The 142,832-nt window shown below is 50.3% G+C and overlaps 2 protein-coding genes across 5 annotated transcripts in view; both read right to left on the reverse strand.

Moving 5' to 3' along the window:
• GNL2 (G protein nucleolar 2) overlaps positions 1-14,755 on the reverse strand; it is an 18,992-nt gene extending 4,237 nt beyond the window's left edge. Inside the window, exons 1-13 of the mRNA XM_044998154.1 lie at positions 14,547-14,755; positions 13,796-13,880; positions 12,711-12,805; positions 10,910-11,049; positions 8,822-9,006; positions 8,052-8,118; positions 5,861-6,019; positions 5,253-5,366; positions 3,244-3,372; positions 2,762-2,866; positions 2,030-2,188; positions 1,736-1,843; positions 1-237 (exon numbers count right to left, since the gene is read on the reverse strand). The exon at positions 1-237 is cut by the window's left edge and continues 200 nt beyond it. Coding sequence (XP_044854089.1) covers positions 1-237; positions 1,736-1,843; positions 2,030-2,188; positions 2,762-2,866; positions 3,244-3,372; positions 5,253-5,366; positions 5,861-6,019; positions 8,052-8,118; positions 8,822-9,006; positions 10,910-11,049; positions 12,711-12,805; positions 13,796-13,880; positions 14,547-14,610 — 1,647 coding nt within the window. The 5' untranslated portion in view covers positions 14,611-14,755. The remainder of the gene's footprint in view (positions 238-1,735; positions 1,844-2,029; positions 2,189-2,761; positions 2,867-3,243; positions 3,373-5,252; positions 5,367-5,860; positions 6,020-8,051; positions 8,119-8,821; positions 9,007-10,909; positions 11,050-12,710; positions 12,806-13,795; positions 13,881-14,546) is intronic.
• An 11,738-nt stretch (positions 14,756-26,493) lies between these two features.
• On the reverse strand, positions 26,494-87,941 carry RSPO1 (R-spondin 1). Of its 4 annotated transcripts, none has more exons than XM_044998051.1 (8): positions 87,858-87,941; positions 67,962-68,009; positions 67,249-67,483; positions 47,072-47,464; positions 35,510-35,701; positions 33,559-33,708; positions 31,463-31,651; positions 26,497-27,997 (listed from the first exon to the last, which is right to left on the reverse strand). In XM_044998051.1, the coding sequence occupies exons 4-8, from the start codon at positions 47,163-47,165 to the stop codon at positions 27,840-27,842; spliced, it is 783 nt and encodes a 260-aa protein (XP_044853986.1). In that variant the 5' UTR covers positions 47,166-47,464; positions 67,249-67,483; positions 67,962-68,009; positions 87,858-87,941; the 3' UTR covers positions 26,497-27,839. The 4 variants fall into 4 exon arrangements, with proteins under 4 accessions (XP_044853989.1, XP_044853986.1, XP_044853988.1 ...); XM_044998053.1 differs by lacking the exon at positions 87,858-87,941 and adding an exon at positions 68,931-68,948; XM_044998052.1 differs by lacking the exon at positions 87,858-87,941 and adding an exon at positions 68,414-68,451.
• Positions 87,942-142,832: the final 54,891 nt, after the last annotated feature.

Here is a 142,832-nt window from a genome sequence, read left to right on the forward strand (position 1 = left end):
GTCCATCTTGTCAATATCTGACATATCTACAGGAACCAGGTCTTCTTCCAAGAAATGAGTTGCCACATTAATCTTCCCAAAGTTCTGCCGGACGTGAGACATGAGCTGCTTCATTTCTGCGTTTGCTTTGTTCTCCCCTTCCTCTACCAACTCCGTGTTCGAAGCTACAGCCTCTGAGCTCTGCTCATCACTGTCAGCTTGGCTTGGCATTGCAGCTACTTCTAAAGAAGATGAGGGCTATAAACAAGAGAAGGAAAGGTGAGACTTGCACCCCAGGCATTTCACCTACAGGCAAGATCTTAAACAGCCATTACCCCATTACATTCAAGGCACTTTGACCACCAACGATCTGTACCAAATCAGCCGTGTGACCTTTGTACAGCCATAGTCTCAGGTATGGTAGGAATAAATTGTGATGGTAAATTGCCTCAGAAACAATTAATATCTTCAAATAATTTGCCTTCAGTTACTGCATCCTACAGAATGGATCCTCTATCCCTTATGTATCACAGCAATTCACATTCACTTACATTTCTCAAAAAATAATTCCAGAAACTCCATCAAGGGTCACAGAGCTATCAACTGGGACTGGCCATAATGCAATCCCTTAAAAAACAATTAGTGGTAAAAATATCCAGAGTTGCTACTGAGTGGCAAAAGCTGGAAACAATCCAAGAGTCACTGCAATTCAGGAACTACCGAATAAGTAATTCATGTGCTACACGTCAGAGAAGAGCTTCAAAGCACCATTTGAAACAAAGTGAACTTTCAAAGTTAAGTGGGTTTCCCAGGAAACCTCTAAGGGGAGGCGTATGCACACGTAACCCCTTTGGTTAGGCAAGAAATCAGCCATTTGGAGCTTTGCCCCCAAAAGGAGCCCATTGTCTGTGAATTACTTATTCACAGCTCTAAGTCTTAAACTGTATAGAGGTGTGTCTCACAAACCCATGGGGATGCTTGTTCTAAGCTAACACCTGTTACAAACGTGTGACCCCAGAAAACCCCGTGTGGGCTTTGAAAGACCCATCACCTGCCTTGCTGGAGTTGGCGTGATCTCTGGTAAGCGTAGTAGCATGCATGTAGGTTCTTTTATCGTTTTTTGTGTGTTTTCTCTGTAGTTTGTGTTTTCTCTTTTATCTTAAGAACAAATGTGCTTGCTTAGAAAGAGTGGTGTGGTAACTTAACTGTGGGCAATTATGCTGTTTATAGCCTCTGAGGAGAAAAGCAGAGCAGGCCTGCTTAGGCGTGGGGAATTGACTGTGTAGGTAGGGAACGGTACAGCCTGGAAATACCCTGGTCAGAAGGGAGAGATGCAGGTCTCCAGCTAAGAGAGGTGATGGCCAGGGCCTAAGGGTGGATGCTCTTGGTGGACCGAAGAGAGGGGCCACTATCCTGAATGGTTACACTTACTGCAAAACAAACTCTAATCCTATGCACAACTTTCCAATCATCTCTTTGAAAAAGAGAACTTATTTGCCACCCAAATTTAACACCAGTTAATACTGTGAAAGTTGCTGAAATGTCTGCACGTTAACCAATACAAACAAGCTTAAACAACCAGTCAGGACATTGCTACATTCCTGCTGTGTGTTCTCTCTGTTTAATGAATTCAAATGAGCATTACCTGAAACAGAGGGAAAGCTATCCTCAGCTATGCTAGTGAAGCTGCTAAGAAATGGTGTGCAGAAGGGAAATAGGTTACCATGTCTGCAGGAATGGAAGTAAATGTTCTCACCTGAGGGCCTGGCTCTGCATTCGGTGGTTTAACGAAGAATGGTATACGGCCCCTCTGCCAGTCGTTGAGGACCATTTTGCTCACAGTCTGCATGTCAGGTTCTCCACCCTGGAATAGACAGTAATGATCTGTGTCTGAACTCACAAGGGCAAATGTACTCCTGTCACCTCACCTCAAAGGAGCTTGGAGAGTTGAATTCCCCATGTATAATGTGGGACTTTACTCTAACACTCCCCACTCACCCAAGGTTACACAGAGCTGTGAAAATGCAGACAGTGTTTTAATCTGGCTCACCTTCAACAGTTTTCCAGTCCGGAAGGCTAGCTTCTCAAGGAAATCCTCTGCATTTTTCCAGGTATCAATTTTGTACGTCTTGCTGATGTACTCTGGCTTCGCTCTTTCGAGCACTGCACTGATATGGTCCTCAGGGCTCTTTATTTTTTCAACTTGAACCTAAAAACAAGGGGAAAACAGAGCGCCCAGCCCCTGTGAGCATCACTCTGGGTCAGACAAAAGTCAAAGGCTCAGATGCTCTGGGCAAGCACAGCTGCAAACTGATTTCAGCCTCAACAATTCCTCTCTAACGTCCTCCTTCCAACCACAACGGAAACTCTTCTAGCTTGATTTTAAAGGGAAAGGCAGCACTTTGTTATGCTCTAATACTGCAGAAATTCTACAGAGTCCCAAGCAATGCAGAGAGTCTAATGAAGGGTCAAACATCACCCTCCTCACCCGCCCCAAGACACCCTGGTTCACTTTAAATGTGTAAAACTTCCCTTTACTCTGTACGTTAACTAAGAGATCATATGTGTGCACACTGCTTCGGCTCCTGGAACTCTACGCCATCCTACGGTCGGACCAAACAGCATGATTACTGCCCTCAGCCTCATCCCCATTCTGAAGTTTGTCATACGTACAGATCACAAGTTGTCCCTGGGGTGAGGAAGTCAGTATTAGAATCTCTTCAAACCAACTGCATCAACAGTAGAAAAACGGGCCTTTCCAGCATTCTCCGCAGATACTCACCACTCCCTTCAGCACAATGTCAGTTTCTGTATCCTCCGATGGATAAACTACACCTGGGCAGTCAATGAGGAAGATCCGCCGCATCAAGGTGATGTACTGCCAGACCTGCAAGAGACCAACAGTCCTCCTGCTTTACCCTTCTTTACAAGCAGCCTTGGATTCTGCATTTTAAAGGTATGAAGCTACCCTTAAAACGGGCACTGCAAGTTATGAACCTGAGGGACTGAGAGACCCAGAGCTAAGGACAGTGACCAGCCACTGTCCAGCCCCAGGAAGCTGAGCACTATGTGGGATTCAGAGGCTAGATCCCATCACAAGACTGGTGTCCATCCAGACAGCAGGACTGGACCAGGTGGTGACACTATGTCTATGTATTTTTGCATAAATTCAAGTCCATGGTTTGCCCCAGGGATTACGTTTATATTCTGTATCTAGGAACTCTTACCTGTCCAAAGGCCAAGGTTCTTTCATGGCCTACCTACCTTTGTTTCACCGGCAATGGGAGCCACGTTGCAGACCTTCTTGGATCGTAACGTATTAATCACTGAGCTCTTGCCAACGTTTGGATAGCCAATGAAGCCCACGCTGATCTGTTTCTTGTCTGTGTGCAACTGTTAAGAAATTACACACGTTTATGAATGCCTTGTAGAGAAGGGCACAGTTGCTATTAAAATTCCAAAATGTGAATTCTCAGCAATTCCTCTCCTCTTAGAGAAATGGAGTGCAAATACAGTCCCAACGCAAACCTGATCACAAGGAACAGGGTCTCCCTAATACAGGGATCTCAAACTCAAATCACCACAAGGGCCACATGAGGACTAGTACATTGGCCCAAGGGCTGCATCACTGACACCCTTTCATACAACGATACAGAAGTATAGTCAAAAATGAAAAAAAGGAAGAGTAATACAGTATGCTATTAAAAGTCAACGTATTACTTTTTTAAAACTGTAATGCGAAAAGTCAGTGCTAATTTTGACATTTCATTTTTGGCCACTTAGCTGGCAGCGTTTTGCATCAACCAGAGCATTGATATTAGGTTTGATATCCTGAGACCAAACCAATCTCAGTATTGCTTGCAAATTGTACCACATTCCATACAGAGAACGACACTAAGAGAATGTTACGACTGCACAGTTAAGCACACGTGTCAAAATCAGGGTTGCACACACAACTTTTTCTCTGCCCCTTTGAGACTATATGTTATCACGTAATCTTTTAATTACAGGGTCACATACTGTTTCTCATATAATATATACTCTTTCTACACCCTTAAATTGTATAGCACCTTACAGGGATTTTTCTACTGACTTTTATTGCTTTGTCACAGTAGCCCAATATACGCTTACTAGCAAAGGACTTGCCACTTAGCCACTCAAGTTTATGGTAAGCATGAGTGAGGGTGGGCAAGTGTGTGTTGTGATGGGAAGCTGTGTTGATTTGTGCCTGCAAAGCCCCCATTCCACCCCTTCCATGAGGCTCCGCCCCTGCCCTGCCTCATCTCACCCCTTCCCTTCCCCCATTCCAACTCCTTCCCCACAGTCCCCGCCCCAACTCCTTAACCAAATCCCTGCCCTGGCCCCGCCTCTTCCCCGCTGCCTCCTCTGAGCGCGCCACGTCCCCACTCCCCCCCCCGGAAAGTCCTAAGCACTGCCAAAGAGCTGTCTGGTGGCGGGACGTGCTGGGAGGTAGGTGGAGGAGCGGGCACGCGGCGTGCTCGGGGGCGGTGTGGGGTGAGGGGAGCTTGGCGGGCCGCAGGAAATAACTCCGTGGGCCACATCGCGTGTTTGAGACCCCTGGTCTAATAAGCGAAATTTATCACAGCTAACAGGCCTTCAAAGAGCTGATTTCAAGAGCTGAAGGAAATATTCCATAACCCTTGTTTGAAGAGCCAGAAATGAGTCACTTGTGTTTTCAGCTGCTATGAAATTACTCATCGATGTCTTAAGTTAAAAAGCACTTGGGTTGAGAAACATAAATATAAATCGGAATCTGTCGACAAGATAAAGACACAGATGTGGGACTTGAGAGGAAATCAGTCCTCTACAAAGGAAACTATTCTGTTGACTTGTCTCTCTCAAGAAGATGAATACTTCAAAGAGGCATCATCTTCATGGGACAGTACCAGTTTGCAGGGCATAAATGAGCCGCACAAGTACATTCTTCCCCTCTACATGCTCACGTGTTCCTAAGTCGTGTTAATGGGAGTTTCCTGGGTGCCTAGAGACAACACCCCCCGGCCAGTATGTATCTGGGTCAGACAATGCTGGTCAGACTGGGTTTTGAGCCTGCCTGGGTTGTGTTGCACATTTCTCAATAACTCGCAACAAACAGGGAACATGTTCCAATCACTCCCCAAAGAAGGGCTCTTCGCAGGTGGAGTCAGCCACTGATACGCACAGCCCAGTGTCTAGGCTGCTGCAGAAAGACATTTTCCACCTTGAAGCCCAGCAACTAAGAAAAACAAACAAACTAAAAACCTGTTATGTACCTTTCCGAACTGCCGTAACAGCTGTATGAAGGCTCCTTTGCCAAAGGGATTTGTGAGACTGGCGTGGAAAGCAAGTGTCGGATAATCCTGGGAGAGGACTGCAACCCAGCGTTTCTAGAGAGAAAGCACACTGCTGAGCGAGGAGGCTCATGCTACGGATCCAGAAAAACAAGTGCAGCGACTCAGCCTGATCACAGGACTGGGTTTCAAACAACTATCTATCTAAGGAAACTGAAAATTCAAAGATCTTTGAATTGTTTCTCAAACCCTACAATACTCCAAAAACGTTTCATTGCTAGCTAAACCCAATTAGCTGAACAATATAAAACAGGCTAGCTCTTAAGAGGACTAGCACTTAGCATACTCGCGAGAAAAAAAACTGAACTGTTACAACCAGCCAGAGGAAGTAGAGAGTTTGTGGCTGGTGACTGTTGATCAGCTAAGCAAAACTTGGGTGCATTTGCAGTGTAACTGCTACTCTGATGGCAGGAAATCCTAGAGGAGCTCCCACTTACCAGTTACATTGTACCCTGTAGCATGAGGACTGATACTAGCACCAGAGCATAGGCTACAAAAACCCAAGGCACTGCAGGAAGGACAGTACTTACGGTGGCCCAAGTAGGGACAAGGTCACATTTGTTCAGGACGAAAATGAGATGTTTCCACGGTTTCTCCTTTTTGAGGTAAGATTCGACATGTGGTGAACGAGTCCCGACGGGATCTCTAGCATCAAGAACTTGCACAATAACATCAGACGAATCAATCACCTGAAAAATCCATGGAGAGAGAGGAGTTTGGACCTTCAGGCTGAAAGCTAATGCAGCACTTTTAAGGGCAAATGGGCAAGCTAAAAACACTTCTATTTTCCCCCGCTCCATGTGCAACTCGCACTGTCCCTTCGGTTAGTCAAACAGACTAACATCCAAGGTGTTTACTTTTCCCACTGAGGCCGTGGCAGACAGTGAAGTTACTCGTGTATATAGACTGTCACTGGCTTCCTGTGTGCAAGGATGATGCTGTGACAGTTTGGGTGCAAACACTCCAGGGAAAGGCTCTAATTAATCACCTTAATAGACAGAATTAAAATGACTCTGCATAAACCAGTAAAGAGTCACTTTGATTTTGTAAAACTCTACACCTAAATGTGGAGCCTAGGCCACCTGATCATGTTCCTTTACTGGCACTGTTTCCAGCGATCAATCAAGTTGAAGAGCAACCGTTTCATAGCAAAAACAATGAGGAGTCCTTATGGCACCTTAGAGACTAACAAATTTATTTGGGCATAAGCTTTTATGGGCTAGAACCCACTTCATCAGATGCATGAAGCAAAAAATACAGGATCAGGTATAAATATATGAAAGGATGGGGGTTGCTTTACCAAGTGTGAGGTCAGTCTAACGAGATACATCAATTAACAGCAAGATACCAAGGGAGGAAAAATAACTTTTGAAGTGGTAAGAGAGTGGCCCATTACAGACAGTTGACAAAACGGTGTGAGTAACTGTAGGGAGGCACTAGTAAAACCTTGAATGGAGTACACACACACTTCCAGCAGGCAAATTCCAAAATCACAACCACCATTTTATAGGTGATCATGATGCAAACAATGTTTCTTGAATCAGTATTAACATGCAAGAAACAAGGGGGAAATGTGCAGTCAGGTCAGCTAACCACCTGCAACAGGGAGCAGTCATTATATGGCTTGATTCAGGGCCAAGTGAATTTGTTTCATATCTATTTCTTGCATTTTTGGCACCCATTTAATTGAAATCTGTTCAGGTTGCCTTATCGTTCTCAGCACTTTTACAAGGTCTCTAAGTGGAGAGGTGGCTGTACAGGTTATAAGCTGCATTCAGAAACTCGGAGCAAGAAGCAGACGAGCAACGTCTTAGTCACGTTAGTCTAGCAGTAACTAAGAGGATGCACATCTGGTCCTGTTACCGCTCTAACCGTGGCTCATTCCCATTCCTCTAGCAGTCGATGCAACTCAGAGGGAGCTGAAGGTCAGAGCCTTCCAGAAGAAACCCTGCCAAAATACCGGAATCTGATGTTTTAGCCTAAACAACCTTGACATCACTATAGATAAACCATTCAGATGAAGACCCAGGGAAGGTTTGTGCCTTACCCCTGACAGTCACCCACTAGGTTGTATGCTTATGAGATCTCCATCCCCTTAAGGTAGGGGTTTAAGGTCAGTCTGAGTGAAGACTGTGGGAATCTCTATCCTTTTACACCTTTCTTCTCCCATGTTCTAGTTGCTGTTGCATGGTGGTACCAGACCTCGTGGTTAAGAAAGGTCAAGTTTCAAATTAGACTCTTTAACAGGCTGACGAGAGAGCAGGCAGGCAAGCAACATACCTGCCACCCTTCCTTATAAGGGAAACCATCACTTATTTTATGGTTGCAGTGAGCTTTAACCATGGGAATGCTGGGGGATGTGGATCAACGTTCATGTCACGCTCCCCATCAGTGTCCGGGCTGGGGAAGTTAATGATCCAACCTGCGGACCAAGTTTGGTGATAAATTCTAGTCACGTGCCACCTGAGGCATGTTGTATATGCGCTAAGAAGAAGGAGGGAATGCCACTACGCCCAAACTTGGTTTTTACAGTCCAGCTCCATCAACAAAGGGTCTTCACAGAGCCATCCCAATCACTGTTCTATGGAGTTACTAGTTTGTGCAGGCTTGTGCGCTGTTGCATTTGGCTGAGTGATCACCAATTTAAAATCACCTCCCATAAGCAAGTTGTGGGAATTCAAATGTATGAATCTGTCTCAACCTCTGCATGATTACACTTACTTTGTAAAGCTCGCCCCAGATTCTTTTGGACTGTCCCTTCTTGTAGATCTCCTCTCGTGCTTCATCCCTAAGAAGTGGATTATCAAACACATGTCAGCACCTAAAAGACCTGGAAGATGCATTCTCTGACACCATCTGCACACACAGGAGATGAGGCCAAAGTGACAAATACTTGGGTTTTACACAGTCCTGATCAGCCTAGGAATATGCAGAAGGAATACCAATAAAGCAGTTCCAAACAGATATACCTTTTCATGTGCCTGTATTTGTGCACCTACTGGGCTCCTGTTACTCTCAAGACACTCTTGGTAGATATTCAGAGATGTCATGCATCATGAATTACACTTGAAGATAAATTAAATTAATGGAGATATCCTCTCTCTTAGAACTGGAAGGGACCTTGAAAAGTCATTGAGTCCAGCCCCCTGCCTTCACTAGCAGGACCAAGTACTGATTTTTGCCCCAGATCCTTAAGTGGCCCCCTCAAGGATTGAACTCACACCCCTGGGTTTAGCAGGCCAATGCTCAAACCACTGAGCTATCCCTCCCTCATGCATATGGAAGCAGCCACTAGGTTAACTATGCAGGCACACAGACGGCAAGAGAAAAAATCCAAGTTAAATAGTCTAGCTCCCCTCAGCTTCTTATTTTCTCTAAGCCCCCTTACAATACGAGTAGCACAGTGGACATTTTCAAGGGTGAAACTAAAACATGCGTTGCTCTTAGGGAGTTTAAACACTGACCGTAACTAACTCCGCCCAGCTTTTTACCTCACTCCAGTATCTTCCATCACCAGGTCTCGGTCCTTGCCCTGGTCATAGGTCCCTGCGGAGGCCTCAGCGTTCTCCAGAAGAGACTGCACATCACTCGCAGAAAGATTTGGTCTTTTCCTTTGCGATTTGGGGCCAAAGGTCGTTTCAAAAGTTTCTGTGTCAAGAATGTGGACTTTGGAATTCTGAGGGGAGATAGGTTGGTAAAAAGTAATAAAAACATACTTTAACTTTGCCATGGCTCAAAACATACAACATACAAAGGCTGAGTTCAGGTCCAAAGAACTGTCACAAGAAGTGCTGTATGCACTATCTGGATGTCTTAAGTTTTTAACTCCCTTTGAGAAATACAAGAATAGTTGTTTAATAAAAAGGAAAGCAAACAAATTATGTTACACTTGCCAAAGAACTGTGTTTCATTTCTTTTATTATAAACTCAGTCAAATATAATTGAGACTACAATGATGAAAAATAAACTGTTATCTTTGATCGGTCCTTTGTTTTTCTAACAAGTGCACAAATCTCGCCAAATTCACAGATTTTGTCAAGAATAATCATGCTCAAATTCATAGTTTTTATTTTAGACCAGCTACAAATGCCAACATTTTCTTGGAAATGAATCTACTTCATGGATAAAAAGAATCACTTATTTTTTAATGTGCATTTTAGTTTCAGATATCATTTCACTTAATTTAGGTAAAAATTTTATTAGATGCACATGGAAAGTCTTCATATGAAAACATCTAGCAAGACTCCAAAATAATAGCTTAGATATGATAAGAGAAACTTGACCCTAACTAAAACTTGATGTGCCTGAAAGAAGGTTATATGCACAGGAATTTTTGACTCAGGATAAAAACACTAATTTGAGTTAGGATCTATCATGCAACAGGAGGCAAGCAGTGTGAGACCAGCATCCTCGAGAACTCATTGTCAGGCTGTCACTTGTGCCATCACAAGCACTGGAACCAGAGACTGCATGGGAACAAACTGCCACAGCCATCCTACCCTGGCACTTTAACACAAACTGCTTTAAGGCAAATTTCCTGCCAAAAGAGATTAAGTCCCAATGGATAATACAGACCACCTTATTGGTTACACACAGCTAATACACTTGCTTTATGTCATTCATATTAATTGTATACATCTTCCCAATCCCTGGGAAATATTCCAGTGCAGTAACCCACTCAAAGTACTGCTAGCTCCAGTCTGAGTTCACAGTACATCAACTACGAACCACAGAGGATATTCAAGGGCAAACAAGCAGCCTGATGAAAACCCAGAGTCAGGCCTTCTCACTCAGAACACTGAACCATACGCTCACCAGTCACCAGACCAAGAAGTCCAACGTTACAACCACCTTTGCCTGCTCATAAGCAGGATTCCAGAGCTACATTTAAACACGATCATTTTAGGGGTACTGAAAAACAATACAGGGTACTGATTTACTCTCTATAGCTGATTGAACATGAGGCAATAACTATGCCTTAATTTCTATTTTGTACTAAGAGGAAAGTTCTTTGAACTCGTTTGATTTGTGTGTCTGGTTAAAAGTCTTCTACTAATAGGAATGTTGCTAGTAACTACTCTGCAAGGCGTGGGAAATGTGTCCTACCAAATATCAGGCTAGTTCACTGTTTCGTGAATAGTAGAAATGTCACAGCACAGACAGCTCTGACAAACAGAAAGGAATAAGATTTCGGAGCCACAATGCACAGGTGGGAGTGCCCACTCAGGATGCGTTACTTACAGGTCCATGGCAAGTTTAACAATTAACTCTGTACAACCTCAATAAAATCCAAGCCTTTAGAGACCAAGATCAATTAAGACACAGATTATCCTAAAGTAGGTGGCTAAGGACTTGTTCCCATCCAAAGACCCTATTTACAGGTGAAGAACAAAGGAGTGCCAGAGAAGAGACCGTGACATCGAATGAGGGAACTGAGTCTGCCCCTAGAGGACACCCTACAGCTCTTCACCAAACTGAACAGATACAACACGACCTCCAGAAAATAAACCTAGGATAGTTCTGGGCAGGAGCCTTAGTTCCTAACGGGCCTTTCGCGTGAGGAAATGAGCGATACTCACATGAGGTCTAATTCGATCATGGAGAAGGGACATCGGCAGCTTGCTTTGCTTCATGACCACTTTGTACGGATCCTTCATAACAGTCTCCATTTCCTCTTGGAATTTCTGCAGAGACGACTGCTTGATCACACGGGTATTTCCTGGTATAGAAAAATAAACATTGCACCTTCACACATCCCCACACTGGGCATAGGGCACACACAACCAAGTGATGCACTAGAGCTCTGTCTGGAGCTGAAAATACCAGGGAGAAAAACAGATGTTTCACTGGATAGAGGCACAGTCAAATTTAACCCTTGACTTGCTCACTCCATTCTTTCCTTCCCACCACCTAGAGAGACCTTTAAAAAAAGCATCTCCTAGCAACAACACACCCAGTTGTTTATTGGGCAAATGCAAATGAATGGTACAAAGAGACAGATTATCATTCATATGCCTACAGCATACATCTTCCTCTGCAGCATCTGGTGCTGGCCACTATTGGAGACAGGACACTTGGCTAAATGGACCTCAAGTCTGATCCAGTCTAGCAGTTCCTACAACCCTTACAATCCTGCCCTGGTCACAAGCCCGCCATTACAGATTGGTTTCAACCATTGATTTAGAGCTGTTGAAGCTCTCCTGCTTAAAAGGGTGCTGCTGTGCAGTTGTGTTTCTGTACTAGTATTAGGGAGGCTCTAAATTAATGTGCAGAGAAGAGAAAAAGGGGCAAATTTTGCATCATGCCAATTGTAACAGTGTCTATTTGGGCAATCTTCTTAAACAATAAGACTCAACTGAAAACTCCCTGCTTCAGGGGACCTCCCTGATCAGAGTCTAAAATGTAAAGGAGATGGTATTCATGAGTTTCAAATATATTTTTATATTCTATATTCCAATTAAGTGTGTGTGTCCTTCAGCAATATATGGAGCCAGGACCACACAAGGATTCCCAGGGCTCTAAAGGCATCATTCGCATTATGTTGCCTCAGGACAGCAGGGAATCCCAATAGGCAGATGGAATGCTGCACTCTTACAGTGTATGCACAGTGGCCACACACACAAGAGGAGAGAACCTATGGGAAAATGGGACATCAGAACAAATCCAGTGCCACTGAGGTTGCTCTTGGCATGACAGTTTAGTGCAAGGACCAAGGCACAGATTTAGAAAGGAATTTAGGTACCTTTGAAATCCCACCAGGCAGCTATCTGCATCTTCAGGCACCTAAATACCTTTAAAAATCCTGCCCTAAGTATATAAATACTTACTATTGGCTTTTACTGTAGCTTTTCCATAAATATACATTAGAAGTCATAAAACATTAAAGGGACCAAAACCAAGATAGTGGCATGACGTGAACTTTCCTGCATCCCATTTCATCAGTATAGACAACTCAGGTTCTTAACCTTGGCAGGCAAATGCGGCAATGGACATCAGTCAAGGCTTTCCCTATGAGAAGCGAGAGCCTCTGTTCTTTCAGCAGTAAGGAATGTGCTTCCCTGATCAATGGGAAAAGCTAGTTTCTCTTTACACCATAACAGTGGCCAAGACGTGGAAAAGCAATCAGTGATGTTGGAGTCCCAATTTTATACACCTTCAAGGGGCCAGGTTTTCAGAAAAAGCTGGGAACCCACCCTCTGAAAACTAGGCAACTTTAAGGCATCTCAAGTTGCCGCCCCCCCCATCAATAATCACATTAGAAACGTTTGGCCAGTGGATCTTGTTTCCAGGGAACAGGGACATACTATGCACATCATCCCCTTAGAACATCTGAATGACCGTTATTTTAACCTCACTGAGTCACGAGGTAGAAACACTCACCAAACCATTTAATATTTGGTTCCACTCTTGCCACTGTGCCTGGTGCCACTGTGGACTGGTACTGCAGAGGCCTAATCACTTTACCACGATTGTTTCTAAGAGAGAAAAATGAGAGCTTGTGTAAGTACATGAGCAGCAGACACACACAGCAAGGGCCACAGTTCACTCTTTCCAAGACACTACAAAAACCATGTGGCTTGTCTGAATGAAAGGTCCTAAGCAAACAATCACTGTATACACAAGGGCACTTTTACCAGCAACAGTACTGTTTGGAAGGGCAGGATAACTTGTATAGCTGAGACAACAGGAGGATTTAGATCAACCAGCCTATCCTCGCCCACACTGGAATTTGGCCAAGATGCCAGGGTTATTCTTGCAAACATACCACAGGGCCCTGTGAGACCAGGATCTCAGTCTGCCATCCGAGTACTGACCAGGCCTAAACCGACTCAGTTTACTGAAGAAGGGATATGACCTCAGGCTTTAGGCAGTCAGTTTTACTGCACAAGGCATATTTGGATGGAGCCGTTACGTTTGGCAGTATGTGCCAGTGCCAATGGAACGAGCGCACACAGACATTTGCTCCTTCAGTGAACCTTTCCTCCCACTATCACTATAGGTGAACAACTGGAAACAATAACTGCTCATTGGCTCATAATCAGATTAGGAGACATCTGGGTCACCGAGGTTGGGGACAAGAATAGGAATCATCAATGATTCTTGCTTGGCATGGCAAGCTATACAAGTGCTGCCAACCCCCATAACACTGAGCGTAGGTTGGTGGTTTGGGAACCACCTAAAAGACCTGGAGGAGACTTATACCTGCTCCACTGGTGCAGGAGAGCGGTGGCCCTTCACGGCCCAGGTCTGCACCCAAAGGTTGACCCAAGGCTGCCACTGGGGAAGCTTTTATTCTGGACCCAAGAGCATGCGCAGAATGGGGCTGCTGGGATTCCCACTGCCCTGGGTGACCCACAGCTACAAGCCAGGGGAGGTGCTCAGCTGGCCACCAGGAGCCAAGAGGCAGCCCACTGTGGAGGGGCCACTCCAGCCCGTGCCCAGGCCTCGACAGCTGCCAGCCTCACCTGCGCTCCTTCTGCCGGTACATGTTCAGCCGCCGGATGGTCGCCCGGTCCCGCACATTGTGCCCCCCGGCGCCCAGCACCCGATCTAGGGAAACAAGGCAGAGTTATGAGGGAGGGGAGAAAATGGGGGGGGAGGGTTGAGGCACAGCGAGTGGGTGAAGGGAGAGAAGGTTGTCACGGGGGGGGTAGGGAAGGTGGGAGGGATGGTGGCGGCGCAGCATGGGGGGGCAGAGGGTCGGGGCCCAGGGGAGAGGGTCGCAGGGGGGTGATGCGCCCCAGGAGGCAGAGTCGGGGCCCCGGGGGGTTCACAGAGGGGTGCAGACCGGGAAGGTGGCAGGGGGGTCGTGGCGCAGCCCGGAGGGTTCGCAAGGGGGTGCACACCGGGAAGGTGGGAGCGGAGGGTCCCGGCGCGGCCCGGGGGGTAGAGGGTCGGGGTTGCGGGGGGTGCAGATGGGGAAAGTGGTGGGGGGGGTCGCGGCGCGGGGGGCCGAGGCCCGGGGGGTTACAGGGGGGTGCAGACGGGGAAGGTGGCGGGGAAGGGGCGCGGCGCACCACGGGGTGGGCGGAGGGTCGCGGCCCGGGGGGGTGCAGACGGGGAAGGTGGGGGGGGCGCGGCGCAGCACGGGGGTGGGCGCAGGGATCACACGGGGGGTGCAGACGGGGAAGGCAGGGGGGGCGCGGCCCGGGGGGGGGTTACAGGGGGGTGCAGACGGGGAAGGTGGGGGGGGGGGCGCGGCGCGGGGGTCGGTACCGGGGTTGGTGCTGGCGCGGGACGGGTTGATGCTGCTCCGGCCCTTGAAGCGGGGCTTCACCATCGTGAGGCCGGGGCTCTGCGGGTCGCGGCCCGAGGAGGAGACGGCGGGGGCAGCGCGGGATCTCGGGTCTCTCGCGGGCGGCCCCACGCGCTGTGCCAAACCCGGAAGCAGCTACAAGAGCATTTCCGGCGGCGACCGTGACGTATTTCCGCCGTGACGGTTACCTTGGCAACCCCGCCCGCCCGCCCCCGAACCCTGCGGCGTCCGTAGCTGGGCCCCGGGTTGGATCTGACATCGTGACATCACCAGGGCCATGGTGACACGGGGTCATGACATCACCACCTGCCCCGCTCACACTAGCCATGACATCACCAGGGCCATGGTGACACGGGGTCATGACATCACCACCTGCCCCGCTCACACTAGCCATGACATCACCAGGGCCATGGTGGCACGGGGTCGTGACATCACCATAGGCCAGAGTCACACTGGGCCATGACATCATGACCGTCCCGGGGCAGGTCTACACGGCGGCCCTGCGTGCCCGTGTGCGGCTTTGCTGAAGACGCTCTAGGACGGGAGCGCAGTGGCTAGCGCTGGCGACACGGCGGGTTACGGTCGGTGTAACTACGTCACGTAGGGGTGTGGACTTTTCACACCCCTGCGCGACAGAGTTATACCAAAGGAAGCATGTAGTGTAGACCTGGCCCCAGTCTCTTCTCAGATGGAAGCTGTTCTGTGCGCTCATTTGTATTGCCCTTCCCTGTACCCTTTCCCAGCCTAATAAAGCTTTTGTGAGATGGGGCAGGCAGAACTGCACACGGTTTCCACGGTGTGGACGTACAATGGATTTATATAGTAGCATTGCGGTATCTTCTGTTTTATTACCTATCCCTTTCCTAATAGTTCCAGACATTCTCTTAGCTTTTTTGACTGTAACTGCACACTGAGCGGATCTTTTCAGTGAATTATCCACGATGACTCCAAGATCTCCTTCTTGAGCGCTAACAGCTAATTTATATCCTCATAATTTTGTTGGGATTACGTTTTCCAATGTGCATTACTTTGCATTTATCAACATTGAATTTCATCTGCCATTTTCTTGTCCGGTAACTCAGTCAGACTCTTAAAATCCACAGCAGGCTTCTGTCCAGCCTAAATATGGCTTTGCTCTCAACATCTCTAAGTGCCTTTTACTCTGTTGTTTAGCCATGGTGGCATTGTATGGTCCTCTCACTGGTTTTTGTATTAGTTGTACTCTCCTCTCAATATCTACCTATCATCTCTTGTCTTATTCTTGGATTGTAAGGTCCTTGGGGCAGGAGCCCTGAGTTGACTTTGTTCTGTGTTTGTACAGGGCCTGGCACAGCGGATCCTGCTCCATGACTGGGCTCCTAGGTGCTAAAGTAATAATAATAATGAAATCATAATAAAATAATAATTAATTTATAATAACATTGAATTGCAAAAAGACAGAGAAGTTAAAAGAGTGTCCAGTGCTGGAGATTGGTAAAGACCAATCAAAAAAACAATTGCAAAAATCCATGGATGAGTTCATCCCTTCTTTGAACAGAGGCTAATTTCATTATGAGTGGAGCTGACATGAAATCCAGCCAAATCTTTTCATTTTTTCAAACGATATGGTGTATTGTTTCTCTTTCCTTTCAAACTCTCCTGAGCTTGCTGGGTTTATCACCTTCAGTTCCAAACAACTGAGCCATTTACTCTTGCTTATTCCAAAGTAGATGTCTACCAGAGCCATTAATCTTCTGATTATACTACATGGAATCAGACAGCCAATCAGATTACTAGATGGCTGATCCTTATTTACTGATCTCAAAACAAATCTTGCAGTCAGCATTTTCCTCCATATATTTTTATGAATAACCTGCTTTCTAAACAGACAAAGCAAAGGAACAAAACAATCCTCCAAGCCACTTGAAACACAGCATTTCCTGTACTGTAAAATGAGCACCGGCTCCTAATTTGTTACCCTGATTTTGCGCTTTCTTCCTTGGAGTAGCCATGTGATGTTCCGTATGTGAAATCACTTCAAAGGGAGATGGAGTCACTATATGATGGAATTTATTTGTGAAAATACTTGACTACACAAGATTTCTGTTGCAGAAAAGGATTGCTCCATTTTGGGACCATTACCATTCAACAGGGCCCTGGCCCCTATTCCACACTCAGTCCTTGCTTAGGCAAAAATGCCCATTGAAGGTTATGGAAATGGTGCTTGAGTAGTGACTTCAGGATAGGACTGTACACTGGTTTATAGTTCTCTGTGCAAAAGGAAAGGAAAGCCCATGAATCTACTCCCCCATAGGGTTGACAACTTTCTAATCACACAAACCCAAACACCCTTGCCCCCCATTTCCCACCCCTTCCCTGAGGCCACACCCCTGTCCTGACCCTTCTCCGAGACCCCACCCTGCTCACTCCATCCCCCCTCCCTCTGTCATTCGGTCTCCCCCACTTCACTCACTTTCACCAGGCTGGGGCAGGGGGTTGGGGTGTGGGAGGGGGTGTGGGCTCTGAGCTGGGGCGTGGGACCGAGGGGTTCAGAGTATTGGAGCGGGCTCTGGGATGGGACAGGTGGTTGGGGTGCAGGAGGGCGTGTGGGCTCTGGGAGGGGGTTTGGGTGCAGGAGGGGGCTCAGGGCGGGGTGCGGGAGAGGGTGAGAGGCGTTTACCTCGTGCGGCTCCCAGAAAGGACCAGCATGTCTGGCTCCCAGGCTCAGGGGCAGTCAGGCAGCTCTGCGTCTGCCCCTGCCTACAAGCACCGCCCCTGCAGCTCCCATTAGGTCCCAGCCAACTGGAGCTGTGGAGCTGGCGCTCAGGTCAGGAGCAGTACACAGAGATCCCCTGGCTGCCACTGTGCCTAGCCAAAATTGTCGGTTGCTTCTGGGAGCCGCGCAGAGTCAGAGCAGGTAGGGAGCCTGCCTTAGCCCCACTGCACCTTTGACCGGACTTTTAGCCACCTATTAAAATCTCCCAGATTGATTTCAGTAACCACCAGGAGATTGATGCCGATTCTGGTAGACTCCTGGCCAATCCGGGACATTTGGCAACCATATCCCTCACAGAAAGCCATTCAGGGAGTGACCTCCCCACAGCAGGGCTGGAGGCAATACTTTACCTACTGGATAGGCTAAGCAGGGCAGTCCTTCCCTGGCCTAAAAAGAGGGTGCCACGGTCATTCAAGAGGAATGGAGAGCTGTATTTGCAAGGACACTGGCAATGGAATTTAGTCTCAGAGTGAAATCTATCACATCCTGAAATGTCTCCACGCAGACTGTATGCTGGTTTATTATGGTAGCATTGGGCATAGAGGCACCAGTTTGTTGTTGTAGGGATGCCCATGGATGCACTGGGTTGGTATTGTAGGGTTGGTCATGGTGGCCCCACCTCATTATAGCAGTAATGCTCATGGGTTCACTGGCTTGTTCGTGTGGGGTTGTTGGCAATGATTTTTAGAAACAGAATTGATAAGGTTGAAGCATGTTTTAAGCAGTCATGTTAAGAATTGCATGGACATTGCAAACAAATGCAAGAAAACAAGTTGGGGTGAATTGTGTATCTAACATCCCTGTATATGTATATAGTCATGTCACTGCCAGATTTGAATAGACATTGGACAAGATCCTCACCTACTGCCTCAGAGAAACTACCCTTTCCAGGATCCAGCCCTAGCTGAGGGTCTGGCTCCTCATTTCCAAATACTTCTCGTTAGCACTGGAGTGGGAAATGTACTTTATTGGTTTTAGAATTTCTGCTAAGGCACTCTAAAAATGAGGCTGTTTGGTTTTTTTATGACTTGCAGCATTTTGCTTTTTGATCCTGTATAGTCCCTGTGGTCTGAGGTACTTTTAATTTTTGAAGTGCTCAGAAGTGATTTGTAAGATGATGTTAATAGCCTCTAATTTTCAGTCTGTTTTGGATAAGCCTAGAATTTCTGGTTTTCTCTTAGCGGAATTATCTGTGCCTTAAGCATTTACAAAACACACACTGATGTGGGAATTAAAAAAATTAATTCCAAATTGTGGATAATTGTTTAAGCTATCAGACTTAAGGCTTATGCAGAAGAGTCTTCCCAGGACTGGTGTGTTTTCTATTAGAGTTGATATCAATCTGTCAAATGATCCTTTTGATTTTCAAACTCTTAGACTAAATAGTTGAGTAATACTTGCCTTCCTTTCCCCCCCTCTTTCCCTCCCTTTTCCTTAGGAAAACACTCTTTTTATTGTTAACTAAAAATCTTGGAACTGCTTCCAGAAAATTAATGTTTCTTTCTTTGAAAGAGTAGAAAAAGTGAGTTTCATAAATGTAGCGTATGTGATGGAGAACTCCTGTTATAAATGCCTGCTGGATCCTGAGGGCATCTGGATTGGTTTGTTGGGGGAATTTCTGCCCTTCAAAGGAGTTGGCACACAGGCCACAAGGCTGATCTCCCCAGGCTTGAGAATGGGAAGTCCTGTCATTCAAATCCAGATGTACTGAGTGGGCTGCACACATTTATTCTTCCATTAAGCAGAAATACAGGGAGTTTATTGACATTAATGTGCGTTCCTTCTTTCGTCTTCAAAGTGCGACATCTTTAAACACCTTTAGACATTTTTAAATCACCAGGTCCAGATAACTTGCATCCAAGAATTTTAAAAATCTGGCTGAGGAGCACACTGGACCATTAACATTGATTTTTGATAAATCTTGGAGCATTGGGGAGGTTCCAGAAGATTGGAAGAAAGCTAATGTTGTGCCACTTTTTAAAAAGGGTAAACGGGAGACCTAGTTAATTATAGACCTCTCCCGGGCAACATAATGGAGCAGTTGATATGGGACTTGATTAATAAAGAATTAAAAGAGTTAATGTCATTAATGCAAATCAGCATGGGTTTTGGAAAATAGATCCTGTCAAGTCAATGTAATTTTTTTATGAGATTACACATTTGGTTGATAAAGGCAAAATTACTGATTTCATAAATGTAGACTTCTGTAAGGTGTTTGACTTGGTACGGCACAACATTTTGATTAAAAAATTAGAACGATGTAAAATTAACATGCACACATTAAATGGATTCTAAACTGGCTAACTGATAGGTCTCAAAGTAACTATAAATGGAGAATTGTCATCAAGCTGGTCTATTTCCAGTGGGGTCCTCCGCAGGGATCGGTGTTGACCCTACACTATTTAATATTTTTATCAATGATCTGGAAGAAATAATAAAATAATCACTAATAAAATTTGCAGATGACACAGAAATTAGGGGAGAGGTAAATAATGAAGAGGACAGGTCACTGATTCAGAGTGATCTGGACTGCTTGGTAAGCTGGGTGCAAGTGAACAGTATGCATTTTAATACAGCTAAATATAAATGCATACATTTAGGAACAAGAATATCAGTGTGATCGGGCACCTGCCCCACACTGGGCTCTAAGAGATTAATAGAACCCTAGGTAGGCTGCGTAGGAGGCAATCAGAGAAGGGCTGAAGGGAGGAGCCAATCAGGGTCAAGCATTCCCATATGAAAAGGGAGCTGCAGAGCAGAGGAGGAGAGTTCTCTGCTGGGAGTCCAGGGAGGAAGATCTGTGTCTCTGGAAAGCTGAGAGAATTGCCAGCACCCTGGATGGAGCGGTGCTGTTAGCAGGGACCGGGGGAGGGAGAGATAGCTCCTGGATGCCTGCTGGGGTTTGCAGGCTGAGGCCCTGAGGCAAGGGCAAAGAGGATTCTGGGGCCACGAGGAAGTGGCCAGACAATTTTCTGTAGTAGCCACTAAGGGAAGTGGCTGAACAGTGGACTGCTGGTCCCCTGGAAGGGGGGGAGCACAGTGGGTGGCACGACCGGAGATTAATGGTGACCAGATACTCAACACAATTAATATTAACAACATGGAGGAAGGAATGCAAGCCAAAATAGGGAAGGAACATGTTAAAGAATATTTAGATAAGTTGGATTCAAGTTGGCAGGGCCTGATGAAATTCATCCTAAGGTAGATAAGGAAGTAGCTGAAGCAATTTTGGAACCATTAGCAATTATCTTTGAGAACTCGTGGAGGACAGGCGAGATTTCAGAGGACTGGAGAAAGGCCTTGTTTTTAAAAAGGGGAACAAAGAGACCTGGGGAGTTATAAACCAATTAGCCTAACTTCGGTTCCTGGAAAGATACTGGAACAAATTATTAAACCATCAGTTTGTAAGCACCTAACGGACAACAGAACTGTAGGGAAGAGCCAGCATAGATATGTCAAGAACAAATCATGCCAAACCAACCTATTTTCCTTCTTTACTGGACTAATGGATGGAGAGAAGAAATAGACATGTAATTGTCCAACTGGAGTTGTCATTCTTTCTGGCAAGCATCGTCTGCAATAGATCACCTCCATCTTTCTTCAAGTTTTCAATGATCAAGGAGCAAATAAAGGAGAAAGTCTCTTTCTGGAACTCGACTCTATTCAGAGCACTTTTTCAGAGTGGTGTGGAGCTACTGTATTTGTTGTTAGTTTAATGCTGCTACGATAAAGGCAACACCAGCCCGGAGATTCAATTCACTGCACTGGTCCCCACAGAATACCAGGGCAGATTTACGTTTCAGTATTAGTCTTCAAGGTCCTCCAAGGCGGCACAAGAATTCTCAGATACTTCACCACAACCTCTCCTGATGACACTGTCCCACTGATGAAGTTGTCATCCTCTAGGGAGAAGCTCGTGGAGGGAGACAGGGAGACAGGGCTTTCTTGGCACATGGCCCAGGTTGGGTGATTCCTTAACAGACCCCAGATCTCACTGCCTTTGATTTATCTTCCCACAGCTGCAACTCAAATCAACAAAGAAAAGAGAGCAGGAGGAAGAGGAGAGGAAAAAAGGAGGTGACGGTAAGAAAACAGGGAGAATGAAGGGAATGAGCAGTGATTGACTTTAATGAAACCTGTGGGTGCTCAGTACCCTGCAGGATTGAGTCCTCTGAGAGCAGGGTGCTTGTCAGACTCAACCTCGCAGTTCTCTTATATTTATAGAGCCTGATTGACCACGGCGTCATTCCCTTGAAGGCCACGGAGTTATGGCAGCGCTGTGAATCAGGCCAATGATCTCTATCATATGTATAAAGTATTTATTAGGAATCTGGACTATAAAGCATTTACACATACTTTATTTTCAGAGAGAATATTTAAGACAGGAAGATTTTGTGATCTGAATTTATTAGGCATAAAATGTGATTTATTCTCCAGAAAGCTGTGCATATCACGTGCTGCATTTTATCTTCTAGCAGTCTATGTCCGGTGATTTTGCATACAATTTGTCCATGTGCAAGATGGATGACACACAAGAATCTAGCCAAGCTGCATTGCACTGGTTGTAAATAATACTATATAATCTACCTACAACCCCCAGACTAGTATTTGTTTTCAGCAGGGCTCTGCTGCTCTTCAGACATCAGTGGGGTGCTGGCAGGCTGTTCTGCCTGAACTGTAGTGTGGTATTCAGTATATTATCCTGTATATAAATACCATCAGAATGATTTATTTGGGATGACTGGTTGTATAAAGTTGGGATCTCTGTCATTTAAATGGAGATTTAAAAAAAAATAGTGTTCAGCTTTACCTTCCCTTTCTGTGAGGTCCATTGATTTAATAAAATCTGTCAATATCAGCCAAATCTCCTCTCAGCTCTCCTTCAACAATAGAACCCAAATAATAGCATCAAAGAGCACCTAGGCCACCATCTGAATATCCTTCCTTTCATCAAAGCCAGGACTTCTTCAGAGTGAAAAATCATTTGAATGTAAACACGAACTAAAACATGTATACATTCCCTCCATTTCCATGGGAGTAGAAGGTTAGTAAATTATTATTTGAGAATTCTGTGTGTGCACATTTTAAACCTAACTATGGCAGGTGAAAATCTGGATTTATATTAAACATGGAGGGTGAAAGCATAATACTTACAATCAGTCTGTGTTTGGTGAGATGGGTTTTTCTCGGCGCCGAAATCTCAGCAAATGAGCTAGAAATTAAACAATTTCAAAACTGAGGGTTGTAGAGTGGTGATATTTTGTTCCTTCTCCATTGCTCTAGTTCCATCAGAACTGGGGGAAATGATCCAAATGCTAAGCAAACTATCTGGAAGCTATGCATGCAGATTTTGAAAAGAAATCTGCCATTGACGTGACGTGGGTAAAAGTGTTTTTGTCTCACTAATTTAAATAAAGACATCTCTGTCCAAAGGAGCTTTCAGCAATGTCCATGAATCAATCTGTCTATCTGTCTATCTATGTGAATAACACAGAACACTCCTCCAATTCCATAAAAGATTGGGTGGAGGTGTGGGACATGAATTCATGCAGCTTCAGAATCCAGAGGTAATAGGGTTGTCTTACAGGTAGCCATACAGATACCTGAAGCATTAATCTGCCTGGAATTGTGGAGAATAAACTGCTTCATAAGAGATGTTTTGTCCTTTCTGTAAATATTTTTGAACCACTTGTTTGAGACACACCCTGATTTTTGTGAACGATAAGAAGCATGTTTTATGGGGATGCCATGTGGAGAACACCACAGCAGATTTTGTATTGTAAACAGGGGCGGCTCTACCTTTTTGGCCGCCCCAAGCAGTCATGCGCGGGAGGCGCCCCGGAGCCGCGGGAGCAGCGGACCTCCCGCGGGCATGACTGCGGAGGGTCCGGTGGTCGCGCGGCTCGGCTGGACCTCCCGCAGCTGCGGACGGTTCGCAGGTCCGGCGGCTCCGCTTGAGCTGCCGCAGGCATGCCTGCGGGAGGTCCAGCCGAGCCGCGGGACGAGCGCCCCTTCCGCAGTCATGCCTGCGGCAGGTCCGGTCGTCCCAGGGCTCCGGTGGACCTCCCGCAGGCATGACTGCGGCAGGTCCGCCGGCCCAGCCTGCCGCCCCCCCGGGAAAGGGCCTCCCCACGCGCGTGCTTGCCGCGCTGGGGTCTGGAGCCGGCCCTGATTGTAAAGGGAAAGAAAGCACATAGGTGGTGGAACTAGGGGTGCAGGGAGGCTGCCACACCCCCTGACTTGAAGTGGTTTCCAGCATATACAGGGTTTACAGTTTGGTTCAATGGCTCTCAGCACTCCCACTATACAAATGGTTCCAGCACCACTGAGAGAGCATTAACATGCAATTGAACTGAGATGAATGAAGCCCTCCTAAAAAATTCCCAGATTGGGACCAGTCGCACCCCTAAGCATTCCCCAGGTGTTTGAGCCCAGGCGCCTCTTCTTGGAAACGTGTTGGCTAAAGGCAAAATACTTTTAAATCCCCAAACACAAACCAGCTCTCTGGGGGTGTCAATGAACATGCAAAACACCGGGGAGGGGGGAAATCATGAACATTTTCAAAAAATTTCGGAAAAAAAATGTCCGGTCAAAGTTTTCTAAAAGAATGGATTTAAAAGAAAATCACATTTTTTTACTGAAAAATTTCAAAACTAAATGTTTTTGTTTTGTGTTTTTCCATTTTGCTGCTGAAACAGGGAGAGGGAAAAAAACTAAAAAAAAAAGCCCCCAAATGTCACAAAATGAAATTCTTTTGTAAAATTTTCAGTTTTAAAAAAAGCCATTGAAGAATTTCGACTAGCTCTAAGAGGATCCAAACCAAACCTCAGGTGGTGACGCTGCCTAGACACACCTGGCACTAATGGGTGACCCCTCCCTGCACTAGCTATGGAGCAGAAGGATCCGAGTGACATTTGTGTAGAAAGTTTTGAGGGTCAGACACCTCTATTGAATGTATTGCTTTGACAGGAAAAGCAGCCATTTCCAAAACAACCCGGCAGAGAGGACTGGAAACCTTTGCCAACAGCCCTCGCTAATGCCCGAGGCCCCACTGCAAGTTAACAAATTTGGAGTGAAAATCTTCCCTGGCACAGGGTTCACACAAGGGCTATGCACACTTAAGCTGTCAAAATAGGGCTGAGGTAGAACTGAAGTGTTGCCTAGGCTTTGTACGCCTCCTCTGAAATAACAAGTAACTGACAAACAAACATGACAACAACAGCAAATCAAAGACGCCGCAGCACCACATGTGCCTGGTTGATTTATCTTGATGTGCAGTTTAGTTTTTAAATATGGAGGCTAATATTGGATATTCTGTACTGTAGGGAATCCTGAGTGGTAGCAGCCAGGAATATAATTATCATGAATCGTTAATGCCCTCTCTCTCTGCTCTTCACTCTTTGCTGAGGAGTGGATTGGGGCCCTGGGGATGGTGGTGGAAATAAGCAAAGTGAGACTCCCGAAAGGGTTACTGGATATTGCTGATGAGCAGCTGGAGGGAAAAAGGTCCATGTTAGGTACAAAGCCACAATACAAACAGGCTACTTATCTCACAGCTTGCTGACAACAGAAAATAAAGCGAGATCCAGTCTTTCAACTGGGGAGGTCTCTTCCAGGATTCATCTAAACATGATCTATAAACAGTTGAAAAGGCGAGTTTTGAGACCCTCTCGCGCTCTCTGCCTGGTATGCTGCTCATTTATCATTGTGCTGAACTGGAATCCCCTCGAAAAGATACAACGGCTGCTTGTTTACTTAAATACAAAGTGGATGATGCAGAAGAGTTTTCCCAGGACTGGTGTGTTTTCTAAGTGGATGATGGGCCCAAAGGGCTTGCTGTCAGCACGGCAGGCACAGAGAGCTTGGGGCAGTTCTGGCACTGGGACCACTATGCGGCTCCCACATCCTGAACCCTGCCAAACCTGCACTAGAGCAGGGGGGCCAAAGAGAGAATTCCAGGAGCTTTTCCTTGAATTGCAACTGCATGGACCTGTGTTTCCGAAATATAACGCACACTCTTCCCAGCTAGCCGGCAGGGCGGGCCTGAGGAGATGCAGCCAGTCACGTCAGGTGGCCACGTGTGACCTCAGAAGGCGTCAGCACATTACGTGTGGGGGGCAGCTCTCCCCCAGTGCATGTACCCTGAGCAGCACTGGTTGCTTCGCACTCTGCCACAGCCAGGAAGCAGAGCAGGCACAACAGGGGGGTAATAATAACGGCAATAACCAAAGCCCTGCTGAGTGCTAGGGATCTGTGGGGTGGCAGGTCAGCTCATCTGATCCCCCCGGGGGGCAGGACAGCTTGCCGCTGACACCCCGGGGAGGGTGGGCACTTTGCCCAGGGTACTGCCCTGTGGGGCAGGGCAGCTCGCCTGGCCCATCCCTCAGGAGCAGTGATTTGGGCTGGATTTTAAAGGGATGAAGAAGGGTCTGCAAATACCTGCACCAAGGGACGCACACTTTGAAGGATAAGACCTGTGGGGCAGGTAGAATTCATTTCTTACCGGTATGCTGCACCAGCTAAGGGGGGGCATGTGACCTCCCCACGTGACTCCTCACATGACCACCCCCCTGTCCCGGCCTGGAGCCCGGCGCTCTCCCCTTCCCCTCCCCATGCTTCATCCCACGTTACCTGAGGGGCGCTGGGTCCTCCTCCCGCTGCGCCGGAGCCTTCTGAACCGCAGGGCTCTCCGGAGCCGCAGGGCTGAAAGGAGCAGAACGTGAGGCGGCCCCACAGCGGCAGCTCCTCCGACGTGGCTGTACCACCCCCAGCCCTGTCCTCCGGCGGGGCTGCCTACAGACCCCAGCCAGGAGACGCTAGACCAGGGGCAGGCAACCCATGGCACGGGTGCTGAAGGCGGCACGCAAGCTGATGTTCAGTGGCACTCACACTGCCCAGGTCCTGGCCACCAGTCCCAGGGGCTCTGCATTTTAATTTAATTTTAAATGAAGCTTCTTAAACATTTTTAAAACCTTATTTTCTTTACATACAACAATAGTTCAGTTATGTATTATAGACTTATAGAAAGAGACCTTCTCAAAACGTTAAAATGTATGACTGGCACGCGGAACCTTCAATCAGAGTGAATAAATGAAGACTCGGCCCAGCACTTCTGAAAGGCTGCCGACCCCTGCGCTAGACGCAGCTGCATGGAAGCGCTGGGGGCGCACTGGAGGAGCTGCCAGTGTGGGGCCGCCGTTCTGCTCCTCCTGTGTCTTTCCAGTACGACGGACCGGCTATAAATAGCTTACTGGTACGGTGTGCCGGACCGGACCTCCCTGCTTGCACCACTGGATAAGACTGAGTACAGTGCTTTGGGTAAAATCCACCCTGCACAAAGTGCGTGCTGCTTCAGCCTCTTGGAAGCCCTGTGGCCCATAGGCCTTGTGTTGCACAGTGGTGAACTTCACACGGGGGATTAAATCTTTGCTAAGAAGTGGGGAGACCTAGAGAGTGCTGGTGCTAATTCTAAGCCAGTCCAACTGGCGACATGCAGATGAATGGTTTTCTAATGGATGTAAAGGTTCTGTGCCCTTTTCTCCCTGCAGAGACTGAAGTGAACTTTCTCCATTAGGTTTGGGAGGAGTCTGAACAAAGGGACCAGCACCTTCCTCAGTTCAGCACAGAATCCTTTCAGCTGCGACTGTTGTCAGAATCGCAGTGTCAAACAACCGGTGGTTTGCTGTAACCTCTAATTTTCTCAACTTGCTGCATGATGGGAAATTCTCGACAGGGCTTACTGAACACAGACAGGGATTGTGAAAGTGAATGACGACTGATTTGTGGCTAGAATGCAGCTGGCAACATTTTCTGAGATTTTCTTAAAGGTCTTATGAGTTTTCCTTCTGCAAGAGAGGCCCTGCCCCACGGGCCACCAGCCTCCGCGGGGGCTGAGCCATGAACCACACACTCGGAAATTTGGTTGTCATTTTGTTGGATTTTTTTTTTAATTTGAAATAAATTTTTGAAGCCATTTCAGGGCAGACATCTCTGACCTCTTCTCACAAAGGTTTAACATATATTCTCTTACAGCTTAAAACACAAAATAAAGGAAGGGGGAATAGAAACAGGCCACTGCCTTTGCGCGATTCCAGATCCTTTGATTTGGAATAGTAGCAAATCAGTTCTAGTCTCTGGCTGAAGCTGCGTTATGCTGGGGTTTACATGGCTGACTTCTATTTGAGACATTTACTCAGGAATATCTGCATCACTGCCCTCCTGTCTGGTTCCCACTTTCTCCCCAGCTTCCCATTGTAAAGTCCTTGGCATTTAAGCTTCATCTCCTATATTTTCTTACTCCTCTTCTTTGAAGTTTGCACTTTGCAGTCTATGTTGCATATGTGTGTGGTCTCTGTCAGTCTGTACGTGTGTGTAGTTTCTGTGTCTGTCCATCTATCTTTCTGATTGTGTATGTTGTGTAGCAGTGCTCCGGTTCAATAAAGCTTTCATATACATAGCAGCAATGAACTCTTGCCATTGTGTGACTGTAAAGGGGCAGCTATTGAGCAGGGCTAACAGGAGTCATGGGGACCACAGTCCCTCTCTGCTGGCCTTTCCTTTTCTTGGTGCCAGATTTGGCATCTTTGGTGTCTTTCTGGTTTCTGTTTCCATTCGTGTTATCTCGCTTTTCTTGCTCTTCCTTTCTCTTCCTTTTTCCTGAAACCAAGCAAAGGAGCAAAAATGAGACTATTGAATGGAATTCTGGCTGATCACAGAGCTGAGCACTGCCGCTGCCTCGTGACCCGCGGGCACGCTGGCCCCAATGGCTAGTGAGCGCTGCCGCTGCCTCGTGACCCGCGGGCACGCTGGCCCCAATGGCTAGTGAGCGCTGCCGCTGCCTCGTGACCCGCGGGCACGCTGGCCCCAATGGCTAGTGAGCGCTGCCGCTGCCTCGTGACCCGCGGGCACGCTGGCCCCAATGGCTAGTGAGCGCTGCCGCTGCCTCGTGACCCGCGGGCACGCTGGCCCCAATGGCTAGTGAGCGCTGCCGCTGCCTCGTGACCCGCGGGCACGCTGGCCCCAATGGCTAGTGAGCGCTGCCGCTGCCTCGTGACCCGCGGGCACGCTGGCCCCAATGGCTAGTGAGCGCTGCCGCTGCCTCGTGACCCGCGGGCACGCTGGCCCCAATGGCTAGTGAGCGCTGCCGCTGCCTCGTGACCCGCGGGCACGCTGGCCCCAATGGCTAGTGAGCGCTGCCGCTGCCCTGTGACCCGCGGGCACGCTGGCCCCAATGGCTAGTGAGCGCTGCCGCTGCCTCGTGACCCGCGGGCACGCTGGCCCCAATGGCTAGTGAGCGCTGCCGCTGCCTCGTGACCCGCGGGCACGCTGGCCCCAATGGCTAGTGAGTGCTGCCGCTGCCCTGTGACCCGCGGGCACGCTGGCCCCAATGGCTAGTGAGCGCTGCCGCTGCCCTGTGACCCGCGGGCACGCTGGCCCCAATGGCTAGTGAGCGCTGCCGCTGCCTCGTGACCCGCGGGCACGCTGGCCCCAATGGCTAGTGAGCGCTGCCGCTGCCTCGTGACCCGCGGGCACGCTGGCCCCAATGGCTAGTGAGTGCTGCCGCTGCCTCATGACCCGCGGGCACGCTGGCCCCAATGGCTAGTGAGCGCTGCCGCTACCCTGTGACCCGCGGGCACGCTGGCCCCAATGGCTAGTGAGCGCTGCCGCTGCCTCGTGACCCGCGGGCACGCTGGCCCCAATGGCTAGTGAGCGCTGCCGCTGCCTCGTGACCCGCGGGCACGCTGGCCCCAATGGCTAGTGAGCGCTGCCGCTGCCTCGTGACCCGCGGGCACGCTGGCCCCAATGGCTAGTGAGTGCTGCCGCTGCCCTGTGACCCGCGGGCACGCTGGCCCCAATGGCTAGTGAGCGCTGCCGCTGCCCTGTGACCCGCGGGCACGCTGGCCCCAATGGCTAGTGAGCGCTGCCGCTGCCTCGTGACCCGCGGGCACGCTGGCCCCAATGGCTAGTGAGCGCTGCCGCTGCCTCGTGACCCGCGGGCACGCTGGCCCCAATGGCTAGTGAGCGCTGCCGCTGCCTCGTGACCCGCGGGCACGCTGGCCCCAATGGCTAGTGAGCGCTGCCGCTACCCTGTGACCCGCGGGCACGCTGGCCCCAATGGCTAGTGAGCGCTGCCGCTGCCTCGTGACCCGCGGGCACGCTGGCCCCAATGGCTAGTGAGCTCTGCCGCTGCCTCGTGACCCGCGGGCACGCTGGCCCCAATGGCTAGTGAGCGCTGCCGCTGCCTCGTGACCCGTGGGGCACGCTGGCCCCAATGGCTAGTGAGCGCTGCCGCTGCCTCGTGACCCGCGGGCACGCTGGCCCCAATGGCTAGTGAGCGCTGCCGCTGCCTCGTGACCCGCGGGCACGCTGGCCCCAATGGCTAGTGAGCGCTGCCGCTGCCTCGTGACCCGCGGGCACGCTGGCCCCAATGGCTAGTGTGCGCTGCCGCTGCCTCGTGACCCGCGGGCACGCTGGCCCCAATGGCTAGTGAGCGCTGTCGCTGCCTCGTGACCCGCGGGCACGCTGGCCCCAATGGCTAGTGAGCGCTGCCGCTGCCTCGTGACCCGCGGGCACGCTGGCCCCAATGGCTAGTGAGCGCTGCCGCTGCCTCGTGACCCGCGGGCACGCTGCAGGCCTGTGTTTCTCCTGCTCTCTGAGGAGTTAGGGTGGTTGAAGTGCACTTCCATGAACTCGGTATTATTTGTGTTCACAGAAGGGGTGAGATGACTGAAATTTGAATTTGGTTTTGTCATTTTCCATCCCTGGCAGGGCATTCAGAGCCGGCATTTCCTGATGTTACAGGCCAGACTCAGCATGATTGGAAAATTCACTTTGTGCATTTGAGAGCCACTAAACTCAACGCCTGCCTTTTCCCCTCTGCTCCTTCTTGTCTTCTGCCTGCACGGTTAGGCACTATCTAGAACTGGGCTCCCCAAAGCAGCCAGCACAAGCGCAGTCCTAATGCAATCAGGAGGGGAATGAACAAGCCGCCAGCCTCCAGGAGTTCACAAGTTCAGTGACTGTGAACAGTATTTTTCATTGATGGGAAGGAAATAGCCTCATGTTCAGAGAAAAGGAATCCACTGGGAACAGCAAAGAAAACACAGCATTCTGCAAGAGGACTAGAGAGGAAGAATACCCCAACCATCGCACTGTACGTTGGCTACGAGCTCCAGCCCTTTGCGTGTTCTCTAGCTCCAGAGAAGAAGCTAATGGAATAAGAATGCCAACATACAGCAGACATGGCAAGCTGTGTCCAGGGATGACTTTGTAAGCTGGATCCTATTAAAAACTAATTGCTCAGTGGCTCATTCTGTTTTTGCAGCCAGGTGTTCTTTCTAGTTGTTGTGTTGCACACCGGCCCCAAAAGGCTTTTGACAGGGCTGCGTTCCTATGAAAGGCAAATTGGACACATGCTGTAAAGAGCAAGGCAAGACACTCAGTGCCTCATGACACTGCATGAAATGCAGCACAGCTGCTCACATCTGTCGGTTTGGGCTGAAGCAAGGAGGGTCAGGCAGCACAGACGTGTCTGTCCTGTGCAGGTGCAGCACAAAGCAGGGCCTATATGGAGGCTGGAAGGCCCAGCAGGTCTCAACTCCGGACCTACAGAGCTGCCAGGCAGTGGGGCATCTCCAGGCTGCCACCCAGTCTGCGCTCCACTGCCCATGACCCGCTGAGGACACAGAGCCGGGGAAGTCCCTCCTCAAGGAGTCTGACATGGGGCAGCCTGACGCTTCCTGATTGGCTCCCCGCCCTATACAAACCCAAGGAGCAGTCCAGGAAGTCCAGACAGCAGCATGGATCTCAGGTAGCTGCCAGCACAATTCCTGCCCCTGGCTCCTGAGTGCCTGGCCTTGCCCTCAGCTCGATTTGGATTTTGCCTTCGGACTCAGAGTCTGAAACCGGATTCTGACCCTTGGTATCAACCCCAGCCTGGAACCTGACTACGAACTCTCCTGCTACTCCCAGCCCCAGGTTTTCCCTTGCTCTGAGCCTGGGTCTCGACTGCCCTTGTCAGGGCCTTGTTTGTTACGTCCTGCAGTGAAACTAAAGGTTGATGCCAAGCGAACAGAGCGTGTCCCCAAAGGGCGAGGGCGCAATGGCCTGGCATCAGCTCACCTTCAGGGCACTGGTTCTTCTGCACGGTGCATCTCCGGAGCTCTGTGGTGGCAGGACACACGGACACATCTCCAGAGGGAGCCTGCAGCACCTTCCGCGATCGCTCTTCGTTGCCTTTCTTGAAGCCACACAGCTTCCTCTTCTTGGCACACGGGCCCCAGGGGCCCCACTCGCTCAGTTCACATTGGGCTGCCAGACAGCAAGAGAGTCAGGAGGAAACTACTTTCCCCAGTGCCCCCGACACGTCCCGGGAGTCCTTCCCCTCCCTCGTGCCGCCCAGCATCCCAGACAGATGTCTGTCTCCCCCAGAGCTGCCTCCGGCGAGGCGCAATCCTCCCCCACAGCCCAGCCCAGCCAGAGCTCTAGGGTGGAGCCTCCGGCATTATTCAGACACTTGAACAATGTGGAAAAAGTCTTTTGGGAAGGGAATTTTCCGGGCCTGTTGCGAGACGCTTGGGGTCCAAACACCAGTTCCGGGCTGCACCACAACGGGTTGTGGCAATCGAGGGCAGGGACCGTGTAACAAGTCAGTGCCTGAGGAGAAGGCTCTGCCTGCACCTGGCCCCAGCCAGACGGCTCAGGGCATCACGCCCTCGGGGACAGCTCCCCCAGGCCAGTTCTCTGCTCCCAGCCCAGCAGGGGAATGGACCCTCGCAGCGCATCACATCGGCCTCTCCTCGAACAAGTCACCACCGTCCCCTCCTGCTTTTATACTCGCTCGTCTCCTAGACTCATGTGGCCTTTCCCTTTTGGCAACCCCAGACGCGGGTCACTACGGACCTCGCCCACATGAAGCTGGGTGCCGACAACGGCCGCACCTGCACTTTTGGATGTTTGCTTAACCCAAATAGCCCCATGGCTCTGGCCTGCATTGTGCCGCACCCCGCACACCTCCCGAACGTCCCTCATTTTGAGGGACCTACCCTGCTTGGCCCCCAAGGTCCCTGCACTGCACACAAGCAAGGTGCTCCCTCATTTTCACTGTGGAAAATTATTTACTTTACAAACAAAGGCTGGCGAGACTGAGGAGCCATTTGCACGAAGGGAAGGGAGCCTGCCGCGGTTTAAGTTTCCTGCACGGATAATTTTTGTGTGTGCTCATTTGGGGTCTTTGTCAGCCACTGCACCCCACATCTGGGCCTTTAGCAGGTCAGAGGTGTGCTCTCCCTGCCCCTTCCTGAGGCTGTTATATCCTTGAGTCCATCATTTAGGTCGTGAGTCTCAGCAGCAGGTGTTTTTGGAGAAGCAACAAACAAACAATGAAGCGGGACAGTGTGCTGTAGGATCTCCGAAGGTTTGCACTCCTCCAGAGGGTTGAGTATCTGGCTGTACTTTCACTCATTAGAATGCTGCTGCAGCTAGCCCTGTCCCCTGCAGGGTTTATTGACATCTTCCAAACCACAACTATGCTTTAAAGCAACCGACACAGAAAACCAATCACGCATTTTGCAACTAAATATTAAATTGCCAAGGGCAGGGAGCTTCCTGCAGAGTTAAGCCCCTGACTGTTTGTTGTTGTTGTTGTTTTTTTTGCAGATGCAAATATGCAACTACTGAAGAACAAGTGAAGAGGCAGATTCCTGTTTGTCTGGCTTTGCACAGCACAGCAGGGATGCGGGCAGGGGGGTTCAGGTGCAGGTCTTACAGGGAAAATCTGTCTCCAGGCAGGAAAGGTCACATGTACACTCTGTGTTTCCTGGGACTGGAGGAAAGACTATAGCGCCCCCAGATTTACTGGGATGTTCTCATAGGAAAGAGAAAAGCTTTTCAGCAATGTCAGCTGGAATTTCTTGGCTCTTGCCGAACCCTTCAGGTACCTCCAGGTCATCCAGAATGCACCTGCTGAACTGCTAATTGCGACATTCACATACAGGCAGAGTATATACTTGCTGGGCTGCCCACTCTGGCACCCTAGCATGTCACTGCTGCTACTGGGACGTCACTGAAATACAGCAGGTGTGATGGAGGAGCAGCAGCGAAAGCAGGCAAGTATTAATACGCTGTTGCATACAGACAGGAAGCACAAGCTGAGCCTGCAGAATGCTGCAAGACCCGGCAGACAAATCAATCGCTATAACAGCTTTAATGCCACTTACCAGGACTGCTGCACTCCATAGTGCCATTGGCAGCAGAGTAGCCTTCTGGGCAGGTGGAATAACATCTCCCTTTGTGCAAGTACAAACCTTCCTTACATTTTGTGCAAAAGTTTCGGCTGAAACAGGCCTCACAGTTCTCAATTTTGCATTCTGGGGAGGAAAAAGGAAAAAAACAGCCACATAGTTTGAATTCTACCCCCAGGGCCAAAATCAGCAGATCCATGGATATGATTGAAAAGCAACTCCCAGCAGGCTTCTGTGGCCTTTACGTACAGAAAGTGTGTATTGCAGTCAAGTTACATTTCAAGGCGGAGACTGGGCACCCTCTGCTGGAGAGGGAAAAGGAAGAGTGGAGCTATGCAAAGGGGAGGTCTAGATACCCCACTAGAAAGCCCTCCTGGCCCCATGGAATCTGCAGACAGCCAGCGTATGTCTCTGAGCATTCTGCCAGGCCTGGTTGTGCTACCAAGAAGGAAACTGGTTTCCTTCTGCCATTGCCCATTCTTGCAAGATAGAGCCGCTCTGCTGAAGTTATCACATAATCAGGTTGGGCTCATGTTCAGTTTTACAATCAGCCAAAATGGAAGAACACATGGAGCTGAGTCCAGTTTCGGTGACTCCTTACGCAGCTGCAGCGTGGGCTACACAAGCAGGCTGCAGTGCCAGGTTCTATAAAGCTGCTAATGAAATGACGCCAGGATTGTTCGTAGGTCCAACTCACTCACTGGTGTTTCTGTTGGCCCAGCCCCTTGCAGTGGAAGACAGACAGACCCAGGCCAAAGACCCAATTTATTACAGATGGGCAGACGAAGGAAGAGGTGGCATCTGTGGCACTGGTTCCCCAGCTACCACACAAGATCCTGGAAGTAAGAGCATGCCCACCTCAAGACCCAAATCCAGGCGGGTACCCACGCCTGCAGCTATACCTGGGTTACCTTGCGAGGACCGCGAGGACACCAGTATGTTAGCATCACTTTGACCCGGTGGATAAGCCAGACCGTTCACAAAACAAAACAAGAAGTGTCTAATTCTTTGTTTGACAGTTCACCTCCGGCCCCAGCCTGCCCCATGCCCATCTTATAAAGACCCATGATAGCAACCTGACCCTGGCTGATGGGCCCGTGAGGGCATTTTGTCTGTCACTGGCTGAGGCTCTCAGTGGTTTAAGTGCATTTTGTTCCCAACATGCGTTGGGCCAGACACTCAGTTGGTGTAACTGGGTGTAGCTCTGTTGACTTGAGCAGAGTTGCACCAATTTACACTCTCTTGCAGTAGCTCCAAGCCACATTTCTGCACTTCCCACCTAATTTGTACAATTTCCTGTTCCTAACAAGAATGACGGCAGTCAGCTCCTAGCCTAGGTCCCTGGGGACCCTGGCCAAAGACAAAGAAGCCAAAATGCAAGTCAAAAGCTGAGAGGAGGGGCTGATGTCCAAGCTAACAGATGCCAGACAGGCTTTTCAGGCCATCGTTACATCAGTGTCCACTGATTTAATCTCTCTCTGTAGGACAGTCTGTGTGTGATCTTTCCAACCTTAGGTAAACTCACTTCACTACTTCCACTGACCCTGGCTTGGCAGGAGCCATTAGGTGGCACTGGGAAAGCTTATGGCGCATGCTGCTGCTTCTTAATCTGTTTCAAATAAACCACTACGGGTTTGTGGGTGGAAACGCAGCCACCTCTGCAGGGGAGAGAATTACATTCCCGTCTCAGGTGCAAAACAGGATAAAACTCTCTTCTGCTCTCATGCCTTACTCAGGGCTGCAAGCAGCAAGTCACAAAGGGATCCCTTTCTGTGGGTATTCTCTGGGCAAGTCACTTTCCCTCTCTGTGCCTTAGTTCCCCCATCCATATAATGGGGATATTACACCTATCCACCTCCTGGGGGCAGGCAAGGGTTAACTCACTGCAAGCCTTGGATGAGAGGACCTCCCAGGCCCTGGCACTTACTGATGCACTTGTTCATGTCTGGATTGCGAACGCCAAAGTACCCCAGCGGACAGGATGGCAGGCAGATCCCGATCTGTCGGATGTCATTTCTCTCCAGCAGTATGAAGAGTTTGGGGGAACATTTCAGGCACCCGTTGAACTCAGAGCACAGGTCACAACCTTTCGCACAGCCGTGACTCACCTCGGTACTGACTGAAAAGGCAAGAGAGATACCCGCAGATTAACACACACATCACAGAGCAGCAAGATTGTCCAGGGGAACTGGTTGCAACAACAGCAGCTTGTTACATGGCCCACTCTCGTGCTGGCTGCGATCTGCTATTCAGGTTTATAAAACATCTTCACGGGGTTTGTGGAATCAGCCCTTGTGGTCAAGTGTCTGCAAGAACCAATCCACCCCCGCCCCCAATCTGGGCCCTTTGTCAGCCTCAGCAAAGAGTCCCTGGGCTGAATCGGCGAGAAGACGGAGCCCTCCTCCAGGTCAGCACTCCTCTCTCCGGTAGGCAAGGGGCAGCACATGTGGGATTCCTGCAGGGTGGGTCTGGCACAGGCTTCGATAATGAAATGAGAAGCATTTCGGAATTCTTTGCAAGAAAAGTTATCAGGCTTCAAAATGGACGAAATGGCTCAGGTCTGAGCTAAGCTGGTCGCTCAAACCCTAACCTCCCAGCCCCAATTTCTGGGCCCCCCTTTGTCTCTGTCTCCTATTTCCCCCTCACTTCAACCTTTTCTTTGCAGTTCGGCAGGCCAGGTGTGGCTCCAGATTGAGCATTTCAGACAGAAGTGCTCCAGCTTTAGATCTGCCCAGTCTGTGTGGTGAAGCACATGGCAGAGTGACTAGGTGTGACATCGCACTATGGATGAAGCCTTGGCCGCCCCAACATGTGGACAATAGGGGAAACGTAGCAGAATTATGATTAAATGATGGGAGAGGAGGATGTTCCAGTGGGTGTCAGCAGGCACAAATCTGCCCAACACAGGAGTTATCAGAAAGGAGAGATTATAGGAAAACCTTACACTGTTGGTGTTACTGAGCTAACCCAATCTGTCTTCTGTTTGGTGAAACCCGCCTTGTATCAGCCTGTCAAACCACAACCTTTCAACACCCCAAGCCAATCTTCACCAGAGCTGCACCTCCCTGGCCAAATGCAACCTCATACCAGTTAACCTGCAAAGTACAAGCCCATCATTAATTTGGTCAGGATTCAGGGCTAAACTTCCAGTGGATAATAGAGGATGGGACACTCTGGGCGGCAAGAGAAGCTCCCTGAGATGAGGGAATCAGGCAGAGTCCTATTGTCCCATCTATCCTGATGTTCCTTCTAAGCAGATGTTACTGTTGCTAAGTCAGGGATGGGGTGAAGAGGATGGAGTGTGAACACTGACACATGCCCAGAGGTATACTGCTTTAGGTACATGCCTCTGGAGAGCCCAGATTCAAATCCCAGCAGGAGATAAACTGGGTTCACTTTGCTGCAACGTTCATGTGTCAGTAGGACAAAACTACGGGCTAATTTGGCCATTTCTACTGACGAGGAGAACCAGGACTCGGCATAGCAGGAGCTGCTGTAGGTCGGGCTGCTGGTGCATGAGCAGAGCTGGGGCGGAGGGGTGCAGAACACGGGTTTGAAAGCAGAGCATGCTGCAGCTCAGGGTGGAGGTACATCAGCAGAGCCGGACAGGGGACACTTGGATAGGCTCTCCTCCCTGTTGTAGCTTCTCATTTGAAATTCGCCCCAAAGACTCCCATTTTAACTGGGACTGACACTGCCTGAGTTTTGCGCTGGAACGTTCTCAGAGTCACAAGACACCTTTCCTGCCAGAAACGTGGCACAGCTCAAGCTGGCTCCAGAAGAACATTTGAAATCTACAATTCCAAAAGCCCTTGTGAAGAGAGCTGAGTGTTTCTTGCCAGCAAGCAGCCCTGTGTCTTTGGGCCTAATAACTCACGCATCATCCCATGGGAGATGGCACTAATGTTCCTGCAGCTTTGAGATGGTTTATTGCTGTGGTGAAATGCTCCCTAGCCCTGGCTCTTAGGTAAGAACGGACCCTTTGATGGCCAATCAGCAGCATCATAGAAAAAAATCCCTCTCTCAGGAGACCTGCCATTAATATTTGATGCAATGAGTGAGCTCATGGCCCAGCTTAAATGCTGCCCAGAGAAAATGAGTCAAACCCAGATAAATAATTGATTGCTCCTGTGGCCATTACAAGCACTGTTGTGCTTTGTGGCCAAGGCACATCTGTTCCTCAGGCCCCTTCCAAGCCTGGCCCGCATCTTCCTCAATGGGACACAAGCATCTGTCCACACAGCAACATTTAGCAAAGTCCTTGAGCTAATGCTGCCCAGCATTCTCAGGATCCCCGCTGCCCTGGTCAGCATTGGCATTCGTATGTGCTACTGCGAGAAAAACATATTTGGCCTTGAGAAGGCAACGTTTGCAAAACTCCTCTGTGTCCAACTTGCAGCACAAGGGAAAGAGACCTCAAGGATTCCCCGTTCTTGCCCATTATTCCTCTCCCATCCTTCCAACCCAGGAGGCTGCATGCACAGCTCACACCAGAGCCTATCCCATGATGCTCCAGAACAGGCACCCAGACACCACGTTACTGAGTGCTCGATAAATACCCGGATTAGATATTCAGAGAGACGGGCTCTCTCCTTCCCTGCCCCTTTCCCCCAGGCTGAGCAGGCTAGAAGAGATGACCAAGAAGCAAGTGATTTGAACTTGAAGCCCGGCATTGCACAGCCACTATTCTCAGCCTCATTTCAGAAGCAACTGCAGCAATATCTGGGACCAGTGCGATTGCTTAATACCCAGAAGAGATGGTATCTCGCACGCTGTCTTGGACCATACTGATGCATAGCTGGATGGAATCACGCGCCCAAATCTACTTGGGTGGGGAGGGAGCAGGGCTGTCGCACACCTGGTCTGGTTGGTTTGGTTGCTCTGAACATGGAGATAAATATCATGAAAACAACAACAGCAATTTGGCCCAGCGTCCAAAACCTGTAATAAACCCTGAATAAAAAACCCCCCTGGCTCCCTCACCAAAGCGCTTCCACCAGTGACTCCATCTCCCGCTCAGAAATAACACATGGGCTGGCTTTGGCTACCACTCCTAGAGCAGGCACAGGGGAATGCATCTCTACAGATCCCTGGATCCTGAAGTGATCTGGGAGTATGTGCCTGCAGCGGGCTGAAGTGGGGAGGGTCACATGCCTGGCTCAGCTTACTGCCTGGCTCCTGGAGCAACTCACTCAGCCCAGAATCACATGCCCGCATCTGCCGGCAGCCATATACTTTACAGGGAGGTAACCTGGTCAGTCAAGGACCATCCTCCCTGGTCAGCAGGGTCCTGCCCCAGATAAGCTGGGCTCACATGTCTGTGGATTCCAAAAGGGGAAACCCTGGTGTGTCCAGAAAAAGGGAAATCATCCAAATACCTCTCCACTCTGCTTGGAGCTGGTTCAGGTCCCAAACCTCCTATATATGTCAGTTACATCAGGCGACAGGGAGATTTTACTGCCTCCCAAACTGAGACCAGTTCTGAGGCCCTAACCTCAGGCCAAGGAAAATGTCCACTTTCATGTTTGAGCATCTTCTGCTTCTAATTATCATACAAAACTCTGCTTTGTTTTGAAACTAACAACATTTTTTGCAGGCTAGAATGCAGGTTATTTTTATTAGTTAATTATGTAAGCATTGTCTGTGTTTATAGAACGTCTACATCTTTTTGTATTTTAAATACTGCATTTATTATACCTCAAAAGCAAGCACTGGAACGACAGAATCTTTAAATTCCAGGCTAGTAACTGAGCGGCAAGGACTTGGATTCACAAAGGAAAAGAAAAACCTCGCTCTTGCTTCCAGAGCAATTTGCAAACCCCGTAAATCGCTTCAGTAACTTTTCAGAACCACACAACTGCTGATGGCATTTTTCCTGTCTGGGCTACGGAGGCTGTTCTAAGCACAGAAAACGAAACAGAAATCAGAGCAGATTCCTGATTCAACAGAACAAATTCTAATGACTGGTCAGGACTGAATTCTTGCTAACTCCCCTCACCGTTTTAGGGACAAGTTCCCCCTTGGATTGGTGCGGGGGCTCCCACTGAGCTGTATGAGAGGGGGAGCACATGGAGGCAGGACCTGGCCCCTACCTGCAGAGAGGGATGCAGCTGATTTCATTCTGTCATTGTGCCTGCTCTGGCAGGACAGGGACTTTGCTCTGTTTTGTGAAACTCTTTCCCTGTGGTTTGAGCAGCCCCGCTGACCTGTACGGGGTGGCTGTGCTGATGGATAGGGGCTCCCTTTAAGCAAGGTGACACCTCCCCTTTTGTTTCCCTGCCTCTCAGCAGAGCAGTGGAGCTGCATTGCCCACTTGGGCAGAAAACCACCTTCATTTTGACCCTTTTAGCAACGAGCCCACCCTCTGCCTTGATGTTCTGATCCTGCTCCGGAGTGCGGCCAGAGAGCCTGCAGCCCTCGCCTCGGGCACATACGAGCTCCTCTCCCCCCAGTCCCCGCACGCAGTGCTCATTTCTCAGCCCACTTGGAAGTAGCTGGATGCCGAGGTTTTTTACGGCTCCTTCTCCCCAAGTCTTGTTTGCTCAGAGCCATGCTCACTATCAGTACGTGTCGCCAAGTCGCCTCAGGCCCAGAACAGTGAATCACCCACTAGTTTCAAACTGAACACAGCGACTGCTCAGTGACCACCGAGCAGAGACACCCAGCTCCACAGTCCACTCCCTGAGTGGAAATCGTAGAATGGTTTATATTAACCAGCCCTACGCCACGCAGACAGATGGCCTGGGGCATCTCATCCCAGGGGGCGTTCCACGGGGCTCTGCTGGATAATGGAGCTGTTTGAATCGGGGCTTGGGGAATGTTGTGCTAGAATTCGACATCTCTTCTATATCCACACAGGCAGCACCTCTGCCAGCCCACCTGCCCACTTCCCCTGGGCCTCAGACCTCACCACCAGGGACCACCTCTGGGCCAAGAGGGGGATCCCATTTCTTTGTCCATTATTGCTACTTATTATTATAGCACCTAGAAACCTGAGCCGAGGTCGGGGCCCCGCTGTGCTAGGCCACTGCTCCCAGATGGTCAGAGGCTGCCCTGAGACTAGACAGGCAAAGAGACGGGGGCTGCAGAAGAGGCACAGAGCGGTAGCGACTTGCCCAGTTCCCTAGCAGCTCCATTTAACCCTCGGTCTCTGCGCTGAGCCTGGCCACGTGCCTTGTCAGGATGGTATGTGCCTGCGAGGAAGAGGACTGAGCTCAGCTCATTGCAGGGGTCACCAAAGGCTGGTTAGATGGTGGCGGCTGCTGACCGAGGCCTGGACTGGAATGGGTGACCTTGGGGCGGAAGGTCACGCCCCCATCCCCGGAGTTACTTTCCCCGACTCTCCCATCTGAGCCACAAGTTTTGCAGCGTCCCACCCAGGTTTCAAACACAGAATTTTACTGTGAAAATGGAATGACATCAGGGTGGAAACAGTCTCATCCCAGGCACCAGCATGGCTTCTGCACAAGGGGTTGTGCATCCTGCACTACTGAATAACCAACCACTACCAGTTAAAGCCATTGGATCACCTTACCAGCAGCCATGCACCAGGAAAAAATCGATTTCCCATCTCTAGAGTTTACCGTCACCCCGACAAGGCTTTGGTGTAGTGTCCAACTCAGCATGGGTTCAAGAGGGGGGTGGTTTGTGCCTGTGATTTCCCTTAACTCTTTTGGTCACTGGGTTTCAGTACCGTGCCTATTACATGCAATACATCCAAGGTCTCTGTAACCAGGTATCAGGCTGTAGGAGCCTGTATGTAACCAGGTATCATTCTTGCCTTACGGAACTGTTTCTTAAAGACACAGGTAAGCTTCTGGAGGGAGGAGGTGGATGAATCGGGATGGCACATCCCCTCTGTCTGTGCTGGGTTAGGAACGGAATGGGGGCACACCACTGAGAGCAAAATCTCTCATTTGCTGCTTGTCCTTCGTGGCTACGGAGCGGTGCTGCTGCTGCACCAGGTTCCTCAGGAGGAGCTCCCAAGGAGGCAGGAGCGTGTGACAAGACCAAGGAAGCAGGTGGAATCCCTGGGTGCGGGCGCTGGAGGCTCAGTCTCTAGGACAGAACCCAGAAGGCTGAATAGCAGCACCCATTCTCTGGCTGCATCGCCGTCTGCGCTGCCCAACTGGGGGTGCTTCAGGAAGCTCAACCTGTATGTTTCCCCAGCTGATCCGCCTGGCTTAGCAGCTGAAAAGGGGAGCTAATTCCCAGCTCGGCTGGCAGCATGGCGACCCTGCCGAGCCCTTCCTGAGAGATTACAGCTTGCATGCAGCCAGATCTCACTCATGCAAGAGAGGCACTGACACACTGAGCTCCAGGGGCAGTGCCCTGGGCCGGCTCTGCTCCCACGGGACACTGAGTCCCAGGCTTTCCTGCCCCTTCCCTTCTCGGAGGGGGCAATGCTACTTCTGTCAGAACATGGTTCGGACAGACACATCCCTTGCGGAGAGTTTATGAAAGGGGATGCTCTATATTCTAGTAAAGAGGAGAAGATAGAAGTTGATAAAGTACAGGCAGGAACTGAAGAGAACAGCCAAAGACACAGAGTCCTGTTCAGTCACATCACATGAAGGCAGACAACTAAATATTGACACGCTTTATAAGTGCTTGGATACAAACGCAAGAAGTCTAAATACTAAGATGGGTGAATTTGAGTGTCTGATATTGAATGAGGATATTGATATAACAGGCATCACAGAAACTCAGTGGAGCGATGCTAATCAATGGGACACGGTAATACCCGAGTACAAAAGACACAGGAATGACAGAGTAGGTCGTGCTGGAGGGGGACTGGCATTATATGTGCAGGAAAGCATAGAGTCAAGTATAGTAAAAAAAAATGAATCAAACTGTACCATAGAATCTTTATGGATAGTAATTCCAAGCTTGAATAATAAGAGTCTAGCAACAGAAATGTACTATTGACCACCTGACCAGGATGGTGACGGTGATTGTGAAATACTCAGGGAGATTAGAGAGGCTACAAAACCCATTAATAATGGGGGATTTCAACTATCCCCATATCGCCTGGATACATGTCACCTCAGGACGGCACACAGAGATAAAATTTCTGGACTCCTTTAATGTCTGCTTCTTGGAACAGCTAGTCCTGGAACCCACAAAAGTAGAGGCAATTCTTGATTTAGTCCTAAGTAGTACACAGGATCTGGTCCAAGAGGTGAAAATAGCCGAACCGCTCAGTAACAGTGACCATAATTTACTTAAATTTAACACCCTTGTGGGGGGAAATAACTCAAAACCTACCACGTAGAATTTAACTTCAAAAAGGGGAACTAGACAAAAATGAGGAGGCTAATTAAACGGAAATTGAAAGGAACAATCACAAGAGTAAAATGCCTGCAAGCTGCATGGAAATTATTAAAAAACACCATCATAAACTCTACATATACCCCCAAATAATTAAAATAAAACAGTCAGAGGGCCTCAAAATGCCCCCATGGCTAAATAACAGAGTGAGGGCACGTCTACACCGGCAAAGTTACAGCGTGGGCAGTTACAGTGCTGCTCAGATAGCGCCAAAGGAAAACCCCTGTTGTGTGTTCACACTGACAGCTGCCTGCGCAATAGCATGTTCACACTTGTGGCACTATTCGGAGTGGTGCACTCTGGCCAGCTATCCCACAGAGCACCTCTTTCTCTTTTGCCACTAAGACTTGTGGGAAGGTGGAAGGGGTCGCGGGGCATCCTGGGTCCTGTCCCAATGCCCCGTGATGCATTGCTTCGCATCCCAGCAATCCCTGTGCTTCTGTCCGCATTTGGTGCCATCTTTCAACGGTTTGTGTACTGCGCGCCCTGCCCTGCCTCTTTCTGGCTGCAGGAATGGATCCCGAGCTGTTGACAAGAATGCTGTTCGCACTGACCAACATGTCATGAGAGGCAGTGGAGTTATTCCTTAAACTACAAAGGCAAGAGGAGTGTGACATTGATCTCTTCACATGTAGTAGCTATGACACAAGAATGCTTGTGGCATTCACGGAGGTGCTAACCACAGTGGAACGCCGCTTTTGGGCTCGGGAAACAAGCACTGAGTGGAGGGATCACAGCGTGATGCACGTCTGGGATCACGAGCAATGGCTGCAGAACTTTCGCATGAGGAAAGCCACATTCATGGGACTATGTGATGAACTCGCACCAGCCCTACAGCACAAGGACACGAGACTGAGAGCTGCCCTGCCATTGGTGATTGCACTGTGGAAGCTGGCTACTCCAGACTGCTACTGATCGGTCGCTAACCAGGTCGGAGTGGGAAAGTCGATTGTTGGACTCGTGTTGATTGAAGTGTGCAGGGCCATTAATCGCATCCTGCTCAGAAAGACCGTGACTCTGGGCAACGTGCGTGAGATTGCGGATGGCTTTGCACAAATGGGCTTCCCTAACTGTGGAGGGGCGACAGATGGGACGCACATTCCAATTCTGGCACCAGACCACCTAGCCACTGAGTACATTAATTGCAAGGGGTATTTCTCAATGGTTCTCCAGGCACTTGTGGATCACCGCGAGTGTTTCACAGACATTAACGCAGGCTGGTCCAGAAAGGTGCATGACGCATGCATCTTTTGGAACACTGGCCTGTTCAAGAAGCTGCAAGCAGGGACTTTCTTCCCTGATCAGAAGATTGGGTAGGGGAAGTCAAAATGCCTATTGTGATCCTGGGAGACCCCACCTACCCCTTAATGCCGTGGCTCATGAAGCCATACACGGGGCAACTTGACAGCAGCAAGGAGCGGTTGAACAGCAGGCTGAGCAAGTGCAGAATGACTGTGGAGTGTGCATTTGGCCATTTAAAAGCCTGCTGGTGATGCATGTATGGGAAGCTGGACATGGCCAATGACAATATTCCTATGCTTATAGCCACATGCTGTGCGCTCCATAATATTTGTGAAGGGAAGGGTGAAAGCTTCACTCAGGGCTGGACTGCAGAGGCTCAGCACCTGGAGGCTGAGTTTGAACAGCTGGAGACCAGGGTTATTAAAGGGGCACAGCATGGGGCCATAAGGATCAGGGATGCTTTGAGGCAGCAATTTGAAGCTGAAAGCCACTAGTATTTGTTGCTATGCTCGGGATTGCAGTGCTTGTAATGCTAGGAGGTGATTGGTGCACATGATGCAAGAAGAGGCCTTAACATAATTGTATGTTGCTTTGCAGGGCTCTTTTTGCTTTCACTTAATAGAATGAAGATTGCTTTCAACCCTACACAATTATTTTATTGAAAGACAACAACTGGAGGAGAGAGTCAAATGAAAAAATTAATCAGCAGGGAGAGGGATGGGGGAATGGAAGGTCTCAAGAGGAGGAGGGGTCCCGGGACGGCTACAGATTTGTGTATGTCCAGGGATCATACCCAACCTTCTTCTTTGGAGTACAATGCAGCGGGTGCTGTACTTCAGCAGGGCCAAACTGCAGAGGGATGGGTGTTGAGTGCAGTGGGTACTGGGAGTCCACACTGCTGGACTGTGAGGGAGGAGTTGGAATGCTGCAGGTAGAGAGTGGAGCCAGGAGGTTGATAAGAGTGTGTTGGCGGCGGGGGCGCCTGGGAAAGAGTTTTGCAACAGTGGCTGCAGGGGAGGGCAGGCACGGAGCTGCTCGGTTTGAAGAGCTAGTATCTCCTGGAGTGTGTCCACTTGTCGCTCCATAACTGTTAAGAGCTGCTCCGTGGCTTCTTTCTGGTGTGCCGCATTCTCCTTTCGTTCCCTCTTCTCGCTGTCCCACCACTCCTTCAATTCCCGTTTCTCGGCAGTGGACTGCATCATAACCTCACGCAGAAAGTTCTCCTTAGTTCTTCTTGGACCCCTTCTAATTCTTCACAACCGTTCCGCTGCCGATAAGGGAGGCTGGCCTCCCAAGGGCATCTCTGTGAAGTTTAAATGCAACGTTTTACAGAAGCAGGATTGTTTGCAACACAGACAACAGTGATTCAGTGCTTTAAAACACAGCCAGTACTCACACACCTGTCACTGACTGGCTGACCCCAGGCAAGCACACATGAGCCCCAAGACCCCCAAAATGGTGAGTAGCTGCAGGGGCAGGGGAAATCACTGTTCCCCGACCCTGCTGTACACTGGGTACGTGGCTCTTGGGCGCTTGGGGAGAGCCGCACTGTAGGGGGGTGATAATCATTCCTGTCCCCACACTTTCCACAGGAGGGATCATTATGGAAGATATCTCGCTGCTGAGGGTGAGCAGGGAATCAAGGGAACCAACCATGCAGCTTCCACCCTGGCCCCTATGCGGCATGCCTGTGTGCAGCAATGGTGTCCCGTCGTCCCCCCCCACCCCGCCCCCGCGATGGCACAATGGCAGCTCTGCCAAGGAACCTGCGGGAGCAGATTGCCCAGTATCTCCACGAGAGTTTCCTGGAGATCTCTGAGGGAGATTCACGTGAAGTGAGGGAGTCAACCAACAGCCTGTTCCGCCGCCCAAACTAGGCAGGAGGTGAGAGACCAGCCTGCTTTCTGCAACCCTCCTGCCCCCAACAACTCGCTTCAGCAATTCCCAAAATCAGATCCACTTACCATGGGCCTCCTCTCCTGTTTGCCTCCTCTCGGCTCAGTCCGCTCTCGACTGGCGACAAAGTATCCACAGGGGACTTCTCAGTAGAGGTTGGGTCACCACTGAGTATTGCGTCCAGCTCATTGTAGAACCGGCAGCTCGGTCACTAGCTCAGAGTCTATGTGCTTTGTTAAAGAGGGGCAGGGGCTTGGCCCATTCATAATTCCTGGTGGAGCTGAGGATGGAGCGGAAACTCCCTTTTTCAGTTTCCTGGGTGCACTCGCCAGCCCTCAGCGCAGTGATTTTTCCTGATTCACCTGCAGCCCCTGTTGCTATTCTACTCCATGCACCTGCCTCTGTTCTCTTCCACACACTCTGTAGCCACCACCGGCTCTCACTGGCCTGGAAGCTGCAGGTTTCTTAATGGAAATCTGGAACAGGGCTGCAGGTTGTTACAAACCCAGAGCCCAGTAGGTCTCCCTTGAGCTACGAGCTGGGGGCCAGCTTTGGGGGAACATAAGATCACCATGTTCCCGCAGAGTCAGAGGAACCGGTTCCTGCTCGGAGCTCAGTAAGGGATGGGGGAACTGGCAGTCCAGCCCGTAGAAAAAGCTGGGTGCAGAGGAAGCAAACTTGGAAATGTTCCCTATCTGACAGCAAGAGAAAGGGACGTATCTTTCCAGCCAGGCTCCTTGTGGGATTTGTTAGGCACTGACCTGGAAAGACACAAACAGCCCCAGCCCCTGCCCTGAGGAGCTTACACAGTCAGGGACTGAGCAACATGTCAAACCGTTACCTTCTGCTTTGGGCGTGGTAACAATCCCACACTACCACCCCCTTCTGCACTGCTTACCCTGAGCCAGCTGCTCCTCCCCTGCCCTTTGGGTGCCTGCGAACACCAGGGGCATGTCACGCACAGACACTGACATTCTGCATCGCGAGGGGGAGTCAGAGAAGAAAAGCATTTCATACATACTTCGTCTTTGCCTCTTGCCCTTCACCACCTTGCTGCTGCCTGTCAGATCCATCAAGCTTAGAAAAACCACCACCAGAAACAGTCCAAGCTGCATAGTAACTTCCCAGTGCCTAGACTGCAGGGTGATCGAGAGTCCGTTCCACAGGGTGGTGTCTGGGTTTGCTCCTGCTAATGTGTCTTGGGCTGGATCAGAAGTGAAAGTCTGTACACGATGCCTGGTACCGGACCATATCCGCACACCATAATATCAGCCACAGAAAACTTAGGTAGTAGGTAACATGAGTCTACCTTCAACCCCATAAGGAGCACAGGAGCGTGGATCTAGTCCCATCTGGGGGCTCCCACGCCGTGAGCGTTAGCGGCTTGTAGCTTCCAAACGCACACCCACACAAACTGGAAGGGAAAAGGAACAGATTAACCTTATGGAATAATAAATGTTCTTTTACGTCTTGTGCATAAACTGCTCAGCGGGACGCTGCAAGAATTAATATACAAGTGCAGGATGAAATAGCAGGCTGGGAGGAATAACAATATCACAGAGCCCTGGAAGGGCAGAAAGTGTGGGGGTGGAAGGGGCAGGCAGCAGATCTGCAGGGAGGAGACTGACAGGTAAAATTATTTCACAGACATATCTGGAAGTTCCTGTTTGCTTAAAAACTAATAGCAACCTATTTCCTTTGAGAAAGTTAACATGACTGAGTGTAGTTTTTACATTGACTAAGGGATGGCCTATTTCGAGCTAGAATGTGCTTAAAGTGCTGCCAATCCCGATCACTGCTCATCTGCCAGTGACCAGCTTGTAGGTGAGGCTCTTGTAGGCTGCCAGCTTCAGAGATGTCTCCAGTCAAGTGGGCCTCACTGAATGTCTAGTGACTTAATGTGGCCAAGTAGCTATTGATGTGATTGTAGCTACTGAGATTTCGTGCTGTGCGTAGGGACAGTGCTGCTCATCCTTCTTCACACAGACTAGGTATGATTGTCCCAGGTCAGAACCACAAGCCAAAATTTCCTGCACAACAAAATTTAAAAAACCCTGGAAATAGCAACATGACTCTTCTGGCATGTGTCAGTCAGCTTTGCCCAGGACAGGCACAGGTCCCACGTTTTCCCAGCCTTAAAACATTGTCATTACCTGGAAAGTGTCCTAGATCATCCATTTTTTATAAATCGGAAATAATTGATAAATTCACCAAACCATGCTCAGGAGCTGTCATTTTAGGGCTGTCTCTTGCCTTCGCTCTGCTGCTACTGCAGATCCAGCCAGCAGAGGAAGCCCAAGTTAATTAACAAAGACTATTCTCACAGCTGTGCTGACATCACTGCAGTGAACAGTGATGTACCAGTCGGGAAGCAATGGTGGCATGTGCGGGTGGACAAATCAGGGCAAGAGCAACTCCGACAAAAAGCAAATTGTTCTGTGCCATTGTTCTAGGGGGGTAAAGAGAAATGAGAGAAAATGTCTGTGTGTAGGGTGACCAGCTGTCCCGATTTTATAGGGACAGTCTCAATTTTTGGGTCTTTTTCTTATATAGGTTCCTATTACCCCCACCCCCCTGTCCCGATTTTTCACATTTGCTGTCTAGTCACCCTAGCTGTGTGTGTGACAATGTCTCTAGAGGAGAAAAGGGTGCCAGCAATGTCTGTAATAGGGGATTGGAAGTCAGGGCCCCTGGCAGGGGCGGCTCTAGCCATTTCGCCGCCCCAAGCACGGCGGCATGCCGCGGGGGGTGCTCTGCCTGCGGATGCTCCACTGAAGCCGCGGGAGCAGCGGACCCTCCACAGGCACGCCTGCGGGAGGTCCACCGGAGCCGCCTGCCGCCCTCCCGGCGACTGGCAGAGCGCCCCCTGCAGCATGCCGCCCCAAGCACGCGCTTGGCGTGCTGGGGCCTGGAGCTGCCCCTGGCCCCTGGGTTCTCATCTGCCTCCACCACTCATTTGCTGTGTAACCTCTGAACAAGTCTCTTACTTCTTTGTGCCCCATTTCTTCTATCTGTAAAATGGACTTAATATATTACTACTTGTATTACAGTGATGCTCAACCAAGTACAGGCCCCCCTTGAGCTACTGCTGCACACACACATTGTAAGTGACAGCCCCTACCCCAAAGACCTTACAACCTAAATAGACAGGCAGAATTATTATCCCTGTTTTGCAGCTGGGCAATTGAGGCGTGGAGTGATTAAGTGACTTGCCCAAGGTCACACAGGGGTCTGTGACAATGACGCCTGATGTCCTTGGTCCTGGACCAGTGCCTTAACCACAAGACACTTTTCCACTCCAGTAATACTGACGTGCCCTAGAGCAGATTAATTCATTCATATTTGTAACACTCCCAGGAACATGGGAATTGCCAGACTGGCTCAGACTCAGGGTCCATCTAGGCCTGTGTCCTGCCTCTGACAGGGGCCAACACCAGCTGCTTCAGAGGAAGGGGTCAGAAACCCTGCAGTAGCAGGTGTGGGATAATTTGCCCTCATGAAGGTCCCTAACTCCTAATAGTTAGGGATTGGTTTAAGCCCTGAAGCCTGGAGTTTTATCTTCCTTCCAATACTCTTCTTTCAGCATTAACCATAATGACTCTGGCCAGGGAAGATAATGGAGCAGGTAATTAAGGGAATAATCTGCAAACACTTGGAAGGTGGTAAGGTGATAGGGAATAGCCAGCATGGATTTGTAAAGAACAAATCATGTCAAACCAACCTGAGAGCTTTCTTTGATAGGATAATGAGTCTTGTGGATAAGGGAGAAGCGGTGGATGTGGTATACCTAGACTTTAGTAAGGCATTTGATACGATCTCGCATGATATTCTTATCGATAAACTAGGCAAATACAACTTAGATGGGGCTACTATAAGGTGGGTGCATAACTGGCTGGATAACCGTACTCAGAGAGTCGTTATTAATGGTTCCCAATCCTGCTGGAAAGGTAGAACAAGTGGGGTTCTGCAGGGGTCTGGTTTGGGACCGGCTCTGTTCAATATCTCATCAACGACTTAGATATTGGCATAGAAAGACGCTTATTAAGTTTGCAGTTGATACCAAACTGGGGGGATTGCAACTGCTTTGGAGGACAGGGTGATAGTTCAAAATGATCTGGACAAATTGGAGGAATGGTCTGAGGTAAACAGGATGAAGTTTAATAAAGGCAAATGCAAAGTGCTCCACTTAGGAAGGAACAATCAGCTTCACACATACAGAATGGGAAGAGACTGTCTAGGAAGGAGTACGGCAGAAAGGGATCTAGGGGTTATAGTGGACCACAAGCTAAATATGAGTCAACAGTGTGATGCTGTTGCAAAAAAAGCAAACGTGATTCTGGGATGCATTAACAGGTGTGTTGTGAGCAAGACACGAGAAGTCATTCTTCCTCTCTACTCTGCGCTGGTTAGGCCTCAACTGGAGTATTGTGTCCAGTTCTGGGCACCGCATTTCAAGAAAGATGTGGAGAAATTGGAGAGGGTCCAGAGAAGAGCAACAAGAATGATTAAAGGTCTAGAGAACATGACCTATGAAGGAGGCTGAAAGAATTGGGTTTGTTTATTTGGAAAAGAGAAGACTGAGAGGGGACACGATAGCAGTTTTCAGGTATGTAAAAGGGTGTCATAAGGAGGTGGGAGAAAACTTGTTCATCTTAGCATCTAAGGATAGAACAAGCAGCAATGGGCTTAAACTGCAGCAAGGGAGGTTTAGGTTGGACATTAGGAAAAAGTTCCTACCTGTCAGGGTGGTTAAGCACTGGAATAAATGGCCTAGGGAGGTTGTGGAATCTCCATCTCTGGAGATATTTAAGAGCAGGTTAGAGAAATGTCTAGCCAGGATGGTCTAGACAGTATTTGGTCCTGCCATGAGGGCAGGGGTCTGGACTCGATGACTTCTCGAGGTCCCTTCCAGCCCTACAATCTATGAATCTATTCCTGCCCTCCACATAAATGCCTAATTGCGCATTGAATCTTGTTAGGTTTCTAGTCTCAGTGGCATCCTGTGGCAGCAAATTCCATGGTCTAACTGAAGATCTGGATGACCCATGAACAAAAGATGTTGAAAAAAAGCAACATGTTTTCATGATAAAAGCAGTTTCCTGCCAGCTCTAGCACGGACACTTCCCAGACTGAGCAATGACGGATAAAAGAGGGAAGCTTCAGGATATGAGGTGTGATCAACAGCTACAGAGTTTGCAAACAAACCTAGCAACCGTACAGAATTGGCAGTGTTGGCCTGGACTCCAGAATATGCACACTGCCCAGACAGTGCAGCCAAGGGAACAATGTGCTGCTTCGCTTTGGAAATGATCGAGGAGGTGATTTTTCTGTGTATTGTGTGTCTGGGAGGAAGTGAGACATCCCAGCTAAATAGAAAGCTCTGACACAGCTCTTCTGGGTGCAGCTGGCAATGCAAAACCCCACCAACTGCTGCCATTGTGTGGGAATAAAGGAGACAACATTCACGCTGTGAGGTCAAATGAAATGGAAAATGATTTTAATCCCTTTAAAATAACTCTGCATTGCCGATGCTCCCAGGGCCAGTCTAGATGGGTCTGGAACTCAGTGGGGGATGCAGTAAGACCCCCACATAGCTGGAAATGGGCTTGTGCTGATTCTAAACCGCTAGGAGCTTGGCACGGAGAGAGTCCCCATCCCCCATTGTACCAGGCTCTCTCACACACTGAGGGGAACGGGGCTTTCGGCAGAGTTTGTACACTAGGAGCCCAGGTGCTTGGCTGGCATAAATTGGTGCAGCTCCACTGGCTTCAATGGAGCCATGGCCATTTGCACCAGCTGAGGATCTGGCCATCGGCCTCCCAAATGAGTCTGCAAACAGTTCAAGCCAAGTGCCATGCTGCTAATCTCAGCTATGCAGCAATCTGCCAGTGCCTCCTACAGTTCAGTGTGGCAGCCTCTCCCTCCCTCAGCGGGTCAGCAGCCAACGAGCTGTTTACAGCGCTCAGACTTTGGCTTCAGACCAGCACTTGCAAACGCAGCCCCGAATCCCACTAGCAGGCAGGTACCAACCAGCGACAGCCGGCCAGGGGAAGAGGGCTGGACAGATCTTGCAAACCTGTGCAGGCATTACCGACAGGAGGGGGTCTCACCCCAGGGACTTCTCCTGGGAACCTGTCCTGGCTTGGAGACACACTGGCTGACTAAGAGGATTCTGATGGTCATTCCTGTCACTGCCCCCCCCCCCCCCCCCGGCCCATCACCACAGTAGCCAAGAGCTTAGAGAAACTGTATCACCACTGCACTCCTCTGGGCATTAAACCCACTACTTTGAAGTATCACTTCTTGTGCAATCCCACTCCCGTTACCCCAGGCTGGCTTTAGCGTGCAGAGAAACCCCAGCCCTGCTAGTTCATCTAGGCCAGCCCAGTGCATTTCCTAGTCTTCTGTCCCAGCTAGTGTCCAATGTCCCAGCCCACGATCTTGAGAGCTGAGCCAAAGCCCAGTGCAGTCGGTGGAAGTGCCTCAGGGCCTTCGAGAACAGTTCTGGGCCTGCTGAAGTCCTTTCCCCGCCTCTCACTCCCTGTGGCTTAGCCTGCCTCCAGCTGGAAGGAATGGATCCACTCTTGTGCAGCAGCTGAGCGTGAGAATGTGCCTCAGGGCCAGTGCTGGGGAATATTCAACTCCACTGCTGACCACAGGCCCCATGGCCAAGAGGAATTCTGGGCTAGCTGCTCCGGGCACTCAGCGTGAGAGGAAGGAAAGAGGTCTCTGGCGATGCCCAGGATGGGGGAGATCCCCCTTGGCAGAGGTTAGTGCAGGGCCACCACTGAACAGGCTAGAGGAAATCTGCACAGAGGAGCTGAGTTCGGGAAAGTGTGCCCCTCCCCTGCTCTGATAGTGTAACAAAGCTGAGCACTGGTTGGCAGCAGGATTTGAACCCAGCACCAAACTACATGCCTCTACCACTTGAGCTGAAGGCGTAAGTCCTGTTAGCTGGTGGCAGTAATAGACCATCATCCTCTAATGGACCAGCCGCTGGAGGGGACATGACCCCTATCTTGCCCATGTGTTGCGACAGCACATCCCCGATTGAGGTGTTTGTGCTAAAATGGAAAGCTAAGGGCTGCTTTGCTTGCAGAACAGTGCTGAGGCCTGAGAACTATTTCTCACACGCCGGGCAAAGGGTTATTGCCATCCTCCTATCCCCGCGACTTTGAGCTTCCCCACGGCCCTGCTCTGGCCCCCCGAAAGCTGCCCTGGCAGGAGCATAGCACTTCCCATGTGCTTGTCGTTAGATCCTGCAGCAGCATCCGGGGGGGTGGGGGGGGGTGGCTTCAAATAAATAGTCAGTCGGGTAAACACCAACTTGTGCTGTGCTTTGAAGGCTGTTTGCTGCAGGCTGCTTTATAAACATTGTCAAGTGCTTCAGTGAGGCCGAGGAGTGTTTCCCATCGTGGGGAAGTGTGCAGGGGAGGCCTGACCCTTGGGCAGCGCTGGCCCGGACTGACACGCACATGAAGCGAGGGCGTGCACGGTCACGTGGCGCAGCATGGACATCCAGCTCTGGGGGGTGAGCAGCAGCCAGGCGCTCCCAGCACCTGCCGCCAGGCGCTTCCCATGCCCAGAGCTTTGGACTGGTCCGAGTGCTCTCACTTTACTCCATGGGGCCCAGGCAAGGTTCCCAGAGCTCATCGGAGAGGCAGAGTTTGCCCTGGATTTGGGCCCACCTAGTGCCCCAGCTCCCTGGGCTCTGCTCTCGCCAGAGGGAGTCACTGAGGCGCCATAGGAGGGAGGCAGAGCTAGCAAAGGCAGCAAAAAGCATTCTCCTCTAACCAAGTGTCTGGGGCTCCAGGACAGGATCCGTCTGCCACAGGCGGCTCCTGGGGAGCCTCCACCCGCGACACAGTGAGGCCAGGAGCATGGCTACAGGGAGGTGGGGGGACGTAGTCTTCTCTGGACGCACACGGCAGGGTTTGCACTGGAGCAACAGGCAGCCAGGCTCTCATTACAGACTAGACAACACTGACTTGTGAATAGGGCACAATATTGCCTGACGGTTACAACCATCCCGTGTTTGTGACTAAAGCTAGATGGCATTCAGTGCAGGGAGCATTTCTGGTCCAATTCCTCGACATCTGCACTAGCTTCCAGCTGCAATTCTGTGCGTTACCTTTGATCTAGAAAGCCTTGTGTGGCTTGGGACCTGAATGTGAAGCCCACCAGTCTCCCCACATGCACCCTGCTGCTGCGGAGTTCACGGTAACATCTGCAGGCCAGAGACAGGGAATTCGCAGAGAGGGGAGAGGGCTGGACTGTGGGATGCATTTCCCTTGCTGCTCCAACAGACTCTGAGATTCAGGAGAAAGCTGAAATGTAGTTTCCAAAACTCACTCTCAGACTAGAGCAGGGTGGAGGATTTGCAAAAAACAATGAATCTGGCATGTCCTGCCTTCTTCTCCCCCTGCAGATGGGGTCCGATTCTCCCAAAGGAAATCCTGGTGCAAAATCAGTCGCCGAACAATTTCTGCAGACCATTCTCGGCCCACAAGCCATTCATTGCAGTGGTTAATTTGTGCCAGGTCAGAGCGCGGCACCTTTGGGCCTGGCAGTTCACAGCCCCGGCGCCTCTGGGCCTGGCAGTTCACAGCCCCGGCGCCTCTGGGCCTGGCAGTTCACAGCCCCGGCGCCTCTGGGCCTGGCAGTTCACAGCCCCGGCGCCTCTGGGCCTGGCAGCAGGGGTGGCTCCAGACCCCAGCACGCCAAGCGCGTGCTTGGGGTGGCAAGCCGCGGGGGACGCTCTGCTGGTCGCTGGGAGGGCGGCAGGCGGCTCCGGTGGACCTCCCGCAGGCGTGCCTGCGGAGGGTCCGCTGGTCCCGTGGCTTCGGTGGGGCATCCGCAGGCGTGCCTGCGGGAGGTCTGCTGGTCCTGTGGCTTCGGTGGGGCATCCGGAGGCGGGCCTGCGGGAGGTCCACCGGAGCCGCGGGAACAGCGGACCCTCCGCAGGCATGTCTGCAGGAGGTCCACCGGAGCCGCGGGACCGGCGACCGGCAGAGCGCCCCACGAAATGCCACCCCTGCCTGGCAGTTCAGAGCCCCGGCGCCTCTGGGCCTCGCAGTTCAGAGCCCCGGCGCTCTGGACTTGCCATGTCAGTTATGACAATAATAAAATTGCTTGAGCCCTGGCATCTCTTTCATTACAAATAAAACACTGTTCATTGCATGGGTTCAGTATTTGAAATTCCAGCACCATTCCTTTTGATTGGACACACTGGTCACATGGTAGCTTTCCCTTTGCTGATTATAGCAGGTTTCTGGTTCAAATAGTCATGATTATGAATTCAAAATTGGCTTCTGAGAACCGTCTCCAGTCCTGCTGCAGAATTCACTGTCTAGGCAAACATTCCCAGCTGTAAACACAGCTGCTAGAACTTTCACAGAGAAAGCTCCCTGCACGCAGAGGGCCAGCATCATGTCTGTGCACCACTTACATCCCACTTAAACCCTCCATTTGGGGCTTCTGCCGTGCAAAGGCCTTGGAGTTTCATCTGGAAAGCAACCTCAGAGGGTGCCAACACACTTGAAGCAAATTCCTTTCATTTTCCATGTTCTACCCCAGACAAAACCTCAGAAGCCAAGGGTGGCTGCTGGCCCAGCAGAGCAAGTGAGTTTGTGTCCTGGCTGGAGATGGGGCATGCTGAGATATTTAGCTAAAATTTGGCTTCGCTGCAGACACTTCTGAGATTTTAAAGCTAGAAGGGGGCTAGTCTGACCTCCTGTGTAACTACATCTCAAATACACCGGAGAAGATTCCAGTGTTCCCCGAAGGCTCCAGCCTAGACTCTTGAGGTGCTTTCATTTGTCACACAGAGAAAGGGGAAAACGAATGGATGGGGCAGGAGGACCTGTTTCCAGCTCTTCCTCTCAGTCTTGGGCCATGAAATCATAGAATCATAGAATCTCAGGGTTGGAAGGGACCTCAGGAGGTCATCTAGTCCAACCCCCTGCTCAAAGCAGGACCAAACCCAACTAAATCATCCCAGCCAGGGCTTTGTCAAGCCTGACTTCAAAAACTCTAAGGAAGGAGATTCCACCACCTCCCTAGGTAACCCATTCCAGTTCTTCACCACCCTACTAGTGAAAAAGTTTTTCCTAATATCCAACCTAAACCTCCCCCTCTGCAACTTGAGACCATTACTCCTTGTTCTGTCATCTTCTACCACTGAGAACAGTCTAGATCCATCCGCTTTGGAACCCCCTTTCAGGTAGTTGAAAGCAGCTATCAAATCCCCCCTCATTCTTCTCTTCTGCAGGCTAAACGATCCCAGAAATATGATTCTTCAAGCTATTGAAGACATCAGTCAAGCTCAGGTTGCTGCAAACTATTCCCAGTCTAAATATTATCAGGGTGGTAAGAGATTTATTCCGTTATCCCACCAGTGGGGAGAATTTAGGGTAACCTGAATTGCTCTGTGTTCATTTGTGGAGAAACTTGTCCTAGCATCCAAGATGACAGCAAGCCTTCTTGTTTGCAATTCTGTCAGGATAAATTGGTACTTGGGAGCCCCATTCAAACCAAAAAATGTAAACCATCTGGATAATTCACCATTAGCCTCCTCCACATGAGGTGAGATAGACCAACATGATCTGCCTGGAAGATTGCAGAAAAAATGCATAATAACCAAATTGCTGATATATTGCTCCTTGCTAAACATATCCAGCTATCCGTAATGTAAACGGGCTCTCCTGAAGGTTTACTGAGTCGGGGAGAGAAGGACCAGATGCTTGTGTGAGGACTGGAGACAGGACAAAGGAGATAATATTCCAATGGCAGCAGCGTACGACCCCCTGTGAAGTCCCGCCATCTTGCAAGCACAAACCCTGCCTGCTGGATACATGATAAGAATGTTTGCGGGAGGGGAAGCTGGCATCAGGGCTTGGAGCTGGGTGAATAATCTTCTCATTTGTAATGCACAATTTATCTGATGACTTTCACAGTGTTAGCTCTTTGCACAAAGGGCAGATTTCTGGAATTTATTCATTCTTCCGAGTTATTTCCCAAATGGTTTCACTGCCGCTTTGCTGCAGGAATTCAAAAGCTGAGCTGTTTTGATTGCGTGTGTAGATGACACAGTATAGCTCTTTCCCGTCTGCACTGCTGTAATGCTTACGGTCAGGTTTGCAGCATAAATACTCACCATTACACATTCAGAATTTGTTTTCCACTAATATTTTGCAACATTGACTTAAAATTCACTGTTCCGGTGAAAATTCTTGTCTGTACAGCTCACCGGCTGGCTGGGACATTTGTAGAAAGGGGACACAGTCCAGGAAAATCAAATGACTATTTGCTAGAAACAATGTGTGAAATTCATCTCATGCAAAGAGGGGGAAGCACGAGGCACGTCAGACATGTGATAGAGCCGACACCACCCTAGAGCACAAGCCTGCGGAGTGTGCCCCTTTGCTCACTCTCTACAGCATCCCAGGCTTTGGGGTTTGAAGTGGGGCATGGGCCAAGGGTCGGCCCCTCTCCAAGTATTCATTTGATTTTTGTTTCTAAAACACATGTGCTTTGGCCATCGCTACTCCCCCCCCCCCCAGCACTGCACAGTTTGTCAGGTGCATGATGGGGTTTTCTGCTCTTCCTCTGGCGTTAGGCACTGCACTGGGGAAGGCTAGAGGCAGGCACCAGACTAGAGAGGCCTGCATGGTGAATCCTATGTTCCTAAGGCCTTGCACCAAAGTAACCAGGCCAGGCTGTAGCAGGCTAATGCCTTGGGAGGTGTTTGCTTTGCCATGTGTCTGACAGGACCCTCCACTTTGTGCTCTCGGTCTTGTTTACTTTGCACCCTTCTCACGCCTGCTTGCATTGCTAGCCCCCTGGTCCTGACAGCTAATCAGCCTATTGGAGTAGACCAAACCCACTTCAGCATGTTCAGACGAGCTGTCGCCCGTTGCCTGACATGCCCAGATCAGAGTTGCAGGGGAGAACGAGTTCCGATGGGCAGCCAGGCAGGTAGGTTGAAGATGGACACTGATGGAGCCTTCTGCATCATACTGGGTTAAATCCCCGGTTCAGAGCCATGGCAAAAGACTGCAGCATGTCTCACAAATGTCCCAGAGGACAAACCACCAGCGGCCTGTGCTCCCAGCCTTGTGCACAGGCGCAGGCAGGATTTGTGCTATCGTCCTGGTTTGGCAGTGGGGTGCCTCACTCACTGTGCACAGCTGTGAATGACACACAAGCCGCTAGGCAGGGGACAGCCTGGCCCATCATTTTCATCCTAAATTTGCCTCCATCCTCTATAGCACAAGTGTCTGTGTCTCCACTTGTGAAGTATTTAGACTGGATGCCTCAGACCGTGCTATTGGCCCGTCACGCTGCAGACTGTGAGCCCCTTGGGGTAGGCACTGGCTTTTCTGTTTCTTTTTACAGCCACTATTACAATGGGGGCCCGAAGTGTGAGTAGGGCCTGGATGTGCTACTGTCAGTTACACAGTGGGCCATAATAATAATTAATGAGGCAGGTGGTCCTACGCCTGCAACGCAAATAACAACACACTTTCCCATGAGACAGACATGGGTATTATGGGACACGTGGCCCCCATCCCATGATCCAGACCCGCGCTGCAAACCCCGCACAGAAAGCGAGGAGTAGCATGGGATTTGCTGATGAAGCATCGCCATCTTTTGAGAGGTTGGCAGCTCTCCCTGGTACAGAACAGCCAGCCAGCGTCAATGCACCCCGTCTTGCACAAGCTCTTGGCACATACTAGAATCAAGAATCTAAACACTTGGGAAGCAGATGGGTCTGCAGCTCATGGCTAGATTAGAGCAACACTGTGCCCGCGCTGAGCCCTGCACCCCTAGCAGCTGTGCGGCTGGATACCGGGGGAGCGGCGTTGCCTACACAGCCTTCCTGCTCAAGAAAGCAGAGTTTGTCGTTCTTATTTTTATGATGCTTGTTGCCTAATGTTGGCTCCACCTGTCCCCAGCTACAAACCTACAGCAGCAGCCCTGTTCTATCCGACATGATTTTCCAGCCACCTGGAGGCCAAGCAATAGAGTGAACTCGAGCCAGTTAGCCCAGCCCTGTGGTCAGGGAACTATTTACATTACTGCGGGAGTAGAACGGGGCCCTCGGAGTCAGAGCCTCGTGGCCCAGGCACTGGCAGTTCTGCTCAGAGACTAGAGCTTGCCCCTCTTTGCATGTCGCACGCCAAACCCTCTGTGATGCAGCCACTGTCACCTTCTGCGGCCATTAGAAGTGACATCTCAGTAACCCAGAAATGATACAAGAACACTGCGTCTCTGGGAACTTCACAGCTCTGCTAGCGTCTGTTCTGGGGCCAGACTTTTTATGACCTCCACTCCAGATGGTATGAATCCATTTGTAAACAAAAGTAGTTGCAGTAGGTTACAGAGAACTAACTGCTGGCTGTGCAGCATCTGCTACCCAGGGCCTGTCTGTCTCAGAGGCCCCGTGCCTTCTGCCATCCCTGGCACCCACCCCTTGCTACAGAACTGTGCACCTGGTTGTGAAGAACACTTTCCAAACATGGCCCAAGTGTCAGACGAGGTGGTGGTATCTGCCTGAGTCTGCAGATTGCCTGAAACACTGGGCCAAATTCTCCACTGGTGTAAACTGGCCCATCTTCAAAAGTGCCTCCTCCTACTTTCAGCTTGCTAGGAAATTCTCCTCTGCTCCCACCCACATGTTTGTCAGGTTCCAGTAACTGACAGCACATGAGACTGATGGCTTACAGACACGGGGCCACTTGACCATGCACAGACTCTGGTTTAGTAGCTCAGAGGGGTGGGACCTGTCCCACTCGGTTCAGAAACCTAAAGACGACAGTGTAAATGTTAACGTCGCTGGCTGCTTCACTGCTGCTCATCCAAGCAGGAAGATCCAGATAACGTGCTTTTCCTGAGTATCCCGCGACAGACCCTGAGAGTGAATTCACTCTAGTTATTCAGACAGCCCACAAGACAATAACCCGATCACACGAGATCCACAGATTAGTACAGGCTGCTCCAACTCTGTCACATGGGCCTTTCCCAACTCATCCTAAAGGGCTGCTCCAACTACACAGGAGAGGAGAGAAGGAGCGAGGTGCAATTCAAATGTTGACACGTATGTATGTTCTACGGGGATTACGCCATCAAATGTCCATTCTGCATCTGTCTGCAGCAGTTCCGCTGAGAAGACCCACTGTGATGAGACTAAGATCATGTGCAGTCCATGGGGCCACGAGGAAAGGGTCTGAACTGTGATGTTACTGGTGCTCGTTCGAATGTTTCAATCATGGGATGAAATTCAAAGGGCGAGGTCATGCACTTAGGGTCTCATAGTAAGAATTTCTGCTACGAGCTGGGAGCTCATCAGTTGGAAGCGACAGAGGAGGAGGGAGACCTGGGGTGTGTGGGTCAAGCACAGGATGAGTGTGAGCCACCAAAGTGATGTGGCTGTGGAAAAGGCAAAGGCAAAGGTGATCCTAGGATGTATCAGGCAAGGCATTTCCAGTAGAGATAGAGATGAATTAATCCCATTGGACAAGGCCCTGGTGAGACCTCAGCTGGAGTCCTGTGTGCAGTCTGGTCACCCAGGTTCAAGAAAGACGAACTCAGACTGGAACTGGTGCAGAGACGGGCTATGGGGCTGATCAGGGGAATGAGGAGCCTGTCTTTGAGAGGAGACTGGAAGAGCTCGGCTTGTTTAGTCTAACACAGAGAAGGCTGAGAGGGGATCTGATGGCTATAAATACCAGGGAGGGCGAAGAGCGATTAAAGCTACAGGACAATGCTGGCACAGAACAAATGGGAATAAACTGGCCATGAACAAATTCAGGTTGGAAATTAGAAGGTTTCTAACCACCAGAGGGGTGGAGGTTCTGGAACAGCCTCCGAGCAGGAGTTAGGGGGGCAAACAACAATTAGTTTTAAGAGAGAGCTGGACAAATGTATGCGTGTGATTGTGTGACAGGTTGCTTGTGACGGTGGGGACCAGGACTCACAGCTTACATCTGATGTTCCTAAAAGCTCCTGCTTCAGGGTTTCAGGTAGCCAGCGGCAGGGGTCAGGAAGAGATTTCCCACCCCTCCCCCAGTGTATTCTGGGTTTTTCTTTTAACTCCTTTTTCTGATGCATTGGGGTGGCCATGGCTAGAGATGGCACTGAGCGTTCTCCCTCTCAGGTGCTTGCCTGGCTGGTTCTTGCTCACATGCTCAGGGTCTCACTGACTGCCACACGTTGGCAGTGACCTGGGGTGGTTTTGTGGGTTTTGTTGTGGTTGTTGCCTTCCTCTGCAGCTGGGTGCGGGTCACTTGCCAGGATTATCTGGGTGTCTCTCACTTAATCGTCTCCCTGCCATTGTGGGGGCCTCGCTCCCTGTGCACTTCAGTCCCTCCTCATCTCTCCTCATGGCACAGAACAGCCCAGGCTCCTGAGGGCTGTGATACTTTGGCCTCATTTCAGTAGTTGGGCTTAGTCTGCGGGCGCAGGCCTGACACATACAGGAGGCCCAAGTAGCTGATCTGGTCCCGTCTGGCCTTAAACTCTATGCTTAGCACAAATGTAGCCCGTTGCATTCCTAGGCCCTGGTGTGCTTTACAAGGCTGGGTAGCTTCCATTATCCCCATTTTATGGATGGAGAAACAGAGACATACCTATGGCCACCCAGCAAGTTGGTGGCACAGCTGGAGCTAGAAATCAGGCCTCCTGCATCTCCCACTTCTGCTCCATCTCGCAGCCAGGGCGGCCTTCCCACCCATACATGGAGCTGCTTGTGTGATGCTCCCAGCCAGTTACCAGGAGCAGCAAAGCCCAGCTATTACACACTTACAAATCTCGTCGGGAAGGTCAACTAATCATCGGAGAGATTTGGTGTGGACAGGAGAATCTTTTTCTGCCAACGGTGCCTAGTCCTCAGCATCGTTAAATAAACCTACTTCATAAATACAGATTAAAATAAATCTTCAGAAGTTAAACAAAGTGAAACGCCAGCCTTGCACGCAGTGATTCAGCCTGTGTTTATATTACACCAGCTCCGTTTTGCTTTGCCTTTCCCTCCCATTAAAAATGTGCAATGAGGTTACTTGGAGACAGTGAGGGGTAGCTGTTAGAAGGCTTGCTTGGAGGGGTGGGCTGAGGCAGGTGATCTGGCTTCTAGCGCTGAAGCTGCCACTGAATTGCTAGTTCTCCCTGGACAAGTCACTTTTCCTCTCTGAGCCTCAGTTTCCCCATCTGGAGAACCAGGTGAGTGCTAACACTCGCACAAGGGAAGTGATTTGAGATGCTCCAGTGAAGAGTGCCACGTATGTTCATCGTTGGATCACTTAACCACCAGAGCGTGCCTGGCATGCCTCCGGCCAGCAAGCATCCATCCACATACACACTCAAAGCCACTTTGTTCTGCTTAATCCCTCAGGCAATAAAAATCAGCGGCGTTAAGTCAAATGTCCTAACCAGAAGGCCTTTATTTGATATTATATTTCAGAGCCAAAGTTCTGCCAAAACCATAAACCATCAAGCTAAGCACTGAAAAAAAATAAAAAACCTGGCAGCAGAATTCTCTGCAGCATTGTTGAGGTTTGAGTCCTTCCGACGGCTTCTGCAAAGCACTCACATCAGCTCTGCTGGGAGCCTAGCAACAGGGACTGCATCTAGAACAGACTCCTGCCTGCCAGAGGTCCCACCTGCCCCTTGCCACCGCCTTGCTTGGCTACATTACCACGTCGCTTTCACATCCACCCATCATCCTGAGCTGGGCCCCAGAGTCTCTCCCCAGGCTGTGTCCTGCAGCTCATGTTGTCACCACCTATCCGCATTGGGTGGAGATACCATCGTGCTGGTTAGACTGACGAGGAAGAATGCCCTTGTGGTAAAGGGGCTAGACTGGGCCTCAGTACACCTGGATTCAGTCCTTGGTTCTGCCACAGAGTCACCATGTGACCTATTCTTATCTGTGAAAAGGAGGTGATAATACTCTATTTCTTTCACCCTTAGTCTGCCTGGTCTATTTAGACTGTAAGCTCTTGAGAGCAGAGCCTGCCTCTCACTAGGTGTCTATACAGCCCCTAGTACACAGTATGCCTCTAGGTACCACTAAAATATTAATTAGAAACATTACTACATGTACCAATGCTCCAGGATCACCTGTGCTGCAACACATTATAAACCGTCACCTAAGATAGGAAACTTCCTACCCATAGAAGACTCTCATCATCTTCTCAGTTTGCTTCTATGAAAGACACTCTGTAGCGAAAGAAGCCATCTCCAAGAGCAAACCCAGCAAGTGCAACAGGTGTTAACCCTCATTGGAATCCCAAAGGGAGCCCTGACGTTCTGGGCGTGATGACGAGGTCAGGTGCGTGTGTGAGGGAGGGAGAGACACAGCACCTGCGTTCCTTCTGCACCTTAGTGTGCCTTCTGGCATCATTATAAATGCACAGGAGGCATCATGTCTGGCACTGCTACATTACATGGGATTGGGAGCAGATTAGGAGTGTGTCTGGGGATTTTGTTTGGGACAGGTCCAATGTAAATGTTCCTTAATTTCCCCCAGTACTTTTTTGCACTGTAGAACTTTACATTGCATATTGGCAGCAGCATCTGCACAAACTGTCCCTGGGTTCGGTAATGCACTTACAAAATGCAAACTACAGATGAAAAGCAGAGGTCCAGATAAGGGAAAGAAGACTCAGAAGAGGTGTTTCCAGCTGCGTTTTCAGAGCAGACCAAGGTGGGGCTAAATGTGCGGCTGTTCCCTTAGAAGCACCCTCTGAATATTTCTGCTAACCTCGGTCACTGACAGCCAGGGTTGCCTCCCTCACAAATACTTAGCAGAGTTAAAGACAGAGAGACAAGAGAAGAGGCACCTGCCCACACTGCATGAGGACAGAACCCCCCCACGCTTCCTCTGAGACCCTCAGAGAACTAGTGCAAAGCCCTAAACAATTCTGAGCAAACTGCCAAAGGCTGCAGGCTGGTCGACACACAAACATGCACCTCTTTGGTTAAACTGCTACAAGCTCCTGTTCTTTCGGTTTAAGAGCATCCACACAGCAGTTTGCATCCGTTTAATTAAATTGCTTTAAATACACACCAAGCCTCCATGGCTTAGGCCAGGCGTCCATTCGGAGCATTTTGCCAGTAGAGCAACATACCTAGTGTGGACACTGCTTATACCCCAGAACTGCCCCTTTGCTGGTATAGCTTATTCCACCCCCCGTGCAAAATAAACGAAAAGCGCAGTTTTGCTGCTATAGCTGTGTCTGCATTAGGGCCATTTGTAGCATAGCTGTGCTGGTTAAAACTCACCTCTCCTCATACCGCTGACCAACAGAGCTGCCAGGACTGGCCAAAGTTTGCAGTAGAGACCTGCCCTGAGAGAAGCCAGCATGAGTCAAAAGCTGCTGTGCTAATCGCTCTGTGCAAAAGAAGATGAAACACAGGGGCTCAGAATCCCAGGGCATCATGCAGCCCTGTCTGTGCAGAGGATGAAGCCCCATGCAAAGGGAGCATCTGCTAAACACAAGATTCCTAAAAGGATTCCCAGCAGTCTTGCCGTCCTGTCTAAATGTCACGCAGGCTTCAAAATCTGAACCCTGCAGAGCCCCAGAGTCCTGCACGGCCTCTCGGAAGCAGATCAAAAAACAAGACTGGGAAAAATCAAGAGAGACCCTAGCTTTGTTTGGGACAGGACAAGGAGGTTGGGGGGTGGAGGTCTTGTGCTTTCCCTGATCGAGGCATTCCAGCAAGTTTAGCTGTGAACTAATTTGCAGTCTATCTTCTTGGGGGGATTCTGCTGCTGCCACTTGAACAGAGGGACTCAGGGGACAGGGCTGCAGCTGGGTCAGGGACCGGAGAGATGCAGGGAGGACTCCAGCAGCACAAGCCTGGGGTGTGCCGCCGGGCTGCCCCCAAAACCTGGCACTGCTCAGCAGCTCACACAACCTGCCCGGGTTGGTCTGTAATGCGAGGCTTTCTCCAGCAGATACAGGACAAGTCTGGCATGTAAAAGCAACTTGGGGAAGCTAAAATCAGAAGGTGTGATCCCAGGAGCTGTCAGCTGGGGCTGTCTGAACCAGGGATACTTGGCAAAACCTGATTATTCTTCTGTCTGTTTCTACTACAGGATTCGCCTTAACCATACCCCATAGGAGGGCATCTCTCCGGGTCAGGGCTGTCTCCAGATCCCCAGCTGAGGGCAGGGAGTCGAGCTGGGAGCAGACTTGGCATGGGAGAACCTTGCCCTTCTCAAGGTTTTCCTCTCTTTGCCCCATCCCTGCTTTCTCCCTGTCTGGTGGTCCTTTTACACCCCCAGCGGTGTGTGCAGGGGCGGCTCCAGGCACCAGCACGTGCCTGGGGCGGCAAGCCGCAGGGGGCGCTCTGCCGGTCGCCGCTAAGGCGGCAGGCAGGGTGCCTTCGGCGGCTTGCCTGCGGAGGGTCCACTGGTCCCACGGCTTCGGTGCACCTCCCGCAGGAGTGCCTGCAGAGGGTCCATGGCTTTGGTGCACCTCCCGCAGGAGTGCCTGCAGAGGGTCCACGGTTTCGGTGGACCAGCGGACCCTCCGTGCTTGGGGCGGCAAAATGTCTAGAGCCGCCCCTGGGGGTGTGTGTGGGAGCTGAGGTCTGTCTGAGTGCAAATCTGTGCAGCCTTTTACATGCACTGATATTTGACACAGAGGCAGGTGTTAGCCTAGGCTGGAAAGAGGCAGGTTCAGGTCCCTGCTCTGCTGCAGACATCCGATGAGTTTGGGCAAATCCCTGTCTCTCTGTGGCTCCCTTTCCCCATCTGTACAATGGTGAGGATAGCCCTGTGCTGCCTCACCAGGGTGCTGAGGATAGACCTGGTAAATATTCCGACATGCTCAGATGCTATGGTGCCAGGTCCCAGATAAATACCTTAGACTGACCGAAATAATGGGAACCACCCAGGAACCTTCATCTCTCAGTGCAAGCTGGCTGGCTTCCAGGGGTCTCAGCTGTGAACAGCCCCACCCCAGGCACCTGTTGTTCCACCCCTGAGCAGTACGTACTCCTGGGAGTTGTGCCACTGGGTGCATGGATCCCTAGGCAGGGGACAAAGGTTTCTCGCGTTGCTCAGCTCTGTGCCCAGAAGTGCTGAGCAGAGAACTCTCAGTGCCCGCAGAGCCTGCCTCTGCTGGCAGGACAGTACTTTACATGCCACCTCTCCCAAGTGATGCGGCTCCCTAGGGCACCGCTCTCCATCCTGAGGGAGGTGCAAAGGACCCCATAGCCCTGACTTTGCAGGAGACAACAGGAATCTGCGGGACAGAAAGTCCCCAAACTCCCAGCGTTCTGCCTTCTCCCAGCTATAGGCAGATGGCACCAAGAGCCCTTCGTGCCCTGACGTGCTCCCCACAGAGCAGGTGTTTTTCTCCACACTCCGACCTTTCATTAAACAAAGCAAACCCCAACATCAGCCGCCAGCCCCTCTGGCTGTGGGAACACCCCCTAGTGCGGAGCCCAGTGCCCCGTTATCCCACCGGGTTTGACAGCCAAGCAGGGAGACAGCAGCACTTCCCAACGGGTGAACTCCCCCTGCACATCAGCAAGGGGTGTTAACTCGGATGTCTAATTACTACCAGCATCACTTGTAATTGTTTCCACGCTGCTACCCCTGTGAGAAACAGACAGTCAACACACTTACCGGGTGCTGTGCAGGTACCGGCTATGCACAGATGGCCCCTTCGTTTGCAAGGAGGCTGAATTATCATTGGCAATTTAAATATGCAAATAGTTTCCTACTCAGTTAGCTATCATCCACCCCAAACCCCACTTTGCCTCCAGCATTTATAATGGTGTTAAAAATATTAAAAAGTGTTTTTAGTGTATAAGGGGGGGGTCGCACTCAGAGGCTTGCTGTGTAAAAGGGGTCACCAGTACAAAAGTCTGAGAACCCCGGTCCTAATACATATTTCTGAATAACTCTCCTTGTGTCCTACACTAAGATCTGGCATGTAACATACAAGCAGAGAACAGAAATAACCCACCTTCCCCGGAACACTTCTCCCAGCTTGGTGGCTGGGGCACTGAGGAAATCCCCACAGAGTTTGCTGTAATTCTTCACAGCTTTCCATTGTCCTAATTCATTAGCCATATTGCAGGAGGCAAACCCACAAGTCAGAAGCCGACAAGGCTCACACTCCTAGCTAACAGCCTGCTTTGCGAAAGCTTAATCTAAACAAACATGCATTGTGAAACCCTTACCTCGGAGTTGTCAGTCACTCATGATGGCTGAAGAGACTCTACTAGTTTCTCAGTTTTAAAATAGCGCAAGAACAATCACAAACATCCTCTGTTCCTCCAGGGAAAGTTACACGCGAGTTTCTGTAAAAAAAAATGAACATCCCTGCGAGCTCACGGGGAAATCTGGTGCAACAGGGCTTCCGGGGGTTGTTTGGCTGGTTGGTTTTGAAGCAGATTTCAAATAGCCTCACAAACTCTGCGGAGAGAAACAAACCCTTCTGGGATGTGCAGGATTTCAGCTCGTAAAGATTGCCCAGGCTAGTTTATACTCCATCAGCCCACACTGCTCCCTGTGTATGTGATCATATTAGAGCAATTGGCACATTAATAACGCCTGCTCGCAAGGCCGCAGACTCCATCCCCATTCAAGGAATATGGTTGTGGGTTGTTGTTTTTTTTTAAATTATTATCATTACCAGAGTATCCAGCTTTGTAAAAGCATCCAGTGCAAACTCCAGCATGAGGGAATTCCACCCTACTAGTACCACCTCCTAAGACAATATCCAGCCAAAATATTGTGACTGTTGCAAAACCCGGACTGGAGCTCACCAAAGGACCATCCAATGTAACATCCAGAGCCAACAGGGTCTCAGTAAATCCCTGCAGGGTGACATAACATAGGGTTCTTTGTAGTCTGTTTTATTTATGACTGTTAATTTTAATTCATTACTTACATTTCAGTGGTAACTGGCATATGAAGTCTTCAGCAGTCACTACGGCATCTGTTAATAAACACAACAAATATTAAAAGCAGCTTGTTACCCTCTCGAGGGGAGACGAGACTAAGTAGATGAGCGTTCAAGCCTAGTTATTTTTCAGTCTGTAACTGTGCTGCAGGAGGAAATATTCATGCTTCGGAAGTTAAAGATTTTCTTAGGAGAACAACCCTGCTATGTGCTCTGAGACCTGCCGGCCCTGATTCCTAATCTGCACCAGTTGCTGCCGTTCCTCCAGTCCTGCCCAGCTGCTTTACCCCCTTGCTTTCCTCTCCTGAACATGGACATGTAGGGAAGGGCAGTGGCTAACCTCTACTTTGCATCATGAATTAATTCAAACATGTTAGGAAAACGCAGGAAGCGCAAGTGATAGAGGAACCCCCGAGATCACAGACAATCAGCTTTCCCACCCGCTGTTTCTGCATTGCCCATGGGTCTGCTCCCAGCGTAGCCCATGGTAAATGTCCCCTTGGCTTTGATGGCAGCAGGCCATGCCTAAGGCTGTGCCATGGAGTAATGATGTGTCACAGCATGACTGGCAGTCACACCATGCTAGGCTGCGTGAGCCCATCAGATCCACAGGGCTGGGCTGTCTGGCCCAGGAATGAGAGGTCTCCACGAACACACAAACTGGAAGCCCTGGTAATTTGTGCTCATTAAAATTCTCATGTTAGATGTTATCTCCTGGGCCCTGGCCAACTTTCACATTGGGCAACTGCATTCTGCATCCCTAACACCTCCGTGCCCTTTCCCTTCCATACAGAATTCTTCTCCGGTCCCTCTCCGACACTGCGGTGCTGCGCTGCGACACAGACGCTGGGTTCCACCCGACAAGGGGCTGCGTTTCAGCAGTGGGGAAGTGATCCATCTATCTAGAAAATGTCCGTCGAACACTTTAGGAGCCTTTGGGATCAAAGATATTCTTACTGCCATCATTGCTGTCCTGACGCAACCCTGTCACGGTGACATGTCAACGTCACATCCCAGCGCAATGTCCCACATTTGGGGATGCTCTCTCTGTGTTATACAAAATGACTTCAATGACCCGCCCAGTCTTTAAAAGAAACCCAGTAGCCATAAAGCACCAGCCCTCCTCTCCCACCCCCCGCAGCCAGCAGATTAACATGACCTGATGAGCTGACAAGCTGGACAGGTTCTTTGTTTCATGCTGGTGGAGTGCAGCCCTGGCAGCAGCTCCACGATCCTCTGGCCCTGGAGGCAGTTGATTAAACCCCCCGGCCTGACCCAGTGCTGTTATTTCTAAACTACACAAAGTTCTACATGAGAACCGGTGCTCATTTGTTTCCCTGGCACCAGCGAGGTGATATGGCCAGCGGAGCTGGGACTCCCCTTGCATGTCCATTCCTCCTTCCCTGCCCCGCACACACAGAGCCTGCCAGCAGCATGAGGCAGGAAGAGTGATTCGGAGCTCTGCCGAGCTCTCCCCCAGGGAGGAGTCCGATACCTCCAGGAGCTGCAGCACTGCAAGGAGCTGCTCTCGGAGACCAGAGTCCCCCACATTGCAATCACCCAGAGTAGCCAAACATCCTTGCCTGCTTTGTGTGGTGCTGGGGACGCCCCCAACAGCTCAGTCCCCCTCGCTTTGCAGAGCCGGGTGCTCCGCCTGCATGGCACCACTGCAGTCAATGGCGTGAAATGGGAGCAAGGCCCGGGGGAAGCAGGCCCTAAGTCCACTGAATCAGCTCAGGCTCCAGCGCGTGACCCACACCCACTGTCTGACGCTCCAGGGACTCGCAATACAGCAAAGCTCTTGCGGGGGAATTGTCCTGTTGCAGAGGGCCTAGGGCCTGGGCACCACTTTAGTTCCACTTCAGCCTCAAAGCGTGTCCTGCAGCCGCTGCTTACGGCACTGAGCGAAACTGTCCGACTGCTACCTTGTGCCCCACCCACCCGTCGGTTGCTTCTATCCACCTGCTGTTTCACACCTTACATTAAACTGTCCACGCTTCGGGGCAGGGAGTGTCTCCTGTTCGATGTGTTTGTGCAGCGCCAAGCACAGCAGGGCCCCAATCCCTGACCGCAATACAAATAGCAATAAATAATAGCTACCATGGTCTGCGGGGACAGGACACTGGCGATGGGAGCAGGAGTACTTGTGGCACCTTAGCGACTAACAAATTTATTTAGTCTCTAAGGTGCCACAAGGACTCCTGTTCTTTTTGTGGATACAGACTAACACGGCTGCTACTCTGAAACCAGAGATTCTAAGGCAAGGGATGGGTCACCAGAGGGTGCTGTTACACATGCTCTTCCAAGTTCTTTTCCTTTGCATGTGAGCAAATGTTCAGACTTGGGAAGGCATGTCGTGTTTCTGTTAATTTTTGCTATTCAAGGTTCAGTGTAAAGGGGGTGAGTTCAAGGAGCTAGAGAATTTGTTCTACCTTGATCTCTCACTGGAGCCAATTCCTGAGGTGGGGCAGCTATCTGGGAACCAGGCACTGGTGTTGAGCTGAGTTTCCAGGCAGAAGGGATTCCCTGCATGCTGTTTGTGATCATCGCTGTTCCAGGACAGGTGCTTGCAAGACACAATGGTCCAGAAACTGCTGTAAACGTGAGTGGCACTTAATGCTGTGTCTGTACCATCCTCCTTTTATCTGCTGCTCCCTTGTCAGCTCTCTCCAATGGGACTGCAAGGAGGCCTTGTGTGCGGGCATCCATGGAGGAGCCGCCTCCCAGAGGCCTTTGTCCATGTGACTGACTTCCTCCCTAGAACTGCCTGGAGGTAGCCCCTCAGCCCTGGGTATCAGCAGCATCAGAGTCACAGATTCATATTCATAGAGTTTAAAGCCAGAAGGGACCTTTAGTTCTTTCAGTCTGAGTCCTATACAGCCCAGGCCAGAACTGATCAGAGGAGGGATTTCAAAACCTTCTGAAGAGTGCGCAGAAGTTGGCGGAGGAACTTCACACTGGAGCGCTTTTCCCACCCATTCAGGAATACAAGAGTCACCGAAGAAGACGACATTTTGATTACGAGGCACAGGATAATCCCATCAGAGACCCCAAACAACAATTCAAAGTTGAATTCTTTAACCAGGTGCGAGATTGTGCAATGCAGTCCTTTGAAGAACGTTTCATGCAGCTCAAGGAACACAGCAGTATATTTGGGATGTTGTATGATATTCCAAAACTCCTCACTATACCTGAAGAAGACCTACACCAGCAATGCAGGGCACTAGAGACAGTGTTGACACATGATGACATGCGTGATATTGATGCGAGTGATTTAGGTGATGAACTGAAAGCCCTTTCAAGATACATTCCAGCAGGATCAACTCCAAAGGCTGTCCTGGAATAGATGTGCACAAATAAGATGCCCACCCTCTTCCCAAATGCTTTTGTTGCTCTGCGCATACTTCTGACACTTCCTGTAACCGTTGCCAGTGCAGAATGCAGCTTCTCTAAGCTGAAGTTAATAAAAACACATCTACGCTCCACAATGACACAGGAGAGGCTGGTCGGCCTTGCAACCATCTCAACAGAGCATGAGCTGGCCCAGACTGTGGACCTTCAGGAAGCAGTTCAAATCTTTGCAACCAAGAAGGCACAGAAAGCACCACTTTGATTTTTCAAAGAGATAAAAATGTCAGTGTTTACTATGCAGACAAGAAAAGTTACATTTGCTGTTCAGGTGTTTGAAAGTTAAGTGCTACTTAAAATTTTTGAAGAGGGCATTTTAAGTTGTTACTTCTCCTTTATTGGGGTAGGTAGCAGAGCAGGGCCATGAGAGGAATAGAACAGGAAGAAGGCAGAATTGAGACCTTTCAAAGTTTTAGCCCAAGCGAGGTGTCATGGGGGTGTCATTTGAGCTCCCCGCCTCAGGTGCCAAAATGTTGTGGGCCGTCCCTGGCCCCCTGCCATGGGTGTTCATACCTCAGCAGCAGGAAAAGGGCTTCCCTGCCCCATGCAGTCCCCTTCGCTACCCAGTAGATGTTGGAGGAGCACAGAGCAGCAGCTGTGCAGCACCCTGGCTCCAGGCTTTGACCATTAGCAGGATGCAGCAGGCACAGGGTGAAATGTCATGGTCTCAAAGCATGTACCGAGGGCAAGGAATCTCTCTGGACTGGCACAGCCTGTTCTCAGGAAAATGGTCCCCAGTGACAGCGGCAGGGAGATGAGATCGCTTTTGTGGGACCGGGTTAATTTGAAGCAGAAGAGTCGTCTTTGTCGAGAGGTCAGTCGGACAGTCCATGGTAGGCTTCCCAGCCCATCACCTCTGGAGTGGCCAGTGTTTTCTCCTGTGCTACTCACATGGGGTGGAGGCGTTTTCACATGCACTGCTAGCATCCCTTGCCTTTTGGTGCTGGGCGGTGATTAGACCCCGCTCTCCATTCCATTAGCTGTAATGACGGTTGACTCCAGATGGCTCTGCTCTTCCCAGGGAAGCGAGTTGACATTTTAAGCTATCTGGACACATCTGAGTATTTATTTTAGGTATAAGATCCACTTAAGCAGAGGCCATAATTCTTCTTTAATGAGCAGTGCTCCATCTCCAGCTCCCAAACTCTCCTAGGGATGGTGCAGGCACTGGTGACATATTATCAGAGCCAAACAGGGTGACTCACCACAGAGCGCTCAGAGAAAGAGGCTGGAAAATAAGAAACAACATTATCTCCGAGTGTGTCTATGGGCAGGGCAGCCCTCTGGCCTGCTCACAGCTTCCAGGGTGAGAGCCTGTGGGTGCATCATCTGCTGGAGGTGGGGGAGAAGTGGGGATGGCTCTCTGATGTGGCCCAGAGGAGAACTGACCCATGCACAGGCACCAATGGGCTACGTGTCTGGGAGTGAAATGGGAATGTCTTCCCAACACGACCATCCTGATAAAACTTTGACAAGCTGGGAAATTCTGAACCAGGGGTGCAAGGTCCCCTAGCCACTCTCCTCATTGCATTGCTCCCCGGTGAGCACCAGGGATTTGCAGGACATGGTTTATAAGAACGAGGCTCCATGGGATGGGCTAGGCCTAGACGTCTAGACAGACCTTCATGAAGCTCAGTAACTTAGGAACCTGTGGACTCCCGTGAATCTCCCCCACCCCTCCGCCGCCCCAATCCAGAGCAAACCTCTGCTCAAGGTGGCCAATTTTTATATACAACTGACACACTGAACTGGCCTCAGGCTCACATCAAATGCTGCCCAAACTCACCCCAAACTCAGTTTTGTGCTGAAGGACTTGGTTCCAAGGTCACCCAAAGCCTGGCCAACAAAACACGGCCTTTGTTTGCCAGAAATGTGTGAACTGCAGCAAAGCTGGCCCAAGGACCCAAGCCTGGAGCCTTCGGGTTTCATTAGAGGAGTTTCTGCCTGCCCAATTCTTCCCCTAGTTGCTGAACTGCGTGCCATTGGCTGGCTGAAGCCAAGCCACTAGAAATAACCAGAGCAGGGTTCTTATTGATTCCAAAGTTGTTTTCTACTGTCTAAAAATCTTTTCTTTAAAATACCGTCTCCTGGAAGGGCTGGAGAAGAAACCGCCAAAGCCCCTCTGCAGCCACTGCCTATCGAAGTGTCAATCCAGACCCACAAAAGTCTTGAAATATCTCTCTCCACCATGCTCATGTGGATTTAGACATGAAGACAAGGAGACTGATCAAGAGGAATTTGAGGGGAAGGGTCAACCTCTGTGTGGCTTTTCCTTTGCTTTATAGTCACTTGGATATACATCAAACCACTTTTCCAGAGGCAGCCTCATCCAATGGATTGGCTGAGCAGTAGACAGGCTGTAGGTGAAAATCACCCCTGCGCAAAGGTACCGACCCAAGTCCTTTTGCTGGCCCCCTGCAGAGGGATGACATTCATCTTGAGTTTGAGTACATCACCTACCCTCTCTAAGCCTCACTTTCCTTAGCTGTAAAAGAGGGTAACAACAGCTACCCCACAGGCGGGTTTGGTAACGTGAAGACAACTGCAAAGATGCCACATGCTCATTGTTACTGTTTTCTGTGATAAACCATTTGGCTATTTCTTCACCTATTTAACATTTTATTATATGAAATTCTTAAATGTCCATAAATCCCCCTCTGGGACCAAAGCACTTAGTCTGGGGATTTTGTCAGTTTTTTTGTCTTGTCAAAATTATGGGATGGGAAATGTTTAAAAGTCTTACTCACTACGTTGCATGAAAATGTCTTGGGTTTGGTTTTTTTGAAAGGTTTAATCTTTTTACACTTGCACAGAACAGCCAAATCTTTCTTTTCTTTTCTTTTTTTCTGAAAACACTGCAGATCGCAGCCGACAACTGTAGATCAAGTTTCAGCCTGGAGCAAATGTTTACGGCTGAGCAATAAACCCCTGAAGATAGAGCTTGATAATGGAAACTCCGACAATCCAGCCCTAGGAACAGGGCTACTGGACACACCAGGAATTAGTGAGCAGTGGAACAGATCCAGCCAAAGGCAGAGTGGTGCTCCCTAGACCCATTGCATTGGGATGTATCCTTGCACACGACAGTACATCACACTAAATGCTGTCTTAGCTCTGGCCGCTGTAAATCTAGAATTAAGTCCCACGTTTCTCCTCTCTCTGATAGGCGGCTAATTTACTGCTTTGTTTTCCTTCAACTATGTGAGTGGAGACACACAGCCAGTTTTAGAGCTGGGCACCAGCTTCCAAAATTCAATATTGTGACAAAGCTTTTAATTTTGACAAGACAAAAAAACTGACAAAATCCCCAGACTAACAGCAACTCCTGCCAGGAAAACCCACCAGACTAACCACAGCTTCCCCTGCAGGCTAAATGCTCATTAAAAGGCTTTTGGGTTCTGACCATTGATGGAGTTGCTCCCAATTCTTTGAATTTTGAAATTTCGACAAAATGTTGACAACAGAAAACAGCATAAAAATGTCCAGATGTTTTTTCTGTATTTCCCACCATTTCGCCCCCTTTTTGTACTGAACTGAAGGCTTTAGGGCCCATCCTGATCTCCCTTACATCAGCTCTGCCCTGGAGTCATTCTGTTGGCTTCAGCAGAGTTCCTCCCGATGACACACTCCAGTGACACCAAAAGGAGACTTACCCTAGGAATGCTGGAGCTAAATATCGCCTCAGTCACAAACCTGGCCTTGCTGTTAGTGAGTCGCTCAGGTAGTTTATCTGTTTGGTTGTATATTTATAGATTCTAAGGCCATTATGATCATCACAGGCCAGGGAATCTCACCTCCTGATTTCTGCATCAAATCTGTAGCTTCTGGTTGAGCCTGGGGCATGTTGTTCAGAAGGAGGCACCCAATCGTGATTTAAAGGCTCCAAGTAGCGAATACACCATGTCACCAAGTCAGCTGCCCTAGAGATTAATTCCCCACCCTGATAAAAAACTGCATCTTATTTCTAGCTTGCATTTATCTAGCTTCAGCTCCCAGCCACTGGTTCTCGTTCTGAATAGCCCCGTGCTATCGGAAATCTTCTCCCATGCAGGTGCTTATAGGCTGTCATCAAGTCACCTCCTCATCTTCCCTTTGATTGAGCTTCCTGAGTCTTTCACTGTAATTCAAGGCCAGAAGGGACAGTTCCGACTGTCTCGTCTGACCTCCTGCACAGCAGGCTGTAGAATTCCACCCACCTAATAAACTTCTGATTGCACTAGAGTCATAGCGCTAGGGCTGGCAAAGGCCCACCAGATCATCTGGTCTATCAGAGGCCACCAGCATCCGCACACTACACCCAGTAAAGCATATCGTAGTTTGATTTCAACCCGTTGTGTACAGGCATGCACTAGTGCTTACCGGTCTCTGGCTGGCACTCCATTACTGGCAGAAAAGCTGTATTACCCATCCCCGGCTCCACATCCACCCTTGCTAATATCTCTCAAAATATAAGCCAAAATAACGGTAGAAAAGGAGAGCGGAAGGGAAGGAAGAATATGGTCTGAAAGGATGCACTTGAAAATGGCTGACTCGGTTGGAAACCTAGACTCTGGGATCTGGCATTTCTTGCACGCCTTGTAACACAAAGGTTTCCTTTTCAAAATGATTATCTCATGTCGAATGATTGACAGGCTGGGCATTTGTTTTTAATATATCTGAACACCTGCGGTCCACGGTCCCCAGTAATATAGTTATCCTGAATGCCTGACTTATTACATAAACAACGGCTCCAGTTGCAAAAATAACTATCACTTTCTTAACACAGCCTGCACAAGCTGCAGTGGAGGCTCATGCGCGGGGGGCAAAGAGGCTGATGTTTTAAGACATGAATATCTGTGAAAAAGAAGACAGGAGATTCGTATCTCTGCCACAGAACCACAGAGGCAGTTTTCTATTTTTCCAGCTCCTTAAGCATCTGAAACAGGTTACTACAAATATGTTTTTTTGCTGCAGAATGTTGCCCATTGGGTTTTGCTGTGAAATGGATCTTGCCTGCAATTTCAAAGTGGATTTTGCCTTGGAGCATTGCACTACTATGTCAGTGAAGGGGAATATGCTGTTTTTCTTTGCTGAGACTATTGGACTAAGCTGTTAGTAACAGTGGGATTTCGGATTAGTAAAAACCGCCCCCGAGTCAAAAGTCTTTCTTGAAAAACAAAGAGCCAGATCCTCAGCTGGTGCAAATTGGTGCAGCTCCATCGATGTTACACATTGATTTTAAAATGCCCCCACTCTTCAGAAAGCCGTCGGTGTCTGTGTGTAGCCCTGCTCCCTGGGGACGCTCTGACCTGGATTTGGGGAGGCGATAGCTTTTTCCTTGTGTAGAACATCCTGGCTTGTTTCCGCTGAGAAAGGTTCTATGCCCATGTATTGATGGAGAGCTGAAAATCAGTGCTCAGGGGAGCAGCTCAAGTCTGTGGGCGCTGTGAAAGCTGACGTTGCTCTTTACACCTCAGATTCAATGTAGTGGGTAGGACACGCAGTGTCTTTTGTGGGGGCACATACACTGGGGTGCATCCAGCTCTGTGAGGCATTTGGCTGCTTGGCTCAGTGCTCCATGTGTCCCTGGGCCTTGCTGACTCTTGTGTGGCTGAGGTTGCATGTGGAAACTCTGGTTTCTCATTTGCTCGGAAGGCCTGTCTCCCCAGTGTTTGAGGAATACTGTTTGAATTAGCCCTGCGGATTGCAAACAGACCCTTTGTTTTCCTTTCCCAGTGCAAAGAGGCTTCTGTTCTCTTTGGCCTGCTGGATTAACTGTGGCCTTGCACACTGACCTCTCTGCAGCTCAGGGAAGCTAATTTAATCCCAATATTGTTACCAATTGCGGCAGGATGGATATTGCAGATTCCTTGACGCAAACCAGTACTTTGGCTCTGGGAGGGACAGCAGCTTTCTGGGGGCCCCCAGCGCCATTCCCCAGGGAGCATGCTCTCTCAGGGAGGGCCCGATGGTGACAGCTTGGGGGACCGCCAAGCCAGTTAATTTGGGACCAAAACCCTTCTCTGTCCTGACACCAGAGAGGAGGAACAATACAGCTGACAGTGACGCTCCTGTTCACTCTTCCTTCCTCTGATGCACCAGTTCCTGGGGCTGGAGATTTTAAGTCTGTTCATTGCCTGTGATTTTTCCTGGGCAAAGGAAACCCAATATTCTCTTAGGTACGAAGGGGGGTGTGTGGTGTTGTCGTTATTAATTACAGTCCAATGCACCATTCAGTCACAGACGCACATGCCACTGACACAGAGTGACCCTGGGCAAGACACTTAACATTCCTTTGCCATCTGTGAAGGGTGGGGTCATAGATTCCCCTGGCCGCAGAGGAGTGGGAAGTGGGTTGTTTATAAAGTGCTATTTGAGGGTTAAGTCTTGTTACCATCGCCGCTCCATTTGCAGGAGAGGCAGCAAGTTAATGGGGGTTATTGGCACATAACGCTGGACTGATACCATGTTTCCATCCCGGCTAAGGGCCAGGCAAAGGAAGCTGGCGCAAGAATCAGGGTGTTAGCAGTCCTCGTGATCAGGCCAATGGAGTGACAAAGCATTTGCCAGTGAGGAGCCAGGCACCAGCTCCATGCACAGGGGAAGCAGAAGGAGCAGCATTGCTAGTGCCATGAGTTTTGGTGCAGCCTAAAGGATCTTCCAGCACAAATGCAAGTTTCATACGCCCCTGCCTGCTCCGTTGCTGGGAAATAAGCACACACTTGGCATCTCTCTGCTGGCCCCCCAGCGGGCTGTAAAGCTGCCAGTGACTCTCCGTGTCCACCTTCCCAGCTCTTCCCCTGAAAATCAAAGTACTTCCCCTACTCCCACATCTCCAGCTCGGTGTCAGCACAAAGCAGAGACCAGCCCTGGGGACATCCTGTGAAACCAGTGCCAGCTCCTTGCAGGCTGCCTTTGCTTACCTGTGCAGCGCCCTCTTGCAGCTAATTCCATTCCTGGGATATCCCTGAAACAGCCTATTTATAAATAGCCACCCAAAGGGGAGGGTCTGGAGGTGGGGACCATGAGGTGTCTCCCTCCATCTCGCTGCTTCTCTTGTACCCCTGCTCACAGGTCCCAGCACTTATCAGCCAGTGGTTTTAAAATGGCTTGCGGCCCCTGTTCTTTCTGCCTCTGAGAGAAGCATTTTTCTTCCACCCCCTTCCATTGTTAGGACCGTGATCAACAAACATAACAAGTCTTTTGTCCTTGGCAGGCCCCCACCATGAAAGAACTGGTTGGAAGGGAGACAACCTGGCTGGAAAAGGGAGCTGAAACGTCCCCCGACAAGCCTCGCGGGGCTCTGGTTTCCTGACGTCTCAGTACATTCGAGTGGGTGGTTTCCCCCTTTGTAGTTTATTTTCATCGCTGTTCGGGGAGAGGTTTTGACTCATTAACGGGCTCCTCCAATAAAGCTTCCTGCAGACAGTGCCGCTGCGAGAGTGCTCCCACTGCAGCTTCTCGGTGCTGACCTGCCCCATCCGCAGCAGCCTCACCGGCTGCCACGCGCAGAACTCTGCTCACACGCCTCCCTCCTGACCTTCAGCCTGGCTGCCCCCCGGCTCGTCCACTGCTGGCCCATGTGGAGTTCTACCAAGCAAGCCAAATGGCCTGGAGATTTGAGGTGGGGAGACCATGAAGCCTGCACTTTAGACCACACTTAACCCCAGAGACAAGGACTCTGCAAATTAACCCTCTGGAGCACCTTCCTCCTTGTTTTGTCTCCTCTTTTCTGCCTTTTAACAGAACTGTTTTGCCTTCCTTCTCCTCTCTGTAGTGTCCCAGCTGGTACCTTCAAAACGTTTCTTTTCATTGGTTCCTCACCGATTCTCTGAGACGTGTTGGCTTCTCTGAAGGCACAGAATAAATCACTGTCAGGAAAAAATGCCCCCAAATCCCTTGTAGAGTATTGAACCATTTCCAAAACCTCTCGGAGTTTGGACCAGAGTCAAGGCCTGATCCTCCCAACAGAAACAAACGGGTTTGTCTGCAGGGTCAGGGTGTGGCGTGAAGAGAGGGCGGAGAGTTCAATCCAAGGGCCAAGGAAACTCTGACCCCATGTTAATATAAACCTTACTCTGTGCTCATCCATTGCAGAGTGTGGAGAACGCGGATGAGTCTGAATTGCTGTGAAAGTTAGCTTGCACCACCAGCGTGCTCATGGCTTTGTCCGGAGCCAGAAGCAGAAGGTGCCAATGGCACAAATTCCTTTCTCCCTCCCAGCCTGCCCTGCTCCAGACACATGAAACATCAGAAGGGGAAAGAGAAGCCAACGTCAGAGCTGCTTTCATGGTCCCTCAAAGGCTTATCCTGCTCCTGCTTGGAAAGCGAAGTAATGCAGCCCATTCGGCTGCAATCCCAGAGAGATCCTGGTGAGTGCACTGGCGTTGTCCCATAGCAGGACTGGTAACCATTACTCAAGTAGCATGATGGCCTCCATTCCAACCCATTCTCTTCTCAGTCACTCTCTGAAACGTTACTATTTCTGGCTGTCATTTCCCAGGGCAGTGCGAACAACCACTACAATAATAATAATTAAAGAAAGAAACTTCTTTCAACATTAAAAAAACACACTAGCTCTAGACCCTGAAGCGGCTGGGGGTAGTGGAATGGAATTAGTGCTCCCAACCCAACACGTCCCAGATGTGGGAAACCATGTATAACCAAGACCCCAAAGGACGGTCCTGTAGGAAGTGTAAACAGCAGTGGGATCCCATCCTTTGGTGTGAACGACCCTGTCTGTGACCTCAGAGTCAGGGGACTTCACTGGAAAGGTAAAGAGAGAGGGGGCTGCACTCTGGTGTGGACGGGGGTGCCCAGCCCCTGCCATGCAGCCAGTTAGCTTGGGGCATGCTGGGCTCTGCTGTCTGGGCAGAGGCAGCGCTAACCCAGGCAGCACCACTGCGGGGGGACCTCCACCTCACATCTCATGACATTTATCACACGCGGTCTCCTTAAAATATACGTATCACTATGTGAAGTATTTATACACGGGTAAAGTGCCTCCAGGAGAACAGTGTGAGCAAGGGAATGGGGTTAGTCCCGGCCTTAGGCGATGGAAGCAGAAGGCGCAATGGCCAGAGCTACAAGAGGAACTGCTCTGACTAAATCTCAGCCAGTAAGAACAACTGGGCAGTGGCACAGGGGCCAGAAGGAGCTGGCTGAGACACAGTCTCTGCAGCGAGTCAGGGCCAGGTCAGGGAAGGCCCCAGCGGGGAAGATGCACAGTGGGGGCCTGTGGAGCACAGGGGTTGTGGCTGGAAGAACGAAGGCGTTCGTTCTGCATCCTGCTCTCTGAGAAATACATCGCAGAACCAGATCCCCTTCCCCCCTCCCACCTCACCAGGGTCTACCTGTGATGCCAGCCCCGCACAGCTCCCCTTCCCAGCGTGCTGTTATGGATTGGCACCCCCAACATGAATTCCAGGGCGGGATTTCCAAGCAATGGAAGGGAAGAAGGAGCCCAAATCCTGCTGACTTTCAATGGGGTCTGTGTTTCTAGTGCCATTAGATGCTCTGGAAAATCCCACTCGGAATGCCCAGCATTAGGACTGGCAGGATGAGGTGGGAGGGACATAATATCTTTTATACAAAATACAGTGCACAGTGCTCAGACTTAAAATGGTGTCCACACACCACAGGCTTGCTTATATGTCATTTATAATATGTCAGCCATCTTGAAGGCTTTTACCACCTTGAAAGAAATGACCGACCCAGTTGGGGCCCATTCCTCAGTTGGTGTAATTCGGCACAGCGCTGTTGACTTCTGTGGAGCAGCCCCAGCTTATGTCAGCCAAGGATCTGGGCCATAATGAGTAAACTGGTAAAAACTTCCAACCCAGAAGGCAGAGCTTGAGTGTGAGCACTGTGTGCCAAGCACTGTCTATATTGCACGTTGCTACACAACGCGTGTGACAAACGGGGATAATATTCCAGAGGAGGGGAGTGGAATTTGAAGGCACAAAACACAGTTAGGAGCTGACTCCCAATCAAAGTTAATGGGAGTTGTGTTTCTAACTCCCCTTTGTGCCACTGAACCCACCGCCGGTCATTTAAAAAAACTTCTTGCGTGTCGTTTCCATGCATGTGCCGTTGGGGTTCTGAAATGTGGGAGGAGTTAATGGCCAGGGTGGATTGTCGTTCTCAGTGTAGCAGATTGTTGCTTTGTATCTTTTCTCCCTGTGGAGGAGCCTGATTATGCTGAACAAACTTCATTTATTGCATTACAAGCTATGTCCAAATTCTGTTCCCAGGGAATACGCAGATATTTGATTCCTCGGGGTTGCCTTTTGGTTTATGATGTGGAAGGAGAATATTCCAGTGACTATAATAGCAGCTAGAAAGCTACCACAAGCATGAAAGCATTTTTCAGGGCCTCTGTCCTCCAAGCTGCAGAATTGTTTAGTTTTCATTTACTTTCTGCATTGCAGCATTGAGAACTTTGGTTGGAAATGGGGCTGCTTTTGTCTAACAGAAAACACGCTATCACTGTTGCGCTAGGGTGGAGACCAAGTGCTCCACTATTAAAACGTAATCTAATTTATCTTGTGTATTCTGTGATGACCAGGGCTTTCTCTAAGGAGCCCTTTAAAGGAGAAATTTTCCATTATTAAGTGTATGTGTAGGAAGTTGAGTCCTGGCATCCTTTGATAACCAAATTTCTTTTCCATCCTCCATTATATCCATCATGATAAAAGCCGCTGCCAAAGCCCTAACTCAAGCCATGCTGTCTGGCATATTGTGAAACGAATCAGGGAGAAAACACAAGATGCTCTAGTCCCATATTGTTTTTTAATCAAAATGTCCAGGAGGTTGAAGTTTTACCTCAAAGGATAAACATTGTGAGCCCATTGCTTTCCCAACAGGCAGCTTCCAAATGAGGTTTAAAAAAGCCTTCAGAACTCTTTGGACACATAAGAGCAGCCATATTGGGTCAGACCAAAGGTCCATCTAGCCCAGTATCCTGTCTGCCGACAGTGGCCAGTGCCAGGTGCCCCAGAGGGAATGAACAGAGCAGGTAATCGTCAAGTGATCCATCCCCTGTCGCCCATGCAATAGGGTTACCATCTTCCCACAGATGCTTGTGGGATAGTTCTAGCCCCAGGCCTCAGCATCAGATAGTACAAAGATGTTCTGACCCTTCATGTCCTTTTCCCAAGATGGGCTCCCGTTTACTGATGCACAGCACATCCTTCTGTTGGTGGTGGTGGCCTTCGATCAGCATTAGGCAGGCATATGGGTGCGGCTTTCTGGCCTATGTAATGCAGGGGCCAGACCAGATCACAATGGTCCCCTCAGACCTCTGCGAATTTACTATGCTGGGAACATTTGTAGGTGTGGATTTGACGCTTTCCACCAACTCCGCAGGCGTGAAATGTTCTCACAGCCACAGAAGGCAACAGCTTTTCCTCTCTTGTAGCTGGACCCAACCCAGCTCCATTGGCTGTGGGCATGAAAAGACCTGGCTCTGCTACTGCCCTGCTGGGTGACCTTGGGCAAGTTCCTTCCCCGCTTGGTGCCACAGCTTCACTGTTTGTACAGTGGGGAGGATGGTGCTGATTGACTTTTGTAAAGCGCTTGGAGACCTGTGGGTGGGAAACAAATTGAAAGCCTGACTCTGGACCAAATTCTGCTCCCACTTACTCCCGGGGGTTCCTGGGTGCAGTGGAAGGGTGGAATTTGACCCAATCACTTTTTAGCTTCTCTCTGAAAAACCTTCTGATTGGGACCAAAAGAGCAGCCACTGAACTCCAGCGAGAGGGACCCATCCTGCACCAGCCTCATTCCCTTCTTGGGACCCGTGTCCTCCAGAGGAACCCGGGTCTGAGAATGGGAATTACAGTGCTCATGAGTCATGGGGTGTTCTGAGCTCACCACTGCTCTTCCACCACTCCAGCCATCTCCCAGTACATATCCTGTGGTGCTAACAGAGCACCAGGACAGTTGCCGTACTGCTGTAGCCATGGTGGTTCCAGGATATTAGACAGACAAGGTGGGGGAGGTAATATCTTTTATTGGACCAACTTCTGTAGGGGACAGAGACAAGCTTTCGAGCTACATAAAGCTCTCCTTCAGAGCTGGCAAGACGCTGGCCCAATAAAAGATATTATCTCAAGCTAGACCTGAAGAAGAGCCTGGGTAGCTCGAAAGCTTGTCTCTTTCGCCAACAGAAGTTGGCTCCAATAAAAGATGTTACCTCACCCACTTGTCCCTCACCATGGCCATGCCGTGGTGAAAAGAGACGGCTCTTGCATCGTGACAGGTTTCAGAGTGGTAGCCGTGTTAGTCTGTATCAGAAAAAAGAACGAGGAGTCCTTGTGGCACCTTAGAGACTAATACATTTATTTGGGCATAAGCTTTCGTGGGCTAGAACCCACTTCATCAGATGCATGGAGTGGAAAATACAGTAGGAAGATCTATATCAGGGGTGGGCAACCTTTGGCATGCAGCTCGCCAGGGTAAGCCCCCTGGCAGGCTGGGCTGCTTTGTTTACCTGCCGCGTCCGCAGGTTCGGCCGAACGCGGCTCCCACTGGCCGCAGTTCACTGCTCCTGGCCAATGGGGGCTGCGGGAAGTGGAGCGGGCTGAGGGATGTGCTGGTATCCCCTTAATATATATATATACAGAGAACATGAAAAAATGGGGGTTGCCATACCAACTCTAACGAGATGAATCAATTAAGGTGGGCTCTTATCAGAAGGAGAAAAAAAACTTTTGTAGTGCATCTGATGAAGTGGGTCTTAGCCCATGAAAGCTTATGCCCAAATAAATGTGTTAGTCTCTTAGGGTACGTCTACACTACGGGATTATTCCGAATTTACATAAACCGGTTTAACAAAACAGATTCTATAAAATCGAGTGTGCGCGGCCACACTAAACACATTAAATCGGTGGTGTGCGTCCACGGTCCGAGGCTAGCATCGATTTCTGGAGCATTGCACTGTGGGTAGCTATTCCGTAGCTATCCCATAGTTCCCGCAGCCTCCCCCGCCCCTTTGAATTTCCGGGTTGAGATCCCAGTGCCTGATGCGGCAAAAATCATTGTCGCGGGTGGTTCTGGGTAAATGTCATCAGTCACTCCTTCCGCTGGGAAAGCAACGGCAGACAAGCATTTCATGCCTTTTTTCCCTGGATTGCCCTGGCAGATGCCATAGCATGGCAATCATGGAGCCTGTTTCGCCTTTTGTGACTGTCACCGTATGTGTACTAGATGCCGCTCACAGAGGCGATTCAGCAGCGCTACACAGCAGCATGCTTTTGCTTTTGCATGATAGCAGAGATGGTTATCAGCCATATTGTACCATCTACCATACCATAAATTGGTAATAAGATGATCGTGGCTACCAGTCCTTTTGCACTGTGCCATTTGCTGCTGTCATAAGTGCCCCTGGCTGCTCTTAGCCAGGGGCGCAAAAGCCAAAATTGGGAATGACTCCCTGAGTCAATCCCTCCTTTTTGGTATCTAAAAATAGAATCAGTCCTGCCTAGAATATGGGCAAGTGTACTAGAGAACCACTGTATCAGAGAACCAGAGAGCACAGCTGCTCTGTGTCAGATCCTGCAGAAATTATGAGCTGTATGCTATTCACAGGGGGTGCTCCTGCAACAACCCCACCTGTTGATTCCGTTCTTCCCTCAGCCTTCCTGGGCTACCGTAGCATTGTCCCCCCACTTGTGTGATGAAGTAATAAAGAATGCAGGAATAAGACACAGTGACTTGTTAGTGAGATATGAGTGGAAGGCAGCCTCCAGCTGCTATGATAGTCCAGACAGGACAGTAAGGAGTGTGTAGGAGAGGAGCCCAGCATCCCTCTGCTAGTTCAGGGGCAATTGAATCTTTTCTTTACACATGAAGGGTGGGGGCTGATGGAGCTCAGCCCCCTGTTGCTATGATGACGATGGTTATCAGCCATATTGTACCATCTACCAGGAAAAAATTAGGGCCAGGCGCCCTTGATCGACCTAACAGATGCTAGTCGGCATGGTTACCAGTCCTTTTGCACTGCCCCATGTGCCAATAGGCTGATGATGAGGACGGATACCAGTCGTTTTGTACCATCAGCCATCCATAGCATGGGGGGAGCAAGGATGTTGGTGTTGAGTGCTGCACCATCGCGTCTATCTGCAGCATTCAGTAAAGATAGGGTGACATGTAAAAGAGTCAAGAGAGGATTGTTTTCCCTTTCACTTCTGGGGGTGGGTGGGGGTGTGCGTAAATTGCCTAGCTATGCCCTGACCCACCACGGACACTGTTTTTGACCCTAGAAGCATTTGGAGCTCAGCCAAGAATGCAAATGCTTTTCAGAGACTGCAGGAACTGTGGGATAGCTTGAGTCCTCCAGTCCATGAGCGTCCATTTGATTCTTTGGCTTTCCGTTACGCTTGTCACGCAGCAGTGCGCTGAGTCCCTGCTATGGCATCTGTCTGGAGATATTTAAAAAATGATTTTGAGCGCTGATAGAACAGATTTGCCTGCCCTTACAGCGATCACGTCCGCATCGTCCATGCGGGAGCTCTTTCTTTATTTTGATTTTTAACTGCATCACCACCCGTGCTGATCGGAGCTCCACGCTGGGCAAACAGGAAATATTCAAAAGTTCGCGGGGCTTTTCCTGTCTACCTGGCCACTGCATCCGAGTTCAGATTGCTGTCCAGAGCGGTCAGTAGTGCACTGTGGGATACCGCCCGGAGGCCAATACCGTCGATCTGTGGCCACACTAACCCCAATCCGATATGGTAATACCGATACTAGCGCTACTCCTCTCGTTAGGGAGGAGTACAGAAACCGGTTTAAAGAGCCCTTTATACCGATATAAAGGGCCTCTTAGTGTGGACGGGTGTGGCGTTAAATCGGTTTTACGCTCCTAAAACCGGTTTAAACGCGTAGTGTAGACCAGGCTTAAGGTGACACAAGTACTCCTCATTCTTTTTGCTCTTGCATCTTGCACGGGGAGGGATACTCAGTGGTTTGAGCATTGGCCTGCTAAACCCGGCATTGTGAGTTCAATCCTTGAGGGGGCCACTTAGGGATCTGGGGCAAAATCAGCACTTGGTCCTGCTAGTGAAGGCAGGGGGCTGGACTGAATGACCTTTCAGGGTCCCTTCCAGCTCTATGAGATGGGTACATCTCCATATATTATTATCATCATTCCACAGCAGGGAGAAGAGAGAGAAGAGAAGAGCCTGCTGAGTTGAGTTAGGAAGCATTCTCCATCTTCTGAGTGTGGGCCCAGCGCCATGGCGCCCTTGGCACCATTGTAAACCTGGTAGTGGAGGTGAACATGTGTCCACTAGGAAATCAGTGGAAACCACCGACTTATTTCACGCAGGTCCCTGCTCAGCTGGGAGATACAGGTTGCTACTGAGCGGAGCCGCGTCCAGACTTGTGGCCTAAAGGTGACCATCTCCCTAGCCCGCCTCTCAAGCCACGCTATCTCCTCTGGGCTTTCCCAACTCTTCCCCCGTTTGCGTCTTTCTGAGCTGCTTTCACCACTGCCCCTCGGAGACGGTAACATTGCACTTTCATTCTGTAGACACCGTTTCTCACAAGCATTGTAACGTATTCGGGCTTGCAGCCATGGTTTAGAATCTGCGAACTGCTCTGTACATTCAGAAATAAGCCTTTTCTGCAGCCCGACACCTCTGGAGCCCTCCAGCTCTTGGATCCCTCCTCCGACAGAGGGGCCTGCCCGCTCTGGGAGCGTGCCCAGCCACGCTGCCAGCTTTGCCCAGCTAGGTTCAGATATCCCTCCCCAGCTGGCTGGCCTGCGCTCCAGCTCGTTATCTTGTTTATGAAAGGCGAAATGAAAGAACATTCTTGGAGGTCAGAACCTTGCAGAAAGCCCCTAAATATTTGCTGTCTGCAAGTTGAGATAAAACGAAGATGGATAAGGCAGGTTCCCGGGGTTAACTGGAGAGAACGGCAGCTTAAAATATAGAGTGAGAGAAGAAAATGTGTGGTCTCCATTTCCCCCCTCAGGATCCCACTCGCCTAGGGAGTGATGGGGGGAGGGGAGATAGTGGCATTCTGGGCTGCTGAAAGGCGGGGCGCATGCTTCTCATTCTTACCTTAAAAGCCCACTTCATCAATCCTTGATTTGCTCCTATTGACTCTCTTAGGGTCTCTTATGGCTACACTGCGAAGTTGTCGGCAAAACTTTTGTCTTTCACGGGTACTTAAAAAAATCGAAACCCTGCAAATGACAAAAGTTTTGCCGACGCAGCTTTGTCGGCAGGAGCACTCTCCTGCCGACAAAACTAACGCCGGGCGTGGGGCTGGAAGTATTTTATCGGCATGTAAGCATTTAGCGACAAAGCTGTGTCGCATGGTGTAGACAAGCCCAATGTCTCTTTAGGGCACATTTCCTGCTGGCTGGACTCATGCTCAGAACCTGACCCAAGCCACAGCTCCATGCTGAGTGAGGGGCCCAGAATCTCTGGGCACGGTGCCTAGTGCCCATTCCCCTGCCTGCCCCGGGCTTCTCCAAAATCACTGTACCTTGTGTCTGAAGAGCTGTGTCCACTTGTCCCCGAGTTCCAGTTCTGCCTGGGGGCCGACCTCACCTCCTTAAATCCCCTTTATTGCTCCCCTTCTTGCCACTCTGAATGTCACCACAGATAGGTCTGTACGAGAGCCAGGCTTATGCAAGGCTTGCGGGAAGTGTCCTTGGAAACAAGAGGTCTTGTAATTTGTGAAACAAATAAAAGTGTCCAGTCTTTTTACAAGGGAAAAATGAGTCACAGGATGGCACAGTTCATATTACAGGCATTTTTTGATTGGCATAAATAGCTGTTGAATTAATTCGGTCCACTTATTGTTAGCAGACACTAGATAGTTCCTGAGGCTTTGAGAACGTTTTCTTTGAAAGAAACACACCACCTACCCAGTGTGTCTCATGTGCAGGGTGATTTCCAGATCTGCTCAGCTCCTGCTGACTTTGTTTCAAATAAATCCTGATGGGATTGGTGGCTGTAACGTGCATGATATCCAGCAACTGGAGGCAGTCTCTATTATTTAGCCTGAACTGCTGCCACAGTCATAGAGCCATGGAAAGTAGGGCCAGAGAAACACACTGGACCATTTTGTCGAACGCCCCTGTGCATCTTACAGCCTACCTGCTACACAATCCCTATTGAGAACATAAGAACAGCCATACCGGGTCAGACCAAAGGTCCATCTAGCCCAGTATCCTGTCTACGAACAGCGGCCAGTGCCAGGTGCCCCAGAGGGATGACCCTAACAGGTAATGATCAAGTGATCTCTCTTCTGCCATCCATCTCCATCCTCTGACAAACAGAGGCTAGGGACACCATTCCTTACCCAGCCTGGCTAATAGCCAGCAGGACAAGTGCAGCTGTGGTGATAGCCAGTAAGAGGGGCCCTGGCAGGGGAATTCAGCAGGCGTGGGTGAGGCAGCACAGGACAGAAAATAAAGAAGAGACATAATTGTCTGATAGTGAGAATAAGAGCCTGGGAGCCAGGAGTCCTGGATCCTATCTCCATCTCTGCCCTCATCTCACTGGGTGGAAGTGAACTGCTCTGCGACTCAGGTTCCCATCTGGGTGATAATGGTCCCCACAGTGTGGACTTCTGGCATATTAATGATTGTTTATATTTGAGTATTGTTCATAGCACAAAACCACATTCTGGATTGTTCTCCAGTCCTCACCCTCACGGTGTAGGTGTGGGCAGGGCCTTCACCCTCTGTGTACAGCTCTACAGCAGTCAGAGATGCCCAACTTTACTCTCTCCCACAGCCGCATTACAGAACCGACTGTCTGCCTCCAGCTTCCCAGTAGCGGGAGACTTATCAGCTGATTCCGCTGGATTCTGCATGTCATCGGAGTAATATAATAGGGAAAACAGGCTGCTGCACAGACATGCTAATCCCTTGGCAATTGTGTGGCGTTTCTGATGGCGTTAATAGCTCAATAAGGGCTCTGCAACCTTAGCAAAAATGTTAATCTTTACAGAAGAAAAATGTGACAATTATTTAATGTCATAGTCCTGGAACTTTTGTGATAGATGGATTTGAGCTGAGTAACGTTTCATGGAAAATATGACCCAGGATAAACACTGTGTGGGTTAACTGTGTGCTGCTTATCTGATTAACCGTGTGCAAGGGGCTTTGAAACTAGGTTAATGATGCCAGTCAAGGAATGATGTCGGGATTCTGTAGGCTGTGACCTTGTCCTGCCAGTTGTTTTCATTCTTGGGCCCCTGCTATGGCTCCGTCCAGCTTGAATCTGAGGAGGATAAAGGTATTAGCTGAGGTCTCTGCCATCATTCAATGAAAACAGTAGCATGCCCGTGGCAGGAGTATACCTTTGTAATGGCTGTTCTGTATAGGACATTCCTCATTGACTAAATGCCCTTTCTAGTGGATGAGTATTGTTGGCGATGATCCCGATAAACCTCAGCTAAAGAGCAGTTGACCAACCTCTCTGTTCCGTCTGTGTTATGGGGAGGCCAGAATGGACTGACACAAAGAGCTTTGTGGGTTAGCATGCAGCAGGGAGCATGGTGGGCTAACGTGCCGGGAACTGCTCAGCAGGACAACAGCCAGTGGGGCACAGGGCAGGAGAACACGTGGTGTATAGTGCACAAGGACTGTGCAGTGGGATAACACACACTGCCATGATGCAGTGAAAGGATGACTAAGTGCAGTGAGGCAGAAGCTTCTGAGATGTGTTGGCTTCTCAGGCTGTTGCCTGCCCTGCAGTCCCTTGCTTAGCAAACCAGGAAAAGGGGCACCATGTGGTTGACCAAGAAAGGCAGGATGATAGCCAATCAGATCTCTGCCTCTGCTCTGAGAATAAAGCCCTGGCACACTGGCTGCTCCCCGAGTGCTGGGGTCCCTCGTGCTCCCCTCACTCACCCTGGACTGATTCTCTGGGGATGGTTCCCAGGAGATGCTCTTGCTGTTGGTGCCGTCTGACTGGCCATGCCAATGCAAAACCCTTCACCACGTCACACGCAGCGGCTCTTCCTGCCTTCGCGAATTGTTTGGAGGTGGAAAAATTCAAACAAAAGCTGGGACCTGCCAACCCATTCTGGGCTGGAGAAGCAGAGAGTCTAGCTCTGTCCATCCCAGGGCGTCGCTGGCTACCCGGATTCAGGGGAGAGCACTTGTAAAGCACAAGCGTCTCAGGGGGGAGATGGCAGAAAAGTCTAGGAATGAAGTGCAGCCGCACAGCCGTGGAAGACAGGCTCACTCCTGGGCAGACACACAGCATGGCCAGGAGCTCAGCTGAGTCACTCACTGATCCAATGATAATCTCTCGCCTCAGAAAAGATTGAGATTTTCTAAATGAAACGTTTCAATGTTTTGCTTTGAAGAGACTTTTCGTTTAGAAATTTCCTGTAATTTAATTTAAAAAATGTTTAAATGTTAAAAAGTGCTTGAAATCTAAACAAATCTTTTCGTTCAACTCAAAGCTCATTTTTTTTGTTCAGAATTACTCGTGAACTGAAAAGAAGTCCTTTCCCCCGCTCTGCTCCTAACCCGATTGCATTTATGGAAAAGCTCATTCCTGAGAGATGTGACCTGGATATGACTGCAGAGCCTCCTTGTAGAGACAGGAGCTACCGAGTCTCCACTTGAGCACCTCAGCAGACCCAGGCCTGGGGCTGCAGCCTCCTCACCTTGTCCTGACCTTCACTTGGGCCAAGGAGGAGGCAGTAGAAAGGAAATAATATCCTGTTCCATTCCTAGGGTCCTGCCCCCCTGGAAGGGAAAGCATTGACTAGCTCCTAAAAAGGCTTTCCTGGATGGAAGGTGTTTGGGTGCAGTTGTGTTCCTGCCAAGTGCTGGGCCATGTATTATCGCACAACATGCATATGCAGTTTGCCATGCAATGGGTGTACTGCTGTGTGCTCAGTCTGTGTGTGCATGCATGTAAGGGCCTACAGTGTGTGTGGGGGGTGGGATCACAGAGTTGGAAGGGATCTCAGGAGGTCTTCTAGTCCAACCCCCTGCTCAAAGCAGGACCAATCCCCAGATTTTACCCCAGTTCCCTAAATGGCCCCCTCAAAGATTGAGCTCACAACCCTGGATTCAGCAGGCCAGTGCTCAAACCTCTGAGCTAGGATGTTCCCACAGTCTGTGTGTGCACGCCTAGTTTCTGTGCATGTATCTGTACAGCGTGTCCATACATTTGTGTGTGCCCACAGTCCTTGTGTGTGTGTTGGGAGTGAGCACACACGTGTGTGTGCACTCCAGTGTGCCTGTGTACATGCATGTCAAAAAGAGGCCAGACTTTCAACACTGCAGCAAAGAGACATCAATGTATTCAGTGAGGCAAGACTAGGGAGGTGGTGGAATCTCCTTCCTTAGAGGTTTTTAAGGTCAGGCCTGACAAAGCCCTGGCTGGGATGATTTAGTTGGGGATTGGTCCTGCTTTGAGCAGGGGGTTGGACTAGATGACCTCCTGAGGTCCCTTCCAACCCTGATATTCTATGATTCTATGATTCTGTGTCTCGGTTCTTCACGGGCTGTGGCTTTTAGGGACTGCAGGCAGAAAGTGCAATCTGCATCCGATTAACACAGCCTTTAGCAATATAGGGCACACACTGCTTAACACACCTCAATCAGGGAAGCACAGACAATATTCCAGACCTTTGGGCTGAGTGCCCTGGAGGCACAAGTCCCAGGGGCACATGAGCCCCCTGGGGCAGGAACTCGAGCTGAGATTGTCGGCTGATTTTTCTCCCCTTGAGAGAGGCACGCTGGGGATTAGCATGAATGATACAAACATGCCAGTTGTACTTAGGGTTGACAAATAATGTAAACCACACAATCTGGTTTGAGGGAAACGACTTCACCACAATTTATTTTAGTGCTTTAAACATCACGCCAAACTCTGTAGTGAATTGCTAAATTAATGCCGGACTGCCATCTAAACAGACATCTTCAGATCACAAGCATGTTATGGGGTGAATGGTTTCCTTTGAAATGGTTCCCACAGCTTAAAGGCTGTGCAGAGAAAAAATGTGCCCAGAACTCAATTGCTGCCAACATGTGGTGGCCACATTTCTCTGCTGCCATTGGCCTCGCTGCTCAGAAGCACCATTTGAGGTAAATAGATAACCCAGCTACTTGCAGAGAGCTGGGGAATGCGCATGCCACAAGCTCCTCGCTTGAAGGAAGGGGGCTGAAGGAAAATGGAATTGAATTCCAAGCTATTAGCCCTGCATGAGACGTACACTTCCGAGGCAGGCAGCCATTTGTCCGTGCAACACGTTTGCCAAGTTGCTTGTGACATAGCAGAGCGGTGCAGCGGCGCAGTTGTGCTGGGGCAGAGGATTTGGCAAACTGGATAATTCTGCCTTTCTTATACCCCATCAGATCCTCAGCTGGTGGAAATCAGAACTGCTGCCTTGGCTCTATTCCCCTGCTGCCATGGAGTGACCCCAGGGTAGGATCTAACCCCTTACACAAATGTCAAACTCAGCAGATTAACCTGGCCAAGGCAACGGGGCTCCACCGGGTAAATCCCACTCTCTGTAGTTTGGGACGCTGCACCAGATAACTGCAGGCTGGTTGAGCACATTCTCCATGGAGCATCTCTTTGGACAGCCCCGAAACAACGTCTGTGTTGAGGTGGGGGGAGTCAGAGCAATGTGAGGTCATTGAACCCAGCAGGAAAGCCCAGAGCAGACCTTCCCCTCCTGACACTGGGTGTGCAGGAGCAGTGTGTGTGGAGGGAGGGGTGGGGTGTCCAGCAGCTGCATGGGGAGGGGAGGTGGAGGAGGAGGAAGGGTGTATGTGGCAGTGAAGGTGCAGGCTCTCCTCCATAGAGCTGTGCTGCTGCTCAGCACTCTGGGGACAGAAACCCAATTCCCAAAGGACGGCCAGGGACGGGCTGCTCCCAACGGGGATGGCCTGACAGCCCTGGACCTGCACCCCGCCCTGTAGGGCTGAGAGACGAGCCCATTGTCTGCAGCCCGTTCAGATCCAGGGGCTGCTGTGCTGACCCTGCCATCCCGGGGGCTGCTTAGTGCGAATGGAGGGGAGCCAAGAACCCTCTGCTGTGACCCCACCCTCGTTTCCCACGGGCTCCTTCACACCGGGGGAGCTGGGCGTCAGGTCTCCTCCAGCCGCCCAGAGGCCGCTCGCATGCACACTGCTAGCACACCAAGAAGCCAAGAGGGTGGGCACCAGGCCACAGCACCCCACAGGCAAGGTCTCATTGGCTCCTCCGTCACCAGCCTGAACTCCAGTTTTCATGCCTCAGCCTCTCCCCTTATGGTTCCCTTCAGCTCAGCTGGAGGAAGAATAAAGAAATGTCAGGGCCCCAGCCTCTTACCAGGATCATAAATATGTCTCTGCTTAGAAATGCAAAGATTAATTAACCCATAAGTATTTCCTGTCCGAAGCGCTGGGAAAGAACACCCTCCGATGGGCCAAGATCCCTTCCGAGCGCGGCTCAGCAGAAGGCACTTTCCCCTCTCCGCCAGCCTCAGTTGGCCTGACCTGAAATGGAGTCAGTAAGCTGCGGGTGGCCAGTGCTAACGAGCCTCTTTGTGCTTCCACCAGCAGCTTGGGCCTGACTGCGCCTGGAGCGGCTGTTGCATGTGGCTCCTTAGAGCTGCTTGTTACACAGGCCATAACAGAGAGAGGGCCCAGGGCTGTCACAAGGGGCTGGTGATTTGGGGTGCACCTGAAAGGGGGCCGGGGTGTCAGAAAGCACCGAGCACCCACCCTCTGAGGTCTCTCAAGCTGGGCACCCACAGTCATCAGGTGCTTTTACACTCTTGGTCAGGATGGTCGCTGCAGCCCCCCAGCCCTCCCCAAGCTTGAGGGACCACTTCATATGACAGGGCAAGCGCACGTCCTCCTGACCTGTCTGCCTCCCCTCCGGCCTGTAGCAGGGCTGCCTAGACAGAGCCTGTGTCCTGTCCCCTTTCTCTCCTGCGGCACTACAGCTCTGGAGTTGGGTGGCCCTGCATTTCCAGTGTGACCCGTGTCCTGATAAACGCAGGCACGGGGTGTGTGTGTGTGTGTGTGTGTGGGTGGGTGGGGTGTGTGTGGGGGGGTGTGTGGGTAGGGGTGTGTGTGTGGGGGTGTGTGGGGGGGGGGTGGGGTGTGTGTGTGGGTGGGTGGGGTGTGTGTGTGTGTGTGTGTGTGTGTGTGTGTGTGTGGGTGGGTGGGTGGGTGGGTGGGTGTGTGGGGGGTGGGGTGTGTGTGTGTGTGTGGGTGTGTGTGTGTGTGGGTGTACTCTCCCCACATTCCTCACCCCCTCCTTTTAAAAAGCCCTGGGCTACTCTTTTGCCATGGGGCATGGGGAAGTGGGGCAGGCGAATGGACAGGTGAGCCCTGGCCAAAGACCATGAAGCCGGGTGCGCGAAGTGCAGCTCCCAGACCAAATGCTAAAATGCCTTCAGCAGGCAGCTGCCCCGCTCTTTACCCCCGAAGTGCTGCCCTGGTCCCAGCATGCAATGTCAGGCTGCTCGGATCCAGGCGAAGCACGGCATGCTGGGACTTCGCCACGTGCCACCCTGTCCTGCTAAAGATTGTGGCACATGTAGCACTTTGCTCTGCCCTTGGAGCTGGCTGATGCAGCCCCAGCAGGAGAAGGCTGGAGTGCCTGGCGCTGGAGAGTGTGAGGCTTAGACTAAATGGAAGTTGGTGCCACCATGCGCTCTGCAAGATGCTCACCAGTCCTAACCCGTCTGTGGTCAAAACGTTATAGCCACCATGCAGCATTGGCATTCCAGAGCAAAAGAAGTGGGAAGGCCCATGCCTCCAGTGCAGATTGCCTGTGGGGATGGGGGTGTCCCCACCCCTGTTAGATATCAGTGAGAGAACAGGCCTAGGGTCCTCCAGCCTCGTGATATTGACATCGCTAACCTGTGCTTGTAACTGGAGAGTCTGAGGGACAAGAGACGGGTCAATACAGCTCAGAATGACAGAGACAAGGAAGCTGAAATAGACGCTGTTCAAAGAGCTGGTCTTATCAGCACAACCCCTTGGAATCAAATCCAGGGCTGGGATATGTCCCCTTTCCCTGAAATAATGTCAGAATGACCCAGTTTGGGCCTGGCTCTCCTGACTAGTGCAAACTGAGAGACGCTTCCCTGAAGCCAGTGAGGGGAATCGGCCCCTTCTTCCCACACACAGTGACACGGCTCCTGTTTCTGATGGTAACTGTGCCACAAGCAGGACAGTGCAAGCATGCCGTGCCAAGCCTGCCCCACACAGTGTGAGGTGTGACCTCTTCAGATACAAGAACCTTCCGCTCTCAACCAACTATCAAGATAGATAAAACTATTCACATCTACATGCAGCATCAGCAGGTCGTTGGTTTCCATTTTATAGGACGCATACATAGCTTTGGTTTTATCACCATTGATCTTAAGGCCCGTATATTCAGCGGTTTTTGCAGCTCTTGCAGCATTAGCTACAGTTGATTAGTAGTCTCTCCAAGTAAGGCAATATCATCCACATACTTGAGATCCTCTAAAGACGAATCTTTAAATTTTATAGCTCCTACTTCAGTGTCAATCAGCTTTGTCATCAGATAGTCTATTAGAACCTCAAATAACGTACATGAGAGAACGCATCTCTGGTGTACTCCTGATTCTACCAGAAACCAGCCTGGAATACAACCATCGACACTCACACAGCTATAAACGTACCGTGGCGCAGTTCCTCCACTAAGCCCACTAAGTGCTCAGGCACCCCCGACTGGTACAGCAGGATCCGCAGTGCAGAGCGATGCACTGAGTCAAAAGCGTTGGCCAAATCTATAAATGCAACATTAACTTCCTTTTGTTCCTCTAGTTATTTTTCAACACATCCTGGAGAGCATATGTAGCATGGATTGTAGATCAACCTGTACAGAAACCACACTGGTTGTCGTTCATTTTGGGGCTGAGACAGTATTTCAGCGGGTTCAGTCGTATGATCATAAACACCCTCCCGAGGACTAACAGCAACGTTATTCCCTTATAATTCAAGCATGCAGGATCACTCTTCTCTTTTGAAAAAGGGATGATGCAGTCCTTTTCCAGTCTTCTGGAATGTGACCAGTCTCCCAAATTTTGAAGCCAACTCTATGAAGTCAGTGAATAAATCCAGGCCTCTGCTCGTTATCAGTTCCGATGCAATATTTTGAAGACCTGGTACTTTATCATTTCATAACTGTTTGACCAAAAGCATTACTTTCTCCAAGGTCACCAGCCTGTTTTCTGCTGGGTTTATTATCAGATTAGGTTGTCGTTTACATCTTGGTGGGGATCTGTTCATTAATTCACAAAAATGCTCAAGCCAACACTTAAGTTGTGCAACAGTCTCCTGACAGCATTCTTCATTTTTGTCCTTAACTGAGAATGGATGTCCAGTTTGGACTTTCAAAGTCTCAGATACGTAGTTCTGATCAGAGGCCTCCTCAGTGCATGGCGCCTTACTGTTCCACCATTGATTATGATCATTCCAACAGGCCCTCTTGACTGTTCATCAAAGACATTTCTTTTCCTCTATTGACCACTTCTTCCTCTCTTTACTGACTCAACTCTGGCCTTCCAGTGCATCCATTCTGCACTACACCTCTTTTCTTCTCTCCCATAATTTGATGGTATCATCTGTAATCTTCTTCTCTTTAGTCCCAGCTGTTTGCCAGCAATCTCTGTGATGGAATCCTGACTCTTCCACTGGTCCACTCATCTCTGCAGTAGACAGCTGGCCTCCAGTAGAGAATATTTGTTGGAAGTTGCTGCCACATAATTATTAGCAATCACTTGATCGTGAAGCTTTCCAGTAGAACCACACCACTGGGTTCCTTGTTCCTAGTGCCAGTCCAAGTACAGATAAAACGGGAGGGGTACGCGGTGACCTGGCAATACATCTCTAGCTTCAACAAGCGGAAGAAAAGGACATAAAACATTGGCAGTTTCATTGGCTTCATCTGCTCTGGCAGTTTCAAGAACCAAGTTTCAAGATTCATTTAAATCTTCTCCTATATGCAGAGGTGTCGAACCATGTGATGATGTCACCTCCATAAATCAGAGATGGGGGAAGTGCCTGATATAAAGACAGAGGTGTTCGGTCATTAAGAGCCGTCAGAAGAACAACTGGCTGAAAAATGGGAAAGGTTGAATGTTTATATATGCGCTGTGCAGAAGACATGGTGGAATATGAACACCCAGAGTACAGCTCCTACTCATAGTGGTCAGATGGTTGGATTGTTGCATACCTGTGATACATCTGACAAGCACACTGGTGTTGCTCTGGTTTTGTCCCCAAGGGAGCAATCTGCATTACTGACTTGGCAGGCTTATTCTCCATGCCTAATAGCCATCGCTTTGGTAGGATGTGTGGTAGTTATTAGTGCACATGCTGCATCTGATGCCAGGCCAAATGCTGAAAAAGATCTTTTTTATGCCATGTTAGATGACATTGTATCTAGCATGTCATCCCAACTTCATACTGCAATTTTAGGAGATATGAATGCGAGAACTGGCCATGACAGAACTGAATTTGCTCTGGTGCTGGGACCACACAGCTTACTGGAAAAGAGATCAGATAATGGTATACGTCTACTAGAATTTTCATCCCTACATGGATTATTTTTAAGGGCTACCTGGTTTCAGTTCAAGAATTTTTATAACTATACATTTTGATATCCAATGGGCAACAGTGCAGCCTTGGGTCACATTCTGGTTTGGAAAGCCTTGACTAAACTTATCTGGGATGTCCGTGTATTGAGAACTGCTGATCTCGCTCCAGAAACTGATCGTCAACGCCTAATAGCAACACACAATGAAGTTCTGGTTAACAAAGTTCCAGAGCTAGGTATCTGTTCCAGAGCCAGGTGCAGGTTGTGAACTAGAAGGGGAGTGCCACCCCTGTAGCAAAGAGCTGGGGGCGAAGGGCATGTCTGGTGTATGTGTCAGCAGCTCCTTAGGCTCCTGCACCAGTTTTATTGATGACACCTAGCGTGACTTGACTTCACATCATTAACCGTGGCATGTTTCCATCTGACACGTCCACGCCCAAGCAGCTCAGGGCCTGGCTTGGAACAGCTGCTCACAGCTGCTGCAGACTCACCCCTGGAGAAGGTCAGAGCTACTCACTGGAGATGGGGAAAGCAGGTTTTCAGCAAGGTCTGTGGAAAGCAGTTTTAACTTGTGTTTATCCACACACTCCTGCACCGGCTCCATTTTCTAAATCTGCTCCGGGGTGGACAGTGATTCTGCCTTTCCTCTAGGTGACTGACATTTGCAAATATGGACTTGGAGAGCGTGCATTGTGTATAGCCTTTAAAAACCAAGGCAGCCCATTGCGAAGCAGCAAGGTGCTAGGACACCCTGGTCCTTGCTCCCTTCAGGGTACATCTACACTGCGATGAAAGACTCGTGGCACGGCCTGGCTGGGCTGGGTCAGCTGACTTGGGCTCGCGGGGCTTGGTTGCAGGGCTATCAAATTGCAGTGAAGACATTCAGGCTCGGGCTGGAGCCTGGGCTCTAGGATGCTGCCAGGTGAGAAGTCTACACAGCAATGAAACAGCCCTAGGAGCCCGAGGCGGCTGGCACGAGCCAGCTGCAGGTTTTTTTTGCTGTGTAGACATAGTCTGTGAGACCTTGACCCTGTGTTATGTCATCATGGATGTGCCCCAGGGCTCTGGTGTAGGGAGAAGCTCCCCCTTCAGTTGTAGATGGTACGAGGGATCCCAGGTGCTAACGTGGGCAGAGTTTGATCCAACACCTAATGGGCAACCCATGGATTCCAGCCGTTCTTGCCCTGCCCCAGCAGCGCTTGAGGCTGTTCCCTGCACACTGTAAGCAGCTGGCTATTTTCTGGGCTTACCAAAAATTGCCTTTTTTTGAAGACAAGTCAGCTTACTGCCAGGTCGCAGACAGAGCTAGGCAAAAAATGTTTGGCAAAGAGAAAATTCACCCAAAAATGCAGCTTCAGGTCAATAGACCTGCGTATAGACTGATTGTTTTAAAGGCCTGGTTCTCTCCTACTCTGGGGTGTTCCTACTGCTAAGAGTACCCAGCACTGTGCTGTGAAAACCCTGATCACAGCCCCTGGAACACAGAGCCTGGGGGGGTGATCCGTACACAGCACTGCGGCACCTTCCCCGTGGCCCCCGGGCGGGAACCACAGGCTCTGTGGGGTTGACCACTGCATGGGTCAGTGCCATTTGGGAGCACAGGCCACTTGGCTGATGAAATGTCTGGACACCGGAAGCAGAAAGGACCTGGTAAGGATTCCTGTTCGCCGTGCCACCAGCACTAGGCATTCTGAGCAGCCTGGGAGTAACTCCATACCAGTGGGGCAGCTTGAGTCCTTCCCGTGCGTGTGATCCCCTCATCTTCTGACAGACATTACAAAGAACAGAGTGGCAGTATAATTAACTTCAGGTGCTTCGCAGAGCGCCAGAGCCCAGAGAGTGAACCCGCTCCCCGCCCAGGCCGTGCCAAGTTCTACGGCTGTGAAGCGCTGGATTCTGTAGCTCTGGCCTGCTCCCTTCTGCTTCTAAACAAAGAAAAAGCAATTATGGTCTCCAGCTCTCTGGTTTTACCTTCTCCCTCTTGAACTGTAGTTACAATGACCCTGACAGCCACCTTCCCGTTCTCTGCTGTGGAACGTCTGCTGCCTGGCTGAGCTGGGACAGTGGCGTTAACACTTCTTTTGCCACAATCAAAAGCAACAGCAGAGTTCTGACTAAGGGAGAACAAACAGACCCAGGGCTAATGGAACCGATTCAGCTCAAACACAAACCAACCCAAACCTTTGTGTAAAACTTGGCTCATATCTGAGCCTTCTATTGGGTAGAAACCATGTAGGTGGGGGGAGATTTTCAAAGGCACAACTGACAGTTAACCACTTCCCCCTCAATTCCCTGCTCCTCCGCTTTGTTGCCTTCGCACTTCCTGGCTTCATCCTGGGGCACGAGGTGCAGCTGTGAGTTGTCCCCACCTAGCAGCAGTTTTAGTTTGGCCAGCAGAAGATCTGGCCTGTTGTTTTTCCAGGGGGAACGGTTGCTGCTCCTGCTACGATCCATGATCCAGGGGTGGCTCCAGACCCCAGCACGCCAAGCGTGCCGGGAGGGCAGCAGGCGGCTCCGGTGGACCTCCCGCAGACGTGCCTGCGAGAGGTCCACTGGAGCCGCGGGATCGGCGACCGGCAGAGCGCCCCCCGCGGCGTGCCGCCCTGCTTGGGGCGGCGAAATGGCTAGAGCCGCCCCTGCCATGATCCACTTTAGGAACCAACAAATCCTGTTTGCAGGAGACCCAGCTGCTTTGCTGAAGCGTCAGTTCAAACATCGGCACTTTGAGATGTTCTGTCAAACCCAGCCAGCCCCCAGAGCGTGGGACGCTCACCCATTGCTAAGCTGAAAGCACCGGGGTTGGAGCTGCTGGGCAGGGACTGTATCTTCCCATCGTTCGAACAGCACAATGGGGCCTTGTCCTGACGGGGGCCTTCAGGCTCTACTGCCAAAGGTGCCTGTAGCAACTCTCCTTCATACCGTTCGGCCTCAGTCTATTTTCCCCACAAGCAGCAAGAGGCCAGAGGGGAGGGGGGATTTGTAAGCGATCGGCGCCTTGGGGAGTGAGGGAGGCACATCCCAGCCCCAAGCCAGCGTGGTGCTGTTACCAACCTGCTGCCCGCTGGTTTGCACTGTAGCCTGCCCCCCCTCGCCAGCACCAGCTGAGCCCCGTCTGTATGGAAGGAGAGGGCATCTTTCCTGCTCATCGAAGCGAGCGCTCTTCCAAATGCTGCAGCCAGCATGCCGGCCCGGACTGTGGGTGATAATCTGCGTGTGCAGAACGTCTTCCTACGTAAGTGCAGCGGTGCAGTTACGGGGCCAGCGGGTTTGGGATGAAGGTCCAGGAAAGCAGCTGATGATGCCACTGGGCTGGGAGTTGTGCAAAGATCCCTTTGAGGGCACGTCTGAAGGGTGAGCGGGGATAAGAAACATTCCATTCGATGCCTGTTCCCCTGGTGGGAAATTCAGCTGACTTCGGTGCTACTTAAGAGTTGATGTGTCCTTGGGCAGGGAAACTAGTGACAAATACCACACACCCCTTGGGGCACCGCCTGTCTCTCTCTAGGGCAGTGGCTCTCAGACTTTTGGACTGGAGACCCCTTTCACCCAGCAAGCCCCTGAGCATGACCCCCCTTATAAAGTAAAAACACTTTTTTATATATTTAACATAATTAGAAATGCTGGAGGCAAAGCGCAGTTTGGGGTGGAGGCTGACAGCTCGCGACCCCCCATGTAATAACCTCGTGACCTCCTGGGGGGTCCTGACCCCCAGTTTGAGAATCCCTGCTCCAGGGGGTGAGTGCAGGTGAAGCTTATCTAGGATGGCTGCGTTCCTCCCCCAGGCCAATGGAACTGCCCTTGCAAAAGCACTTGGATTGGCCTGGATTGAACGTGTGCTGCCAGTCATGTTAGCATGGACCTGTCTCGATTTGTCTCTCCTCCCAGCCCAGACATGCTCCAAAGCACTTGCTGCTCTTGCAGCCCGTTAAGAGACCAGGGAGTGTTTAGGGCACCCGCCTGTCAGGAGCTGCTGTTTGAGACCTGGCATTCCCGCAGTGGAACAGAGCAGCCCTGACTTCCTCTGCTTTTCGGGCCGCTCCTGAGTCTTGCCTGAGCCTGCCTGTGCCTCCAGCTCCTAGGCTCAGCACTCATGCTGGTTACTCCCTGCTGCTTTCCACAGGGGTGAAGTTTTTGGGTCTTTTCCAGGACCAAAATATGAAAGCATGACTGGAAATCCAGGTGGGATTAGACCTAACGGGAGTTGCTGATCAGTAACACACAGCCAAGGCTTTCATTTAGTCCATTTTCTCTGCCAAAAAATATGAGCATCTGACCACAAACCTAAATATCCACTGAGTTTATAGCTGTAGTTAAATTCCAGGGATGTTGGTAGCCAGTAGCCTACGGCTAGGGGTCCCCCAAGATTTTCATAGCATGGGCCACATTTTAATAGAGTGAACTTGTTTGTGATCACAGAAGCCCCCACCTCTCCTCCCATGTGCAATCCCATAACATCCCTGTGGCAACTCCAGCAATGGGTAGCATGGAAAAGTGATACAAGGAAAGCAATTCATATTTTTCTTCTGTCCTTTAATGCAGTTTAGCAACTGCAAATGAAGAGGGGCCAGCACTCTGTGACCAGCCATGCTCACAGGTTGGGAACCTGTAGAAGCCACAATTATTATTTATTTATTTGCAGAGCCAGCCCTAGGCATAAGCAGACTAAGCAATTGCTTAGGGCCCCGAGCAGCTCAAGGGGGGGCCCTATTAATTATTACTATGTGTTGTGGGGGCAAAATATTCCTGCTTCGGGCCCCCAGTGGGCTTGCCCCGGCACTCATTGTTTGTAGGAGCCCAAGTCACAGACCACTGATTACTTATATTGTGCTAGGTGCTGTACAAAAATATAACAAAATGGTTCCTACCCCAAGGAGCTTCCAGGATAAGTATGTCGAGAGAGAACAGGAGGGTATAGACAGACAGGGGGGCACAAGGAAGCAATGAGTCAATTCTAAAACAATACACAAACCATCGTATCTCTTTATTTGACAGAACAAACTACCTGTCTTATAAAGCCCTGCTTGTTCTGCCACCTGTCTGCATGGTATGCATCCCATTAAACCTCACTGTAGCTGGGCTGCAGATGTTGCTGTCCCAGATGTGCAGAAAATGTGAACAAATAGAAGCTTAAGACTTAATCTGGCTTCGCAGCCCCACAGAACGGCACTAGATCAGTGCAGTTAGAAGCTTCCTTGTTCTGCACTGCCACAAAACATGCTGATGAGCCAGCCAGGGCCTGCTGTCTCCCCCTTCCTCTGACAGCCTGTGCACCTTCCTGCTGCCTTCAGAACACAGCAATTCGCTGGACCCTGGGGAACGTGCTGCTCCGGGCAAGCTCTCCTGGGAGTTTGCCTTTTAATCCAGTAGCCCCTGGGAACAGATGGGTTTTTTTGGTCTTCAAAGGGCTGCAAATATCAACTAGAGAGGAGCCAGACTGAGCTTCAAGTGGGCAGGAAGATGCCCGCGATAGAGTGGCAGTAAAAGGGAACCTACCCAGCGTTTGGGTGCTCAGGCTGGCAGCACAGAAGGCCACCTGGATCTGCTGTTCGATATGCTGCGCAGTCTGGCGGTGAGGCAGCTCTCGGTTACTGGAACATTCCCTAGGTGAGGCAGCTACTTGTGTAGGGAGCAAACTGCTAGTTTAGCTCCCGTGGGAGTTTGTTCCCTCCTCCTCACTAGTTCTCTGCACCCTAGAATACAGGCCACACCCGAGACTAACGAGGCAAATACGTCTGTGTTCTGTGCTCCAGGGCACTGCCATGCGCATCTTTCAGTCCGGTTCAGTTCTGTGGGAGGCTTTATTGGCAGGACAAACTGTACAAGTGCTGCCGGAAAACCAGCAGAGGTGGGTATGACTTTTCCTTCCCCCTGCCCCCTGAGGGGGTTGCATGCTGCATGTGGGGCCGTATCCCATGCATACAGCTGTCCTTCCTGCACCCCCCACACAGGAGCAGCTGGCTGGTAAGGGAACTGCAGCCCTCCTGCTGGGGAAGGAATCGGAGCACATGCAAAGCTAAGCCTGTTCCGGTCCCTGGATTCCAACCTCCTTGGAATAGAGAGAGCTGATCTATCCTGCACACAGAGTCCTTCATCCTGCATCATTTCTGCAAGGTTGTCAAATTAACTCTCTTGCAGGAAGCTGCCAGGAACCATTAATGATGGTGATTATCGTCAGTGGAAGGTTTTGTTTCATCCTAATGTATATTGCAGAGCTATACGGAGCTGTTAGTTTTCTCCCATCGTATGTTGTCACAGTTATAATCCCTCCCAGCTGCTCCAACATAAAGTCTCTTTATAACACTTGGCTCAATAACACTTCCAAAAACCCTGTACCGTGAGCTCCTTCTCCCTGCGCTGGCTAAAGCCTCTCTGCTCAGCTGGGCCTGCAGAGAACTAGAGTCAGAAATATTTGTTGCAGAAACTCACCACTTTGACTAAATCCTGCTTTGTTTTTTCTTAAGCAATTAGGTGTCTAACCAGCAAAGGAATCCCTGTCCCCATCTCTGCTCTTAACGCTCTCTGTGCCACAGTCAGCTTTGCTCCTCCTCCATCCCTGGAAGGGCTGAAGTGGCAGGCGGCTTGCTCTGGGCACAGCAGCCCGGTTGTAGGGCTGAGTGCAAATGGAAGCATTCACAGCCCTCTGGCCCTGAGAGCAGGAGCAGCCTCTGCAGCCCAGCTAGGGATGGCTTGGCTGAGCTCTGGAAGGATTCTCATGCAGCCCTCCTTGGCCAAGAAACAGTCCCAGATAAAGAGCCCTGGGGATTGGTGTTCTCTGCTTGTCCACAGCACTAGTCCAACACAGGCAGCGGTGGGACATGCCTGCAAGCCCACCCTGAGCTCTCACTCGTGCTGGAGATGGCAGGTCGGGCACCACGGCCCACGCAGCGGCTGGCCTCCCTACCGAGCTTAGCGAAAAGGGAACAGGTGCAAGGGCAGGTCCTGTGCTGCACTCACTGGCCCTCTGCTGGGCTGAATCCTTCCTTCTCCAGCTCATTGCAATGAGCCAGGCCAGATTCTCAGGAGAGCCGCCCATTGAGGCACCAAAACAAGTGGTTTGGTTTTCTGAAGGACTCAGCGGGGGCACATGGCGGGGGCAGGGTAGATGCTGAGTTTTTTGGATCATGGGGCCCTAAGTGCCACAAATGGAGCTGCAGGGTGCGGCGCACTTTGGAAAACCCAGTGCCTGTTCAGGTGCTTACTGGGAACTGGGCTCTCTCAAATATCTGGGTGCTGAGCCCTTGAAAATCAGGTTCCCTGTGAGCAGCCTGGGCTGGTGATTGGGACCATGACCTGGGATGGGGGAGCAGGGGGGAATTCCAGCCACCTCTCCCCTTGACGCTGCCATTTGCACACTGAGCCCCAGCACAGCGTAATCTGTGCCCCTCCATTGACTATTTGCTCCACCCTCACTCAGGCGACAGCTCCCGCCCACGACCCACGTCACAGAGCAGGAGAGTGTGTCCCCCCTCCCAGAGGTTTGCATGCAGCTGGGCTGACCAATTTCCTGCGGACCTGTTTTGTGGACTATAACGGGGTGCATGGCCCACCCCTGCATATCCAGCCCCTTGGCCCTGCTCCTCACAGCCTCAGGGACCCTCCCAGCTGGCGCAAACACCTGGGCTCTTTGTCCATATCCCACCACCAGTTTCCTACTATATACACGCAAGTTACACTGGCTTAGACTAACCCAGGCTTGGTCTGCAACCGAGTAGCAAACTCCTACCACTTCCTGCCCCCCCCAGCCTTATAGCTCCTACCTAATGAGGCTGGCAGGTGCAGTCAGTGATTAGGCAAACCTAGGCTATATACCCAGCCCCAATCCATTCCCCCCCTGAGTGGGGTTGGGGTGGCAGGAGCTGACTGAGGTGTCTGCAGCAGCACCCTGCCACATGGACATTTTCTCTTGCTCCTCCTTTCGAGGTGTTTGCTCAAGGGCATTTTCTGTTTCAAACTCAGGGAGAGAACAAAACATTTTAGCAAAATATTTCACTAGGAAATATGCAAGTGCCTATTTTTTAATAGTAGCATCTGAATGAAAACAATCTGAGCTTCAAAGGCCATCCCAGGGATGCACTGGCTGGTTCCTGGCCTTGTTGAAAGGAATATTCCTTTGGGGCCCAGGGAATGCACCAAAAAATGCCAGTTTATTCCTCTCTTGTATCCATGGTGACTCCTCCTCCTCCTCCAGCTGCTTGCTCAGCCCCAGCACCTCCCCAGCATATGGAAACCAAACCACCAGAGACTGCCGGCTGGCTGCAAATATTTGGAGCTGTTTAGAAGTTTTGTCACTTGTGCAAATTAGCCATTTAGTGGCTTCCTCTCTTCTGTTGTTTGCCAGCAATGGCTGCAAGAGTCCTGACAAGCGGCACGGCAAACGCTGTGGTTGCTCTGAAAACAGTTTAATGTTCCCAAAATGTAAATGTTGATGTTTTAGCCAAAGATAAACAGAAGGCAAGATGCTGATGAAAAGGGAGCGAGCCCTGTTTGTTTGTTCAAGCAGCTATTTTAAACAAGTCCTGCTTGATACAGCTTGGGACTTCGAGGGAAGCTGCTCCAGCCCTACTATCTCAGCTCAGTGCTGGGAACGCCGGTGGCTCAGTAGTTGCTTTGGGTTGTTTGGGGAAATCTCTCTCTGGAACCCATGGAAGGGCTGCTTGGAAATCTCACTGGTTTTAGCTTTCTAAGAAAAGGGAAGCAGGACTGGAAGGGAAAAATTTTTCCCAGCAAAAACAGTGCGGAGGAACCTGGGGCTCTGCCTCTCATTTACCAAAAGCCTGTTTGCACACCCCTGGCAACATACACTTCATTGACACTCACTTTAAGGCCAGTGTACATGGCCAGTGCAATGCAAAGTGGCCTTTGTGTAAACGTGAATCAGACCCTGAGGATCTAGGGAGACCTTTCAGAGTAGCAGCCGTATTAGTCTGTATCCACAAAATGAACAGGAGAAGTCTCTAAGGTGCCACAAGCACTCCTGTTTTTTTAGGGAGACCTTGTATCTGGAGCTGGTTGAAATTTGCTGAACTTTGAGTTTTCAGTAAAAATTTTCATTGATTATTCAGTTTTTGATGGAAAATAAACAACAACAAACCCCCAAACCCCACAAATTGACACAGGTGACGACGTTCATTGAAAACACTGCGTTTTCTCTACTCTAGCCTCGGGGAGTGAGCGACTCGCCCTTCAGCCAGAGAACACACCTCCCGAGCAGGGACAGGGCGAAGGGCTCTCTTTAGCTGGGGGCTGAGGGGCCGGTGTAAATCCGGAGTAACTCTGCTGAAGTGCACTGGAAAGCCTGGGGAGAATCAGCACCCAGCCCTCTGCCGCTCTGCAAGCACCTCTCCTGGCTGTCCTCTGGGAAGTCTCCCACGTGGAGCTGGGGTGGGGGGCGATTCCTGGCTTCGGGAACATCTCTGCACTCGGAGTGTAGCTGGCAGCGAGGGAGCAGCTGCCTCGAGTATGCACCCGCCCCAGACCCTAGGCCTCGCCCTGGTGCTGCCAGCTACACGGCATTGTTAGCAATGCCAACTCCATGAGAGCTAGCGCAGGTATGTCTCCTCGGGCAGAGACTCAACCCCCCTCCCTGCCCCCGCTTCAGGTGTAGACACCCCGAAGGCAGCCAGAGCGCTACCGCTCTCCCGGGAAGCTCCAGGAGTGGCTTTTCTGTTCCTGCTGCTGACAAGGGCTGTCTGCGCCATCACAGTCTGGTGCAGTGGAGCGTGGCAGGAAATCACAGGCACAGGATGAAATCAGGCAAGGAGAGATTAAGGAGCAGAGGCAGCTGAATTCCTAGGTCACAAAGGTCTCTTACTCCATGTACTGGTGTAAAGAAGAGGAGAATCCAGCCCAGAGATTGCAAACATCATTTGTTATTTTACTGATGAACAAGCAGGGAAGGAATCCCAGAGGATGCCGGCTCCGGCGGAGTGCAATGGGGTGTGCTCAGCCTCAAACGCTGCCCCCCATTGTACCCAGGCAGCCGCACAGGTGGAGGGGGGCAGACTTTGACCCTGAATGTCTAGCTAAGTCCATAAGGCCTCAGTCGGCCTTTCAATGGTCTTTGGCTCCCAGGCTCTCTGCCTCCTCATCCTCGCTGCTGTCATGCCCTGTGCCCCTCCCCCAGGCATGGCAGGGCTGTTTGCTGACGTGGGCTCGGGGAGCCGGGCATGGCAGCTACACTGCTTATTGTGGGAGAGTGGCACTGCCAATTCCTTTATATCTTCCAGCCTCCCATACAGAAATCTTTGCTCTTTGAACCTCCACCTTGGACAGCCTTGCAAACACATTCCTATCTCAAAATGTTCTGGGGAAGGTGGTGGTTGTTCTTCCTCAGCTAAGAAGAGATTGTAAATTTGTGGGGCATTTTCCATTCAGGTGCATCCAATGCAGATACATTGTTTTTCTTTGAATTCCGAAACAGACAGTATTTTATGCTGTTTTGATTTAATATTCTCCTCATTACTGATATCTAACGCAGACGAGCCTTGAGGTTTACTTAAAACATATGTGATCTTAATTTGTTTTTACTGAGCCACATGTTTTCACTCCCTGCATCATTCAATTAGCTTTTTTCTTTTAATCTTGTGATCAACAAAAACTTAATGCTATTTTTAAGCGTGGTAGAAAAGTGAAAAACATATTTACTGCAACTACAAAGTAAGATTAGTGCATAACCCCTTGCAAAAATAACCCTTATACGTGAGAACCAACATGAAAATGACATTTCTCTGCAATAGGGCTATTTAAAAGGCTGCAGTGTTTATCAAACATCATCCTGGGATTTCAGTGTTTAGAGTCACTTATCTTCATTTATATAAGGCTCTAGATGAGAATGAGGCTTTGCAAACATATCAGAAGAAATGGGTCCTGATTCCCTCTCAGATTCCACTGACTTATGTCTGATTGACACCAGGGTAAGTCAGAGCAGTGTCTGACCCAGTCCATTGGAGAATGAGGACTGTGCACAGTCACATTCAGAACCAGGGCCTGGTTCCTGGGTCTCTGCTGTCCCAAGGGAATCTGATCTTTGAAACACTTTTTTTTTTATTTGCTTTTGCCATCAGGAAATTCTTCCTTTAGTTACACTCAGAACTCTTCGTCCTTCCACTCTTGCAGGCCTGTGGAACACAGGAAGGGACTTGCTTGACCATTGGTGGAGCAGAGACAGACTAAACTGAGGTTATACCACCTAAAGGTCTGTGTAGCAACTCAGCCCTGGGTCTCCTTCGTGCCAAACACTGTACTTGTTGGCCCGGCAAGTTGCAGGTGGCAGCAGGGGCCAGGCGTTCTGTTTGGTTGGAATGACAGGCCTCCAACCACCAGCCAGTGGCAGAGAGACTGTGCCAGGCTCCGGACCGGACGTGTCAAGGAAACCTGACCTCTGGCGGCTGCTCGCTCCAGAGAGTTTCAAGCAACACGGAATGTGACAGAACACGAAGGAAATCCTGCTGCTGCCACATGCTGCATTCTTTAATTCTCACACATGTGGTTTATTTGCAGTGTGAGAAGCCTCTAGCTTGTGGGTGACTGTTAACCACAAGTACCAGCATTAATCTCCTGCTTTGGGGCCATTTACTACAGCCCACAAAAACCTTTCAGAATTGGACCATGTTGAAAGAAACTGACAGTTTGGTTGTTTTTTTGTTTTTGGCACCTCTGAGAAATCTGAGCGAAGGTAATAAAATCCCAGGGGACGTCTCAAAAGAGAGGAAATGCGTCCCCACCCCCATTTTTTATCCCAGTCCCCCATCTCCGTCTCCCCGTGCACCCCCCACAAAAGGCTTTCCATCCCAATCCTTGCCCCCCACCCCAGGCCCAGCTCCTCACCCCTCTGCAGCCCGATCAGGCTGCAGCATCCCTCCCCCCTTAGTCCCAGCAGCGGGGCACTGAGAGCACAGCAGAGACAGGCTCCCTGCACTTGGCTCTGGTGGCCAGGCCATAACGGCCCCTGGCAGCCAGGAGCAGCTGTTGCAGGGAAAGTCCTGCTCAGCCCCTGCATCCCTGGAAGGGAGCATGCTCAGTTGCTCTGGGGCTGGCCCATGCGCCGTCTGGTTGGTACGCAGGAGCTGTGAGAGGATGGCGCTTGCTCAGTCTAGTGGGGTCAGCAGGCAGGAGCTGTGGGGGTGGCCATGCTCAGGGAGTGGTGATTCTGGCATCCCTTGACGCTCCTGGGGGCCATCAGGAGCGGCTGGAGTGCACAATGCCCATCAAAGTGCCTGGGGTCTAACAGAGCATTGGGGACGGTCACAGGCACTGAGGGTTCATGGAGGTAACCATCTCCTACACAGGTGCCCTAATGTGCAGGGGGTGGTGTGAGCTGGGAGGGAGGGAAGCAGAGTGGCTGGAAGGGGTGGTCCATTGATCCAAGAAGGGCCAGGCAGGGTGGAATTACCAGGAGGAGCTGGTTGCTCACGTGTCTGAGCTGCTTCTGTGACACTCCACAGTGCAAATTGCAGCCCTGGGCATGTGCCTGGTGCCCTGCAGGGGCTGGGTGACTGTGGCATGGCCAGCAGCCCCTGCAGCAAAGTGCTGTGCATCATACGGCAGTGAGCGAGAACAACAGAGTGGCCCAGCAGTATCTCAATGCAGTGCCAGCTCCCAGCCCTCTGAGCACCACTCACTTTGCACCAGTGTTTCATGCTTCACCTTGGGGATGATCGGGGACACTGGGTTTGTGCATTGTGTCTAGCTGTCTGGGGGGGAGGAGCCGACCTATGGAAGCAGCTCCATGTAAAATATCTAGGGCATTGCTCACCTGCCTGTGGATTTCCACGGTGGCACAGCAGGAGCAGTGCCTGACCCAGCCATAGGGATTCAGGAGAGAAGATTCCCTACATGAAACCTGAGTGATGGGAGGGCAAACCTCCCCCATCCTGGGCTAGAAAATATCTTTATTTCCCCAGCAGAAAATCTCTGCAGGAAATGCCGTCAGATCCCACTGTGGGAGCGCTTGTCTCTGCAGCAGAGCAGAGGTCAGGCTAAGCATGCCTAGCTGGGAGAGGCTGGATCTGATTCTAATTGTGGGGCACTGCACTTATATCTTGTCAGATATGTAAGCATAAATAATCCATTGTGTTGCAGAACCTAACTCAGCCGGTGCAGCTCCCGGCGGGGACACTTGGCAATCCCCTGGTGTCATGGAGACTGTCTAACCTGCGCATCCCTTGTCCTGGGCAGGGGCCAGCCTGCCAAGGGTTAAGGCTCATTCCAATCATTCTTTTGGGTTTAGCTTCATTTCAGGTTTCGTGATTTCAATTATTGCTGCATGAAATGACTTGCAGGCACTGGAGGTGGGGCCTGGAGAGTGGGGGGGGGCGGGGTGAAGTGTGGTTGTCCCAGATGGGAGCTAATTGGAAGCACAGCAGCAGCAGCAGCAGCAAGTGCCGAATGGCTCTTTAAAGGCCGTAAGATTCTGTCACTCCCGAGTTGTGAACATTCTGCATGAGGCTGGGGAGCTGGAGAGTGTTACCAGTAGGTGGGGAGTAGCAGGTCTCCCATGTCTCTTGTCTGTCCTGGGTTATCATCAGCTGAGCTCAGGGTACAGGTGCCACTCATGCTGTCCCCTCCCCAACTGAGAATTCAGCTTTGATTGGAAATCAGAATGCTCTTACTTCAGTTTGCTGACAAAGCCAATTAACTGCAGGGAAATGTGAGAATTAATTAATGGGGAAAGGAGGATGAGCTGATTGCATTTACCACCTGGAATGTGGGTAGTCAACTGGACTGGAACCTTCGCTTCCAAAGCAGCAATGGTGAAATTGCCAAATGCTGCTAGATGGAGACATGTGAGTGTGCCAGGTGTGTCCTCCGGTGCCACAAGCTCCAGGGTCATTCATCTCCAGGCACAGTCTCTGATATGTGAGGTCACCAAAGGATTTTACAGAGAGAGACCAGCATAGGTGGAAAGACTCAGTTTTCCCCTTCCTCTGAGCTGGCTTCTCCAGTATGTGGGGACATCACTTTGAAGGGGTGCTGCGACCTGTGTGCTGAATTGCAGAGACATCGGATATACGGCATTTATCAGGCACCTTTCACCACTTCACCTGAGGGCTCTGCAAGGTCCTGAGATATTGACTTTAAAACGGTGACATGCGTCTGAGTAGTTTTCTGTGAGGCCCCCTTTGTCTCGGTTGGTTATTCATGGACACCAGCCGAGGGGTGCTGATTCTAGAGCATTGTACGCCTGCTTTGCACTGGCAAAGGGACTGGGCAGGCTTCAAAGACTGAGGCCCATAGAGTTTATGGACGGGCTTGATCCTGCACAAGGCAGGTGCACATCACAGGCATACATACAAGGGGGCCTGAGGCTTCCTTCAGCCTAGTGCAGACAGCCACGCCTAGTGCTTCACCTTACATACACTCGCACGTAGCCTCCATCTGCACTGAAATGTACCACGCTTGGGTCCCCTGCTCTACACACAAGAACATAAGAACGGCCGTACCGGGTCAGACCAAAGGTCCATCTAGCCCAGTGTCCTGTCTGCCGACAGTGGCCAATGCCAGGTGCCCCAGAGGGAATGAACAGAGCAGGGAATCATCCAGTGATCCATCCCCTGTCGCCCACTCCCAGCTTCTGGCAAACAGAGGCTACGGACACCGTCCCTGCCCATCCTGGCTAATAGCCATTGATGGACCTGTCCTCCATGAACTTATCTCGTTCTTTTTTGAACCTTATTATAGTCTTGGCCTTCACAACATCCTCCACACAACAAATGACAGGACCGAGGCCTGAAGTGTGCCAGTTAAATTCAGTGATACTTTCCAGAACACCGTAGAGCTTGGGAAGAGATTGAAACCCACCTGCTTCAGGGCACAAACCAACCTCTCATTATTGGGGGTCAGGAAGTAACTTTGCTTGGGGGCAGATTACCCCACATCTGTCTACTGCAGGGTGCTTGTACCTTCCTCTGAAGCAGATGGTCCTGGCCACTGGACAAGATGGATCCCTCTGCTGATCTAGTCCGGCTAGTCCTGTGTTCCTCTATTTGAAAGATGTGCAACATTTAATCTGCTCAGTTATGAAATTAGGGTGATTTTTAAGTAGACATTAATTATTCATAAATAATAAATAATTGGAGCTCTCTGAGTCTATCACTGTAAGGCAGGTTTTCTAATCCTTTAATCATTCTCGTGGCTCTTCTCTGAACCCTCTCCAGTTTATCGACATTCTTCTTGAACTGGGGACCCCAGAACTGGACACAGGATTCCACCAGTGCCAAATACAGAGGTAAAATAACCGCTCTGCTCCTACTCAAGAGTCCCGTTTATGCATCCCAGGATCACTTTAGCTCTTTTGGCCACAGCGTCACAGTGGGAGCTCAGGTTCTGCCATTATCCACCACAACCACCACATCTTTTTCAGAGGCAATAAATAGCACTTTGAGCTCAGTCTAAATGAACCCACATCCAGTCCGAATGGCAGCCTTTCCCTCCACTCTCATGCAAAGGTGAGTGCGAAGGACAGTTCTCATCCATGGATTAAGTTTTTAAAACCCATCTACATGAATGAGTTAGAGCAGCACAGCCTGCAGTTCCCAGCTAAGGAGACCTGACAAATGGTAGCTCCCTATTTCTTTATCAATGACTTCATTAAACAGAGGCACAAAAACCTCATCGGAGAGGTCTCCCCTTCCTGTACAATAAGGAAGGATAAATAGGAATTAAAGGAATTTCAATAAGCAGTTGATCTGGATGCTTCTAAGGCGAATGGCATGTGAATTACTGAATGCTGGGAAAACACTCCATCTATTACAGGTCATGAGAGCAGAAGCTAGTCTCTGTGCAGCACTGACACATTTTAAAAATAAGAAAGCTCTGCACTGCAATGTTTCCTGTTCAGTCCTGCGTTCCTCTAGGCAAGGCTATGCCTTTGGTGACCCCAATGGTTCATGGATCTGCCCCGTCCTGCTCTCAGCCCTTTGTCCCCAGGCTGAGCCATCCTCGTGCAAAAGACACAAGAAAGGTCTCATGCTGCGTGTGCAATATCAGCACTCTGCTGTTTCCAAAGGAGTCAGACCCACCCGGCTGAGCTGGCTTTGTGGGTGGATGCTAGGAGGCCAGGCTCCATGGAACCACAGGGTACAAGCAGGTCAGATGCTCCACTGGCTGGGTTCAGGAATCTCAGCCCTTCCGAAGAGGCAGCTATTTGCAGCAGGATGAGGAAATACTGGTAACTCTGCTGAGTGTGAAACTGAATCATCGGCACCTGAGCAGTGTCAAGACCTTAGGATCACTTTGTGAGTGAGAATGTCCTCTGCCAGGAACACAGTGCTCACACGCAGCAGGACCCCAGCCTCTCGCTGCCATGGGCTGGCCTGCCGCCTGCTTTCAGCTCGCTGGAACGAGCACAAAGGGGCTCCCCCAGCACCCTGGCCATTTATGCTGCTGCTGCATTCATCAAGTCCCCTATTTCCCCACCCTGGGATTGCTAATGAGGTGAAACTCCCCCGTGCAGGGGGCCAGCACAAGGCCCAGCTGCCCCTGGACTGCCACACTAGTCATTTCTGCCATTGCGTCTCACTGAAGCCATCACACCACTTACGGATCACTCACACGGTGTGTGCACCACGTACGTCTCACAAACCCCGTGATTAGCATCCAAGAGGCTGATCGGGACCCAGGGAATCCACAGGGCTAACATGGTGCCAACATGACTATCCACATCTGCAAGGAGAGCAGGATTTAATGGGCTCTGTTTGCTGGGAGGGCTGCTGGCCATGGGGGGATGCTGGGGAGTGGGCATGCGCTGGACGATCATGCAATACAAGCCAGTCACAGGACGGAGTTGCAGATGCTGGTGAGGTTGTGTGTTGTCTATTGTCACCCAGTTCACATCTGTCGAGGGCTTGCCCCAGCCCCCCATGGAAACCTTTGCTTTAACTCAAGAATCTCGCTGTTGCCCCAAAGGGCTGGTTCACCACAGCCAGGATTTGGTGTCATTCATCAAGTCGCTGGACAATGTCTCTCTCTCTGGGGATCAGACTCCAGGAAAGTCTGAGCCTGTTTGGTTTAGAAAGGCAGGAGTTTCTCGGTGACTTTGAAGAACATCAGTCAATTAACTTTTCCCACTCTCCCTTAGGGCCAGGCTCTGGTTCTGCGGGGCGGGGCACACCACAGGCAGGTTGCGGGGTTCTGGATTAGTTAATAAGCCATGACATTCCAGCAGCTCAGCTCTCCTAGGCAGCAACCTAGTTTTAAAGCCTCTGCAATTCCCAGAGTGCCCAGCCCTTTCTCAGACAATGCCCAGCCCATTCTGCATCTCTTGGAAGGAGCAGGCAGGAGGCAGGATGCTCCTCTCGCTTCAGATCGTCTTTGACCTGCAGGTTGTAAATTGCCTATTGTGGCATTGCTGAGAAACTGCTTCCTCTGCAGGCAGTGCAGGGATCCAGGCCAGCTGTCCCTGCTGCATACAGCTGGCTTCTACAAGTAGTGATCTTTATAGATGTCTGCCCAAATGCCACCAGAACCAGATCTGAAGCCAAAATACAGATGACCAAGGACTTGCTGTAGGGGATCAGAAATATTCTTCTCTCTCCTTTATTTTGCTCTGACTGGAGTTTCGTCCATTCCCACTCCCCTACACTCTGCTCTAGCTTCCCTTCTCTCAGATCTAGGCTTTGCAGTGTTCAGCCCTGGGGAGCCGGACTGGGCTCCCCAAGGCCTGTCCTGGGCTGGCCATGTGGGGCCTTTCGTAAAAACACTGACACCTAAGGCAAGAGCAGAAGCAAAGCAGGGACTTCTCCTGGTGTTACTTGGGATCCAAGCAACAAGCAAAGCCCCCGGACGTGCGATGGGCTCAGCCCAGTTACTGCTCTCCCCTGCCACTAGCTTTGGGTGCCCGTATCACAGAGCTATGGAAAGAAGGGTGGGGAGGTGGTTTGGACAAGAGATCTAATAAACGACGCCAGAAGGAGCTAATGTGAACTTCACTTTTTTACCATATACTCCCACAAGCCCAGCTTTGTGACTCAGGCTTTGGGGTGCGAAGTAACATACCCTGTACTAATACCCTGCAATGACCCTTCTAATCATTCACGCTGCCCAGGAGAGTACTGGAAGGGAGGGAACAGAGCTGGACGGAGAAACTTGGACAGGATCATGCTCTGTCACAACATGCAGCTCCATCCAAATCACAATACTTTGCAAAATCAGGTTAATTTCACTGGGATTTGGGTTTGGAAGAAGCCTTGGGGTGGGGGGACCATGCTGAAATCTGATGGTTTGACATTTTTGGAATGAGAGGTTTTGATTTTTTATTTTGAATTTTTATTATGTCTAATATTATATGATACAAACTTTTTAAAAAAGTTGAACTTGAAACTAAATATTTTGATTTAGATCGACTTGACACAGTGTTTTTCTGAATTTTCCTTTGCAGGGAATTTTGAAATCATTGGGTTTGGTTCCAATTTGGGAAATGGAACGTCCGTCCCCGGCACAGCCCTGGGAGATAAAACCTCCTGCTTCTGGGTAGAAACCTGCCCCAACTATTAGGGGTTAGAGTAAGAACTTCATGGGGCAAATTATCCCACCTCTGCCTGCTGTGAGTCTGATCCTGCCTGGCAACTGAAAAAGAAAGATAATACCAGCTCCATGTGCGAGGCTCAAGATGTGGGGCAGCTGGGACATGACCTTCCATTTGCAAGTCTTCAGTTTAGATGAGGGAAAAAGTCATGGCTTCCCAAGCCTGCCTTCAAGGAACTCCCATCCTAGAGTTTCACACTCATGGCCTGACCATGCGTGCCTCTTTTAGCAATACATGCTTTTCTCCTAGCCTCCATTGCATGTACCTCAGGCCAGGACTAAGCCCCACCTTCTCCTGCCTTTGAGATCTACTGGTCTTGGGTCTGACTCTCTGGGACCAGCATGTTTTCTCTTCAAATCAAATGAATATTGAACACTTGGGTGGGGCATAGCACAGATACTGCACTCATGGGGTGCAGTGTACCTGTCCACTGGGGAAACGAGTCACCTATACCTGGTCGCTAGGAGTCGGAGCCGGAAGCCCTGCTTGCAAGTGACTTGTTGTGAGGAGCTGGCCCTGGCTGCATGTTACCTGGGCATTAGTGACATTTATCAGCTTCTTAGGAGCAGACGGTGCATCATAAAAGTATCCAAAATAAACACTTTTTTATTTTTATTTTTATTTTATTTTATTTTTTGCAAGTTAAGCTTTTCTGCTCCAACCAGGAACAGATGTCTGAACTGGCTGATGAACTGGAAACATCTGAAACAACTTTCCAAGCTGAAGTATAATAAATATACCTTTCATCACAACCTCTGCACAGGGGTTTTAAAGGCACTGTGTTCAGTGGTCCTGTGCTGGAGAAGCATTATGACAAATGAACCCAATTACAGTCTCTGGGTCAAACAGCTCCCTGTTCGAGTGACTTTCCCAGCACTCCAGGTATCACCTGTAGAGCCTCTGCCAGCCTTCCCCAGGTCTCTGCCTTTGGCCTGATGATGCCAGCCTCTGCTCTGGGGGACGTGAGGTGGGGAAAGCGAAGCTCCTCCTTCGGGGGGACGTGTGTTGGGAGACGCACCTGAGCGCCCGGTGCAGCCTGATTCTCCTCTCGCTGCGCTTGATGCTGCACTGGAGTCTGGGGTGTCAGTCTCCTGTGAGAGCAGCATGGAAATCAAGCCCTAGATGCCGTTCAGTTTGTGGGGAATGAATAGAAAGGAGGAACCACTGGGATGATAAGGCTGGATGAGGCACAATCTCTCTGGACGATGCCTGTGCAAGACTCTGATATCCCCGTCCCACCTGCTGTAGAGACTTGTGATGCTGGGGCCAGTCATACGCTGAAGAATTACACTTGGTAATGTACGTGTCATGCCTGTATCCTCTGGTTTTCACAGCTGTATATGCAGGAGAACTAACAGGGAAGCTCCGAGTTTGAAGAATCTGCTCACTGACCCTTCAGCCCAAGCACAGGGCCAGATCCTGATGTCTCAGTGGAAACTGATGATGCTCATTCCCTTCCGGGAGGCATTCAGCCCTTCCCAGGACTGGATCCCTCCCCAGGACACAGCGGGAGCACTGCAGGGCAGCACATTCTCTGCTGGTTGTGGACGTTCTGTTTCTGGTTTTGGCAGCATTCACCTCTGGATGGGAGAGAAACAATCAACAAAGCATCGTAGTGGGTTAGTGCGAGAAACATCTCAAAGCCGGGGGGGACTTTCTGGCAAACTTAAAATGGCCACGATTCTTGCTGTTGATCTCATAACTTGTGTACCTGAGACTCTTTCAGCAGGAATTACCAGAGGGAGTTTATTTTTCCATGTCCTCGCTTGGTTTATTCCACTTAGCAAAGTCAGATTCTGTTCATTTCTTTTAAATCACATTTATTTTGCTTAGGGAAAATAAAAACCAACTTTCCCCCTCAAAGTTAATGTGGCTTATAGAGGATTTGAGGGTCAAGTTTTCAAGCAGAAATGCAGTTGGGCATCCGTAATGTGTACAAGTCCTGGCAGGTAGCAGCCGGGTGTTAGGACATGCACCTGTGCTCAGTAGGCAGAACTAGTACAGGTGCTTGCGATGGGACCCTAGTCAGGGCGCACTAAGGGTGAGATTCACCCCGGGCAGAATTTATGGACCACTTCAGTGCCACTAAAATCCTCCCACTAGAGTTCTGGTGGACTCGGCAGTCCCTGGCAACTTGTGAGAAGCTTTGGCCCTTAAAGTGACCACACAGAATCGCCCAATCATAGAACTGTATGGGCTGGAAGGGGCTTCAGCGGGTATCTGTGCCCCTGCCTGCATTGGGCTGTGAATCCCCCTTGTTCTGTCACTTCCATACACCCTCCCCGCCAGCCCCTTCACGTCCCTTCTGCCCCCGCCCCCGCACTGAAGCCCAGGTAGACGGGTGCGTGCGGGAGGTGGGTGGGCTATGCCTAGCATTTGCTGCCCGCCCCCTTGTCAGCACCTATGCTGTGCAAAGCCAGTTAGCACCCGGACTGATACCTGCCTGCAGCAAGCAGCATTTCAAATGCCACGTTTCCCTGGTCTCACTGGGATAATCCAGCTCCTACTGCCCCCTGGGTTGCTGCCAGGTGGGGGCACTGCCCGGGCCGGCCATGCCTTGGATGGCAGAGTGTTTTCTTTGCAGCCAAATGGCAGGAGACTCAATTCCTCTGGCTGCTTCCAGGGCTGAGGACAGGGATTCCCCTCCCCTGCCTCGTGAACAAAGCCATTCCTCTTCAGGGCAGCCTTCGGAATCCCAGTGCCCTTGTAAGGAGCCTCAGCCCCTTCCCCAGCTTCCTGCGGGTGGAGATAAGATACGAGCAAGCACAGCCCATTACGTAAGGTTCCTTCTCAGTTAATACTTCCCAGCTCTAGGAGTGTCCGGTGACTTACATTTTCCAAGAGGAACATGCATTGCTGTCACGGATGGTGCAGTTCTGTGCATTGCTGGGGATAAGGTTTGCTAGGGGAACTGCTAAACAGGCACACAGGGAAAAGAAAAGGTGAGGATCTGTATTGCAACGGCCTTTATTTTCCTGCCTGTGGCCAGTAGGTAGTGCCCGTAAGCACGTAGCGGAAGGGTGGAGATGCGTCGCTTTCTGTGAAGTGGTGAGTATTGTCACTATTTCCAGCTCCCATCCCAAAGGAACCCTCAGCTTATCACTCTCCTAAACACCTTTGGAGGGGGGAGCCTGCCGTTCTGGAGGAGCAGAAGGGATGGGGAAGTAGTTTGGAGTTCTGACCATTCCTCATTGGCTCAGAACCGACTTCTGAGCCTAACCTTGCAAAGACAGAGACACGTGAAACCCTGCCGCTGTGTGGTACCTGTACAGCCCCCTCCTCCCACCAAGGCATCCTCTGACAGCCAGCAGGACAATCTGAATCACTATCCCCAGTGGCTCAGTGGGTAACTCTTGATTAGTCTACGGAGCATTTCCATTTGGCTCTAGCCACAAGTGCAGGAATTGAACAAGGGAGCCTACAAAGGACTCTGCCACCATCCAAGACAAGCCACTCTTGCTACTCTCTCAGAAAAACCTGGGGATAATAAATGGAAGCTGGTGTTGCCTGCTCTGTGTGCTGTCTGGTTAGAGCTTGAAAGAAATCAGGAACAGCCACCCAGGTGGGTGCCTGGGCTCTGAATTTCTCGCTGAGTGTCAGACCACCATGGGCAGAATGCAAATAACCTCGTGGACTAATTTCTTCTACACACGCTGCAGACGAAATCTCCCCACCCTCCAGACAGTACCACTGGGCCTTGTGCCATTAGGAGTTGCAGGCACATGGTGCAAACATGCTGCTGTGTTTGGCCAGTGAGTGAAACCTGATAACCAGCAGCCTCCACTCCTGGTGGCTGTTAAACACAATTTGCAGCATTAGAAACAGCAGCACCTTAGTGCACTTACGTTGCAAAAGGCTCACAAGATTAACCCCCAGCCCTGGTATGTTACTGAGTGAAAATACGCGTCCTCGCAGCCCGGGGTGAGTCCCGGGTGGGAAGGAGGCAGCTCATCCCTTTGCCAGCTCCTCTGGAGTCCCACGGAACAAACAGTCTCCAGACACTGACGCTGAACGTTCTCGTCCTGCCCATCCGCCCGGGGCGAGGTGATGGACACACAGGGAGGGACTGTGAGACAAAGGACGCGAGCCAGGAGGGGGGTTTATCCCCCATGCTACAGATTGGAAAGGGAGGCACCAAGTGACCTGCCCAAGGAATTGACCTTGTTCTCTAGGGCCTTACCCGCCAGACCATCCTTCCTCTTTACGTCACAGGCTGCCAAGGTTCTGGGGGTCGCGGTGCTTGGGGCGCTGTGCTGGGCCAGGGCTGTGCACTTGGTGCTGGGGCAGGGTCACCGCCACCTCCCCACCGCTCCAGGAACAGTCCCTGCCTCCTGCAAACCCAGAAATCAATACGTGCTCCAAGGAGCTCAGCTGCCGCAGTGCAGTCTCTGGGCAGGACAAGCCATTAAACACGACTCACAAACCAACCAAACACCTTTGGTGCCTCCACTTTCCAAAGCCCAAGGAGTCGGCCGACGTGTAGGAGCCGTGGGCGGCGCTCGGCTGGCTCACAGACGTCTGTCCCTGGATAGCGATGCTCTTGCACATCCATAAAACAATGGTGAACTTCTGAAAAGGAAGCAGGAGCAGGGATTAGTCCCCCCTGCCCCCAGCTGCTTGGCTGAAGTTCCTTGGGGTCTGTTCTCTAATCTGCATCAGCACTGATGGGAGCATCTCGTGGGAAGGCTCTAGACTGGAGAATAAGGCCCTTTTGGTGGTCACTGATGTGTAACAGGCCCACAGCATAGCCTGAGGCATCCAGGTGTAGTGGGGAGACATGGTAGCCGAGCTGTCACTTCCCAGAGCACAGGGGACTCTGCACCTCCTACTAGTTAGACCAGGAGCGTCTGGATCCGGTCTGCCTTGCATTTGAAGGACTGAATTCCACTTCTGCTTCTTTGCTAGGGACAACAGAGCTCTACTGCATTCCAGTGTGGGATGGGGCCCCTGGCAAAGGCCCTCAGATCCAACCCCCTTGAGCAGCAGGTCTGGAGAATGGCTGCCCTTTCTGAATGAAACCCAGCAGAGTAAGGCAGGAGAGGCCAGAAGCTCAGGGGATTCCATATGACCCAGGGGGATATTGCTTTTGGAGCAGTCTGCCTGTAGTATCTAATCCTTCCTGTGAGTCACTAATCTGGTGAAAGCCTCCATGGGAGGGGAAGCTGCTCTGCTCTTTCATGTGGTTTGTGTGCTTTGAGATTTCCTGGTCCGTATTCCTTCATAATGGCTTTTGAGGCTGCTGCAGACTGGGCTCCAGCACCAGTTGAGAGAGGCGGAAACAGTACGTCCCACCCAACTGCCGAAGCGGAAAATGGGACAAGAAAAGAGAGAACCCCAAAGCATTAGGCAGTATCTAGGCTGGCTGGTTTGCTGTCTTCGCAGCCACGGGAAACGCCAGCACATAATGGACAAAACCAGTGCAAGTTAAGGGAACAACCAACCAGGCTTCCAAGCAAAGGCTAGAACAAGCAACACAAGTTCTGAAACTCCCCCCACTTTGTTCAGCCAGGCTCCAGGCACTCGTTTGGCCTGATTCTCATTCACACTAACTCCCTCTCGGGGCGTGTAAAGGGATCTGATGGAAAAATCCTACAGAACCAAATGAAAAGAAATGACCTTTCGATGGTTAAAAAAAAGGGGGGGGGCACCAGGCAGACATAGTGAGATCCTTTCCGAATTCGAGTGAATACTTGTGGAAAGTTCTCTGTAGGATCCATCCTGGTCTGGTCACCAGCCGGCACCCCGATGTACCGGTGATGGGTGAAGAACCGAAGGGGTGGAGCTCTGGTTCAGATACTCACCCCAAAGTGCTGCCTCTTGCACCCTTGAAAGGAGACTGAAATTCTGTGAGGTTTCAGAGTAGCAGCCGTGCCTGAAGTCATGCTACTTAACGGCTATGTGCTCGTCCAGTGTCCCACGCTAAGGGAGACGGGGCCTGGTAGCAGATTATGGAGAATTTCTAAGGTTAACTCAGGCTGCTGGGTGGGGGTGGGTGAATCAGTAGGCCGTGCTCTTTGCGTTGAATCAGCAATGAACTTATGTTCCAGGATGGTGCCAAGAAGCCATGTGCAGATGAGCCAGCACCTTGAGTGCTTAGGTCTTATGCTCAGTGACCATATATCAGCTCTGCTAATTACCTTCTTCCTACCTACATTCCAGTTTCCTTCCTTCCAGTTTCATTTGGGCAAGTCAGACTTCGCTCTCACCCCAAAGCATGGCACAGTGTTGCTGGTGAAAAATAGCTGCCTTGTTTCTTAAACCGTAGCTGCATGTTGGTGGTGAGTGAAGTGAAGTGCTTTGTGCTCCATTGTGATGGTGGCTGAAAAACAGAATTAAAAACAAATACAAAATTAGTAGAACATTATTTTAATTTTTCTTCTCTCCTGCCCCCCATGTGTTGAAAAATGTCAAAATTCTTCACTGAGCTCTAGTCCTTTAGGAAGGAAGGCCCTATGTGTGTAAGTTACACAGCACACAGCACACACACAGACACACACACGCACGCACACACACAGAAATATTGTTGTCTCCTTGGCTGAGTGGTAGCTGAATTTCAGGGCCTTGCAGGTCAGGTTTCCGTTTGGCGCAGAAAGCCATGGCACAGAGTCAGAGAGTTTCTCAGTGTAATTTGTTTATTTACTCATTGTATCCAAGGCCTGTTTCCTTAACCAGCTGCAAGGACACATTCTATGCAGGCAGCTCCGCTTTGCAGGAATCCCAGGTAAAGAACCACCCCCCTGTCCCAAAAAGCAGCTGTTCTGGGTCCCTACTTGTCTGTAGGGTTTCACTCGAACTCACAGCTGAGCACAGACTGCTTTCTTCCAAGGACACAGCACCCCCAGCTGTCCGGACGCTGCAGCGCAAGCTGTCCCGAATTTGAAACTGGGAGGGCCTCACTAACTCCAAACCCTGTCTCTGTCTACCTGGTCTGGCCCTGTGGCTCAAAGTGCCAGCCCCCTCCCATGTGTGCGGCCATTAATGCCAGGACATTAACACCTCCTGGAAGAGCGCAGTGTCTTTAGAGGGAGTCTTTCCACTGAGAGCAGTGAGTTCTGCATAAACTCTTTTGTGGCAGGGCCTGGCTTTTTGTTGTGTACGTACAGCATCTAGCACAATAAGGCCCCAATCTTGGGCCCCTCTGCATGCTGCTATTATAATACAAATGTTAAATAATCCAGCTAATTAGCTCTAGTTATCATAGACATCAGATCGATCATAGATTGATATTGTCCAAACGGAAGGTCAATTATTCTACCATTGTCGCTGTCAGCATTGGACAAGGCAGTGCCAGTGCAGCGGAAATGTTTTGTTGGAATGCTGCATGGGACGACTACACATCCAGTCCTGGGAGGTGCATGGCGAATTCTCTGCACACAGTGCTGAAAGCTTGCCTTGCATGGCTGGTTTCCTCCCAATGCACCCCAAGCCTCACAAGGCTGAATTCTTTCTCATTCTTGACCCTGCGATTGGCCTGCGAGAGTGGGTAATTAATTCTGAAAAGCCCTTTCTCTGGCGTGACTGCCTGCCGCTGGGCCAAACACAGGGGAAAGGAGAGATTCCTTAAAACAAATCAAAACTCTGTTATCTGATGTGCCTCTGTCAAACGTTGCCAGCTCCCCGGCACCACAAGCGGCCTGACATTTTCAAAAATGTAAAATGGTTTCATCGGGACCCTGGCAGAGGGAAGCAAGCCTCTGCTGCAAGAGTAATTAGATCAATGTGGAGCGCAGAGTTTGTTTTCGTTAGACCATTTCAGTTCCAATGAAGGAGCGAGGCCCCGTCCAAAAGCGGCTGCATGAAAACTGACTTGATCTGAAGTAACTTTCTCATTTAAAAGAAAATATTTTGGAAGTCAGCGGCTTCCTCCCCTGCCAGCGAGTTTAGGGTTTCATAAAGCCCGAGTGGTAATATATTACAAATGTACCTATAATTTGTACATTTGTTTTCATTCAGGCTTTGTGAATTCTTCACTGTGGCCGAGGGAAGGTCCCAAATATGTGAAGGGCTCTGCCCCTCCCACCTCTTATTCTCTCTTTGGCCATTCTAAGAGCAATGCGGTGAGTGAATTGTTCTCCCATCATCAAAATCAACACTCGTCTAGGGCACACTGGACTTCAGTGAGACCCTGTGATTTATATGCAAATCCTGCAGCAGAGCGCCTTGCGCGCACATCCCACCCGGGCTGATTTGGAAGAAGATGGACCCATGGAGCTGGATCCTCAGCTGGAGTGACTCAGCACAGCTCTATGGACCTCACCAGGGGAGGCCCCGACTACGAGCTGGGGACACTGCTAGAAATCACACACTCAAATTCCATAATTGCAAAGGTTTCCAGAACAATTGTCACTCATGCCAAGACCATGCTCCCAATTTGACAGGCAGCAATGTGTTGATGCTGGGGAGCTGAATTAAACTTTTCCTGGGTGCCCTCCATAGCACAGTAAGAACTATGTGAAATGAACTGGGGATCCCAGGACTGAATGGGCCCAGGAGACTGGACCGTCTTCCTCTCCTGAGAGTCAGGACTGGGGCAGCAGCGCAGGCCTGGAGCCACTCTGGCAGGAGAACTGATAAAAAGCAGAGCTGGTCAAAACTCAGCATTTTTGTTCTGTGGGAATATCCAACATTTAAAAATGTCCTTTCATCCTGAACTGGAATGAAAAGTCCAAATTTCCCACAGAATCAAATTTCCCCCAAAAAATGCAATTAGGAAATATCAGAATAACCTTGTTGAAATGTTTTGTTAGATACAGTCAAAGAGCTTAATTCTGACTTTATCATTTTGACTAATATGATACAACCAATGAGAAAGTCAAAATGAAGCAAACACCAAATATGTTCCTGCAAAGGATTTCAATGTTGTCAAATCAACACTGAACATTTTTTTCAATCAACTCTAATAAAAAAGGCAACATTTGGAATGTCAGTGAAAAGGCTCACGAGCCTTCCTGGAATGAGATGGCCCATTGGAACCGGCTTTATCCTGGAAGTCACCAGCAGCAGTTAGGAATCAGAAAAATACAAGCCCAGAAAAGAGTTAAATTTTTCAGCCTGAGTTTGGAGGGTCTCAGGAAGTCTAAATATATAAAACTCATCAAGCTGAAACCCCAGTTTCAGCATAGCAAGGACCAGCCAAATAGCATGAAACATATCTTCTCTCTGAGCATTCCAGACCCTTTGAAGATGTAATAGAGTGCAGTTCCCGGGCCAGTCCGGTCTTGTTTGGATGATGCGAAACTGAAACTAGGCAAAATCAGCCATCTCTGATTTAGTTACATGGTGATTACATGGGTTCTCAGCTGAAAAGGAAACAATGGGGGGTGTTTCTCCGACGTTCGAGCAGTTGAAGTGTCTGGGGTCACAGCTGTCGCACAAGCTGAAGGCAACTTCATGGGGAAAGAGACAGTCGCTTTTAGTTCAGGTACTTTTGAGATGAAGCTGTGGGGTGCAATTTTCCAAAATGCCTCAGTGACTTAGGAGCCAGGACTTAGGCTCCTAACACCAGATTTTCAAGGGTATTTAGGTGTCTAAAGATGCAGAGGGGCATAGTGGGATTTTCCCCAGCTTAGGCACATTTGAAGATTTCAGGAGGATCCTATCTGCATCTTTAGGCACCTCAGTACTTTTGAAAATGGGGCTGTTCCAAGCCTTTCTCCCCATCTGGCAAAGGAGGAAATTGAACCTACACCTCCCACACCCCAGCTGAATGCACAAACCACTGGATACCCGCTGGGCACCTTGTCCTCCTGCTGTTTTGTGTGGAGTAAGGCTGGCACTTAATGTGTTTCCCCAAGAAACGGTGTAGGCACCGAAACCACCTGGCTCCAGGGGGCAGGTTCCTGGTGGTGGATCACTAGGTGCGTCTCTGCAGCCTGGACTGAGGCACCTATCTTTGAGAGAGGGGTTGATCTTACCAAACGCCCCTCTCATCGGTGCCGCCCATTGGCTGTCTTAGGGGGATCTCGGCTTAGCATGCTGGGTTTGGTAGATGGCATTGTAAGGTGCTTGTCTCCGTTCGGTGCCGAACACACAGAGCCTCGGTGCCGAACACACAGAGCCTCGGTGCCGAACGCACAGAGCCTCGGTGCCGAACACACGCAGCCTCGGTGCCGAACACACGCAGCCTCGGTGCCGAACGCACACAGCCTTTGCCAATTGCGGTGTTGTTCCTCTGATCTTCTAGGTACCTAAAAGCTGGGCTCTGTGATGCTTAGCGTTGCAACACCTTAGAGCAGGGGCGGGCAAACTTTCTGGCCTGAGAGCCACATGGGGGTTCCGAAACGGTATGGAGGGCTGGGTAGGGAAGGCTGTGCCTCCCCAAACAGCCTGGCCCCCGCCCCATCCGACCCTCCCACTTCCTGCCTCCTGACTGCCCCCCTCAGAATCCACAACCCATCCAACCCCCCCTGCTCCTTGTCCCCTGACCGCCCCCTCCCGGGACCCCCTACCCCCAACCACCCCCCCGGGGCCCCACCCCCATCCAGACCCCCTTGCTCCCTGTCCCCTGACTGCCCTGACCCCTATCCACACCCCCACACTCTGACAGGCCCCCCGGGACTCCCATGCCTATTAACTGCCCTGTTCTCCCCCAACTGCCCCCCAGAACCTCTGCCTCATCCAACTGCACCCTGCTCCCTGTCCCCTGACTGCCCCCCCGGGACCCTCTGCCCCTTATCCAAACCCCCCCCCCCGCTCCCTGCCCCCTGCCCCCTTACCGTGCTGCTCAGAGCAGCAGGACTGGCAGCTGCACCGCCTGGCCGGACCAGCCACGCCGCCGCGCAAGCAAGAGCACCGGGTGCTGCACTGCCCGGCAGGAGCTCACAGCCCCGCGGCCCAGAGCACTGGCGGCATGGCAAGATGAGGCTGCTGGAGAGTGGGGACAGCAGGGGAGGTGCCGGGAGCTAGCCTCCCTGGCCGGGAACTCAAGGGCCAGGCAGGACAGTCCCGCGGGCTGGATGTGGCTCGCAGGCCGTAGTTTGCCCACCTCTGCCTTAGGGCCTCTGTGGATCTGGGCCTGTGTGGCAAAGATGTAGCTGGGCTGCCATTTTCAAATTGCTCACAGGAGACCTGGCCTGAACACAGCCCTTGCTAGTTACAAACTCCATGGGAGCTTTGCGTACTTAGCTCCTTTGGAAAGCAGCACCCTGCCCCCATGCCTACCTCTCAAGCGCTGGTTCAAAAATGTAACCTTCAAACTTCAAGACCACAAACTAATGCCTAGGAGATGGCTGGCGACTGTCCAAGAAACAGGCGTCTGAAAGCCCAAGGAGTTACATATCTTTATTTTTTTTTTTAAATTCAACATAGCCTCACAATGTCTGACCAAAAGCTGTGGCAGCTGCTAAAATCTACTGCACATGCAACTATTCAGAGATATCATCAGTTCCTTCATGATCCAGTGGGAAGCGTTCTCAGCTGGAAGACTGATGTTTAATTTTGTGGTCTAGTCAGCAATTTAAGTTGAAAAAGTAGAGTATAATCCTATTATTTTCAGACTGAGATGATTGTGTGAAAGGTTTCTTTGATTCAGGAAGCTGCAATATATGCAGAAGACTGCTACAGACACACTGTACAGTGACGGCACAGGTTTAAAAGGGCAGATAATTTGTCACAACTTGATCAATAGCCAAGTACCAATGCAGCTCATGCTGCAAAACGTCTGTTAGTCTATAAGGTGCCACAGGATTCTTTGCTGCTTCTACAGAACCAGACTAACACGGCTACCCCTCTGATACAAGTACCAATGCTTCTGTTTATTTAAAGGGACGCCATCAACTTAAAAGACCACACTTCTCTTTGAAGTTTTTGTATGTACTGATGTTACAAGTATCACCTACAATGATTTAATGGAGATTAGAAAGAATATTTCTCTGTTTCTCCCCTCACCCCATCTGTTTACTTTGTGCTGTTCATTGCTCTTTGGCCTGATCCTGCAAACACTCAACACATGTGCTTACATGGAGTAAGGTCAGTGGAATTACTCACAGGTTTAAAGCTACACAGAGTCAATATTTACTGCTTCCCCTGCCCACCTTGTTTCTTTGGGTCTTTCACACAGCGAGAGGGGAAAGAGAAGTATTTATAACAAAAAGAAAATGTTGCTGAAAACTCCCTGGATTGGCAGGGGACAGGTGTGGTACCAGAAACCAACTCATGTTTTAAAAATGACTAGATTTTGAGCCAATGGTGCCTCTGTAATAGGAACGTTTAGAGCATGATCAGCATTTAATAGGATTGTTTCATAGAAGTTGCAGGTCTGAGATGCCAGTCGATAGTTGCTGGCCTGGTTCTAAGCTGGTGAGCCTGCTGGTTTGGTTTCTAGCAGACCTTGGAAAACTTTTCTTTGTTTCATTAAAGTGAAGCATTTTGTTGAGGGACCCTATGTGGGAGCTTTCTGCTTCTCCAGCCTGGAACAGGGCATGCAGAATAAACAGGGGCAGAAGGCAAGTGGCATGGACACTTGGATCATGCCAGCGAGACTAGCCAGGATCCGCAGAAGAGTGTGTAAGTCTCCATGGCAGTAGGTGTGTAGGGCTGGCCCAGTCATTATACCAGCTCATGGCTGCCAAAGAGAAATGAATTTCTGCTGGCAGATGTTTGAATGATGACTTGACATTTCTTCTTGCGAAACGCTGTCAGTGACTGGGCAGCCAGGAAGGAGTGGCTGACAGAGGGCCTGCTGAAGGTGGCCAAAGAGAAAGCAGACTGGAAAACTCAAGCTGCAGCAAAGCATTCGTTTCATTTGCCTCGTCACACCCATAGAGGAGTCTTGTTCCCTGGGCTGTAGTCCCATCCAAACCTACCCTTGGCCAAATCCTCAACTGGTGTAAATCAGGGTTGCTCCTATGACTGTCATGGAGCTCTGTCAATGTACACCAGCTGAGGATCTGGCCCGCTCTGTTTGCAGCCTGAGGGATCTAAAGCTTTCATTTGTTAGGCACTGACCCAGCAACACACTTAAGCAAATGTGCTTCACTCTGAGCTCCAGGGGACGTTTCACACACTTAAAGGTAAGCATACGCTTAAGTACTGAGAGTGCCGGGTCAGATCTACTCAGCCAGGGTGAGCCAGAGGGGAAAGTGTGTGTGTGTGTGTAAGGGAATGTGCAGAACAGGAAGGAGTGGGAGACTAGGCTTTATACTCTAGCTACTTTGTACTGCTGAGCTGGTGATGCCAAGCAGCTGTAAGCCTAGCTTAACTGTCCAGTACACGCTGGCTGTTTGGTGCTGCTACAGAGCCACACGAAGCAGCCACCGTGTACTGGTGAGTCTGGCCCTTACATTGAAAATTAAAAACCAGAAAAGATTTACACTCTACTGACCCTGCCCATTCCACATGGCAGCATTTGTGCTCCTGCAAATTGTCTCAAGTAGACGGACGGTTTTAGCTGGGAAAGGAAAGGAAGAGGAGGGAGAGAGAATTTGCCCTTCCACGCCAGACCATTGTTTTCTCCAATCACCACTTTCATGGCCAAATCCTGCTCTCACTAGCTGTGGTGTAAATCCAGAGAAACTCCATGGAGTTCAGTGGCGATAATGCAGATTTTCACCGGTGTAACTAAGAGCAAACAGTGGCCCTCAGTGAGCAGTCAGAGGAAGAGAGCAGTCTTGGGAAAGTGTGGCATTTGCTGGCCCACTCATACCTGTTTGCAGATGCTGCATGTTGTCTCTGCAGGCAGCAATCGCTCAGGTATGCTAGTCCCCGCTGGATGGCTAGTGTGGGGGTGTGAGAGAGATGGGAAGAGCTTTAAAACAGGATCTGTAGGGATTGGTTTGTATAATTTCTTGTGCCCTCCCTGGTAGTGGAATTGTTCTGCTGATGTAATAGCGAGGTATTCCGTGTGCAGGGTCCCCATAATGACAGCAGCATGCTCAGCGCCTTTGCACAGAACTCAGCCCTCCCGTCAGTCCTTCCATCGGTTCCTTTTCCATTCAGACCTTTTGGGAGTGGTGCAGCCACTCCTGGAATCTTGAGGCAAGGCAGCTCCCTGCCCCCTTTCCGCCAGGGAGAGCATAACTGAGATGAAAATAATGCTGCCAACCAGTCAGACAATGGGGATGAATTCAGAGAAACCTCATAGTATTGGACAGAACTGCCTCACAGGATGTGGTTCTCCGCAGATGGAACAGAGCAGGGAAGACTGATGACAGCCGGAGGAAAGCCAGGCCGAGTGGAATCCTCTCTGGTCACCCTGCCATAAACTTGAATAACTCTTTCCATCGGCTCTTGAAGGGCTTCCGCCTTTGGCACAATGCATGCTTGGGGCTCTGCGTCCTCCTGCTGCTGCTCACATGCCAACAGGGCGGCTTGGCCTCCCCCTGGCAGGCTCATTATCGCATTGGGTAAAGTGTCCAATCCAAGATGGGATCACGCCCTAGCAGCCATTCTCCTGTGTGCCAGGGCACCTCCAAGAACAAAGAACCTCATGGAGGAGAGAAAACGACACCATCTGAGCGCACGGGTCTATCGAGCCCAGAAACTTGTCTCTGATGGTGGACACCAGCTGCATCAGAGGCAGGGGTAGGGAACCCTTCAGTAGGCGTCCAGGATAACCTGCTCCTCAGGAACTTTCCTCCAAACCCCAAAGGTCAGAAGTTTATATACTCTTGCCCCTTTTTGGCCTTACCAATCAGCCAGTATTCGGAGCCTTGCCAGGTTATTTCTATGAGGAGGGGAAACTGCTTATGCGAGTGTCACAGGGTTTGGGGTGCAATCCAGATCAGTGAGGGGTTGTGCCCCACTTGCCCTACAATGCTGGGTGCCTTCAGTGCTTTGCTGCTGTAGCTCTCAGCCTGGGATGCTCACAACCAGCCTACCAGCATGCAGGTCACACCCTGAGTCTCTATGTGGTAGGCAGCTCTGACCCTGGCAGCCTGTCTACAGTCTGACTTCCACCAGCCTTGACTACAACCCGCAAGGTGACCCCACCACACCCCCAGTCCCAAATCTTCCCGAAAGCATGTGCTCTGCAATCTCCAACCCTCACCTGGTCAGTTCGGAGAAATGAGGTTTGTTTGCCCCTCTAAAGACACAACAGCACATCACAGCTTATTGACTTAACTGGGGTGAATACACCCTTCCCTTGAAACACAGCACTGAGATGGTTAATAATAAAAATAAAACTAGTTTATTAACAATAGGACATAGATTAAGTGATGCCAAGTAAAAGGAATAAAGTCAGAAAGGGTTACAAGGAAATAAAAGTAAAACCATCTAAAAGTCTCAAACTTAATCTAGCAAGGTACAGGGTTTGCTCAAGATGGTTTCTCACATATATTCAGTTCCAGAGACTTCAGCCCCGCCCCTTGGTAGAAGGACGATCTTTCTCAGCCTGCAAGAGCTCTGGCCTCTTGTCTGTCCAGGGATAGGTGCCAAAGATGGCTTCTGCCTTTGCTTATATCTTCTAAAGTTCAATGACTTTGTTTCAAGAAGCAGGATGACATCATGCTCTTTTCCTCTGCCTGTGGGCATCCCATCCCTATATGATTTCCGTGTACATGGGGCTTCCATTGTTTTGACTCTACCTGCTTAATTTACATTGTTTTGACTCTACCTGCTTTCTCTCCTATATGGGACAGAACCCTTTTTGTCCCTGTTGGCTAGGAACTTTAAAGCATAATATCATAAAGTATCCAATTCGCTCCTATAGCGTTAATACAGACATCTCACAGTGATGTTAATCACCAGCATGTTATTAGCTTCCAGAAAAGAACTCACTCTATACACTTTCATAATACTGTGATATTATATACAATCAGTTGATTCAACTGTTTATCATTTGACGTTCAGCCCTCTGTCTTTACAGATAATTCAAGCGTTGAAATGGAGTCTTTGGAGGGTTACCCCTCAAAGTAAAGTTTAGTCAAGCTATGAGGAAAGTGACAGAGTCTGGTGCTGAAAGAAGCTCCATGCTCTTTCTTCCCCCACTTCTTAGCATAATAGCTTAATATGTAAAAAAGGACCTTCATTGTCTTTGCCTATAGAATGGGCTGGTCAGAGAATCAAATACCCATTCCATTGTCTAAGGCAGATCTGTGTACCAGCTCCCCCTGACAGGCCTGGGTTAAACATATTCTACTCAGAAGTCCAGCCTATATTCATAACTTTTTGTATACACCCCATATATACAACATGCAAGAATATTACTGACCAGTGAGTTATTAGCTTTCAAATGATGCCTCACAAGGCACGTTTTGTACAAAGCTAATTTCAATAGTGTGTCGGATGTGAATGCTTAGACTCACAGTGAATCAGGGGGGTTTTGGTGCAATCCTGTTTACTTACAAAGAATGGTCACAGAATCCTGTTTTCCTGAATTCTGCAGGAACAGAACAATATCAGGCAATTTCCTTGCACAGAAATCCAAATCTGCCTTTCCAGTGAGTCTTGTGCCCTCAAGAAACTCTGTCCCTTGCTTTCTCCAGAGATGGCAGATGAGAATGGGTGGAGGCCTGGAGAGACTTCCATAGGAGAAGAGACCGAGACGATTGAAACTGTTTATTTTAGAGAGGAGCTTGGCGGCAATAATAATAATCACACCTAAGAACTTAGCCAGTCCCATGGCGGCTTTCAAAGAAGCTATTCAGCAAAATTGACCCAGTTTGCCCAGCTTTCCTCGACCTCCAAACCCTGGGCCAGATCCTCAGCTGGTGTATGGCTGAAGCTCCATTTAAGTCAAGGTGGGCTATGCTGAGTTACACCAGCTGAGGATCTGGCCCAGGTCTGTTAACTGCACTGAAAAGCTGCCTTAGGAATCCTGAGGCTCCAGCACCGTAGGGGGGGCAGCAATGCACTTTGGAAGAGCTGATACCAGAGACTGAGCGCTCTGTACAATGACAGATCTGTGTGCCTTGAAATGATTTATTTCTGTTGAGAGAGAAAGTGCAGCCCGTGAATGTTACAGCCTGTGTGACAGAGAAATCCACATGCCTCGTGGGGAAAAAGTGTCCCACAGACTAAGGACTGTGTGATTTTGGCTGATTGAATGTGACATGATTAATAGTCTCATTACTCCAGTCTTCAGTTTGCTGCCTGACATACACTCTTTCGCTTGTATACAACTGTTGAGTCCTTGCTCTCCGCGCCAGCGCTGATTCATATGTCAATAAACATGGTGAAAGAAAAGTGAATTTCCCTGCCAAACAAAACAAATAGTATCTTTTTGGTTAACCCCAGAGAATCCCTGCTAAATAGGCTCCAAAGGGCGTCACACGGCTTCCTCACCTCTCTGATTAGAGCAGCTATCAGCCTGTCTCCAGCACTCTGGGCTGCTGTCAAAAGGTTAAGGAGCACTTGGTAAACGTTATGAATCTGTAAGTACCTCTGGATTTCAGGCACAAACCCCTGGTGCTGTGGACTGGAATGGCCTGCTCTGCTGGGCTGGAGGAAGGGAGCTTTGTGCTTTCAAAGCTATGAGCACAGAAAGAGAAATTTCCCTCTGCTCGATGCTAGAAGCAAGGTCTCCTCTGGAGTTCCATATGTTTGGGTCTCCCCAGCACCCTTCTGGTGGAGAATGAGCACCGATCTCCCACCAGTGCCCATCGCTGGGCTTCCATGTGCACCTGGATGTTCCTAAGCCAAAGCTGGAGACGTGTGGTGGGGACGCTGTGTTTGGGCTAACGTAGCACAGCGATAATGAAAAACGAGAAAGGGGTGGGGTGGGACGCAGCAGCAGTATTTTAACTATATTGTTATTAAATAAAAAAAAAAGAGTTTATATTGGCCTGGATTCCTCCTGAAACTTTGTGCTGGTTTCTCTTCTCCTCTTTTTTCATGTATTTCTAATACAGATCTGCATTGGGGCCAGATCACAAATGCTTTTAACCTTTTAAATAGCCTCTGTGGGGAACCATGCCTGGGAATGTTTTGATCACTTTATAGTAACAAACTCTGCTGCCATTGGAGAAGAAATCCAGGGTGCAAACACCTGAGTCCTTTGATTCAATCCTGGTTACCTAGACAGTAAACATGGTACACAGACTCGGGCGATAATCCTGGCACCAGGGAGCTGCTGTTACCTGCACTCCTGACCAAGGAGCAGCCCCCCCCCGCCCCCCCCACACACAGAGGAATCATCTCCCCATTCTGCCATCTCCCGAGACAGCAGTGCAGGGACTCTCCTGAACGAACATGCAGCGGTAGTGGTGCAGAGGCAGCCAGCTCTCGCTCTGGAGGCACTGGCCAGTGTGGCACCAGGAGCAGGAGGAGGTGTGGTACCTGCAGATGTCTGGAGCATTGGCAGTGCTGACAGCTGGCTGGGGGATGCCCAGGATGGCACAGCATGTTGGCAAGTCCCCACATGAATCCGAATGAGTTTCTTCCTGCCTCAGCTGCACTGTCACTCCTTTGCTTCTGGGTGCGGGCAGAACCAGGCACTTTTCTCTGTCTTCATTCCTGGGTCTGGCACAGAGGCTCTCAGATTTACACATACTACCAAGCTCAGCCTATAGGTGAGCAGGGCCGGGGTGCCACTCTGTGGCCATTCACCGACTCACTGCTGTGTTCCTTGCACAATACCCTTCAGCTGCTGCCCAGAGGCATTGGTGTGAATAGAGCTATGCTGATTTACGCCAGCTAAGGATCTGGCCCCAACCTCATTAGCCTTTTGGAGCCTCCCGTGAACGGAGCGGTGACACTCCGGGCCGCGCAGAGGTGTGGCGAGGGGTTTTCCCCAGGAAGGAGGGGAGGAGGGGTAGCTCTCCAAAGGCACAGAGGGGAGTTGAGTGCCCAACCCCCATTGACTGTCACAGCCCTTTGTGCCTCTGACCATCCCCCCCTGAGGTGTGTGAACCCCGCCAGAGCCTCAGGCACCGCAGAAGTAAATGCACCGTATTAATCAGCCTCCCCACAGGGGCAAGGCACCTGCTTTCTACACCTAGCCTGGGCACCTCTGCCTCGTGCTCATGACGGCTCCACAATGCTGGTGTTTTACTAGGTTATTTTCAGATGGGAAACCTGATTTTCAAAGGTCCCAGGCTGGGCATGGTCGGCCAGTTATAAATGGGATTCTGGCCATGAGCGAGGGGCCCCCCACATGGTCAGTGTGTTCTCACACAAGCTGGCAAAGTGGAGACTGGCTCCAGCCACTGCGCCAGGAGCTGCCGCCCTCCAGCAGGAGCTGTGCTCCCTTTGGCTGGGAGCATCAGTTGCTCAGTAACGGCTGCAGAGGGGACCCAGAGGGGCGATGAAGCTCCCTGGTGAGTTATCTGCTGCCCTGATGTCTGTGCACCCAGGTGGGGGCCCTGGAAAAGCTCCACAGGTGACCTCTGTGGAGGGAGTGATGGGGGGAGATCTTGCTGCAGGGCTGCGGAGGCGGGCGGCAGCTGAGCTCTGGCTGGGTCACTCTCCTCACTCTGCTTCGAATCTAGACCAGCCGTGTGGCCAGCCAGCTCCTCCTTGGGGCACATGGTGTGGCTCATTCCATCCTTCCTTCTGCTGCTCATATGTCTTCCAGCATCCCTGAAATGGCCTGCGGGGAATGAAGTTCGGTGGCTCTGAACCAGCAGGGAGAGGGAAGGAGACATGTGGTCACACAAAAACAAACACATGTGTGCACATGCACACGCACACAAAGAAACTGCTCCTGCATAGTCAAACCAGTGCCCTAAAATTTACAGCTAATCCTTCCCTGCTTCCATCAAACTCTGAGGAGACACCAAAATATTTTCCCAGTCTCATTCAGGAGAGACCAACCCTAGGGCAAAAGCGTCTCCGGAGAAGGATCCCAGTGGGTTCCCCTTCTGTAAAGCTCATTGGATGTGTCTTTATTTATTCATTTTTCTTTCCACTAGACTCTCAAACCCAGCACCCATCCCAGCCCCTGAGTGCCCTTGATGCTCGTTTAAAATATATAGTTATGCAAAATTAGCTAGTGCTAGTTCTTGAATCCCCCAGGGGACTGACCACTGCCAGGAAATGATCTCACTGAAATCACAGATGGGATTAATCTGAATCTGCTCGCACTGACCTTATCTTCTCTTGAAATGCTGTAGCCTTAAACACAAAATAGCTTAGGACTCTGTAGCATGTACCTGGCTAGAATTGCTTCCTTCTGCAAGGGCTTATAGGAGAGCCCAGTGAAAGCTGGGAGGGTGGCTGGCCCTGGAGCCTTCAGGTCTTATGGACACCCCTTAACGTGTCCAGGGATGAGCTGGCACTGCTCAGCTGGGTTTCTGATGGTGCCGAAGCACCGGAGTGGTCAAGGTATCTGGGGGGAGAAGGAGTGAGGGCAGGTCCCCATGCTGACTCTGCACTGGAAAGGATCAGTAACTATCTTGGGCCACCTTCTTCCACCTTGAGGTTCCTTAAGGGGCAATTGCTGGAGCTCCCAGATCTCGGTGGGCTCCTTCCCCCTACCCCCACCCACTCACTCCTTCTGTTAGATTTATCTGACATGAAAAATGTAACGTAAGTGAGTTGATCCATTGAAAACCCCCATTCACTGTAAATATTAGAATGGCTTTATCAGGAGAGATTTATTTTGTCCTCGGAAAAGACACCCCTGTGCAGGGTCTCTGTGTCTATCTCAGTGTTTCTGTGGCTCTGTCAGTGTGGTGTCCTGGCATCTCTGTCGTATTCATGCTTCTGATTTGCAGCTCTGTCTCACGCAGCTGACCCAATAGCTGCCTCGCTGCCTGGAAGCAAATAAAAAACAGTTCCTATTTGTCAGGCCGTTGTGAAAGCCGTGACCTTTATGGGCACCTCAGCCTTGCTGGCTCGCTCATGAGAGCAGAGATTAGTGCTCAGCCTCTCACGTGAGCTGGCACCAGTAGAGTCCTTCAGAGAGCAACGTGGGATGCTGCTGAGCCATAACATCTGCCATCTTTATCTGCTGACAAGAGAGGGATGTAATCTATTGCTCTGAGAAAATGCTTTGAGCCAATTTCTCCTGCAAAGTTTCAGCAGCTGCAGGTGCCTCCACACCTGCTCCCCAGCCCCCATGGAGACAAAGCAGACAGCTCCAACACTCTGCAGAAGAGCCTGTCTATCCGCTTCTTGTCTCAGGCCAGCTCAGGCTCCCACAGACTGAATAGCTGGGAAGAGCATTGAGGATCTCAGACCGACTAAAGGCCCTGCTCCTGGACTAATGAGAGTCCTGATTGCCACTGATTGCCACACTTCTGAGAGGAGGAGGAGAGGGAGAGGAGCAGTAGGGGTGCAATTACTCTGGAGACCTCCGTGCAGATACGGGACCATTCCAGCTGCTTGCATAGAATTAGGCCCCCATTCAGCAAGCAGGCATGCAACCTGGGCATGTTTAGTCTAGAGAAGAGAAGGCTGGGGGGGGGGACATGATCGCAGTCTTCAAATATGTAAAAGGTTGTTCTAAAGAGGACAGTGCTCAGTTGTTCCCCGTGTCCACAGAGGATAGAACAAGAAATAATCAGTTTAGTTTGCAGCAAGGGAGATTTCGGTTAGACATTAGGAAAAGCTTCCTAACTCTCAGGCTCAGTGAGCACTTCACCAGGTTACAGAGGGAGGCTGTGGAATCCCTGTCACTGGGGGCTTTTAAAACCAGATTAGAGACATACCTGTCAGGGTGGTCTAGGTTTACTTGGTCTTGCCTCAGTGCAGTGGGAGGGACTAAATGTCCTCCTGAGCCCTCTTCCAACCCTACAGTTCTATGATTTGAACTTTAATCCCATTGCTTTGGAAGGAATGATCCCTCCTTACTGCGAACATGAGACAGGATAAAGCTCAATAACATGTGGTTGAACTAGAGTGTAGCTTTTCGAAAGTCAATATTTTAGTGCAAACGTCATGAAAATGGGACCAATATGGAATATGCAGGAGAATGCAAAAATGCTCCAAATTTGTGCCTTTCACCTTTTCTTGCTCATTTTGCAGCCGTCTCTCTATAAAGCTCTTTTCTGAAATTGCCAGAGCAGAGTGTCATTTTTCAGCCAAATGCTGAATGCTTCAGAGCTCCCCTAATAAAAACCTAGTCACACTGGCCTGATGTAAAGGAATGTAACTGCACTGAGATGGGCAGAGCTCTGTCGATTTACACCAGCTGAGGGTCTGGCTCAGAGTTCAGACTCTGCAGTTAGAAATGACAAGGCTAAGAGATAAGGGAAGCAAATGGACTCTGAATGGGTGTGAAGATGTGTCTAATGCCCTTAAGCCCAGGCATGCAGCTGCATGCAGGCTCCTCAAGCGGGAATTCTGTTCTCCTTCGCTAGAAAGCTAACAGCTTGATTTGCAAAAGGATAATGAAAAATGTTTTTCATTAATACGTCTGACACCCCCATTAAGGCATTATCGTTGTACTCAAGTGTTAATGAGATTTCACTCTCTCACCATGGGAGATGAGACAATAATTGGGGCATGTTTCATATTCATGGCTAGAACAGCTGAATTAATTGACTGAGATTAACCCTTCTGCATGGGGAAAGTGAATATTTTATTCCTGCTCATGTGGTGGTTAGAAGGAGAACGCAGTTCAGTTTTTGATGATTGTCAGATGTCTTGAATGCAGGTGAAAATGAGCAGTTAATTTCAAGAACAGCACACAGCTTTAATTAGACCCCACCAACGTCAACACATCCTTGGAGCTCTTGGATGAGGCAGAGAGGGCTGAGAAGAACAGAGCTGTAAAGAGACATTGAAACATTCCGGCCTTGTTCATTAATACTTAAAACTGCCATAGGAAATGTTGCATAGTAATTTTTAGTATGCACAATGCGCACATTGACCAATGAATGCAGAGTGGGGCTGAAAATAGCTTTTATAATACTCTAGATTCTCATGTAGGGTGAAATCCACCCCCAGCAGAAGTCTGTGCACCACTCAAGTCCTCCTTAATCTCTGTAGAACAGCCAGGACTCGTGTGTATGAATTTCACTGCTTTGGAACAAGAATTCTCATGTTTCTGTCCTTCCAGCTGGAATCCCAAGATGAGGGATGTGTGGACGCTATGAAGCAATCTCTGGAGGGAATGAGATTCACAGCCCTGTGCTTCAACTGCTGCTGAGAAATTACACCTTCCCATATGACAAACCACATCTCAAGGGCATTGTTAACTAGTGTCCAGGAACAAAGTGGGGGCTTCCGAGATGGAATGCAATTATGGAAAGAACTATTTCCTAGTGTAATAAGTGAGGAAGGGAAAAGTAAGGTAAGCAAATGTATTTTCATACGATGATTTAATTGGTGACATCTGTGGTAAAAGCACAGCTCTTTGCAAAGTGGAGTTTATTTTCTATCTCTGGATGAAGCAGTGATGTGGATGTAGAGTCTTTCGAGAAGTCCCTTTGAGTCCTTTCCAAAGACACTTGTGAATGAAATGTGGAGCAGATTAAATATGTTAATGAGGTACTGATTTACCTCTTTCTCACATGAGATCTTCTTCGGATGCCCCGAAATTACTGTATTATTTATAAGCCTCAAGTCTCTAAAATTAGATGTGTGTTTTTTCAAACTAAACATCAAAACATTAATGCAAACCACATTGTTTCAATAAGAAATCATATTAGAAAAAATCAAATGCAAAATGTTTCTGCATTTGGCTCAAACCCACATCTCATGTGGTTCACATCCGTGCTGGATCCATTTTGCAAGATCAGGTCCTCTTTGCAATGACTTGCAACAGTGAACTCATAATAAACAGACCTGGTTTCATTAAAAAAATATTGCCTTGCTATTCAAAAGTATCATTTCCACACACACACACACCCTGACATTTCTTGGGGAAAGAGTGGAGATTTAGCCCATCAGAGCCCCCAGGGAATTTCTGATCAGAGGAAAGGAAGTAGTTGGCTTGTTAAAGTCCAAAAATGCAAAACATACTGTGCCAGCATGTGCATGTAGAGAGCTGCGGGAGGCTGTGCTTTCCAGGAGCTATTTACCTGTCACAGAGCACAACAATGTGTGTGCAGGTGCGCGGGGGAGAAGGTGGGATAGGGGATAGATTGTACAATAAACAATTTCCTCTTGTAAATTCTAAAGAGTCACTTACAAATTGCTCTAGCTCCCTCTCTAACATCCTGCGCTCACTTCCGGATAAAGTATCAAACCGCACTGACAGCCAGTCCCTAGGCACTGGGCGTGGCCACTCGCTACATTTCACAGCTATGGCTGCTTTCCCAGAGCTGAGACACTGCTGTGGGAATCTGCTGGGTGGCAGAGTAATTTGCAGGGTGGCTGGCCCTGGCTGTCTGGGCCATCTGACAAGGGATTGAGAGGAATCCGCAAACTGGGGCTTCATGTCATTTCCATTTCATTCAAACGAGGAGGAACTGGCCAGAACAGCACAGCCAAGTCCTTACCTCATCTCTTTAAAGGGACAACGTCAGAGGCTACAGGCTGCTCTCCCCTGCAGGGTGAGGAGAGGAGACAGAAGGGTCTAAGCTAACATGCAGGAAGGCGGAAGCCAATGGATGAGGACATGGATGCTCCTGTCCTCGATAGGTGTCCCCAGATCTGCGTAGATCTTGGGCCCTCTTTGGGCATAGGAGTCCACCAAATGCCCTACCTGCTGCATGCATTTACTGCCAGTCTCTTTCCCCCTCCAGTTCTCAGGCACTTGCATGACCTGGCAGCGTCTGGGCTACAGGCACTGCCAGGGAAGGAGGAAATCCAAACCAAACCTGTTTTCACTGATTTAAAATCAATTCACTATAACATTTCTATTAATATTAAGTGCTTTAAAATGTTTCCTTTCCCCAAAGCCTAAACTCTAAGCCAAACCTTCCAGACAGGACAAGTTCATTATCAATCTCAGATTGACGTTACATGTCTCTTCTGCGTCTCCTGGAGGGGCTGGTAGAACAGCAGCTGTCTAATCAGGTTTTTGACACATGCTGAACATCCCTCCATAATGGCCTCTACTGATCATTTTCCCACCTGTTTTCTCTGGTCCCTATGTCGTCTCTCTGGATGATGGTTAACCGGCTCCAACCGGGCAGAGGTTTTGTGCAATCAGGCTGCCTGTGTTTAGATTCAGTGTCCCCAGTCTCCCTATAACTTAGAAGGAAACATCAAATGAAACTTTGGAATGGGGGCAAAGGCCAGTCCGAGCAGGCAGGGGAACAGCGCCTGACTGCCAGTTGCTGGAAAGCTCAGTGACTGAGGGCGATGTTCTCTGGGAAGATCATATCTATTTGCAGGTCTCTTGCCTGTAGAATCAGAACCCTGGCTGGGCTGATTCCCACGGGACTGAGGCGGGTGACCCTAGCCACTAGCTGAAAGGGCACTGCGGATCCCTTCAGCTGCTTCTGCGAAAGCTGGGGGAACAGGTATTTGCTGGAGGCAGGCTGCGTTCCTGCTCAGTCACAGCATCACCGCCGCAGAGCCGCTCTCAGAGAATTGCCAAATGTTGCCAAAGCTTTGCACATTGCACGTGGTGAAAGCCACTCGGGAACAGGAGTGAGCTGTGCCCAGCACCCTGTGTCCCCACGTGCCTCAGAGCATCAGGACTGGACTCATTTCCAGGCCCACTGGGGTCTGTGCCAAGGAAGAGAACCCTAACTGTGGAGCCGGGCCCCCTGGATCCAAACACAGAGGGGCTCTCGTCACCCGGAGGCACAGGGCCAAGGGGGTGTCGTGCTTCTGTAGCACCCTCCCCTTCTCTCTGGGGAAGGTCTGGGACCAGCCAAGTGGGGGAGGGACATGAACCATCCTCCAGCATCTGCTGCCTCCAGCTGATTTCCTTTGTTACAGCCCAGCTTCCTTCTTTCTGGAAGGCCCCTGGGCAACTGCTGACTGGAGAAGCCCTGGAAGGCTACTAGGGACTTTGAGCAAGATGGCGGGGAGCTGAGCCTTGTACAGGGCCCAGGCCTTGGCCTGCGGTACATCGCCATGGTCCAGGTTGGAGGGCCAGGGCCAGCTGAACTGGGGAGGAGCCGTGGGAGGGAAGCTTGCAGGGCCCGGCTCCCCGTGGGCACGCCCGCTGTGGATCCGCTTGGTGGAAAACAGAGTAAGACAGCAGGCTTGCCCAAGGAGGACCCCAGGAAGCTGCAGTGCCGAGCTGGGCCCGGGCAGCTGTTCAGCTCCAAGCCGCCTGCCTTTCTCTGCTGCCACGCCCAGTGATGCTCACGTGTTGGCTGTGGTGTGCAGGCAGCAGCATCACCTCTCTTGGTTTCCTGCTCTTTAACCTGCAGGGTTGAAATTGTGAACATAAACAAAATCTGCCCAGGAAAGACAACCGACCTACCCGCTGAAACTTTAATGGGAGACGCCTCAGGGCTTCTTCCTCCAACCATCCCAGCCGTGAGAGGGCTAATAGACTCCTGCAAATCTCTAACCTTAATTCTCCTCTCAGGCCCCGTCAAGTCACCTCCCTCTCCTAAAGCAAAAAGGAAACATAAAACCGGCTTGAAGGGAACTCTCTTTGGCTGGGGGTAATGAGAGAACCAGGCTGTGCGCAGTACATCCTCTGCTCTATTTGCTTAA

Source organism: Mauremys mutica, chromosome 23 (assembly GCF_020497125.1).
Source record: "Mauremys mutica isolate MM-2020 ecotype Southern chromosome 23, ASM2049712v1, whole genome shotgun sequence".
In the NCBI taxonomy this organism is placed as follows: Eukaryota; Metazoa; Chordata; order Testudines; family Geoemydidae; genus Mauremys; species Mauremys mutica.

Excerpts from the sequence above, each read along its gene's own strand:
- RSPO1 (XM_044998051.1), bottom strand. The coding sequence starts at position 47,165 with ATGCAGCTTGGACTGTTTCTGGTGGTGGTTTTTCTAAGCTTGATGGAT. Across the intron at positions 35,702-47,071 it reads GGGCAAGAGGCAAAGACGAA|TCAGTACCGAGGTGAGTCAC; the intron begins GTATGTATGAAA and ends TTGCCTTTTCAG. Across the intron at positions 33,709-35,509 it reads AGACATGAACAAGTGCATCA|AATGCAAAATTGAGAACTGT; the intron begins GTAAGTGCCAGG and ends TTTCCTCCCCAG.